The sequence below is a fragment of the Muntiacus reevesi genome, chromosome 3, assembly GCF_963930625.1.
Source record: "Muntiacus reevesi chromosome 3, mMunRee1.1, whole genome shotgun sequence".
Classification (NCBI taxonomy): Eukaryota; Metazoa; Chordata; class Mammalia; order Artiodactyla; family Cervidae; genus Muntiacus; species Muntiacus reevesi.
The window spans coordinates 235,487,133-235,609,028 of record NC_089251.1 but is presented as its reverse complement, the minus strand read 5'-3'; the positions used below and the strand labels follow the sequence as shown (position 1 = coordinate 235,609,028).

Here is a 121,896-nt window from a genome sequence, read left to right as displayed (position 1 = left end):
GATATCCAATAACTTAGTGAAGAAAATGTGGGTTGCTCAAAAGTGGCGTAGAGACATTAACAAATGATTTGAGGAAAAATATGGCTAGATCTCTACTTACATCTTAAAAAGAAAGTTTAAATAGCTTTAAGATTTAAATGCAAAATATGAAAACATAACTATAGTTAGAGTAAAACAGCAGAATTTTTATTACTAATATCACAGAAAATGTCTTTCTAATAACGATACCAAAGACTTTGAATTCAGTGATATCTTGTAAATTTGATTACATACAAAACTGTATGACAACTAGCTGAGCCACCAGGGAAGCCCAAAAAATGACACAAAAAAGGTAAAAAGACCAAAGACATACTGGAAGACATACATATCACAAACAAAATAATCATATTTTCAACCTTTAAAGAACCATTTATACGTCAAAAACAATAAGATATGTACTCCAAAAAGAGGAAGAATCAGATAGAATAGGTAATTCACAAACACAGAAATAACAAAAGAGCATAATACATGAGAACCTGATAAAAATAAACCATAAACATATGAGAACATGACAAACTTCAGTTCAGTTCAGTTCAGTCACTCAGTCATGTACAAATCTTTGCGACCCCACAAACTGCAGCACGCCAGGCCTCCCTGTCCATCACCAACTCCGGAGTTTACCCAAACTCATGTTCAGTGAGTTGGTGATGCCATCCAACCATCTCACCCTCTGTTGTCCCCTTCTCCTCCTGCCCTCAATCTTTCCCAGTCAGTTCTTCACATCTTCAGTTCTTCACAAAATATTGGAGTTTCAGCTTCAACATCAGTCCTTTCAATGAACACCCAGGACTGATCTCCTTTAGAATGGACTGGTTGGATCTCCTTGAAGTCTAAGGGACTCTCAAAAGTCTTCTCCAACACCATAGTTCAAAAGCATCAATTCTTCGGTGCTCAGCTTTCTTTATAGTCCAACTCTCACCTCCACACATGACTACTGGAAAAACCATAGCCTTGACTAGACGGACCTTTGTTGGCAAAGTAATGTCTCTGCTTTTTAATATGCTGTCTAGGTTGGCCATAACTTTTCTTCAAAGGAATAAGCGTCTTTTAATTTCATGGCTGTAGTCACCATCTGCAATGATTTTGGAGCCCCCCAAAATAAAGTCTGCCACTATTTCCCCACCTATTTGCCATGAAGTGATAGGACCAGATGTCATGATCTTAGTTCTCTGAATGCTGAGCTTTAAGTCAATCTTTTCACTCTCCTCTTTCACTTTCATCAAGAGGCTTTTTAGTTCCTCTTCACTTTTTGCCATAAGGGTGGTGTCATCTGCATATCTGAGGTTATTGATACTTCTCCCAGCAATCTTGATTCCAGCTTGTGCTTCTTCCAGCCCAGCATTTCTCATGATGTACTCTGCATATAAGTTAAATAAGCAGGGTGACAATATACAACCTTGACGTACTCCTTTTCCTATTTGGAACCAGTCTGTTGCTTCATGTCCAGTTCTAACTGTTGCTTCCGGACCTGCATACAGATTTCTCAAGAGGCAGGTCATGTGGTCTGGTATTCCCATCTCTTTCAGAATTTTCCACAGTTTATTGTGATCCACACAGTCAAAGGCTTTGGCATAGTCAATAAAGCAGAAATAGATGTTTTTCTGGAACTCCCTTGCTTTTTCGATGATCCAGCAGATTTTGGCAATTTGATCTTTGGTTCCTCTGTCTTTTCTAAAACCAGCTTGAACATCTGGAAGTTCTCTGTTCACATACTGTTGAAGCCTCAGTTGGATAATTTTGAGCATTACTCTGCTAGCGTGTGAAATGAGTACAATTGTGTAGTAGTTGAACATTCTTTGGGATTGCCCTTCTTTGGGATTGGAATGAAAACTGACCTTTTCCAGTTCTGTGGCCACTGCTCTGTTTTCCAAATTTGCTGGCATATTGAATGAAGCACTTTCACAGCATCTTTTAGGATTTGAAATAGCTCAACTAGAATTCTATCACCTCTACTAGCTTTGTTCGTAGTGATGCTTCCTAAGGCCCATTTGACTTCACATTCTAGGATGTCTGGCTCTAGGTGAGTGATCACACCATTGTGATTATCTGGGTCATGAAGATCTTTTTTGTACAGTTCTTCTGTGTATTTTTGCCACCTCTTCTTAATTACTGCTTCTCCTTCTGCTAATCAAATCACTGCTAATCAAATTCTGGAAATTAAAAGAACAATAAAATACCATTTCCTGCCTATCAGATTATAAAAGATTTTTAAAATAATATTAACACATATTATTGGGAAGGCTTGAGAATAAAATCACTATGACTTTTTGGAAGACAGAGAGGCAGTATTTATCAAAAGTCTTAAAATTATGCAGACTTATTGATCTACCATTTTTATTTCTTAAGAAAATAATGTGTCAAATGTAAAAAGATGTTTTAGAATATTCATTGTAAAATACTGAAAACTAAATATTGATCAAGGAATTTCCATGGAGGTCCAAAGGCTGAGACTCCATACTCACAATGCAGAGGACCTGGGTTTGATCCTTGGTCAGGGAACTAGATCCCACATGTTGCAACTAAGAGTTTGTGGGTTGCAACTAAAAGATTCTGTATGCTGCAATGAAGATCAAAGATCCTGCATGCTGCAATTAAGCCCTGGCACAGCCAAATAAATAAGTAAAATAAAAATAAATATTAAAAAATGTTGATGAATGGAGGACTGAGCACATAATTATGGAACATTGTGAAATAAAATATACATTTCAATGGCAAGCACTAAGAATTATGAAGATCTGCATTTATGGATATAAAAATACAGTAGTGATTATAAATTAAAAGAAAAAAGCAGGGTATAAAACAGTGAGTATAGTGTGATCTCATTTATAAATATATGAAATACATATGAGTAGAATTAATTCTTGAAGAATAAGCAAAATGTGAATAGTTTTTTTTTCTTTCTGGATAATAGGGTTATGGCCGATCTTCAAAAAAGAAAGTTTTTTTTTCTATAATATCTGAATGCTTTTTACAGTGAGAATATTATAGTCAGGAATAAAATACTTTTCTTTTGAAAAGAAAAAAATATAAAAAATAGGAGTATCTTCTACTACAAATGTGGCAAAAAGTCTACAGAACTCCAAATAGGTCATATCTATTGTTTCTTCCTTGTCTAGGTCCTCATAAATTATTTATAGAAATTCTATCTATACTAACAATTATTTTTTCATTACTTCTCTAAATTTCTTTTCAGAACATGATAGGTATTATATTCTGTAGTCATTTTTATTTTAGAGGGTCTTCACTATTTCTATTTTCTTAAACCATGTTTATATGACTAAAAAAAGTCATACAAATTAAAAAATTATATTAAGTAAAATTAGAATATGTCTACCTAAACCAATAATTTTAGTTGAACTTGAACTGACCAGTTACTTTAGGATTATCTTTAAAGTCAAGAAAATTAAAAATCAACCATTTCTTTCAGTTATTTAAAGAAAAAACAATTAGGAAATAGTCTTCAATTAGACAAATTAACTTTACAAACAACAGCAATTATGCAATATATCCATTTATGAAATATAACTTTACATGTCTGTATATCAGTCTATAGTTATAGATATATAATTAACATATAACTATAAATATATAAAATCGGGGGCTAAGCTAATAAATTACAGGGTTTGCATAGTACCTGTTACTGAAGAAAATTACAATACTCTACTGAGGAACATATATTTTTTTGAAAAGTGTTCTTATATGGGAAAATGGCAATATTAGAAGGGTGTCCCACTTCATTTATAAATGTAGTTCTGTTTAGAATTTCAGGAATATTTTAAAATCCAAACTGCCTAAAGAAGACTTATGTTTTAGTAAAACAGAAAAAAAGTTCTCTTTCCTACAGTGTCCTTTCCTATTTCCCAAAGACAATCATTGTTAATAATTTTTTTTGTCTATTCTTCCAGAAATTTTGTATGTATATGTAAGGCATGTGAGCTTCAGTGGCTCAGTGATAAAGAATCTGCCCAAAATGCAGGAGATGTGGGTTCCATCCCTGGGTTAGGACGATCCCCTGGAGGAGAAAATGGCAAGCCACTCCAGTATTCTGGCCTGAGAATTTCCGTGGACAGAGGAGCTTGGCGGACTACAGTTCATGGGGTCACAAAAAGAACTGTACACAATGACCAAAACAGCAACAGTATGGCACATCGTCACATACACATGGGCAAGCGCACACACTTACATGCTCTGACTTTTTTTTCCCCTAGTAGTGATAATATTATACACACTGTTCTACAACTTGCTTTTGTCACTTAATATATCCTGGGCATTTTTCCATAGTAAAACATATGTTCTCAAGTGAATTTTTTAACTTAATAAAGTAATTCTGAAGAAGATAATAAATTAGCGAGAATAACAAAGAAAACTTTCAGAAAAAAACTACTTTAGAGGAACCTGCAACACCAAATGTAAAAATGTATAATCAAAATACTGTGGGAATTCCCTGGTGGTCCAGTGGTTAAGGCTCCTCACTTTCATTGCCGAGGATGCAGGTTCAATTAGATCCCACAAACTGCAGGCATGGCCAAAAATATATATAAATAAATAATATAAAGAAACATACCATTAAATATATCTACAGACCTATGTGGACCCTCAGATAAAATTATCAAACAACACACACACACACACACAAAATGATAAATAAAAAAATTTTTTAAATATATATTGTGATAAAGTGGACGAGTTATCAGTGGAGCAGAAATTAACCTAAGGACTGGACCCTAGAACATAAAAGCTATCAATTTGATTCAAAAAATCTTTGCAGATCAGTCAATAGTGAAGAAGTATATTATTCAATAATATTCAGAGGCAATTGCTTAACAACTGGAAAAAATGATCAAATCCTCACTTCACATGATATACTAAAGTAAATTACAAATTGATTAAAGCACTAAATGCATGAAATAAAAGCAAAAAACAAAACAGAAATAAAACAAAGTCATCAAATATATAAGAGAAAAATATAAGAGAATAATCTTGGTGAGGAATATTTTTTAAATGTGATAAGCAAGGATAGAAACTTTAATAACATTCAAGTAATTAATAATTTTAAAATGAAGTCAATAACAAAATATGATATTAGACTGGAAAAATACTTGTGAAATATATGGCACAGAGTCAGTATCCTTATCATTAATATATGAAGAACTATCATAAATTAACTTAAAAATAGAAACATCCTGAGAGAAAAATGGGTGAGGCATAGGAAAAAGCAAGCCATATTGAAACAATATAAATAGCAAATGAAGCATGAAATATATTGTTTTCCAAATAACCAAAGTAGCAAAAACTAAAAGAATAAAAATCTCTTTCATACATGGAATTGTCTGTGCTTAGTTGCTCAGTCATGTCCAACTCTTTGTGACTCTATCTGTCCATGGGGACTCTCCAGGTAAGAACACTAGAGTGGGTTGCTATGCCCTCCTCCAGGGGATCTTCCCAACCCAGGGATCAAACCCAGGTCTCCTGCATTGCAGGCGGATTCTTTACAGTCTTAGCCACCAGGGAAGCCCATACATTGAATTGTGCGTGTGTGCTAAGTCACTTCAGTTGTGTCTAATTCTGCGATGCTGGAATGTAGACCGCCATGGTCCTCTGTCCATGGGATTCTCCAGGCAAGAATACTGGAGTGAGTTAAAAAAAAAAACAAACCAATACTGAAGTGGGTTCCCATGCCCTCCTTCACGGGATCTTCCTGACCCAGGGATCCAACCCATGTCTCTTATGTCTCTTGCATTGGTAGGCAGGTTCTTTACCACTAGCGCCACCTGAGAAGCCCACACTGAATTAAAGAAGATTAAAAACCTAATAACATTTGGGGTTGGTGAAGGTATGGACAAGTGGACACTCTCATACATTTCCATTTTGGAAGACACTTTGACCTTAAGTATCAAAAATTGCAAAAAATACCCCCAAAACTAACAACTTTTGACCTTGAAATATTCCTTTTGGAAACTCATCTGGAGGAAACATAGATATAAGCAAGCATTGTCTATAGAGATGTTCATCATAGCATTGTTTATAATGCAGAAAAATTAGAAACCATCAAATAATCTATGAGAACTTGTTAGGCAAATTATGGTGTACTATATAGGCATTCAAAATAACTCTGCTAACAAATATTTAATGATATGGGGAAATACTTGTGATATATTTTAAATTAAAAGTATAGTTCATGTATTACAGTTATTTTTAATTTATATTGGTGCATAGGAAAATGTGCTATAAGTATATACTCTAAAAAATTAACTGGTTCTCTAACTGGATAGGTTATGTGTGATTTTATTTCATTATATTATTTTCATAACTGCCAAGATAAACATGTATTAGTTTTATAACCAAAAATAATGTTATAAAAATAAAATACATTAAACAATTATTTGAGATGTAGATATTAAAATGCATGTTTTTTTCTCAAGGGACTGGTAGCTTTGCATTGCTTAATGTTGTTTAGGCATGATTTGAGGCCAGTTTCTAGACATTTCATTGAAAAAAATAAAATCAATATAATAAAATTATGTTTTTTTTAAATAGCAATCTTTTTTCCACATAGCTAGAATATATTTTCATTAAAATTTTTTTTATTTTCATTTTTTTTAATGAAACAAATTAGTATAATTAAAGCCTTCAATTAGCATTACATGTCTTTAAATAAAGATTAAATAGCTCTTCATCAAAATATATCATGTAATTCAGTTTCATTTTTTAACTTGGGACACAAATAGGTATAATTTTATAACTTGACACTCAGCAAAAATCATTTTTTAAATAAAAAATTTCTAAATATTTTCTCATATACTAGCCCTAGAGACTAAGTCATACCATAAAATATGGCACATAACTTCCAGGAAAAGTCTTCATTTGTTCTTTCTAGAAAATACTGACACTGATTTTGTGACAAGCATATGTACATATATTATACTGAAAATAAAATTAACGTAAACTTAACAAAATATTGAAATTATGAAGTGCAAAGCAGCTAGTTAAAAGGACTCATTCTTGCTCATATGCCTATCATTTTCCATTTATATTAATAAAACAACTTTGCATAATCCTCAAAGTGCAAAATAATATAAAATATTAAAAGACTCCCAAGTAGAAAATACTGTATATGATCTTCTAGGATCTGATTTTTAGGTATGACTAATATAGTCTGGCAGTATGATAAGCAACAACCTGTATAACAGGTAAACAGGAGGGGATAAATTCCAAGTGTTGTCTGAATAAGAAGTGCAACTCATTTTTCTTAACCCAGACTTTTTTTACACATCAACGCACTCTCCATCTGAAACTTGGTGATGATCCCAAAGGAGAAAACACTGCCCTCCAGTGGTCTTCACTGGAGAAATGGAAATAGTTTCAGGTACCATGACTGCAGTATTTATGTAAAACATTGTGAGTATTCACCTACTTATTTCTGGCTATGTTTCTTAAGCTGAAACCTATATCTACAACTGAGTAACTGAGTATAAGGATAGAACCTCCAGAGTAAATTCTAATATATAGGTAGCTACTCTAGTTAAATAGAAATATTAAATAGGAGGAATGATTACGGCATCTGATCACCTAAGCTGACCATCTATTAGACTATGACAATTGGATTATGTTAGCCACCTATAGCTTCTTACTTCCCAGAGAAGGGAGAAGAAATTTCATCTCTATGTTTCCCTTGTTGGCCAATTTTTTAGCTAAAAGACATTTAAAATTGTACAGCAGGCAGAACCCCAGGGGACTGAACAGTATTCCAACATCCTTAAAGCCTTCCCATCACTTGAAAAACCAAATTCTCCCTCCTGCTTCTTAAACTAACCAAAGTAGGCAAAAGCAATTTTAAAAAGTCTTTGTGTCTAGCATTGGAACTTTCTCATATTTCACACCATTATATAAATGTCACTCTAACCTATATGTATCACAAATGCTACGCTAAATTAGGGCCAAATTTGCAACCTAGTTTAACTGGGTTTCCTCTTTTTGCAAATGCAGTTTTTGTGTCTGCATTTAGCAATGCATACAAAACTGTCCGTGTAGCTAACTGCTTCGAATTGCTAAATTTGAGGATGGGTGTGTAGATCGCCTGAGTCTTCTTCATGCATGTGCCAAAGCAGTGCTGTTCCTAGTCATATGAAGACTTCCCAATCAAAGGAACCTGGACTACACTGCAAAATTCTGGAACTGTTTCATTGACTCTCTTTGATTTTGTAAAGGAAAAATGGAATGTTAAGAGGGTAAAAATGGTTTTCCAACCTCCAGGCCTCTATCCTTCAGACATCAGAATGGAAATGCCTTTTATGATAAGAGTGTGGTCTTCAGGGTTCGACAACCACAGGGGCTCATCCACTTCTAGCTATTTGATTTAGACTTATCCTCATTTTCTTCATCAGTAAAATAATGATGCTGGTCTCACAAGGATATTATTATGAGGGAATGTATGTAAAGTGCCTGGCCAGAACCAAGGATTATTATTACTCTATCACCATCATTTTCTAGACTAGTAATCCAATGGCCAAGTAGATTTCCTAGAAGCATGATTTTCTAAAAATACTATTCTTTTATCACATTAAGTAAAGGCTCCTCATTCAGCTTACTACATAGAATCCTCCAGATAAATTCTTCAAAATGAATATCTTGTGCTAAGACAAAACATTTTAACATCATATTGCTTAAATACCTTTAAAGACAAATCAAGGGTTTCTTGTTCTCACTCCCACAGAAGGTGGTATCTATTATATATTCACCTGGCTTCACAAAGTACTTTAGAGTTTAAAAAAGTCAGAGATAAAAATTATTATGAATGTGGTAGAGGGATGAGACATATTTGGGTATATTGCAGTGAATTATAAAGTTTCTGGGTTTGAGAATATAGAGTTCCACAACCACACCCATTCTGGTTACTTAATTCAACTTAGAAAATGTACACTTCAGGGAGAAATATTGCTTTCTTTCAGAGATAAATGCACTTTTCTTTAAGACGAAGAAAAACTTACAGACACAGTCTAATGAGACGTGATTTCCCCTTCTCATGATTGTTGTGAGGAGTTTTCACTGAGCCATGAGTCCCACATCTCCATCTCCTCCCACTGTGCACACCTGCAGCATTAGAAAGCAGAGTTTCTATCTGTTGAAGTTAACTGAGTGTTGTCCTCACTGTGACATCTCACCAATCATCTCATGATATTCTCTGTCATACAGCACAGCATTTTGGTTACTCAAAATAGCTTTTATAATGCAAAATTGCTTATGATTTAAAATAGGATATATTGAACTGAGAAATGATGATTTGATAAATATCTCATATTTATCAAACCGAGAAATTTTTGAGATGGCCTTTCACCTAAAGATGGTGCAAAGTAAGTACAGCTAGATAGTGCAATAGTGTATATGTGTAAAATTGAAGCCCGTTTATACGCATGATCTATGTATCAATAAATGCAAAGAAAATAAACTTGGGTTAGAACAGTTATAGCTAATCTAAGTTAACTCAAAATTTGACAATGAAACAAATGAATTTGTGACAAACATTCTGAAATTTTAAAAATGCATCATATTTGTAACAGTACCAAAATAATCTAAAGTCAGAACACTTTCTTCTGGGTATAATTATATTATTATAATTCTCTACCTTAACAGATGACAATTTTAGAAAACTCTAAGTACAATTTCCAGTATATGTACTAAAATAAAATGTAACAGATAGACAACTCATCATAGTATAAGTAACACATTCAAATTTAGTAATTTATTTTCCAGGTGGAAACCAGGCTTCTTGGAAGACTTCAAACTATGCCAAATGGTCTGATTTTACCATAGAGGTAGGCACTAAAGGACTAAATTTACTTCTGTGTAATTTTTGTTAACTACATTTTACATGCAAATGTCTATACAACCATGTTAATGAAGTTATAGAGAAGGAAAGTTGGCATTCCCATTGTTCTGTTTTATTGAAAAGCAACTTTTCAATTCACTTGCTATATAGCATTTTAAATCAGTTGTCATTAGTCATAAGATAAGTCTAACTGCATTCTAATTGGATCACAAATCAAGAAAAATAATCCTTATGAATAAAATATAGGCTTGATAATTTTCTTCTATACTTTATAATCTTTAGAACATAGGCTACTTTTATTGGAATCAGATCAAAAGAGTTCTGTTAATCATAAATATTTAGAAAAGTGTAATCTACTGACCCAGAAGGATAGGATTTTTGTGCTTTTTATTAAAGGCAGACATCTTTCTGTACCCCAAGTGGGATTGGTTGTTTAATTGACAGTTATCAATTTTTTTCCAAATAATATAAACAAACATTTAAGTTTATATGAGTAAAGTTCTTAATAAAAATTTAATATTCAAAATTCAAAACCAGTATTAGCAATGAAAATGTACAGTATGCTTTCAACTGGAATGTTAATAATCCAAAACTTGTCTCAGATTATAAAAGAAGTGTTCCTAGGGTGTAAGAATAAGAATATTTTTAAGCTAAATGCACACTTGATTTGCAATAAAACTGAAAGTACTAATGCCAGACGTGTAGGTGATCAAAGGAGAAAAAGACAGAAATGACGGTTGCAATTCTGCAGTTATGATATATGGTACAGTCAGGAGTGACCCAATCTCACCCTGAAACATCCAGAAAATAAAGCAAAATAAAACCTACTTCATCCTTACACACTGAAGGGAATCAGGATACTGACCCAAATTTCAAGCTCCCGGAACTTGGAAATATCGGTAAACCCTTCAACACCAACACTTCTGAAACCTGCTACATACCAGAAACAGGCAGATCTTCAACCATGGAAATATGACTATTAAGAATTCACAGATTATCTGAAACATTTGCTAATCACTCCATCCCCGTGCTAGAGACAGAGAGAGAGAGAGAGAGAAGGGAGTGAGAGAGAGAGGAAGAGTCAGAGCCTTGGAGAAAGGCTGCTGTGAAAACGCCAGGCCCTTCTTGGGGTTTAGGTTGTCAACCTAATCCCAGCCACAGCCATTGTATGACTGTATCAGGGGAAACAGTGTACTCGTGTGTGAGAATTGGGGTGAGGTGGGGGGCCAGGATGTTAAGAAATTTAACAAATTTATATGATTTTTTTCCCCTTAAACATTTGAGAGTGTTGTGTTTATTCATGCTGGGCAACATAAACCATAAATCTTGCTGGATTTCTGCAAACTGCTGCGTGAAGCCTACAAACGGCATTTCTGTCAACGGGAGGAAGAGACAGACAGAAATCAAGACACAGACAGGCAGCACCCCAGGACGTGAAGCTTACTCCTATTGCAAGCTGTAGTGGAAAGAGTTGATGACATCCAGAACAAAATGTCTTTTTCACGAGGATGCGAAAGCTCTTGCTTTGTGTACTCTGTGCAGGGAAAGAATGATCAGTGGAAAGGGCTTAGTTTCCATCATTCTGGAATCAAAAATATAAGGAATTTTAGTTATTTTTAAACTTCTTCCTTTGAGTCCATTATTGTGTTCCATAAAACAGACAAAACTCAGCAAGACAACAAAGACTCGATCTGTAGGAGAGAAGGTAATAAAGAGCAAGTCCTCTCCAGAGGGTAATTAATCATTAGTCACTCATCCTAGAAGTCCCAGTTACACTTAAGGTTAATGTTCAGGTAGCTTCTTTCTATTTTCTTAAAGAAATTTTTTAAACATTTTTTTTTTTTGCAGAATGTTATACTATTAATTGCCAATTTGCATATGTGTGCAGCTGCTGTTTTGGCTCTGAACTCAATCCGATAAGCTTGCTGGAGGTATCGCAGAGCACTTGGCAGCTTTCCTATTTGAAAAGAAAGCCTCTCCCCACTACAGAACAGCTGATCGTCTATCAGCGATAGACCCTGATGGCGTGAATTACAATTACACTACTTTTCACACTAAATCTGGGTGATAGCTACTTGGAAAGAAGTTTCATCATTTTTTACCACAAACTGGAAAAAGAATTACATGGTCATGCTGTGCTTTTAAAGGCAGTTTGGTTCACTTTTGTCTATTTAACACCTAATTCCAAGAAGTCCATAGGCATCCAGAGATCTGAATGGCGCGTAATGAATTCACTGTTTAGATTGAAGATTTAAAAAATCTACCTCAAATTACATTTATTAACAAGGCGACCAGGAAGTGTTAAAGTTGTTAGACGCTTCATTTATTAAATAATTTGTGGGTATTTTCAGTTGTCATATCTAGAGTCATGGGTTTTGCTTATTTTTTTTAATTAGCAATCCAAAACAATGCTACTGCAATTTAACAATTCATCACATAATCTTGGGCTCTTTAGTTCAGCTGTTAATGTTAGATAATTCAGATTGTTATTTTGATCTATTTATAAATGATTTAGGTTGCATTGTGCTATGAGGAGGCTGCTGTAGCAGGCCAATCTTTCTCATCCTCCCTGCATTGCTCAGGGTAGCTGAGGGGCCTTCCCAAAATGTGTTTGGGGAGTTTAGTGTCTAGCAGGGGGAAACTGGAGTGGGGGCAGGGGACACGAAAATAACCTGGTTTATTATCCTTACTTAGTTAACTTCTTTATTAATTTACATTCCCTGTGTGCTTGGAGAACTAAGGAAAGTCCTCTTTGCCAAAGTACCTCTTATTAGATGCAAAGTGCATCTCTCTGGTTCCCTGGGATGTTAGCAAGTACTTTCTTTTCTCTTCTTGCAAGAACCGCCCAATCATCAGAAAAATGTAAGAAGTCCCCCAACATCCCTCTTCTTCTCACTCTTCCCTCAAATCCCTTCCCCTCCCATCTTGACATTTAACTCTATTTGTTTAAAGCAAACAAAACAAACAAAAAAGTTAAACCCACCTCAAGCAGCAGAAGTGGAACACACTCATCCTGACGTAGTGAAGCTAAGAGAAAAATAGATTTTGTTTTCCTTTTTTAGTCGCTAGTTTTATTAGATTTCTCACTCTCACAGATTATCCGAAGACTACCCCATTGATTGATCGCCCGTAGAGCTGCATTTGGTGTAAAGAAAAAACTCACAGCTTTATTGGCTCCCAGGAGACAAAACAAACAGAACAAGATATTCATATTAATGCAAACAATGCAACAAATGAGGGGAAGAATCGCCCGGCTGTAGCGAGGCGGCGAGCGGCCGGCCGGGCGGAGAAGGGCCCGGGGCCGAGGGTTCCGGCCTCCCCGACCCCCGGGCGCTCCGAGCCGGCGGCACCCGCGCCGCCCGCCGCCCTCAGGGGCCCCGGGCCCAGGCGGCCCAGCTCTCGACCTCGCGGGGCCGGGCCGGGCGGGCGGCCGGCAGGCAGGCAGGCCCGGGCGGCGGGAGAAGGCCTCAGGAAGGCCTGCTCGGGCCCTCAGCCCTTCCCAGAGCGGGGCTGGAAGGACCTAGCGCTCCCGCGTCCTCTCCGTTTCCTTGCCCACGCTTCCAGGGGCCCGACCGCACAGGCTCAGCTTCCCCTGGCGCCCGGGTCAGAGGTGGGAGTGGAGAATTCCCGCTGCGCCTCCTCGCCCACCTGGGCAGCCTGGAAGCAGAGTCTAGCCAGGCGCCAGGGAAGCCCGTGGAAGGGTGGAAGCAAGGTGATGAGGTCTTTCTCCCTTTGAAACAGCTCACGTTATCCTAGAGGAGACTAGATAAAGACACACGCATTTCAGTACAACGCAAAACCTTGTATGATCAAAAGCAAGAAGAGTAGCGTGTAGAGAAGAGGCTGAGAGATGCTTAAGAGGCGCTGAGACTTTCCCTGCGGAATGAGAAAGGAAGAAAGAAAATTCCAGGCACAAAAGGGATATCTGATCTGCACCTAATCCCCACCCCCACCCCCAAATCCACAAAAAGTAAAAAACTAGAGAAATATCTGTTAAGACTTGATTTCACATCTTTTTAGTCAACAAGATGTTAAAAATAGGAGTGCCAACATTGCACAGGGCATTCTTACAGCAAAAAAAATATTACTTATTAGTTATCTGAAACTGAGATTTAACTGGGCATCCTGTACTTTTATTTGCTAAACCAGGCAATCCTAACTAAAAAATACTAGATTGAGGAAGCAAGGGTCATTCTCTGATGTATGCTAATTGGGATATTCGAGACATTTTTAGTGGGACTTTAGTGGGGCTTGGAAAGGAAATGAGTTACCCCCACAGCACACTTTCCCAAGCATATTGTAGGGTGAACCAGGAAGAAATGACTGAAACGTTTGGAAATGTCCTTATGTTTCGGCAGAAGTGGCAGAGTTTTTTGACTTTTGTTGACTCTTGACTAGACAATGGACCAGTGCTCCCTCTCTGTGGCCAGTTTTCTTCCAAGCCAGTCCAGGGTACTATAGCACCCTCTGAGAGTGGAGCGTCACAATGGTACTTCCAAATTGGATCATGTGTTTTTTTCTAACTCTTGCTATAAAGCCACACTACTCCTTAGTATTAATTGTATTTAAAAATAAACTAAGTTGGGACTTGATAACTTTAAAGATGGAAAGGTGGAGCAAAATCTGCTTTGAAATTCATGAAGTGCCCTAATATACAAATAGATCTCATCCTGGTCTTGCCTTATAGATGCTGAAGGAAGAGACTTTCAAAATGCCAGTAATAAAACCTCAGGATATTGGAGTGAGTGAGTGAGTAAGTGTGTGTGTGTGAGAGAGGAAGAGAGAGAGTGTGTGTGTGTGTGAGTGTGTCACAAAGCTGCTTTAGCAGAGGAAGCCTGCTGCTTGCATTTCTTCCTCAGTCCTGGTTTAGAGAGAGCTTTTTCCAGCAAGCTTTATCACCCTTACTGATACCTCAGATTCCCAGTGAGCTTGCCTTCCTTTTAAACCAATTGCTTGAAGTTGTATGAATACACTCACACAGGATGCCCCTTTCTTACTGGCGATTAGTGCCATTTAACAACTGCAAATGGAGAAACTATTTGTCTAATGAGAGCTGTTTTCAGAGTTGATTCACCAACACTCTAGGGAAGAGACTATAAAGCTGAGACCGCCTCCTGAGTCTCAAGTCCAAGGAGACGAGCAAAGGCCGGTTCTTGAAGCAGATGAAGTGTGTGTTTGGTTTAGAAAATGTTTTACTTCCAGATTAATAGTTTTCGAAAATACATAGGCTCACTTCCAGTTCATACTGGTTGACTTTTTTCTTTTAACTTCCTGTACAAACTATAACCTTTGATTTAGAATTTGGACTATTAAACAATTAGCATTGTGGTTTGGGTGTCATGATAAGGTTTAACTCCATGCTTTAGAGGTACAAATCCTTTTTACCTTTTCTCCTACCTCAGATTGTGTCTCATGCTACAAAATACATTCCAACACTTGTTTGCTCATCGGAGGAGGTATGGGGAATCTCAGACTCTGTGCTAAGATGCTTCTCCCAGCTGACAAGTTCTGGGGCCCTGTGTTAGGGTGGTGATAAATCGATAATCATCCCAGTAGCCACCCCATCTCATGGTTAGGGAATGCCAGGCTCCCTAATGTCTCTGTGGTTTAGCATATTAGTTAGCTTCTTTGGGTACAAAAGATTCCAGATATAAAGTGGTTTAATCTTCCTATGAAGGCAAGTACAAAGTGAAAAAGTTATTTCTATCTTGAGGTGAAGGGTTATTATGGAAAAAATAGGGGATTGAAAGTCAGGAGAGCTTGAGACGGGTTCTTGAGTAGGTTTGAGATTCATTCATTCTCTTTAGACACAGTCTTTTTGTTTTTTTGAGTTTTTTTATGTTTTTGGTCCACACAAAAAGAAGGTGATCTTTAAGATTTGGTTATTTCTAAAATGATCATTCCTTGAATTAATAAGTGATAACTCATCTTTTGTACAGTGCTTCCGAAGGGTATAAGCAGGATATTTTAAAAATGTATTCATGATATAGACCTAAACAACAAAGGAAGCATGGGCACACTCCAGGTTATCAGGCATTTCAGATCCCGAGGAGATATTCAAATGAGAGAGACCAGTTAGGTATCAAGGGCTTCCATAATCAGGTGCAAATACTCTGGAAAAGTGTGATTGACTTAAAGACAAATGACCTTGTACAGACAAGACAAGGGCATAAAATGTTTGAGAACTTATATTTCAGTCCTGTTTGGGAATCTCGATCTCAGAAAGATGAGAACTGCAATAAAGCAAAAATTAAAGTTACTTAGTAAATATTTGCAGCACTATCAATCCGAATATTCTAGTGTTTGCTGCACTTTATTTGCTCAGAGGCTGGAGGAATTTAGCAATCTAATTGTAACTGGTTTTGGAAACAACCTAAGACACTTTTCTTCCTTATATATTATCAGTGTCATAACGTGATATGTCTTTTAATTTGAGGCTCTCCTTGAACTGAAAGCTCCAACAAGCTTTCGCTAACCAGACTTCATTCACATTCTGAATCTGGTTTTTGTCTCACACATATTAAATTTTACAAAACAGAAAGAAACAATAGAGCTTATTAGGAAAAACTTGTTTTGAATAGTAAATTAAGCATAATGGAAATAGGCACATGTTTTAGCACGGTTTTCCCCCCTTTTTTACCAATTGAACATTTACATCTTTTTCAAAGTGCTGTGATTTTCCCCTTAAGTCTTAAGCTGGCACCACACACTTTCAGTAAATGAGACTTACATCACATGTATTTACTGAGAGAAATCATTGTAATACTGTAGATTCCAAATGCACAGCCTTCTGTAAAAAAGGAGTTTTAAGTAGTCACCCTTAATTGTATTAATCAAGTCATTGTGGCATTCTAAGAATCCAAAGAACTACCTAATTTCAAAGACAGTGTAAAATCAACTGTCAGTTCTGACTAATTTCAAATGATGCCCTGTTCTTGAGACTGGACACCTGTACATTTAAAGGTGCACCTGACTGCATGGTTTGTTTTTGAGAGATGTTCCCCAGGTGGAGGCATCTACAAAGTCAATATATTTTCTTTATAACTGGTGTCAAGTTGATGTATATATTAAAAAATCTTGGAAAATGATCTCAAAAAGGAAGTAACAGCCCAATGTGCCATATGTTCAGGGAACCTAACAGGTTTCCATTGGGACCAAATTTCACTTCACCTTTTTGTCCTTATGTGCAAATAAAAACTTATCTGCAAATACACCATTAAAACAATCATGCAAATTTGCGAAGTCTATAGACTAAGAAGAAATTACAGTAAATCCATAATAACCAAGTTGTTAGAAGGTGAAGAATTTGATTATGTATTAGAAATACATAACACAACATAGAATTGAACTAAATTTATTTAAACTCTAAAGGTTTACTGCATCAGAGAGAGACACTTGGCTTACATAGTGTTGGTTAATGAAGAAAAGGCTGATGAATTGTTAATAAACTGCTTAATTTTGATATGATGGAGCATCTGAATTTCAAAGTTTACATTAAGAAATGTAAGGTTATTATTTTTTTTTTCTGTTAGATAGGTTGCTATTTTAACAGATTCAGATGCCAGGGAATTTTCTAAATGCCAGATAATACTGTAGCACTAAAAAGTCTGTGATGTACTAAGGGCAGAGAGGCCTGCTTAGTGGTTTTCCAGAGTGGAAACAAAAAAGCATTAACATTTATCTACACACAAGTCTTTATGTGAGTCTTTTAAGAAATCTCAATTTTAAAACTTTTAAACATTCTGTATAATTCAGTAGATTCTAACAATTCCGCTTTCCGCTATTGTATTGGTATGCCTGGGCACATTCTAAAAGGAAAAATTATTCATTCTGTGTGTTCGTGTAGTTTTTCATAGGACTAGATCAGGGATGAAGATCAATAATACCAAAATTTACTCAGGTCATTTTATTTTTTCTGTTGTACTTTTTTAATGAAACATTACAAATAGAGAAGGGTAGAGAGAATACTATAAATCCTCGTATATATATATATATATATATATATATATGACAATTTTTTCAAACTTTCACATTTTATGTTGATTTTTTAAACAAACAATAGTGTGTAAAGTTATGCAGTGGTAAGGTTCAGCAGAACAAAAATTATACTGTATGGATTATCTTTCAACTGATTTCCTTTTCCATTTATGACTGGGGGAAGAAAGTATTTTATGTTAATTCAGACACCTGGTTAGCTAAGTAGTACAGAACTCGTTAGAAGGGAATTGCATTCTCCTTCAAGTCTAAATACCCATCAGTTCTCTGGAGCTGTGTTTGGCTTAACCTACTTAAGAACGTCCGTGTTTCAATCTCTACGGGTAGTTTATGTAAATCTGTAATAGTAAAAACGTACGAATTAAAGTGTATTTTAGGCAAAAGCTTAAAGCTCAACAATGGGCTTTTAAATTCAAAAAGGAGGAAGAAACTCAGGTCCCAGGCCTGTCTCAACAGGTCTAAGGCGACCTTTTCCAGCAGAAAGGTGCCGGTGGTCTCCGTCCAGGGGCAGGCAGGGCCCCGCGGTTCGACCAGCTTCCCCGAGGCCGGAGCGCAGCCGCCCGGCGGGGAGCGGTGCTGAGAGAGACGGCCCGACGCCTCCGGCCTCTGGTCACTGCGGCGGAGGGCGGAGGGCGGGGGGCGGTCTCCTAGAGGCGTTCTTTCCCCGGCGACAATGGAGTGGTGTACCTCCAGGGGTCCGGAGGCCCCTGAGCCTGGTCTTGGGGTCAGGAGGTCAAGCCTTAGGCAGCACAGCTAACGCTCAGGCCCTTTACTTGTCTTCCTCGCAGAGGTGCATACTAAACCGTGTCCGTTCAGTTCTGGCCGGGCTGGCGAGGGGAGGTCGACCGCGGGGGAGGCTCTGCCCAGGGGTTGGGGGCGGCTCCAGGGCCGCGCCGAGGGGCCTGCCGTCGGTCGGGGGAAACTTTTCCGCCTTCCTGGCCCCGACTGTTTTCCCACCCCAGGCCGCCCCCCGCCCTCTTGACTTCGCCTGTCTTTCCCACTCGCTGTCCACCGCGAGAAGGCAGGTTCCCCGGCCTCTCCTCCGAGACCCACTCCCCCGAAGTGGCGCGCGGGGAGCGGGCCGGCCCTCGGAGCACCGCGCGGGGCAGCGCTCGCCGGTGGCTAGCGTGCGGCCCGGGCCCGGGAGGGCGCCCGCGGGGAACAGCGTGGAGGCTCCTGGGCCGCGTGGGGCACGGCGGCCCGGCCCGGGCTCCACTCGCCAGCGGCGGGAAGGACGCGCGGGAAAGCGAGGGAGCAGGAAGCGGGTGGCGGCGGCGGCGGGCCCGCTGGAAAGGAGGGAGCGCCGCAGGCGGGAGGGGGAGCGCGGAGGAGGGAGGCCGGGAGGAAGGAGGGAGCGCGGCAGGCAGGCGGAGGGAGGGCTGATTAGCATGCAGCAGCGCTCGCGCGCCCGGCTCCATTGTTTTAACACCTCCCCTCTCCTCCGCGCCAATCTGTCACCGTTCAGCAGGCGAACGCTGCTGCCTCAAATGCTGCTCTTCTCAAATGAGACGGATAATTAGTTGCCCCGCACGAATGCCGCACTCTTCTCACCCCTGATTGCTATCACCTTCTTGCTCCTGGCAGTTTTGACACCTCGTAATCAGCCTGCTGCTTTTCTCTTTTCTTCCCGACTTCTGCTTCCCTCCCCCCCCTTTCCTTCCTAGTTTATTTATTTACTTATTTATTATTATTATTTTAAATGCAATCCTGGTTCCTATTTGGACGAGGCCTGTGCCGAGTTAACCTTCTGCGTATACATGTGTGCATATAGATGTATATGTAAAATAGTGTGCGTGTGCGTGAGTCGGGGGCGGGCTGGCAGTTTTGCGGAAAACACTGCTTCCACGCGGAGAGAATTCTCTTCCCCTAAAGATATTTTTGGGAAGGGAGGAGTTGAGGAGAGGGACGGGAGGGGAGAGTTGGGGAGACCTCAATTAATGCTTTAAAGATCTCTTAGAAATTAACAAACTGGGGAGTCTCGGAATCTGCTGTCAGAAGTGTGTTTCCCCCTCTCTCCTCTAACAAGCACTGACAGTCTAATTACTGTAGCTACAAGCAGCTGTCGAGGCAGCAGCCCGGGAGAAAAGTCGCCACAGGCTGAGCGCACCCGGCCAGCCCCTGCGCGGCAGAACCGCCGAAACCCGGGCCACCTCCGGGGTGGCTGGAGAGGAGGGCAAGGCCCCGCACCCGAGAGCCCCGCGAGCAGAAGGCGGGCCTGGGAGCCAGCGGACACGCTGATCGTTTCATATTTATAAAGTCTTTACCTTGAAGGTTAAAAGATGTGAAGAAAAAAGGAGGGGGCGTGGGGGAGTGGGAAGAAGATCTCCCGAGCTTCCATCCACCCTTTTTCTACCTCCTCGAGCTCTCCCTCCCTCGGTGTTGGTAAAATAACCACGCAACCCGGGGCTGAGGGGGCGGGGTGAGCCAGGCTGGAGTGTAAGAAAGCAGATGTCCCCGCTGGCAGCAGCCTCAGCCTCCAGGGAAAGCTGCACAGGGTTGGGGGGGAGTGGTGAGGGGGGGACGGGGGCCCTCCCGAGGACATTCACCTCCCACTTCTCAGGCATCCCGCTCACAACTGCCTCGCCTCGGCGGGGGTGGTTTTTTCAGACTCAGCGTTTCGCGTGTGAAGCTTTTTTACCTGGGAGCTGTTCTTACCCGGCCACGCGTAGCAGGTGCCAAGATGCAGCCCCTACACGACTCAGGATTAAGAGAGGAGACCTGGCGGGTGCCCGCTCCACTTATCAGGCTGCAGCCAGCACCACCTCTGCAGTGCGGGCTTGGAGCCTGGGTTTCCAGGCGGCCTGTCCCTTGGCCCCGAGAAGGCCTCTGGCCCTTACAAGTTGGAGCTTGGGATAGCACTGGAACCTAGCAGAAAACAAGAGTTCCCCGCTTACTAGAAGTGATGGAGGTGGGAAAAGAGTGGACTGGAGGAGTCAGTGATACACTCTGAGTCCCTTTCTGGGCCATAATCTCCTTCCGTTGTCAGTAGGCTAGTAGATGTCAACTGTGAGAGAGGAACTCTTCCTCACCTAGGAAAAGAGAAGGAAAAAGAATCGCCTTTCACTAGATAGATGCAGTGGTATATTCTGGCTGGAATACGTTGGGAAGTTTTTTTTGAATTTTGCGTTTGTGTGGGAGGAGTGAGTGAGAGGGGAGGTTGGGTGGGCGGGAGGTAGGGGGGAAGGGAAGAGACTTCGATAATTGTCTAGGCATTTCCATTCAGCCCCAGTGGCAATGAAAGAAAGATGTACATGCCTCAGAACCCTTCACAGTGAATGCCTAATAATCACTGTCACCTTGCTGAGGAAGATGTCAATGTGACGTGCTTGGCACCCGGAGAAGTCGAGCCACCACTCTCATTCTTCCACAAGCTAAGGCCCTTCACCGTGGCACAGGTGAAATATGAACAAACTGGTCCAACCCCTTATCAGAAACCCTCCCCACAGCTTTCTAAAACACTTGCTCCCAAGAAGGCTTAAATTTCTGTTTTGAGAGTTGCAAATCAGTGTTTACTTCATAAAAGAGAAGCCATGCCTCAAACATTTTAAAAAATTGAGAGTGGGGTGGGGAAGAGAAGAGAAACCTAAATGACAAGAATCATAGGGAAATCAGGATGGGGAATAAGTGTAACTCTATGGCTGATTCATGTCAATGTATGACAAAACCCACTGAAATGTTGTGAAGTAATTAGCCTCCAACTAATAAAAAAAAATTAAAAAAAAAAAAGAATCATAGGGAAGTCTCATTTTAAACAAAATTCTGCAATCTTCTGAATTTGGTATCCTCTCTCTTAAATATCCTCCACTGTTCATCAGGCTGCTAACAATGAATTAACAATTTCTCAACAAGAATGTGAACATTTCTAATATAAAATAATAAATATGGATAATCCTTACAAGGTTTTAGATTTGCTCCCATTAAAGACAAATGTGTTCCTTTAGAAAGTTTAGCTTGAAAAATAATTTTAAATTTCAAAGTGATCTATTAACTGTAATAAAATGTCACCAGATCTGGTATCACCCTTTTTTCAGATTATTGGAAAGAAACATGAATTATATGAATTTCCCCCAAATATGATTTATTTTTTTATTCAGGAACAAAGAACACATTAACTATCACAACATAAGTAACTCTTAATATTTAACTAACTTCATCATGTAGCTATACATACAGAAAGAATTAAACCTATGTCAATTATTTAAAAAAAACTAAAGTTTTTAAATAATCCCACCAGTGATTTTTATCACTGAGCAACAAATGTCTTAAGTTTGGTATTTACTCAGATATTTATCTTGTCTGCTATTCTCTATTATAGGTTTATTCAAAAAGAACACCCAATGCATAAATAATCTAAATTTTAAAATGAAAACAAATTAAAAAAACTCTATAAACATTTGACATCACCACATTCAATAGATCTAACTAGAAACCCAAGCAATAAGCTTAGACTTTTGAAAAAACATAAATTATTGTTACACAATTGCATAATCCCATACATAATAAACACTGTAAACATGAATACAATGAATTACACCTTTGTACAAAACAATCTTTTAAAAGGCAATAAAAGACAGTTAAGATATTAAGTTTAGAAAAAAATTCAAATAGCAGTGACTGGACTTTTCAGTAAATGATCTTGAGCTAAGTTTGCAATCAAGTATTAATATATAATATTACAAACCCAAAATCATCACGTAGAACTTGAGATGTCTGTTTTCAAATGCATCTTAAGTCTCCCCATTAAAGTGTGAATTAAGATGCCGGAGGAAATCCCCCCTGGATGTAATGGATGGCGGGAAAACTGCTTGACAGAATTCACATACTCGAGGTATACGCAGCTCAGAGCCTGTGCCACTTGGTACCGATAAGTCACTGTCTTGATTAGGAAAGGGCTTCCAAACGGCCTGCAGGAGACAGACAAAAACATCTTCTGTTATTTGTATTTAAAACCAACTTGCACTGAGTTTCAAGTTCAAATTTTTTGAATGGGATATATACATGTATATGAAATTCCCTAATATGAAAGTAAATTACCTTTCCATAGAATTAGCACGAGGACATGACTCAATTTTCTTTTTTATAAAGGGTATAGCTTAACTTAAAGAATCACTTAAAATACACATTTACACACTTTATCTTCACAAACTAAAAAATCTTTCAGCTTTAACACCAGCATGTTTTAATACCCATTATCACAGTGATAATAGTTCTGGAGCAACAGTCAATACTGAGACTTTAAAAAAATTAAAATTCTTTTTAATTGCAAGAGTAATTTAAATTTTACTACTATTTACCAGCAAATCCACAATGAATAAATCATAGAAATAAGTATTTTAATTTTTGAAAATAATTTTTTTAAGTATGAAATGAATTCTATTGATCAGTTCTTTTTTGAAACCTCAAATATTTAATCAGTCAACAAAATCCAACACTGGATGCATTCTTTTGACTCCTTATTTTGCTTCTGTTATACAGTGTATACTTTCGCCTTCTTACCTTTTCTAAGTGGCTAAATAAAGCGAAGCCTGTCAACAGTTGCCCAATTAAAGAATTATGGAAAAGCATAATTCAACAGAACTACCTCTAGTATAATAAGCAGCACATACATATTCTTAATTGTATTTACTATTAAAAAAATATTTAGAAGGGTAAGAGAAAGCATTTAGTTCAAGAGTAGGTGCTCTGTAAATGTTTGTTGACTGGAATATCTTATTTTCCTGAAATGCTATAAGCCAAATTATTTCCAAAATTTGCTTTCTTATCTTAAAACATCTAAACTCTGGCACTCTGAGGAAAATCACCTCAAAAAGTCAACTTAAAGAGACCCCTTTGTGCTCCTATTACTAATTTGCTTTTAAAATAACAACCTAATCCAACTCTTGACACAGTGTTAGTTTTCATTCCCTTAACCAATCTCTTTCATCCTGGCTAACCAATCATTACGTAAACAGTATATTACTAACTGAAGCATTTGGGTTTCACATCATCACTGTCTTCTTATAAACATTTTACTGGACAGCTGTGTACAGTTGGTGTAAATATACAAAGTCTGTCTAAGCACCCAGATACATTCAAGTATCAATACAGAGGGCTTATAACACTGACTCAAATCCTTTTGTGAGAAGCAACAATTTTATAAAAAAAAACCAGTAATATTTAAAATACATATTTGAAATTTGGGGTGAAATAATTTCCTTTCTCCCATGATAAAAGAAAAGCAGTACTAACTAACTAACTATAAGAGTTATCTAGACTTAAATTTTAGTGTTGGCGGTTCAAACAAAAAGTACAATTAATAAGTACCATTCTAATGGGAAATTGATATGGATATAAATAAAAGATTATTAAGTTAAAGATACTTTTAAATTAAAATCTGTAAAATAGTTATAGGCTCAGGAGCAAACTAGCTTTTAAATTTGATAAGCCAATCTTCTACTGCCAATTAATTTTCAAAGTTCGTACTTATCCTTCTCTGTTAGGACCTATTAGTTCAGATTTGATCTTTTCACAGAATTTGCTTGGGACCCCAATGACTGACTCAGTAAAAGTAGGAAGAAAAGAAAATCACATAAAGCAAAATAAACATATATATTTTAGACTTTATTATGATAGCTGAATGTATAAAAAAGGTGTTAAGTAGTACTGATATAAAAGTAAAAATCTGAATTATGAAACCAAAATTTCACCTCCTTTTGTTATCAACAACTCAAGAATTCTGTATTCCTCATAGTAGCTTTACTAAAGCAAATAAAACAACAAAATGTTTTTAAAAACCCATTTTAAGAAATATCCTTTGAATCCTAAACTGTAACACAGCATTCAAAACAAACGAATTTCTCTGCCTTTTCTGCCAAAATATCAATTATCTAACCTTATGCCCCATGTCTTGTGACAGCTCAACACCAATTCTCCTGCATTTTTTAAGCTGAATACTTTTCCATCAAGTTGTAATCACATACCAGCTGTTTCTCTTGCTGTAGCATAGAAAGCAAATGCACAATGCAGGGTGCCATCTACTGAAACATGACTGTACAGACTAGTAAAAGAACAAGCAGGAGATATAATGGAGAAAAAAGTAACAAGCATTAGAACTGATGCACTTCACAGCTCCACAGGAATTCTACTTGCAATAAGTGAAATTGTTTAATTTGTTTCATTAAGTAGTAACTATAACTGTGAATATGATGTAAAATAAGGTACAATGTAGAACATAACTGAGTCAATAATTAAAGCTTATTGTCAGAGCTGCCTCCTTTTCTCCACTGCTAAACTATACCACAGCTTGAGTACTGCCTTCTTTGTATGTGGATTTAAAAGTCTATAACCTATAAAAATACTGACAAAGCCAAAGAGTATTAATCAAGTTGTTGGTATTTTTTGGTTTTCAGTACAATATCTCAAGGCAAAGGGAAATAAAACAAATGTCCTTAAGTTGTTTTAGACACTTGTATCAATCTGCAGCTTTTTACAAGCTCCTGTTTATTTTAACAACTGTATATTTTTCAGTTGTCTTCAGGTATTAACCCCCACCCCCAATTTTTTTAAACTTAAAGAATCATTTTGTAATAGCACCTGAATAAAAGGGAGGGTAGGAAGGGACTGGGGTGGCATAAGGGTGGGCTGAAAGTAGTCTGCAATCTTTAGAAACACTAAAGAATTTGATAAAAACTATACATATGTAATGACTATTTAAAAAATATATTAGGCTGCATGTTCAGGGCCAGATTAGAAACCAAAACCAAACCCTCTAGATCCTAAGTACTGTATAAATGAGACTGCAACAAAAGTCTTATTTGAAAGACAGTTCACTTATTTTCAGAAATAGAAATATACAGTGGGATTATTTACTTATTACAAAATGATGCATTCTTATAAAGCTAAGTATGATATATACAACTTTTTGATAAAAAATGACATCTGCTTCACTGAATAAAATTTAATAAAAAATCTTATTATAACAATGATACTGAGTAAAAATCTGAGTAAGGGACTAGGTAAGATAATAACACACACTAGATATAGATAAGGTTTACATCTATTTTTAAATGTGCCATAAATTTTAAGGTACTCTGTAATAGACCTTTGCCATAATCATCTTTTAAATTTCATGTCATTTATTTTAAGACCTGGATTTTGTTATTGAAAGCTTAACTTTGGCTAGTCAGTAGTTTAAAAAAGATGTCTGATAACCTGGAAGAGATGCGTATCTGTGCAGGCATGGCAAAATGTGTGTTCACACATAATATATTTGTTAATGCAAAACAGTTACCTGCTGTGGTCCTCGGATAGCTTTTCCTGGGGAATCGAGTGAAGGAAAAGGTGCATCAGATGGGTCCTGAAGTGGGAATGTATTTACAAATAATGCATTATGGTCTCCAGGTGGCAAACACGGAGCTCTGTCCAAAGATGTCCTAATACAAGGATTTGAGGGTTTTGTTTTGTCAGTTGTTTTAAGGTTTTGTATAGCTGAAGCTATGGGGTCAATTTCCTGAATTTCAAATAAAGTTTCTTCTGTTTTGACAAAGTTTCCTGGATTGTCTCTGGGCTCCATATTAAATTGATCCTGGCACACAGTCTCAGCTGTGACAGAACCAAGGACATCAGGTCTTTCTGGAGTGCTATGTAAGAAAGTCGAGTCATTGTCCGTAGGTGGAAACTTGACATTGAATTTAGAAAGTGATTCAAAAGATGTGTCTTCCTCATCTTGGCCCAGTCCTCTTGGTGTGACAGATGTGATGCATGGTGCACCTCTATTTATATCATCTTTTGCCTGAGGCTTAAACAGCACTTCTTGTTTATCTGTTTTATCCGTACACTGTATAGGCATAGAGCACTGTGTCTCTGCAGGGAAAAAAACACAAAAGGAAAACAGTTGCATTTCAATCATTCTTAAAAATCTGAATGTTCAATTAGCTTTGGATAGATGAGTATTATTTTTTCTATTGGTTTTTATAGTAACTGAAGACAACTGGCATTTTTTTTTTTTTTTTTTTTTACATTTGTGACCATCTTACACAGAAATATTAGCAGTCTCCAGTGGGTGAACTGGAATATAACTTATTAGTCACAGTTTAACTACTTTGTCTTTTCCTAGGTCTTGTGCTGTAAGCCTTGAGTCTTGTTCACAGTTATTTGCTCTACACTTAAAAACATTTGCTTATAGTATATACATTTCAACATTTTGTCAGTAATGGAAGCTGCAACTGTTAGCTTACTTAGACAAGTAAGTTATTAAAAGGGAAACTCCTTACCAATCATATATATGTATAGGTTAAGAATCTATATGAATTAGGTCATTTACTCCCCTATAATATGTCTGTGTGACAAATATTAATATATCACCAATCAGCTTAGCCACTGTCTACTCTATGTGAGGGAGTGGTGGTGGTGGGTGTTAGGGACAGAAAAGCTTGGAAGCAAAAGAACGATGAAATTTTAGGATGCATGTTCAGAAAACTCTGTGAATATAGGATTTTCTCATTTAGAAAAGGCCTCTAGATAACAGGTAATATCAGGTAGATACTAGAAACTCCGAAGCTCATTTATCTAGAAGATACTTTTCCAACAAATTCAGCTCTCAAGGACATAGGCAAAAGCTAGAAAATAAGAAAACAGTGCTTTTGAGGAGTCAGGTTTAGAGCCACAAGGCCCACTGATGAATTTTGCTCTTATTCTCATTTTAGATTCATTCTAACAAGCTTGATGATGTCTGCCGAGTTCATAGCTCGTTAGAAGCAGCACACTGCAAGGTATGGACCTAAGTTGTTGAAAGCGGATGCAGGCATCAGTAAGAGCTGAAAGCACGAGACAAGAAAAACAAAAAAGCAGATGTAAGAACTCAGAAAACACTACAGTTCAGTATAGGGCCGACAAAAGCTACGTTTTTCAATGCAAAAAAATGATGATCAAAGTACCCTCCCTGTTGATGATATTGAGAGATTAGAAAAAGCTAAATTATGCCCCACGATGTTACTTAAGACGACAGTGAAATTGGAGGCTGGTAATATGCATATTTTCATTAAATGGACAAATGGTAAAAAAGAAATTTTTTAAGTGAAAGTGAAGTCGCCCAGTTGTGTCCAATTCTTTGTAACTCCATGGACTGTAGCCCACCAGGCTTCTCCATCCATGGAATTTTCCAGGCAAGAGTACTAGAGTGGGTTGCCATTTCCTTTGCCACTGGATCTTTCTGACCCAGGGATTGAACCCGGGTCTCCTGCATTGCAGACAGATGCTTTACCGTCTGAGCCACCAGGGAAGCCTGGTGATTTTTTTTAAAAATCAGCATGCTAAAAAGGTAGTCATCAGTGAAGCTGTACATTAACCAATGATGCCAATTTAAGCAGACAGGGTATAGAGAGCACTGTGCAATACAGCATTTGCCCAGATCAGTAAGCACTTAACAAATGTCGTTCTTTTCCTTTCCTTTTGGTGTTTACAGTCTCATGACACCTTTCTCTTCTTTGCCAAGCTACATTCCAACACAAGATGTTTACTGTTTGGACATGATTGTAGTACGATGCCAACAGCTTCTTTAGTTCATCCTGTTACATACCTCTGTCTCTCTTTAGTATGTACCATCTTCTCTTATGGATTAACTACAGCAGCCTTTGAACCACTTCCTTGCATCTAAATTTTTCTCATATCCACTCCACTATCTACACTGCTTTCCCCTACCCTGCCTTAGTTTTTCTAAAACACGTATTTGGTCAGGTTATTTTCTTAATAAACCCTTCTCACGGCTCTGCAAGCCCTTCAGCCCTAACATTCATACAAAATAGTGCGTGACTGATCCTTGGTCACGTCTCCATGCTGCCATCTTTCACCACACCTGCTCCACTCCTTACTCCAGCTTATTGAACTTTGGTACAGTTGTCCCAAAGGCCATACTCTCTTGTCTTTGGGCCTTTGCGTATGTGGTGCAGACTATCTGAACTGCCCCTTTCTGTTACTCTTTGCCAAACTCTTATATGCTCTTCATTTCTTGGCGTAGGCATTCACTTCTCTGGATGGCTGGCTCTGTCTTCCCAAGACTGGTTTAGTAATGACTTGTGGGTGCCCTGAGGACTAAACACTCTGCATTTTATTTGCAAATTACCTCTTTCTCCCATTAAGGTAGATTTATTGAGGTCCTTAACTATGTTTTGTTTCCCACTTTCTCCAGTACCCTGCTCAGAACTTGCACATAGTATGCCCTCAATAAATGCATTCTGAATTAATCTGTGTTCTCTTTCCCATGGAGCTTAGTATAATAATCTACATTTGCTAGATAATCTGTCTGTAACTCGGAGTGAAAGTGAAAGCGCAAGTCTCTCAGTCATGTCCGCCTCTTTGCGACCCCATGGACTAGAAAGTCCATGGAATTCTCCAGGCCAGAATACTGGAATGGGTAGCCTTTCCCTTCTCCAGGGGATCTTCCCAACTCAGGGACTGAACCCAGGTCTCCCGTATTGCAGGCAGATTCTTTACCAGCTGAGCCACAGTGGTACAGTATTAAGATCAAGCACAACTGGTTGGCAGGATTTCTTTGTCCTCTGAGGTTCTTAAAGTCCATTAACTCTCAAGTAGTCATTTTTCCTGGTAGTAGACTTAAAAAATGGTAGGAAATTCTAGGAAACAGTACTTTCTTTGTAGATTACTTACTAATTGCAAATAATAAACCAGGAATCACCTCTTGAGGTAACTAAATTTTGTTAACACCTTAGAAGGAGGAAACGCTTATCTAAATGTTCTTCAATAGGAGAACAGGGTGAATGCGAAAGAATCTGCTGCTGCTGCTAATGACAACTATTAACAGAACTTCTATGTGCCACACACTTATAACCATTGTATGTGTGTTAATTCAGGGGTTAATTCCAGGGCTACACAGCTAATAAATGAGTGGTGGATCTGGAACTGGCACTCAGGCAGCCTAACTCTAGAGCCTGTTCTGAATTATTATGACACATTGAACGTGCTGCTTTCTACATTATAGAAAAGAATCTCCAAAATGATAGAAATGTGCTTTAAATTTCTTTTCCAGAAGTAGATCTATCCCCTTTGTGAACAAAACATAGAAAACCCAAACAAGTGTAAAAAAGCACATATTTTCTTTCAGTATAACTAGTTGGCATACCTCTCAGCACATTAATCTTCTGAATTAATCTGTTCAAGCAACAAGAGTAACTATTAAAAAAAAATTTTTTTTGGTTTAAACCTAAGATTTCTAAGGCTACCAGAAAACTAAGCTTAGAAAATTTAAAACTCAAGCTGTATGAAAGCACTTGCCATTCTGACACTATACTAAGAAATATGATTAGGTGAGCTTATTGTCTTTCTACTTTGTCTACTTCAAGGACACTTATCTCTAAATTTTAGATTTCTAAATTTTAAGAACAGGCTGTCCATTTGGACTACTTCTCAGTTTAATTATCTGGTATATGACAAAAGAAAAAAATCTGATGGTTGTTTTAACTTATAGTCCTATATCTTCGTCTCCTGATCCTCACTGAAATATGACCTGCTTCATGGACCAAATAGTTCTTCTTCCTGAAGCCATAACTGCTTAAGCATACATTTCATCTTTATCCTTTTTCAAGGTTATTGTCATATGTGGATGAGAAGAAAAAATTAAAAGAAAATCTATAACTCTACTAACTCAGCAATTTATAAATTATATGTTTCTTAGAAGTAAAAATCAAATTTTAACAAAAAATAACACAGGGGACAATCATGTTAAATATACTTTTTCCAGCTATATTATGCAAATCACATTAATACAGTTACTTTGTATTTGTATTCAACGTAGTGTTCACCCTTAAAATAAACCTGAACAGGCAGGCGTCTTCCCCAACCCATCTCCAAACATTTCTTTTTCTTTTTTTCCCCTTTTATCTACTCCTTTCAGAAGCAGAATATGTGATATTGTGGTTTGTTTGAAGTCAGAAAACTTCACTGGAATTTGTAGCACAAAAGACCTAAAATGTTTCCAGAATAATGCTGTACTTATTATTTGTGACACAGTTAACATAAAACATAAGAATATTGTTATGAAGCAGTTTTAGTGGGAAAGGAACTGAAGTTAAACACTCCAGTTAAGTATTCCAGTTGACAGATACATACTCAGATTTAGACCTGTGCAACTTAAAAATGGTCAAAGTATTATGCCACTGATAATGGGTAGGTTCTCTGTGTAACAATGAATATGTCACCATTACAATGTTTTGATAAGATGTTGATGTTCAAAGAGGAATGTTTATGAATTCTAGGTACTACATCTCTATAGCTAGTAGATTTTAAATAAAGATAATTCATTTACTTTAGAAGTACTTAGTGTTTTCAGTCTGTAGAGAAGATCAATTTCCAATGAAAATGACAGAAATTAAAGTGTAAAAAGTCAGAGCTCCTTCTGGGGAAGTACAGCAAAGGGACGAGAAGTAAACTATGTCTGTTTACAAAGATTGTTTTGCTTTTCCAACAGAACACTGTGTACCTTTTCTGAAAACAAAATGGTAGTAGTAAGCAAAAAGTGAATTTACACAATAAAATGATTTCTTAAATAGCCTAGTTATTAGTTTTAAGAAATGGGAAGTGATCTTTAATTAAAGGGGTGTTTCAGATTGAAAACTGTAAATCACGTCTCTTCAGAACTGTATGCAGAATATCTCAAATCACAAGGGTAAAAGAGAATTTATCATTATAAATGATCAGTTTATCTTCCTTTTGTTTACAGAGATGCTTGGTAGCCAAATTCAATCCTTCCTTGGTATTTTGCTATTCATATTTAACTACTGAAGCAAATACCAGGAAGCCTGTCTGGGGTTTTAGGGAAGGGTAGAGCTTTTAAAAACCACACTACACATATCTGTAAAACAGATATTCCTTTTGAGTTGTATTTTATACTAAATTTGCACTTGGTGCCTTCAACAGAACTGGACTCATGAAATGTGAAATGTTTATTTCTTCAATCAAATCAGAAGAATGTATCTATAGTGTACAATTAACTTTCAGGCAGAAGTTAAAAAACAAATCTAATGTTATAATTTTATTTAGCTCATATATGATAGTGTAGCTTCTAGGTTGTTTACTAATATATCACTTAATTTTAATAAGACACCCAATAGCAATTAAAGATTTTGAGAGATATATCCTATATTTATTTTTCCAAGGAAGGACTTCTTATTAAGAGGATTAGTAATTATGTCAATCAATTCAATCTGTATAGCGCCACACAAAATAGAGGGAAGAGACCAATAATTATATAATGTAATAATTACAGAATTTAAACAGTATTTACCCATTTTAAGTGGTGAAAGGCACAAGTCACAATCCTCAGCACTTAATAAGCATTTAGAAACATTTTCACAATCAAAAAGAATTTCAACCAATTAGATTAACATTACTGTATATTAAATCAAACCTTACCAGCTGCAGTGGTTGGTACATTAAGTTTGCTTAAGTGGTCTTTTTGTGCTTTAGCTAGCACACATATTCTATGAAATTCTTCTTTCAGATCCCAGAAAGTCTTCTCTATATAGCTTCTAAAAATAAATTAACATTTTCAAATGTAAAGACTATATCTTCAAATTTTAAAAATCATGATTGAATTTACAAGCACCTTTGAATGTACCACAAAATAATTACTGAAAGGTTCAAGTTTAAAAATATCATTTTAAATTCCTAGACAGTATTTCCTAAAACAACTTTAATATTTGGCGAGCCAGGCACAAAGTAAGTGATAAAGTTCTAATACATACATATTGCACAAACTAGCATGTCTCCTTATTCAAATATTCCACTTACCCTGGCTGTCTCATTCTTACATTAGAAACTACAATGTATTGACTTTTTGTCTTCTGTGGATATTTTAAACAGAAAAAACTTAATTTTTTATTTTTCACATTGAAAAGATTAAAGATCTATCCATATAAAATGATGTGGCCATAATACTTGTTCTACTGAAACAGGAGAACTTTAGAGAATTCAGTTTTTAGAACCATCTCTGATATTAACTGTATGACTTATTTAGGTCATTTTAACATGGAGAAGCCTTGAGTTCATCTCTTCTAGTTTTAAAAGGCTGCTGTTTCTTACAATTGCTAAAAACTTAAATATGTAAACAGAAATATATTTGAGTATTTATAATTTGTAGAGTGGGCCAAGAAGGACACAGAACTACCTTTCATGGAATAAAGGAATGCCAAGACTCCTCGGTGAAGTTTCTTTTCTTGGAGAGGAAACCTCTTGTCTTCTTACCTTAAAGACATAAAATGATTACCACTTTAAATTGCTTCCAAACTCAAATGAGGATGGATTAACAGAAAACAATGGAACATTTATCTTCCTCACTGAAAAGTAAGTTTAGTTAGTTTTACATATATATGTTTATATATATTAAAGTCAAAATGTTAGTCCCTCAGTCATGTCCAACTCTTTGTGACCCCATGGACTGTGGCCCGCCAGGCTCCTCTGTCCATGGGATTCTCCAGGCAAGAGTACTGGAGTGACTCCCTTCTCCAGGGGGATCTTCCTGACCCAGTGACTGAGCCCTGGTCTCTTGTATTGCTGGCAGATTCTTTACTGGGTAAGGCATCAGGCAGGGAAGCCCCATATATATGGATATATTACAACCGATTTTTAAAAAATGAAAACATTCAGTGGAAAAAGGAAAATGAAAATAGAAAAATAAGATGAAGTCATGAAGTATTTCTGGTAACTTCAATACTATTTCCAGTATTGATAATTCAAGGAATTTCCTCAAACTCATATCTTGATGAAATTGCTACTCAGATCACCAAGCATCTGACATGACTAGAAACTTTAGGAAAAAAATCCATGTGAGTTTACTTCTTTTCTGTTATTGGCCTATACATCTAAATCAGTGTCTTTGTATTCTGCTATAGATTCTTTGATGAGAAATGCAGCTGTATAAGAGGAATAAAGAAAACTAAGTTACAGCTCTTTAGCATTTAACAATCATTTTTAAAGACAGTGCAATTATGAATTTAAGTTCCTTTAACACAAGTTCTTGCCACCACCCTGTGGCTTCCACTGGTATTACACTTATCACGACACAAGTCAACATTAAAGAACATATAATAATCTACTGCATAGTTTAGATTTTTAAAAAATCTTCAATCACACCTAGAGAACTTTGTGTACCTTTTAAAATTACAAATTGATAAATTCAAATATTTGAAAAAAACCTTAATATTATTCAATTATTTATACTTTGGTCAAACTGCATGGGATCTTATTTATAAGTTCAAATTCAAACCAGTATTTTGTATTAAGTGACTTTTCAGATTTTATTCAATTAAGGTCATTGTAGCTATTACTAAAATGGGTAATTTTACTTCACTGCTTAACACCTGAGTACATCTCCCTTATAACCTTACTTTGCAATAGGTTCTTTCAATTTCTTAAGAGTACTGTTCGTTCTTTAGGGAAAAATCTGATTCTAGTTTGCTTTTCTTAAAATTCATATATGCTCCAATTTCTTCAGTTTATTGTTCTACTTTTCCAGCTTTTTCGAAATACTAATGTTTGCTTAACATTTCTAAAATAATGTTATTAGTTATAGTAAGTAGTAAAATATAATCTTGGCAACACAAACATATGCGATTTTATATATTATGTTTTCAAACTGAGGTAAAACAAAGATCATTTGCTGATGCAGACTTTTTGTCTGCAATATTTAGGCCATTTCTTCTTCTGGATTAAAACTGCTCTGTTGAGCTTTATGGCTTCCCAGTTGGCTCAGTGGGTAAAGAAGCCACCTGCAAAGCTAGAGATGTAAGAGAATGGATTTGCTCCCTGGGTCAGGAAATCCCCTGGAGAAGGGCACTGCAATCCCTCCAGTATTCTTGCCTGGAGAATCCCACGGTCGAAGGAGCCTAGTGGGATACTGTCCAAAGAGTCGGACATAACTGAAGTGACTAAGCATGCACGCATGCACACACTGAGCTTTATAAAGCAGTCATATAAAAGACATTTTCACATTCACAGTTTGTTTTTAAAAGTGGTAGACAAGGTTTTCCTTTGGTGTTATGTGCAATTAGAACATTCAGTAGATTTTAGTGTAGACTAGGGAAAAAGGCAACATTTTAAAGCTAACCAATCATGTCAGGACACTACAATAAAAACCTCTTAAAAGGTTATATTAAATCTATAGCAACAAAATAGAGAAGAGGTAATGCTAAGAGAACAGAAACATCTGACAATTTAAATAATAAAAAAGGTGATTAATAATCTCCTTTTAAAATTTAGTATCTGAGACTCTCAACATGGAAAAAGAAAAAAAACAACTGTGTTAGGAGCCAGAAATAACCAAAGAGAAGTAACTCCTATAATTTTAGCCTGAAAATGAAGATAGTTAAAGAAAACAGTGATGACTTCTCCAGTTTTCAAAGTATACTAATTTAGACATAAAGTAGGAATGATTGCTTCTGAAACTAAAGAAGCCTGAAGACTAATGGGTGGGGGTGGGGTGGGGGAGGAGACAGAGGTGAAGAAAAAGGTAGGAAAAGAACGATGAAGTTTTGTTTGGCTTGCCAAATAACTTGTGTCGACTTACTTCTGAATTTATCTGGAAAAGACTCCTGGGTTGTACTGGCAGGAGGTAAAGGAAGACAGACTTACTGAGGAATCTATGAAGCATCTAAATTAAGGACTTCAAGCTTCTTTGAAGTTAGGAACAGCTCTACTTACTATTATTTCTGTTACTATTGATATATTTCAAATGAAATTTTTATGTCCCACATCCCAAGAGAAAATTCAAGAGATCTTAACACGCTAGTTAAAAAAAATAAAGGAAAGTACATTTTGAAGCAGGGTTTATCTAGAATGGGTAGAGAAAGTTAATGTTAATTTCCATTGTAGCAATCAAACACAATTTTCTGAAAAAGATTATCTATTTTCTCATAGGATTTAAGATTAGTACAGTTAATAGCAACTTAGAATCTCAGAATTTCTTTTAAGTGGTAAAATTATCTTACCTAATGAAGACTACTCAGTTTTGTGAGCATCTCAGAGAGTAAGTAAATATTAGAAGAGATAACTAATATTTTGCTATTTTCAAATATTATCCAGGTGGGTCCTGCACTGCAGGAAATTGAAGTTACTACAACTTCAGATAAGGAAGCAAGAAAACTCTGAATGTTATATTTTAGGAGATTTTTAACATGAAATCATTCAACAAATGAATTTATTTCGAGGTACTAAAACTTAAAATACTTAACATTATAAACTGTTCCAAGTACTAGTTTGGAAATGGCGAACTTGTGGAATGAATACTGAAATAAGAGTTTTACACGTCGTACTTTTCATTTACACTTCCAGTATGGCACTGGATAAGTCATTCAACTAAATCATTAAGATAAACCCATTTGAAACAGTTGGAAGACGTTGTGAAACGATTCCTTAAATTTCCTCTTATGTAAATTGGGAGAATTTGTTTTAGTGTAAATCAATTTAGGTTTCTCATAGATGAGTAGTATATATAAAAAATGTTCTGTTAAAGACCTAGTTAAATATGCAAAGATATTTAAGAAGGAGAAAAATGAAAAAGTGCTAATATTTCATTAGTCCAAAACCTTCTTATTCTTAATGCATATGATAACAGCAAATATTTTTGTGTTGGAATCCAAGATTTGTCACACATCAACATTTCAAAGAAAGAAATGTATATTTCCCCCAATGCCTGCCTTTTTAATATTTGGCACTAAAAGTATTTTGTTCTTTTTATAAATCAATGTAAAAAATACAGAAATGATTCACAATAGCAAACATATGAATTCAATCTATGTGTCAACTGACGATGGATGAGTAGTGAAAGAAAACGTGGTATATATGAAATAGAATATTGTGTGTGTATACACACACACATTTTAAGGATGAAGACATCAGCTTTAAAAAAGAATAAAATTCTGTCATTTGAGACAATATGGATAAATCTAGAGGACATTATGTTATGTGAAATAAGATAAGACAGGCACAGAAAAATAAATATAGCACAATCTCGCTTATATGTGAAATCTAAAAAAGTCAAACTCATAGAAGCAGTGTAGAAGGGTGGCTGCCAGGGTTTGGGGGAAGGTGGGGGGAGATGTTGAGTACAAAGTTTAAGTCATGCAGGATGGATCAATTCTGGAGATCCAAAGCAGAGTATGACAACTACAGTTAGTACTACTATACTGTATATTTGAAATCTGCTGAGAGTATAAATCTTAAATGTTTTCACCACAATAAAAAAGAAAATTATATGAAGTGATAGATATGTTAATTAGCTTGACTGTGGTGATCATCTCATAATGTATACATATATCAAAACATGTTACACATTGTAAATATATATAATTTTTATTTGTCAATTTATACCTCCAAAAAGCTAAAGGGAGAAGAAGAAATGCAAAAAACAATTTTAATCAGAATCATTAGTTGACTCTTAATAGTTTTTCTTTAAAATTATTAGTTTTTTAAAATTTTGAACAACCAAAGTCAGCAAAATTAAATTGAGTTATTTCAAACTCTTTAATACTTTTAGGGTATATTCTCTCATATGGAAGGAATCTTAACTTTACAAGGCTATTACTAAATAAAGGTGAGAAGTCTTCAATGATACGTATTTGAACTATAGCAATCACTAACACTTTATTCTAGGATTCATATCAAAGATTCTCTCTAAATTTAGCTGAGATCCTTTCATGCACAAGGAATATTTATTTTCCAGTATCTCAGGCCGCTGAGTGTAGGTTATATTTGATTTTACTTCTGAGATTATGTTTTTAAAACAAAAGAGAGGTATGTTTTTACTTGGAACCAATATCAACCAAGAAGTCAAGATGAGATGGGATGGATCAGTAAAGGGAATGTAAACTGTGGAAGAGTTACAAACACTAGCTTAATAAAATTTACTACACAAAAAGAAAAATGAGCAATGGAAAAAGAAACTGAAAATAAGGATTCAGTTATCACTTAGATTTCTGAAACTAAGAATGAAAGGAGAAACTGAGGTTGCATTTGTTAGTTTAGATATACTGAGACAAAAATGGACTAAGAAAGCGAAGAGCTTAAAGTAGAAAATAGGAACAAAAAAGTTACAAGAGATTTGATAAGAATATAAAAGCATATTAAAAGAAAAGCTTGAAGACAAAATATAACTTAAAAAAATACACAGAAATTGTATTTATAAGAACTTATGACCATGTGAAATCTATGGTTCTCTCACTCTCAGCAGTATTACTGAAAATATAGAAAAGCAAGAGGAGCACAAATTCTAGGAGCCTTATTGGTTCTGCATGATGCAGTGTGCTAGGTAGATCCACTGCCAATGCAGGAACAATTCCAGGGCAAGATGGGATCCATCCCAGAGTTCTGAAGGAATGGCAAGAAAATAAACAATATAAAAATAATATTAAATATCCCAATTATTTCCAAGTGCTTCACAGGGTTTTGGTTTAATGTTAATCCCCCCAAACTTCTATCAACTCAATGTTACAATAAAACATTAAAAAAAGTTATCTTGCTGAATTTTCTTAACAAATAATTATATCTAATTGTGGGAATGCCTTTTTATGTGGAACAGAAAATAAATGATTAATTTTAAAAAGTAAGGTTTCCCATACTTTCCTCACCCCTTTGCCGAACACTGCATTTAAAACGAAATAATCTGGGAAAATTCTTTTCATTAACTACTCATTTTAAGTTTTATCATTACCATGGTGAACAGAGAATATCTTCATGAAAATAGTTGTTATTTAAGCAACTTGCATATATTATTTAACTTAATCCACATAATCTTGTGAATTGTTGTTGTTTAGTTGCTAAGTCGTGTCTGACTTTGCAACCGCATGGACTGTGGCCCATCAGTCTCCTCTGTCCATGGGATTTTCCAGGCAAGAATACTGGAGTGGGTTGGCCACTTCCTTCTGCAAGGGATCTTCCCAGGAATTGAACTTGCATCTCTTGTATTGGCAGATGGGTTCTTTACCACTGAGCCACCAAGGAAGCTCAATCTTGTGAATTAAGTATTAATACTTGAATTTGATTTTAACATTTGCTAGAGGCTTTGCTAGAGGCTCCCTGGTGGCAGAAGACACAGGTTTGATCCCTGTATCCAGAACATGCCCTGGATAAAGAAAGGGCAACCCACTCTAGTATTCTTGCCTAAGAAATCCTGTGGACAGAGGAATCTGGCGGGCTAGTCTATGGAGTTGCAAAGAGTCGTACATGACTTAGCGACTAACTACAATAGTTACTAAGGCTTTGAAGAGGTCAAGTAATTTGTCTACTGTCTAGTAGAAAGAGAGGCTACAATTGGAACCCCAGGCTCTCAACTTCTTGGCTTTTAGGTCCTAATTGCTAGAGGAGTAAAATAGTAAGGTTATTTAACCTGGAGAAGGGAAAGGCTACCCACTCCTGTATTCTGGCCTGGAGAATTCCATGGACTATGTATAGTCCACGGGGTCACAAAGAGTTGAACATTACTGACTGAGCGAACGTTACTGAGCGACTTTCACTTCACTTCATCTAGCATGGTGAGGAAGATGGATAACACTTACACATTGCACCAATGCAAACAAATTTGAAGATTCTAAAACTTGTCTGTCATATAACAAATATAGTTCTCAGTGAGGCATAGTTATAAGCCAAGTTTTGATGTTTAAATATTACCTGGGGGAAGAAACTTTTGGTATGGCCTTTTTTTGTGCTCAAGAATGTCAAGAAGAAATTTAAACCCCAAAATCACCTGGATAGATTTACTGAAGTTTTACAAACCAGTTCATGTATCAGAGGCAATTTGGCAACAGTTTCTTAACCAAAATTTCAGTTTAAGTGTTTCTCAACCTTCTGACAACACATGACAACTGGAGTACCTTACTGTTAATTCTCTCCTTTCAAAACCTTACTTCTCTACCTGCCTTCCTAAATACCTCCTAATAGACAACTGGACATAGTTATAGTAGCTGACTGAAAATCCTTGTCTGATAATCTCAGTTGGTACATTATCTCATGATAGATATCTGTTCCCTTGAAAGTGGGTGAGACTTTTCTTGACTCACCATATGTTGATTAACTTTGGATTATACCCCAAACATTGTGAATATTACACTGGGGAGACAGTATTTTATGGTGCCAAAGGGTGTTGATGGTTTTTGTTTTCACCAGGTAATTGAGTGGTTTGGATGCAGACCCCACACTGTCCCTCCTCTGAAGAGCAGCAGCTCAGATCTCAGCTCATCCCTTTATGCTTTAGCTGCAAACTGCTTCCAGTGTGCCCACACATCCTTGGTTTTGGGGAGATCCAGAGACTTAGGCTTAGTTTAAACATAGAACTTTGAGTTCATTTTCTCTTGCTCTCTCCTCTCTGGGGCTCCTTCCCTCTCTGGTAACAGCTGTTATTCTGGGCTCATTTTCCTTTCTGGTTCTTGCAGCCAGGATGGTGGTAGGCTTTCAAGTGGAATTTCAGTCACTCGAAGTGTGGCCACCCTCAAGACAAAACCACAGAAAACTTGTGAATTTACTCTGAGCCAATTATGTGCTCCACATTTTGATTCCTCTCCAAAATATGCAAAGTTCATATCCAAAGTCCTCAGATAATTGTTTTGTTTGTATGCTGCACAGTTATTACTGTTATTTGTAGAGGACTGGTTTGCTCAGTACTCATTCCTCATTGTAACATAAGCTAAACTTCCAAACTCAATTTTCTTTTGTTAACCCCTCCATTCTTTAGAGGATTCACCATGGTTTTCTAGAGATGTCTTCATCACCAATCCAATGACCTTTCCTAAAGTTCACCTTCTGCTTAATGCTCATTTGACAGTTTTTCACCCTAGTGAGCAGGTTTTCTTTCTTGATAACTTTTTGGGTACCAGTATAATATTTAGGTTTTCTTAAGTTCTGGTGTTTTCACTGGTCCTTATTCTTCCAAGACTAAAAATGTGGGTATTCTCTAAGATTAAGACATGAGGGTATACTGTTCTTCCCTCATTATACACCTTTCTTATTATTCATTCTTATGTTACGTCTACTGAGTATTCATTTCTTAAAGTCTGTCTTCAGGCTCACCGTCTCTCTTGATAGCCACTCTCAATTTTCTTTGAATCCAGTATATTTTTACCTATTCTGTTGCCTATTGTAGAGCACCACATTTTAACATATAATGTAATGACCATTTCCTCAAATCTGTTTCACACCTCTAATCTTCATTTTCCTTTATTAATATAAGGCCATTCTCCTTAGCATCGAAAAACCTTAGATAAAGATAAAACTTTAAGGAAACTGAGATTAGGCTTTCGTGGAACAGTAAAATTCAAAACAAAACTAGAGGTCTGATAAAGTGCTACCAACTTTTTATTTTGCAAGAAAAAGCTTAGTAAAAACAACTAACTATAAAGATCTATTATCTTTTTCATATAAACGAGAAATTGAGGGACTTCCTTGGTGGTCCAGTGTCTAAGACTCTGCATTCCCTAAGAAGGAGGCCTGGGTTTGATCCCTGGTCAGGGAACTAGATTCCGTATGTTGCAAATAACAGTTCATATGCCTCAACTAAAGATCCTACATGTTGTAAACGAAGACCAAAGATCCTGCGTGCTACAACTAAGACCTGGTGTAACCAAATAAATTTCAAAAAAGAGAGAAAAAAATGGACATTTATCAGAAAAGTAGAAGGGAGAGTTTTAGATTTAGCTTTACCAAAAAGTTTTCACTCTGTCCCCAGGACAAGATAAGAAACAAGAGCTGGGACAAGAACAGGGATTCTGTGACTGCAACATGGGAAAAGAGGAGGAGGAGAGAAGGTTCCATCAGCAGCATCAAGAAGGAAAGGATTTACTGTGGCAACTGACCATCCAGCAGGGATACAACCTAAATTACACTTTCAGGGAATCTGGACGAGTAAGTGACCCCTTGCAGCATTATTTGGATGAAATGTAGAAGGAAACATGCTGCCTTAATGTTAACTAGTGAAGAACAAATAGAGGTAGAAACAGCAGTGGGTAAACCCATCCAATATGGAATATAAAAATCACTACTGATAAACAAAAGAAGAGAGAAAACAAAAGACAGTCACCTCAGAATTATTTGGTTTTCCAAAAGGAAAAAAAAAAAATCACATTTAATGGCTTAGAGAATGCACAGGAACTAATTTACAATAGTTTTATTAGGATTCTAGGATATTTCTCTCTATTTTAGAGCAAAATATCGAGTGTATGGAAAGATGTCTAATCGGCAAAGAAAGAAAAAGTCTTTCAGGGAAAAAGTCAGCTTTCATAACAGGGCAAGAGCGCCTTAAGCAAGCAACAAAGACACTAAAAGAGCATAAAATACTACGTACAAATGATACATTAGGTGTGCCCTCCCCATCTCTTTCTCATCAAATGCTAGTAATATCTTATAGAAGACTACAAATTCAAGAAGTGTTGTTAAAGTAGCAACTTCCCTGGTGGTCCAGTGGTTAAGACACCATGCTTCCACTGCAGGCCACACAGGTTCAATCCCTGCCTTGGTCAGGATAAATCACGAAAAAATAGAATACAGTAACTCTGTTTTGTGGACTCTGGAGAAGAGTAGAAAAAAGAAAAATGGGAAATGTAAGAAAGCGTACAAAAGGGGGAGAGAAGGGGAGAAAAGCCACATTAGGGATATTTAAATCTGCTTAGAAGTCAGAGAAAAAGATTTAAAAAATAATATGCCACGTCTCATTATCTTCTCCCCTCAAAATTTATTTCTAGTATAATAACAAAGCAAAACCTAAAATTACATATTAAATTAAAAACCAGAAACTTACCAACATAGAGAAATCTGTTGTTTCTTTACATTAATAATAAAGTATCAGAACTGGAAAGTATCAATAAAAGAATAATCCTTTTTAAAATCACATCACCAAATAAATAAAACTTAGAAATAAACCTGATCAAGGAGGTGAAAGACTTATATGCTGAAAACCAGAAAACATTAATAAAGGAAACAGTAGATGATTCAAGGAAATGGAAAGACATTCCATGCTTTTGGATTGGAAGAATTAATATTGTTAAAATTGTTGTACTACTCAAAGTAATCTACAAATTTAATGTGATCCTTATCAAATTACCCATGACATTTTTCACAGAACTAGAACAAATAAGCCTAAAATTTATACAGAACCCTAAAAAACCCAAAATTGCCCAAACAATCCTAAGGAAAAAGGACAAAGCTGGAGGTATAACCCTCCCAGATTTCAGACAATACTACAAAGCTGTGGCAATGGCAATGGCACCCCACTCCAGTACTCTTGCCTGGAAAATCCCATGGACAGAGGAGCCTAGTAGGCTGCAGTACACTGGGTCGTGTAGTTGGACACGACTGAGCGACTTCACTTTCACTTTTCACTTTCATGCACTGGAGAAGGAAATGGCAACCCACTCCAGTGTTCTTGCCTGGAGAATCCCAGGGATGGCGGAGCCTGGTGGGCTGCCGTCTATGGGGTCGCACAGTCAGACACGACTGAAGCGACTTAGCAGCAGCAGCAGCAATTAAAACAGCACTGTACTGGCACCAACAGATGGATCAACCGGACAGAGTGGAGAGCCCAGAAGTAAACTTACACACCTATAGTCAAATCATCTTCGAGAAAGGAGGTAAGAATATACAGTGGAGAAAAAACAGTTTCTTCAGCAAGTGGTTACTGGAAAAGACAGAAATCTATTAAGTTAGAACACACCCTCACACTATACACAAAAATATACTCAAAATGGCTTAAAGACTTAAATATAAGACATGACCCCATAAAGCTCCTAGAAGAGAACATACGTAAAATGTTCTCTGATATAAACTGTACCAATGTTTTCTTTGGTCAGTCTCCCAACAGAAACAAGACCAAAAACAAACAAATGGGGCCTAATCAAATTTATAAGATTTTGCACAGCAAAGAAAGTATAAACAAAAGGAAAAGATAACCTACAGAATGTGAGAAAATAATTGCAAATGATGTGACTGACAAGAGCTTAATTTCCAAAATATACAAACAGCTGACACAACTCATTAACAGGAAAAAAAAAAAAACCCAATCAAAATATGGGCAGAAATAAATATGGAATTTAGAAAGATGGTAACAATGACGCTATATGCGAGACAGCAAAAGAGACACAGATATAAAGAACAGACTTTTGGACTCTGTGAGAGAAGGCAAGGGTGGGATGATTTGAGAGAACAGCATTGAAACATGTAGATTATCACATGTGAAACAGATCGCCAGTCCAGGTTCAATGCATGAGACAGGGTGCTCAGGGCTGGTGCACTGGGATGACCCAAAGGGATGGGATGGGGAGGGAGGTGGGAGGGAGTTTCAGGACGGGGGACACATATACACCCATGGCTTGGCTGATTCATGTCAATGTATGGCAAAAACCACAACAATATTGTAAAGTAATTAGCCTCCAATTAAAATAAATTTTAAAAAAATATGGCAGAAGACCTACACAGACATTTCTCCAAAGAAGATGTAAGATTGCCAACAGGTACATGAAAAGATGCTCAATATCATTAATCATTAGATAAATGCAAATCAAAACTACAGTGAGGTACCACCTCATACTTGTCAGAATCAGTTCAGTTTAGTCACTCAGTTGTGTCTGATTCTCTGCGAGTTCATGGACTGCAGCATGCCAGGCTTCCCTGTCCATCACCAACTCTCGGAGCTTGCTCAAACTTATGTCCATCGCATCAGTGATGCCATCCAACCATCTCATCCTCTGTCGTCCCCTTCTCCTCCTACCTTCAATCTTTCCCAGCATCAGGGTCTTTTCTAATGAGTCAGTTCTTCAATTTTTATAATAGAAATTTCAATGTAAATGTTAAAATGATTTGGATATTGATTTTTTTCTTAAGAGTTTGTGATATATTTATTATGACACTTTGGGAAAACTTTAAAGAATAAACTTGTTGAAAGCAACCTTCTAATTATTATTCTACCAAAAACTTTATAAACAAAGACTAACCATCAAAGAAAGTAATATATAAGTGTTACATATAAAAAGAAGGCATATTTGATCCAATCTCTAAAAATAAAACCAGGGGGAATGGAACATTTGCTCTGAGAAGGCAAGCTGCTATACCAAACACATTTTCTCCAACCCTTAGTAATCCCTAGGCTAGGCTGTCATGTGCCATTATATAGTGGGCATTTCTATCTAATAAAAGATGAGTCAAGCCTTAATGGAGTAAGGGATATATATATATACTTTTTTCTTTTTACAAAAGTAAGAATGTAAGAAGTCATATTTTTTTTAAAGTTCCTTTCTCAGGAAAGGTACTGAGTGGTGGTGTAAATCATATTTTATTTTGTCATGGAAATCACTTGATAGTTACCTATCTTGATTAATGGTCTAATTTCCGTTCAAATAATAAATATTTATCATATACCTATATATGATAACTTTTATTTTAAAGCATTTACTATATATATAAAACCAGGTACCTGATAATATATAGCAACCTAGCCAACAAATAAATCTAGTTTAAGAGACTTACAACAGAGAAAGTATCTACAGTGGTGAGAGAAGCTATAGGGGCCTGAAACTCAGATGGAGATCTTGAAGTGAGAGGTGCACTTGAAGTCCAGAGTATACGAGATATGAACAATTCAAGGATGGAAACCTTCCAAGGCCACCCAAGACCTAGACTTGTGAGGCAAAGATTTTATAAGCTACAGTGCCTGCCAAAATTGTCACACATAATAAACGGAGGAACACACCATGGGCAAATGTCTCTCACTGAAGAACTGTCTACAGAATAAAGACACAAAAAGAAGCACCATCCTCTGAAGTCATGATTATGTCATTTAAAAAAGGTTATAGTAAACGAAATTGGGTTTTCAAAACCCTTTGAGCTTTCCGTTTATTTTATGTTCTGCATAGTAGCCTGGAATAATATTGGTCCTTGCCTAGAAATTATTCTTTTTCCATTAAAATACTGCACAAAACTTAAGTTTACATGTTTACGCATATACTATTAAGATATAAGCAAGTTAAGAATTCCCCGCTTTCCCCCCCCCCCCACTTAAACTAAATGCTGAGTGTCTGATCAAGCCTACCTTTAGCTCACTGGGAATATTTATTTCTAAATTAAGGTTCTATATACTTATCTGTGGGCTTCCCTTGTGGCTCAGCTGGTAAAGAATCCACCTGCAATGCGGGAGACCTGGGCTTGATCCCCGGGTTGGGAAGATCCCCTGGAAAAGGGAAAGGCTACCCACTTCAGTATTCTGGCCTGGAGAATTCCATGGACTGTGTGTAGCCCATGGGGTTGCAAAGAGTCAGACACAATTGAGCTACTTCCACACATATTTATCTGTACCATAAAATGACAATTAGGATTTCATTTTATCATGTAATTACGATTTCATATTGTCTTAAAATTTGCTTGCTATTATTACTATGGGTCTGCAAATCTCTGTTTCCCCAACTAGGTTGTAGCTCCTTAAAGGAGGCAGATCTTATCTCTTATTTTTTTGTATTCCTATCAAAGACTAGCAAGACTGGGTAAATAGAAGGAGTTCAATAAATCCTTCTTGTCTAAGTGATTGACAAGTGAATTTTTAGACATCAGTTTTCTTCAAATATGTCATAGCTTCTATATATACTTGCAATTGCCAGGTACAGCATATCTTATTTCCTTAACGTTAGCACTGATGGTAGCTCCACAGGTCCATCACTGTTTTACTATTCTGAACCTACAAAATTTTTCCTACTCCTCAAAGCTACCATATATTTGCTGATCTAATCACAATGATAGCTATATTAGAAATTTGCCAAGTGTCTAACTGGCATCTTTCAGCAACAACTGTATTCTTTGTATTTTTAAACTTTTGTTTAAAGTAAATACCTCAGATGAAAAAAAGATGCATAAGGAATAAATTATGTATAATCAGAAATAAAGCATAAAAACAGCTCTTTATACACATGAATACATTGTCTCTAAATAGTTAAAAGTTCAAATAAACTCATACAATACCTACTTTGTATCCTGGATCCTAGACCATTCAATAATGTCTATTTGGTTATTAAATCAGGACTTTAAGTCAGAGGGCAGTTTAGAGGTACTGAATGAATGAGTGAAAAAATTTACTAATATTGCTAAATTATTTTATGTGTTTTACATTATTGCTCTCTACATATTGTGTCAAAACACTCTAGACTTCTGTATAACTTACACACACACAAATGGAAAAGATGCCAAAGTTTTTTGTCACACCCTATACACCTTGGGTAGCATTCAGTTTGACAACTGAAGTATTTCCTAAAGCACCATTATAGAAAGTTTCGTTTTCAAGATCAGAAAAATGATCCAGGGGATTTTTCTGGCAGTCCAGTGATTAGGACTCTGTGTTTCCACTGCACTTGGCCTGGGTTCAAGTCCTGGTCAGGAAACTAAGATACCACAAGCCATGTGGCGCAGCCAAAAAAAACCCCCAACATATTACAATCCTAGCTTTTTTTTACAAAAGTAAATTAAACAATGCCAATTTGTAATTACATTAAAATACAAAATTTGCTAAGTAATAACTGCCATCATGACATATGTTACTATGTCTGACAATGGTGTCCTGCAAACAAGATTGTAGTCTTTGCCAAGAACAAGTATATGTATTTTTGAGTGATTTGATTGTTTACAATTTTTAATTTTCACAGTAATAACATGCAAGTTTCTTGATTCTCTAAAGCACTGCTCAGCTAATCTCCCCTGGAAAGTCTATATTCATATTAGAATTTTTGAAACTACTCTCAAGATAAATAAGCTATGATATTTCTTTCCTCTGAGATGAATAATAATATAATTTAGGAAGTCAAATTCATTATTAAATTCTGCCAGATTCCTTTATCTTTCATTCATATTTATCACATGGTAAGTGAAGCACTGTGCTGTCCCCCCACATACCCTTGATCTTTTTGGTACCCTCTTCTGTACACCACAATCTACAATCCCTGTGATACTTTTAAATACAGTAGGTCTACAAAAACTTCGATAATCTTCTTTTTTCCAAGAGGAAGAACTTATTTTCTTATCTCTGGAGCACTTAGTGATTCATTTCTAATAAGCAGAATAAAGCAGAAGCAAAGGTGTGACTTTAGAGACTAGATTTTAGAAAGCACTATGGGCTCCTCCTTGCTCTCTTGTATCTCTTTCTTTCTTAGTCTGAGTAAGATACCTGTCAGTGTGATGAGAGGCCTGTGTGGCCAGGTCTCTTGTCAACAGCCATCTTGGAGTAAGCCATCTTGAAAGTGGATCCTCCAACCACAGTAAAGCCTTGAGATGACTGGAAGGCCTTGGCCACATCTTGACTTTGATAACACGGGATCCTGAACCAGTACCACCCGGCTAAGTCACTCCTGAATTTCTGATTCACAGGAAGTGATAGTTGTTGCTAAGTGCTAGGGTAAATCTGAGGTGGTCTGTTATATGATAGATAATATAATGAATTCTATCTCATCAAGAAACACTGTACAAACTACTGTGGTGAACAAGAAGTGAAACTCAGGTTTTCCTTTAAACTGAGGACTTCTCCCCTAATGTCTCTAAACTGTAAACAGAATACTAAGGGTCATTCAAGGATACAGGTTCTGCTATCTTGACTCTTTATATCCTTTTAGAAATCAAAGGATTCTTGCATGTGCTTTGTGTAAAAAAAGTGAAAGTGCTGGTCCCTCAGTACTGTCCGATTTTTTGTGACCCCATGAACTTGTGGCCGTCAGGCTTCTTATGTAGGATTACCATAAACAGAGACTGAACTACAAATTTCCTATTTCTCAAATACAGTATTCTAAAAGGGCCTCTTTCCCCTCCACTCTGTGTCTCGTTTTCCAAGGCAGCCATTGTTGACATTTACTATACTGTCCAGGGATCTTTCCCTTTTCAAATACTGTAATCAAGTCCTAAACCTGGTTCAAAACATTTCTGTTAAGTCACTAATTCATTAGAGACTTGGCCAACTGATTGGGAATGAAATCAATTGGAACTTTTTATAACACAGAGGACTATATTCAGTATGATAAACCATAATGGAAAAGAACATACAAAAAAGAATGTTTACAGTATATGTATAACTCAGTCACTTTGCTGTATAGTAGAAATTAACACAACACTGTAAATCAACTATACTTCAATTAAAAAAAACAAAACAAAATTAATTCATTTTTGAGAAGGCTAATAAACATAAAGTCACATTGAAAACAGGGAAAAAATTGTATCACTAACTTAGCCATTTCTGAATACTACCTGATAGGTTTTATTTTGTGTATACATGCATACTTTTTTAAAACTGCAAGCAACCAATATGGAATTTTTTCATTTTGGAAAAATCTTAAATGTATCCATACCATTTAAAATTTTTAGGAAAGAATTTCACTTCTATTAGCTAAAAGTGTATTTAGTTATAACTTAATAAGCATAGACCAACATATATGCCAATGGAAAAGATTTTAATTTCAACTTGCCAGTATTTTTCTAAATTAGGTCTAAGGTTTTACAATGAATATATATCTAGCTCTTAAATACTCAATAAATCCAATTTATTCATTCCTTTAGAATATATCTGTTCTCTTTAATCCTTTATATGTTTAGTGCTTATTAGCACTTTGGCTCTAGATATATAAAAGGGCTTCCCTGGTGGCTCAGATGGGAAAGCGTCTGCCCAAAATGCGGGAGACCTGGGTTCGATCCCTGGGCTGGGAAGATCCCCTGGAGAAGGAAATGGCAATCCACTCCAGTATTCTTGCCTAGAAAATCTCATGGACAGAGGAGCTGGTAGGCTCCAGTCCATGGGGTTGCAGAGAGTTAGACACGACTGAGTGACTTCACTCACATATAAAAGGAGATGAGAAATTGAAATGTAAAATCATTAATTTTTTATTATAATATAAAAAGACTGAGTTGATGAGCTACTCAAAGTATTAAATACATGTGTGTGCTCAGTCACTCAGTAATGTCTGACTCTTTGTGACCTCATGGACTGTAGCCTGCCAGGCTCCTCTGTCTATGGAATTCTTCAGGCAAAAATACTAGAGTGGGTTGTCATTTCCTACTCCAGGGGATCTTCCCAACACAGGGATTGAATCTGCATTGCTTGCATCTCTTGCATTGTTAGATGGATTCTTTACCACTGTGTCACCTGGGAAGCCCATTTTTAGTGTATGTGTGTGCTCAATTGCTCACATTAAATATACAGTTGTCAAATATAGTAAGGAGAATTAAGAGAACTCAATGAATTTTAGATTTATTTCTTATTTGGAGCTTTATATATTTTCCTCTTATCATCTGTCTACAAATATAATCTATGCAACATTATTAATTTTTTTATAATAAGCTACCTTTGACATGATTCCTGTTACACTTAATTTCAATTCAAGTGTTCATAACTGACAGATGCTAATAAAACTTTCAAATAATGACAAATTATCCAAATTCAAAATTAACTAAATTAGTAACACATCTTAGAGTTTTTCACATTACCCCTTTTGTTCTAATCAAGATTGCTATTTTCAAAAATACCTTCTAGTATTTTGAACTGGAGATATTTTATTATCTTCAAAGATATAATTAGAATAAATTAAGAATTGTGACTAAAAATTAATGGTAAATCATGACATTTAGAAGTCCCTGAAACAAGAAAATGGTCTGCAAATATTACTTACTTAAGCACTACCTTTATATAAAGTCAGTATTTTACAGTAGTTTAATGATTTTAAAATGTACTTACTAGGCTCTATCACAAAACTGTATTCTAAAAGTCAGAATCACTGTTTCTGAACTTTGTGTTTGGCAAAATAAATCTATAAACATATTCCAGTGGCATGGTTTCTTGTGTTTACTAGCAGTTTTAGATAAATGGAAATTGGAGTAAGGGCGAAGAGAACTGAATGATTCAAATAAAAAAATCAATACTGATTCTTAATAAAGAACTATGAACTGAGAGACACTGTAGGAAATTTTTTTAGTCTTAGTTCTCCCCATCTTTATTTTTCTAAAGAAAATATGTACCCTTCCTGCATGTATTTTTCTACTTTTATTATGCATTTATATTTTTATAAATGATGTCATGTTTTACATTAAAAAAAATCTAAATAAATTATTCCTATTTTATCATTTTGTAATCTCTATTATTTATTCAACACTGCTTTTGAAATCCAGGTATAGTAGTAAGTAAATATTCAGTTTAATTTTTCTAAAATGTTTAACTGTAATGATGTACCACTGTGCTACTGATGGATGTTTAGGTTATTTCTAACCAAAGTGCCATGAACATCCTTGTGTATATCTCCTCCACAGATATACAATATTCACTTTTACACTGCTTCAATGAAGACTTTTGCTTCAGCTAGTTAGGTGGATTTTGTTTTTTAGTTAAACACAGGCAAATGAAAAAACAAAAATGCTATTTTCTAGCCCAGAATCATCTGTGTCTTACTATATTATTTTTATCTTTCTTTGTTAAATCTTTTATCTCTTTGGTAAACACCTGTGATATAGAAAAGTGAATACTAGAAAATAAGAAATTTAAGCCTTTATTTTACTTGGAAATAGTGCTTCAGATATATTTGGGAACATGTAAGTTACTTGCTTGTATATAAAGAACTTCTGTTTAGAATTCCAGTGGTGGATTCACTTTAAGAAAACAAAATGAGGAAGATGTGTTATATACTAGCATTTAAATTCTACTTCTTGTAATAACAGTGTTACGGCTGAAAAGAATCTTGTCTGCTTTCTCCAACTTTCCTGCCCACCCCAAATGTAACAGAATACTGACTAAATAATTCAGAAAGTCTGATTTTTCATTTATTTCCTTTAGGGAATAAAATGGCAGCCCAGTCTACCTTTGATTCTTTTTCTCTTGGTATTCCTGATTTTGCTTTATCATGAGGCTGATCAAGAGTCAAATTATTCTTCCTTGCTTCGCTGTCTTCAAGCAGGGGAACATAGCCACAACCGTTATCTGTAAGACAAAAACCTCTTGGACCTAAGTGGGAAATCCTTGTTTTGGGTACCACTTAGAAAAGTAAAAAGAATATACACCCAAACCCCTAATTTTAAAGAGCAGAGATTTTAAACTATGGGTTTTAAAAATTCTTTAGATAATAATTACTTTAACAATTTAGATTTGTCCACTTAGATTTTGGCATATTTGATTCGTATTTTAAATTTTCATTCCCAATAAACACACAAAATTCCTACACTTCCAGTATTAGTAGTATACAGAATACATAGAATTTACAAAACTAAAATTATGCTGTTTGTATCTTATCATCAGCAAACTCAATTAAATTTTTATTTAAGAAATATATTCAGGTATGCATTTGCTGTTTACTTACTTGTATAATGACTCTATGCTTATTATAAAAAAATCAGAAAATGCAGACATGCTGAAAAGTATAAATAAAAAGCTACTCACAGTTTTTATCATCTGCGAATGATTCCTAGTAACATTTTGGTTTATATTTTACCAGAATTTTTCTTTCTCAATACAAATAAATTCACAAGAAACAATTTTTTTGCATAGATAAAATTGCATGCTTTTTATCTTGCTTTTCTCATTTTGCTATATATCATGAATATGTCTCATGTTTCTAAGTGAACACCTATTATTATCACTTTACTTGGCCACACAGCTGTTTCCTACATGAATGACTGTAATTTAATGGTTGAACATTCCATTATTAGAAATTATTACTGTGATGAGCATCTTTGTAATATATACCTTGAGTACCTGAAGAAATATTTTTTTATGATACATTCTTAGGACTCAAATTTTTGGTTTAAAAGGCACACACATTTAAAAAGCTTTTGCTAGTTACTGAAAAATTGTCTTCTAGGAAATTTTACCAACTTAAGAGGGCCACCATATGGTACATGTGGCTGTCCACTTTCCCATTTCCTGCAAGTGTTCATTTCTTAAATAAACATAAAACTTAACTGCACCACAGGTATTAAGATACCAGAAATACTGAGAAACACAGCAGAAATAAAACAGAAAAACTTAACTTCCACCTTTCTTTTCCACAGAGGTTTAAGAAATACTTAAAAATTTAAATGAACATACCTCGACTGGAGTTCACAAGAAGTAACTGTGACTTGAGCTTGTCAATGAGCGTTTGCTGACGTGACAGCTGTTCCTGTTGCTCACGTATTCTCTGCTCATAGTTCTCAGTCTGCTGACATAAAGACCAGTTAGCCTGGCATCTACTGACAGACGTGTATATATTAATGTCCGTCAGTAATTACATATAGGTATGAGTTACTCATATTGCCATTTCCCAGCTACAGGGGCATTTATTTACGAGCTGAAAACAGGATTCAATCATGTACTTATAATCGTTACAAACAAAAGTGATTTAAAACACTTTAAGCACTGTAAAATTTTAGAGAAACCTTAGAGAAATTTCTGTTAAGAGCTCAATGTACAGTTTCTTGGATAAAAATTATAATTTAGAATTTAATCTGTAATGATAACAAAAAAGCATGAATGACAAAATGGATGCTACGTTAAAGTTTTTCTATAAAAAATACTAACTTTAAAAAATTAAGATTTCATGTTCTTAAATGCACTTTTGAATTTATTTTTAGAGTAGAAAAACACAAAGTAGTTACAGCTAAAACACTATGAAAATCAAAGGTACAAGCCCAAATTATAAAATTACATTGATCAGAAATTCCAAGATTAGGATTTAAGAAGTCAAGAAACCACAGGGTTAATTTCTAATGGACATCTTAAATACCACAATTTCCCTTATATTTTCAATCCAGTCACTTTACTACTATTGCAATGGCTGTGAGAATTAAGCAATGAAAGTCTATGGCCATACCACCCTGAATGCGCCCGATCTGGTCTGATCTTGGATGCTAAGCAGGGTCAGGCCTAGTTAGTACTTGGATGGGAGCAGTGAAAAGAACACACAAGTTCGCATTGCAGCATATAAATGTTGCAAACCTGATATTTGAAAACACTCCATTACGATGATCAAGTTAGCACAAAGTCTGAAAAATATATAACCAAAAAATAATAGAGAATTCTTTACCAATATCTATCACTAGAACATATAAATGATTAAATTGTAAATTCCTTGAAATATGAAATGGGGTTCTAATAATCTTGGAATGTCCTTCAATAGATACTAAATATTTGATTTTGAATTGATTCTTAATCAATGATCAAAATTAGTCAAGCTCTAGTATTTTCAGAGATCCACAAATACTAAGTACTTTATAAATGACACAGCTGTTTCTAGAGTCCCAAAAGAAATTAGCTTAAGAAATGAAAGCAAAATAGCACATTTTCCCAAATAAAAGGTGAAATTTTGTATTACATTTTAAACATGAGTAACTGACAAAGCTGGTTAAGTAATCCAAGTGGTGTTTTGTCTTGCATGCTGCCTGAGGGTAGCTTCATGTAACTTGATATTTCTATGCAAAGTAACTTACACATAGGACATATTCAGTACAAGCTTATTGAAAAAAAAAAAAATCCAATTAAAATAAAATTCAAGTAAATTTTATTATTTTAAGTAAAAGAATGAATCTTTTGAATCTGTCTGAACCATACATCCTATGACTAGGAGTGTGATAATAGAACTTTGGATACCAAATTCCAGCCTAGGGCCAGGCTTCCCAGAACAAGACTTATTCATACATAAATTTGCATCCAAGCCCCTAGAAAGAGTGGGTGGGTTGACTATAAAAAGGGTTTAAACCTCTAATGCTAATTCTGTAATACTTTAAATTTGCCTTGTCTACACAGAGCTACCAGGGCTGAGGAATCAGCAAACATGCCTGATATTATGGTTTGTTCTATCTACTTTTGTGTATTTAGAACTTCCTCTAAAGAACTCCAAACTTTCCATAAACATGAACCAAAAATAATCCATTCTTTCACTATTTTTCAATAGGTATATTTATTTTACTATCAAGCATTAAATGACCAGTACAAAAAACTTACTAAGTTAGAGACACACTCAGAATAAATGTATAAGTTATTCAAACCTCAGCCCATTCTCTATCTACTACATATTTTTTTCCCAACCTTAATGAAAAAACAAATGACCTGTATTTTCTTTTGGAAGCAACTCAGAAAGCCTCTGCCAGGTAATTTTCATCTTCTAGTTTCTGGCTTAAAAACATACTTTAGCACATCTCCATATAACATATTATAATAAATGAAAAATGCTGAAAATGTTTTCATTAGCAGGTAAAAAAAATCAAGAGATCAACAATTTCAAGTTGAAGTTTTCCACTATTTAGTAAACCACTTAACAAAGTACTTCATAAACTTAAGCAAATTCTGTAATAATTTAAAAAACTGATACTCTGGAAGTATAGCAGGAGAAACAGAATAGCAATAACCAATGTTCTTTTAAGTTCTTTCCACACACTTTCATTGTATCAATTATTAGTCTAGCCTAATTGTTTATATGTATGATTTCTCTTCAGACTATGACCTCCTCAAGGACAGAGACTATTCTGATATCTCCAGAGTACCTGGCACATACTGAAGTGCTCAATAAATATTAGTCAAATAAATAATCTAATTAAGTTAAGAAAATATAAGAGAAATAGATATGTCTTCATAAGTTAACCTGAAGGAATGGAGATAAGGTTTTGCTTACATTTCTGAAGAAAAATAGGAAAAATAGAGATAGTAAGTCAGTAAGCAAATAAGACAAAAGAAAATTAAGCTTCAGAAGATAGATGCAAAAAAATGGCTATGTCTGAAGATTTTTTCGTTTTTCCTTTTTTTGGAAAAAAAGGGAAGCTTATACTGTCAGAAAAAAATTTACTAATTTGAGAAGAGAAAATATTTAGAAACAGTATAAAGACTGACCACAAAGCCATGAGAGGGAAAGTCCAGAAGAGGATATTGTATCAAATTGGGAAATAACCAGAAGAACTGAGTTTACTTGCTATATTTGGAAACTAACAGAAACAAGAGGCTTTTCTTCTTTTTATTAAATGCTTTTTGTTCACTGAACAGATGTATATAAACTTATTATCTGAAAATTCCCTTTAAAAGGTCAGATAATTGTTGCACTGTCATAGTATTTACACACACAAAAATCAGTACAATTACAAAGCAAGTACATTCCAGCACTAGCAAAGACCCTACAAAACAGAAAAATTACTAACAACCACATTGAAAATGTACAACAGCAATGTCTTGTCAACACTTCTGTACAGAGCACAGACATGACAGCTAAAACAGACAGAAGAGAAGATGCTTTTGACAGCCAGTGTGTGTGAATGCTTCTTTGAGTCAGATGGCAGCAACAAGTTACCAACTAGGAGAGCTGCATGACAACTAACCATCCATCTGCATCAAACACCATCTGGCCAAGATGCCTCTGGCTTCTGTGTATCTGACACTCCTTCCAGTTCCAAAGACTAGCAAGACAAGTGGTCTACCAGCATCTAAAGAGGTAAGCAGGTACTGAGGTGCTCGTGCCAGAATATACTTTATATCCTTTCTCAGTGTTTGAAAGCAAAACTTGTAACAATGCTGATCAAATATAGCACACACCTTGAATTTACTAAAAATGGTTCTCTATACACTCTCTTGACTATCATAAATAAAGCAAAAAGCTTATCTTAAGAAAAGTCCCTTTATCCTGGCAAAATTTCAGTCCATCTTCAAAATTAAGGCAGCATATTTTCTATAATTTTGGACATACAGCTGCTCAAGTTTTCATGGGTTTCATAAATATTAAAATAGAGTTCTATAAGCTGAATTTTTTTCTATTGCTAACATTGAGAATTCTCATTTTTCATATTTTCCAAAGCACTTATTTCCTAAATGGGAAAAAGTTCAAGTGTCCTCAGTCATCCATAATACTCTAAATAGGTCAAACATAATCTCTCTCATCCTCAAGAAATAATCCCAATATTCTGAGAAACACCATTTTTTTCTCTTCCAAGTATAAAAAAGAAGAGAAATTTAGTAAATATTGAATGGATTCAAAGAAAAAGTTTAAAAACCTTCCAAACTATTGCAAGATTAACAAAGAGAACAAAACCTTTATTGACAGGTTTGCGTGGCTACTACAAAAACTCTCAATAGGGAACTCCATAGTTCATGAAGAAAGATAATTAAATATTAATTATTCCAGTATATAACATTTTAGACAAAAACTATCTTGAAACTGGTAAACCAAAAACATCAACTTCAATTTTAGGTTAAGAAAAAGAGAGACTGCATAGGATTAGCAACTGGAGATCTGCTTTCTACAGCTCATTTCTAAACCAAACTCTTATATTCTCCTATAACTAGGGAGTTATAAATCCTGCCCTCTCCCACCCTCCTGATACCAAGACTTATCCAGGAGACCTACAGTCTGACATTAGATTATCAATCTGATTATCTACTTTTAAGTGATGGTGCTGTCACCAATTTCTCTGTATACAAAATGGTAAACTATTTTTATTTTACAATATTGTGTTTTGGTCCTGATTAATTTACTCAGGTTCTTTGGGCCTTGGTTTCTTTCACTTTGAAATAAAATTAATATTTACTTGAAGTACTGAAGTAGATGGCATGTATAAAATGTATGTAAGCTCTTCGCAAATGTTAGCTCCCTTCCTGTAATAATGAATAAGGTTTCTACATACTATTATTAACATGTGTGAATATGTACATTAACTAAAGCTCTGATTATCACTACATATACAATTTGTCACCAGACTTACCACACAACCACTGCATGCTCTAGGCCAGTTTTTTCAATTCTTCTTATAGTTCACTGTAATTTAAGACTCAGAAGCTTTTTCTCTGAAAAATCAGTGTGGTATCTTCATTGAATCAAAAACATTCTATGAAGCAATAAACAAATAAAATAATTAATAAACAAACTCTGGTTGTTCAAAGTTTACAAAGAGACAAAACAGGCTCAAAATGATAAAGAACCAAAATGGTTGCTAAAAATTACAAAAGTAGCACATCTGTTGAAAACAATGCAAAAAACAACAAAATGTCCACCATCACAACCATATCAAAACCTCAGATGTGTACAAAGTAAAAAACTAAGTCTCTTCCTTTGCTTTGCCCTCCATTCCGTCCTTAGAGGTAATTCCTATTGACATTTTGGTATGTGTTCTTTCAAAACTTCAGCGTACATGTGTATGTATCTTTTTAAAAAATGTGAATTGTTCTGCAACCAAATTTTTCATCAACACATTATTATACGATCATTTCACTGACTACTATGCACCAGAATCAGAGAGCTTTATTTTCTCTATTTCACTTAAAAGCATTAAATTAACCTCCTGAGATTATTTTCCACATTTATTGATGAGAATACTGAGGCAAAGAGCTAGAAAATAACCTGCTCAAAGTTTCTCAGTAGGAAGTAGAGCTGGGATTTGAATCCAGGTTAGCCTGACTGCAATGCCCAAGCCCCTTGAATAATCACCATGACTAGATGCACAGGAGTCTATCTAGCTCTACCAAGATCTTCTTTTTGCTATTTACTCTCCCGTTAGATATGCAGATGACATCACCCTTAGGGCAGAAAGCCAAGAGGAACTAAAGAGCCTCTTGATGAAGGTGAAAGAGGAGCGTGAAAAAGCTGGTTTAAAACTCAACATTCAAAAAACAAAGATCATGGCATCTGATCCCATCACTTCATGGCAAACAGAAAGTGAAAAAATGGAAACAGTGGCAAATTTTATTTTCTTGGGCTCCAAAATCACTGTGAACTGCAAGGAGATCAAACCAGTCAATCCTAAAGGAAATCAACCCTGACTATTCATTGAAGACTAATGCTGAAGCTGAAGCTCCACTACACTTTGGTCACCTGATATGGCGAGCTGACTCACAGGAAAAAAGACCCTGATGCTGGGAATGATTGAGAACAGAAGGGTGCAAGAGAGAATGAAACGGTTGGATGGTATCACTGAATCAACCGACATGAGTTTGAGCAAACTCTAGGAGACAGTGCAGTCCATGGGGTCCCAAAGAGTTAGACACGACTTAGTGACTGAAAACAACCTTCCCCTCAGGCAATCTCATTTCCAGTGGTTGGTTATTTGCCAGACTTTCAAATTCTCCTTCCAGCAGACCTCTGCTTTGAACTCTCTATTTATGTGGCCAAGAGCTACTGAAAAAGCATTTGTTATTTGTAGCAATGGGAAGAAAGCAGATGGAATACCTGGGAAGGGTTGTGATTTAACTAGGTTAGTATAATGATTACGAACTTAGAGGAGTCAGATAAGCTCAGTTTCAGTATCGATTCTGCCACTTATGTTGCAATATTGATTTATTTCTGAGTCTCAGGTTCTTCATTTGAGAATGGGGCTAATAATGCCAACTTTGTAGGGCTGGGCATATTTACATGTAAAGGATGTGACATCTGTAAAATATATTTACTCATAAAAAGTTAATTCTCTTTGCTGCTTTATGAAGTATTATGAATTTAAGGACGGAAGGAGCAAAGAGAATACAATTGGTTCAGTATTATCTGGGATTACCTGACATTTTAGTATGGTCTAGGATAAAGGCTATTCTGTGAAGAAAAGCTAAAAGCAGTCAAGTTTTCATAAAGACTAGAGGTCCTTAGACAAACAATTTAATGTCATAGTGGCAGGAGTGTCTAGGTATAACAAAGGAAAATTTGGTATCAAGAAGAACACCTCTCAGGTCCCAGGGAAAGTGAATATACTTGATGACCAACAGGACATTAGTAGCAGTATCAGGAATCATCCTTGGAAATTTAAGTGAGATAATTTAGGATAAATAAAAGGCACTATTATTCCACACAGTAGCTTATAAGACTCATTACTTTTAACATGGTATAGGTGGGAAAAAATAGAGGATGTATAAGCTCAGGTCTGACATTCAGTAAAATATGGCTTTCAAGTGACAATGAGACATGTGGATCTAGAGCTCAAAGGGTAAATCTGGAGTACGGAGATAAATTTACGAGTTATTGTCATAAGTATCCGAAGCAATGGAAGATGAAATAGCTCATACAAGAATATAAAGTAAGATACAAAGAAGGGCTTGAATAAGTCTAATATCTAGTGGCCTGGTATTAGAGAATAAACCTACAGAAAGAAATGAGGAATTGCAACCCAAAAAGGAATGAGAAAAATCAAATATGGTGTCTGAAATGTTAAGGAAAAATAGTGCTTTAAGGAAGAGGTAGCACAAGAGATACAATCAGTTATTAAATGGAATAAGGTAGTTTTGTATGTGTGAACTTGAAAGACTATCAATGATTTTAGGCAAAGAAGTTATAGATGTGAAATCCGTGGTCAAGCAATTTTTTTCAAATCATAATTCTACTACGTATTAGTGGAGTGCTTGTTATTTCACCTTTTTTGTTTGAAAAATTTAAATAACAACTTACTCAAAAGAGCCATATAATAATTAAATGAGATGACTGTAACACTTTGCCAAACATAAGCTTCAATAAATCTTAGTGATAATGATGGTGAAGATAAACATAGTTTTAAAATTTTAAAATCTTTTCCAAATTAGCACAACTCCATTTTTGAAAAGATATGATTCACATATTCTGAAAGGATAAAGGTATGTTATTAACAGTGGTGACCTCTGGGAAATGAGGGAGAGGACCATCACTTTATACTCTGTATATCTTAGATTATCTGCATTTTTTTCAATAAGCATGTGCTGCTTTTGTAATTTTAGCTAGTAATATTTTTAAAAAATCACTTACCTGTCTTATTTGTCTTTGTCTCCTTTATTGATTTGGAATACTCGGATGTCTTTGCTTGACAGAATGTTCTAAAATGGATGTAGCACACTGACTTTTCAAAGAGGAGCTTCTGAATCTTAAACTGAAGTGAACTAGAAGAAACACTGTGAGAAGAACTGGCCTGGAGTATGGACAGCTGAGTGGTAAAAGGTGGGCAAGTATAAACTAATGAATGACAAGTGAATAGCAATAAAACATAGAGAATCTACGCTAACTTTTTAGTGATAAGATTTTTTTTAAAAGTTTGGTAAAATACATATAGCATAAAATTTGCCATTTTAATCATTTTTAAGTGTATAGTTCTGTGCTATTAAGTACAGTCAGACTGTTGTGCAAGCATCACTACCATCCCTTTCCAGAGCTTTTTCATTTTCCCCACCTGAAATGCTGTCCTTTACAACATGAATTCCCCACTCCCTTCCCCCAGCCTCCAGGAACCACTCTACTACTTTCTGTCTCTTTGAAGTCAACTATTTTATCCATTCTATGTATATATTGTTTTTTGTATTTTGTATATACATATACAAAATGTATGCATATTTTGTTTATCTATTGATCCACTGAGGGGCACTTGAATTGTTTCTACCTTTTGGCCACTGTAAATAAGGCTGCTACAAACATAGGCATACAAATATCTCTTTGAATCCTTGCTTTCAGTTTATTTGGTTGGGTATCTATCCAGAAGTGGTATTTCTAGACTATATGGTAATAATCCTATGTTTTGTTTTGAAGAAACATTTATTTTTCACAGTTGATACACCATTTTACATTCCCATCAGCAATGTAAAGGAGTTCTAACTTCCCTACATCCTCACCAATACTTTAAAAAAAATTTTTTTTATAATAGCCATCCCAATGGGAATGGGATTAGTGTGGTTTCAGGGCTTTCCTGGTAGCTTAGTTGGTAAAGAATCCACCTGCAATGGAGGAGACCCTGACTCAATTCCTGGGCGGGAAGATCCCCTGCAGAAGGGTTAGGCTACCCACTCCAGCATTCTTGGGCTTCCCTGGTGGCTCATACAGTAAAGAATACGCCTGCAGTGAGGAGACCTGGGTTCGATCCCTGGGCTGGGAAGATCCCCTGGAGGAGGGCATGGCAACCCACTCCAGTTTTCTTGCCTGGAGAATCCCAGGGACAGAGAAGCCTGGTGGGCTACAGTTCAAGGGGTCACAAGGAGTCAGAACATGACTGAGGACTAAGCACAGTGATTTCAACTTGCATTTCCCTAATGATGTTGAATTAATGATGGCTTCCTAGGTAGGCTATCCACTCCAGTATTCTTGGGCTTCCCTTGTGGCTCAGCTGGTAAAGAATCTGCCTGCAATGCAGGAGACCTGAGTTGGGAAGATCCCCTGGAGAAGGAAAAGGCTACTCACTCCAGTTTTCTGGCCTGGAGAATTCCATGGACTTTATAGTCCATGGGGTTGCAAAGAGTCGGCTTTCACTTTCACTTTCCCAGGTGGCTCAGTGGTATAAAGAATCTGCCGGTCAATGGAGGAGACACAGGTTCAATCCCGGGGTTGGGAAGATCCCTTGGAGGAAGAAACGGCAACCTATTCTAGTATTCATGTCTGGAAAATCTCATGGACAGAGCAGCCTGGCGGACTACAGTCATTAGCACGGTAAAGAGCTGCACACAATGGCTGAGTGATTGAACAATGATGTCGAGCATCTTTTCATGTGCTTATTGGTCATTTGTATAACTTCTTTGGAGAATGTCTATTCAAGTCCTTGGTCAATTTTTTCATCAGGCTGTTTTTTGTTGTTAAGCGTAGTTCTTTATACACTCTAAGTATCAATCCTTTATCAGATACATGATTTGCAATTATCTTCCCACTTTCCTTGGGTTGCCTTTCACTCTGTTGATAGTGTCTTTTGATGCACAAAAGTTTTAATTTTGATGAAGTCCAACTTATTAATTTTCCTCTTGCTGTCTGTGCTTTTGGTGTCATAGCTAAGAAAGTGAAAATGACTGTCACTCACTCGTGTCCAACTCTTTGTGACCCCATACAGTCCATGGAATTCTCCAGGCCAGAAAACTGGAGTGGGTAGCCTTTTCCTTTTCCAGGGGATCTTCCCAACCAGGGATCGAACCCAGGTCTCCCACACTGCAGGTGGATTCTTTACTAGCTGAGCCACAAGGGAAGCCCAAGAATACTGGAGTGGGTAGCCTATCCCTTCTCCAGCAGATCTTCCTGATCCAGGAGCAAATGGGGGTCTCCTGCATTGCAGGCGGATTCTTTAACAACTGAGCTATAAGGGAAGCCAATAGCTAAGAACCCTCTCCCAAATCCAATGTCATGAAGCCTTTCCCCTATGATTTCTTCTAAGAGCTTTACAGTATTGGCTCCTGCATTTAGGTCTTTGATCAGGTTTAGGTTGATCTGTATATAGTGAAAGGTAAGGGTCCAACCCATGAACACAGATTTTCCCTCAAGTGTTCAATTTTTTAAAAAAAATTATTATTATTATTTTTGAATATACCATATAGCTTGTGAAATCTCAGTTCCCTGAGCTGGGACTGGACCTGGGCCATGACAGTGAAAGCTTGGAATCCTACCCATTAGGCCACCAGGGAACTCCCTCTTTTTAAAATTTCTTTCAGCAACATTTTGTAGTTTTCAGTGTATAAGTCTGCTGCCTACCTGGTTAAGTCAATTCCTACTTATATTATTCATTTTGATACTATTGTAAATTGAATTGTCTTCATTTCCTTTTCAGCTTGTTTAATGTTTATAGCAATGCAGTTGATTTTTGTGTGTTTATTTTATATCTTACAACTTTGCTGAATTTATTACTTCTAACAGTTTGATGGAACCTTTAGGGTTTTCTATACATGGGATCCAGAAATCGGCAGAGATGATTTTTCTTCTCCCTTTCCAATTTAGATACTTTTCTTGCCTGACTGCTTTGGATAGGGCTTACAGTGCTATGTTGCATAAAAGTAGTGGAAGTATACATCTTTGTATTGTTCCTTATCTCAGAAAAATAAAGCTTTCAGTCTTTCACCATGGAGTATTATGTTAGATGTGGTTTTCTCACACATAGCCTTTTTTTTTTTTAAGCTGTGGTTATTTACGGCCCGAAGCAAGTGGCTGGCTACTCGCTATAAGTCAAGGGTTTTCTTTCCTTTTTTAAAAAACTATTTATTTATTTTAGTTGGAGGCTAATTACTTTACAATATTGTAGTGGTTTTGCCATACATTGACATGAATCAGCTATGAGTGTACATGTGTTCCCCATGATGAACCTCCCCTCCCACCTCCCTCCCCATCCCATCCCTCAGGGTCATCCCAGTGCACCAGCCCTGAGCACCCTGTCTCATGCATCGAACCTGGACTGGTGATTTGTTTCATATATGATAATATACATGTTTCAATGCTGTTCTCTCAGATCATCCCACCCTTGCCTTCTCCCACAGAGTCCAAAAGACTGTTCTATATATGTGTCTCTTTTGCTGTCTTGCATATAGGGTTATCATTACCATCTTTCTAAATTCCATATATATGTGTTAGTAAATTGTATTGGTGTTTTTCTTTCTGGCTTACTTCACTCTGTATAATAGGCTCCAGTTTCATCCACCTCATTAGAACTGATTCAAATGTATTCTTTTTAATGGCTGAGTAATATTCCACTGTGTGTATGTACCACAGCTTTCTTATCCATTCGTCTGCTGATGGACGTCTAGGTTGTTTCCATGTCCTGGCTATTATAAACAGTCACACATAGCCTTTACTATATTGTAATAGTTCCATAAAGTCTGTTTGTTTAGTGTTTTTACATTAAAAAAAAAAGGTGTTGAATTTTGTAAATTCTTCTGCATCAATTGAGATGATCCTGTGCTTCTGTCCCCCTCTTCATTCTGTTAGAGTGGTGTATTACATTCATTGATTTGACCATTCTTGCATTGCAGGAATAAGGTGTATAATTGGTTAAGGTGTATAATCCTTTTAACACACTGTTGAGTTTGGTTTGCTAGTATTTTGTTGAGGATTTCTGCATTAGTGTTGATAAGGGATATCAGCCTATAGTTTTCTTGTAGTGCCTTTGTCTGGCTTTGAAATTAGAGTAATGCTGGCCTCATAGAATTGAGTTAGGAAATATTCTACCTTGATCAATTTTTTGGAAGAGTGTGAGAAGGACTGGTGTTAATTCTTTGAATGTTTGGTAGAAATTACCAGTGAAGCCATTAAGTCCTGGGCTTTCTTTGTTGTAAACTTTTTGGTAACTGCTTCAATTTCTTTACTAGGTATTGGCCTATTCAGATTTTCTAGCTTTGCATCCCATTTTGTTACTGATGTCACTAATTACACCTTTATATATTGTAAACCCATTAATATAGACTTAAAATTATCTTCATATGTTTGTGTTCTAAATATGGCTATAGAAAATAAAAAGCAGAGTGACAAATCAAAATTATAATAATACTGATATTTATATTTGTCTATTATTCACCTTTCCCAAAGGGTTCTGTATTTTCACTTGGCTTCAAATTATTCTCTAGAACCTTTTCACTTCAACTTGGACATTCCTTAACACTTCTTATAGGTCAGGTCTAGGGGTAACGAACTCCTTCCACTTTTGTTTGTCTAGGAATATTTTAATGTCTCCCTCAGTTTTGAAGGACAGTTTGTCAGATATAAAATTCTTGGTTAATAGTTGTTTCCCCCCTCCTCTTTAATACTTAAATACAACACAGCACTGCCCTCTGGTCTGCAAGCTTTTTGTTGAGAAATCCACTGACAGCCTTATTGGGGCTTCCTTGTACATGAGTCCCGTTCCTCCTGCTGCTTTCCAGATTCTATATCTTTCTTTTTTTTTTTTAATTTTATCATTTTTTTTTTCCAGATTCTATATCTGCCTTTCAACAGTTTGATTACAATTTGTCTTGATGTAGGGCTCTTTAGATTTACCCTACATGAAGTCTGTTGAGCTTCTTGGATTTATATATATATATATATATATATATATATAGTTTATTTTATTTTATAGTTTACTTTATATATATATATATATATAGTTCCTTTATTTAATAATCTATTTCTTCAAAAGAATCTCTCTCTCCTTCTCCCATAGCGCATGTTGCTGTACTTGATAGTGTCCTGTAATTCCCTTAGGCTTTGCTAACTCTTCTTTATTCTTTTTTTTCTTTCTGTTCCTTGGATTCCAATCTTTCAAATGACCTGTCTTTCAGCTCACTGATTCTTTTCTCTGCTTGTTCAAGTATATTCTTGAACCTCTAGGGTAAAATTTTTATTTTCTCATTTTGTTCATATTATTGCTTTCCTGATTTACTTTAGCTCTTTGATTCTGTCTTACTTTACCTCTTTGAGCATGTTTGCAACAATTCTTTGAAAGTCTCTGTCTAGTAAATCTGATGCATATATTTCCTCAGGGACTGTTTCCAGGAATTTATTTTTTTCCTTTGAAAAGGTCACATTCTTATTTTTTTTAATGCTTTGCTATGGTTGAAAACTTTGTGTTTGAAGAGTCACTCGCCAAGCCTGCAACCTTGTGTGGATGATCCTCACTAATTAGCAGGTCCTTTAACCTTGACATTATGCCAGGGTAAAGGTTTAAGGTTTTCTCAAGTATTTTCTGGGTGTGTATCCTGTTTGGTTCTCTATTTGTGATTTTTTTCCCTCTTGATTTTTCCTGGCTGTTTGGAGGTGTCTTCTCAGGGCCTCAGATGTTCCATTATATTCCTTTTCCCACATCTCTTGCACCACGTGTTCACTGCAATCCCCTCCCCACAGTTTCCGTATGTTATGATGCCCACCACTGCTTTCCACAGTTGCCAGTCTGAGACCTAAACTATGCAGTCAGTCATTCCCAATTCCAAGCTTCAATTCAGATTAAGACAGAAAACAGTCCCTTGGGTAGTCCACAGACTGATGAGGATGTTTCAAAAATGTTCCACTTTGCTTCTTCCTTTCTTCCCTCCTGAGGGAATCAGGAACGGGGCTGCTTCCTTTCAGATGCACCATGCCATGCTAGGGAGGAGGTGGGTCAAGGGTGAGTAAAATGCCCTTAAATTTTCTCTATTTTCAATGTAGGTTTTTCTTGACTAAGTGTTCACTTTGTTGCCATACATCACTGACTGATTTCCAGAATTCCTAAAAAAATTTTTTCAGTAATTGATGTTTTTGTGGAAAATCAGGGGATTGGACTTCCTACTTTATTACTTCCTGATGTCATTCAACAGACCAATTTATTTTAAGCTTAATGTTCGGAAGCACAGCCAAGCTCACTGAGTACAGCTCCAGGGGCCTTTTCAGAAGGCCAGGCAACTTTTCCAAGGTTATTTTTTTTGCTTCCCTTCTTCCTTTGCTCTATTCTCTTTCTCCTTAGTACCTCCTTCCCCTATCACTCCAAGTATCACTCTACAAAGTTGATTCCTAAATTTGTATTTTCAATTGTTACTTTACTTCAAAGATCTGTAACTCAATAGTCTGCTGATAATTTTTCCCAATGATCTTCTAATTCTTGAACTCAAAATATCAGATAAAACCAAATAACTTCCTTTATCAAAATCAGCATTCTCTTTTCTTGTGCCTGCATCATCAATCTTCCATTTATCCAAGCTAAAAATCTTAAAAGTGACATTTGTTCTTATCTTCTCATACTACAAGCTCGAGAATGTGTATATATCTTATTACTAAAGATTATGAATAGGGAATATCTAACTTGATTAACTTTTCAAAGTTCAATCTCACTTCTGAGAGTAGACAGATAAGGAGAAATTAGTGATTTACACTTGGTACATTTGAGTCTATAATTTAAAAAAATTAATGCTCCATAAAATAAAATACAAAAAATGTCAAAAGGATGTATAAGTGTTTTCTCACAAAAATGTTTTAGAGAAATGTTAGTTTGTTGTCTCCTAATAATTATAGATGCCTCTGTAACCCCCTCATATGAAGCTGTCTAGTGTTATATCAAACAGGGATCGGGCAATGGAGTTAGATGCAGGAGAACAAAAAGCTAAGTCATTTGCTTCATTATTGCCACTATGGGCCATTATTCCTTTAAACTTAAGCAAAAAGCCATTCACAAGGCATTTTAATTATACCAGTCTCTTCTCAAAACAGTTATCTTCCAAGACACTAATCATTTCCTTACGTTCAGGAATTTTTGCTCTTCCTTTCACATCTCTCTAAATGTTCGTAAATCTACCACCATTCTAGGAGAAGTGCTCTAGTCTCAATTTAAGAGTTTCCTGAATTCCTCAATCTCATTCCAGCTATCCACTTTCATGACTCATTATGAAAACAGAAGATACTAAACATCAATCTTTGCTCACTGACAATAATCCATCCTTTGAACTCACATTCTTCTACTCCCGCTGTATCTGTCCTCTCACTTCATGAACACTTCATCCATAAACCCTCTTTTTGTTCTTAGTCTTAAAACTCTTCCTGGATTAGCTTCTTTCTGATTTTAGCTTATATCTCAAAGCACATAACTTCAACTGCTTTTGTATGTACTTTCTGGTCACCTAACCAAAATTCTTTTACTTTAACTCTACAATCTCTTAATCTTGGATCTAGCCATCCAATTACTTCTACATCAAGAAAGCTGCTGAAAGAATAATCAGCAAACACAGCAAACAAAAATTCATGATAAAGGCTGGATGCCACATTTTTCTTCTTTCACTTAACTGAAGCTTTCAAGTCTTTATTATCACCTTCAAACTACCTTAAAATCCTAAAATCATTTCACTCAGTAGATGATCTTGTATTTCACAGCCAAAAAAATGGACTCTCATAAGAAAATCTACTCTTTTTTGATTTTTTAAATTGAATAAATTTGACGTATAATAAAATGTAAGTTTAAGGTGCATAGTGAGTTAGTTTGATACATTTATTTCATAATATGATTGTTGTAGTCACACTTAACACATTGAATAATTATACTATAATATTACTGTTTATATTCATTATAACATGCACTAGATCTCCATGGCTTATTTACTACTTGTTATAAATTTAAACAACACCAATCTTCTCTGCCTCTCTCCATCTCCCAAGTAAACACCGTTTTACTGTTTTTACAGGTTTGACTGTTTTTGGATTCCAGATATAAGTAATACATGATAATCCCTTTAAACTTTCGGCCATCTCCGCTTCTTATACACAAACTTATTTTCATTTGCAGCCATTTTTCTCTCTTGTGCCCTCCAGTTCTCAGAGGAATGGGTGTTTCTTATGTTCAGAGTAAGCTCCTTAACCTCTTTCTAAATCTCTAGCAACCGCCTGGCTGGCCATGTTTCCGTCCTCTTCCTCTTCTCTTCTTCAAATATCCCTTCACCCCACACATTGTAATTTGGAAATGTACACACTCAGGGCTATAATGAAATTGTTGTTCTATAATCTATATCTATAATCTCCAATTCAGGACATTTTTCACCTGTATGTCCCAGAGGTAACCAAACAATTGCCATTCATTTTTCTTTAGTAAACTGAAACATAATATTCAGTTCAGTCGCTCAGTTGTGTCTGACTCTTTGCAACCCCATGGACTGTAGCATGCCAGGCTTCCCTGTCCATCACCAATTCCTGGAGCTTACTCAAACTCATGTCCATTGAGTCATTGATGCCATCCAACCATCTCATCCTCTGTTGTCCCCTTCTCCTCCCGCCTTCAATCTTTCCCAGCATCAGGCTCTTTTCCAATGAGTCAGTTCTTCGCATCAGGTGGCCAAAGTATTGGAGTTTCAGCTTCAGCATCAGTCCTTCCAGTGAATATTCAGGACTGATTTCCTTTAGGATGGACTGGTTTGATCTCCTTGCTGTCCAAGGGACTCTCAAGAGTCTTCTCCAACACCACAGTTTAAGAGCATCAATTCTTTGGCACTCAGCTTTCTTTATAGTCCAAATCTCACAACTATACATCAGTTCAGTTCAGTTCAGTCGCTCAGTCGTGTCATGACTACTGGAAAAACCGTAGCTTTGACTAGATGGACCTTTGGTGGCAAAGGAATGTCTCTGCTTTTTAATATACTGTCTAGGTTGGTCATAACTTTTCTTCCAAGGAGCAAGCATCTTTTAATTTCATGGCTGCAGTCACCATCTGCAGTGATTCTGGACCCCCCACATAAAGTCTGTCACTGTTTCCATTGTTTCCCCATCTATTTGCCATGAACTGATGGGACCAGTTGCCATGATCTTAAGTTTTCTGAATTTTCTAAGAAATCCAGAGTTTTAAGTCAACTTTTTCACTCTCCTCTTTTACTTTCATCAAGAGGCTCTTTAGTTCTTCTTTGCTCACTGCCATAAGGGTGGTGTCATCTGTATATGTGAGGTTCTTGATATTTCTCCTGGCAATCTTGATTCCAGGTTGTGCTTCATCCAGTGCAGCATTTCTCATGATGTATGTAATACATGTATATTAATAGGTAGACTTCCCCAGTGGCCCAGGGGTAAAGAATCTGCCTACAATGCAGGAGACACAGGAGATGAAGGTTCAATCCCTGGGTTGGGAAAATCCCTTGGAGAAGGAAATGGCAACCTGCTCCAGTATTCTTGCCAGGAAAACTCCATGGACAGAGGAGCCTGGCAGGCTACAGTTTAAACGGTCACTGGACATGACTAAGCACACAAGCATGGCATATTAACAGGTATATAATTATATATTTATATATAATAAAGTGCAAATTGATGGTTGCCAGTTATTTTTATACTCCTGATCTTAGACCACTGCTTAGCACCAATATGCTTCTTGAGCCAATTCCACACTATTCTCTGTCCTATCTACCCTCTATCCCACTGTCAGGAAGACTTTTCTAAAGCACATATTAAGTCCTTCAATATATTTTGAATGAGTAAGAATACAGTACAAAACTACTTGGTTATAAACATCATGATAAGGCCCTAATCTATCTTCACAACTTCTTTTCTGAGTTTTTACTATATATAGTTCTCTTCCTGCTTTCAGGATCCATCTTCCCTAATTTACCCAGTTCCTCCTAATCTTGGCTCAAGGGTTGGGCTTAGTGGTAGGCTTATGACCTGATCCTCCCGGAGTGAGTTAAGTGCCTCTTCACTGTGCTCACATGTTATCCTGTACAGATCTCTACTACAGCACTTAGCATGCTATAGTAGTAACTATTGATCTTTTTTACTTATTGAAAGTCCTTAAGGACATAAACCATATTTTATTTCAGTATTCTCAGAACCTTATTAAGAGCTCAGTACATAGCAGACACTCAATGTTTCTTAAATTAGTATGTCTAGAGTTTAACATTTTTTCTTCTATTTTTGAGAATCATAAACAATATTTCCCTTTCCCCTCTTTAGGATAAGTGCCATAGTGAATAAAGGTTTCTTCCACGGCAGAGATTAAATTATACGAGTTTTCAGTTGCTTACTACTGGCCAGGGCAGAAAGATCAGGAGATAGATAAATACCTGTCTCTGTCTTATCACAAGAATATCTCAATACTCCTATTCCCTAATTCTGTATTTCCCAGTGTTCCTAGAACAGGCAAAGCATTGTTGAAGTTTCTTAATGAACCTAATAAGAAAATAAGAGTAAAAGCTGCAAATTTTTGTTACTCTCTTTAAAAAGTGATTATGCCTTATACATGAATTGGAAAGGAAAACAAATCCAAATTCTAAACTTCACTTCAATAATCGAGAAAGTGTCTGTCATTATCCTATCTCTGTTTCTCTTATGCACCCCTACTGAAGATCTCTAGACCATTAAGTTTACCTAAATAACTGGGAGTATTCTTTTGTAAATCAATATGAGAATCACACACAAAAAAAGATAATTTTTGAGAAATGGAGTGCAGCAGGTATAACACCAGTTTTACAGTAGATGTATCAAATAGAAAGGATAAAAGGGAATTGTGTATTCCTATACTTATAGAGGAAACTAAGAACTGCATGACTAGCATATTTCTTAAGACTTCACAATACCATAGACTAGTAAAAAAAAAAACAAACATTTTTTTTAATTGAGGGAACCAACATAAGATCCTCTACTTTCAACAGCCTTACAGGAATAATTTAACATAGCAGGCTTTAAGCTATTTATCTTCAGAAAGGCCTATTTGCAAGGCTGGCCTCTTGACTGGCATCTGGGAATGTAATCTTCAAAAACATTTCTTAAGTGATAAGATTCTAAGTGCTGTGCCAACCTACTTAGACTACCATGAGATTTATGGTGAATAACTACTTTCCCTCTGACACAGGGTGCCTATGTAACCAACCCTTAAAAATAGCCCAAGCTCGTGAGTCTCAAATGGAGTTCCCCGTGCCAAAGCACCGCATATAGGCTGGGTGAACTTCTGAAAGCTGGAGAGAGGGTGCACTCTGTATGACTCCTCACAGAAGGGGAAGAGTATAGGAAACCTGTACATGGACTCCTCTAGACTCCACCTGGTGTCTTTTTCCATTAATGACCTGGCTGTGTATTTTTACTAGTCTCTGTAATAAATCCTAGCTCTGAATATGACAGTTTTACTAAGTCCTGTGAATCCTTTTAGAGAACTGCAGAATGTCTGGGTGTACTGGGGACTCCCAAAACACTAAGTAATGATACTAACTAAGCAACAAAAACCACAAAAACCAAAAACTTTATGATTATCATTTGACAAATGGGTATGGTAACAAAATTTTGCTCTTTATTCTGACAGTACAGAAACATAGAAACAGTATCAGAATAAAGGATAGAATTTTAAATGGAATAAATTTAGCATTATAAGAAGTTCATTACTTTATTCTTATTTTTCTCATTTTACTGTAGGTTGGTGAAAACCTTATCAAGGACCATTAACAGATATGCCTAGGAACTACTTAACCAGTAATTTTTGCCTGGATACACCTTTCTTCCAATTTACTTTCTTTAGAAACTGAAAACACTAAGTGGAAATTTGATGTGAACAGGAGTATTTTAAAAAGCTGAAACTTCTGGTAAGACATTCAAGATTTCACTGAAATAATAGTTTAACTTATACTTAGAGAATAAATTAATAACAAATTTAGTTCCATGATATTTTAAGATTTGTATCGTCTTCCAGTCAGCCAAGTAACAATATGAAACAAACAAAAAACTAGTTGAGATACCGATACTCTGACTTTTAGTTTGTCATTTTACTTAAAAATTATTCACGGAAGATAACGTACTTATTTTTCCTCAATACAATCATCTTAAAATGAATTCTTTCCATAGGTCACAATATTCTTTAAAAAGTTAGCAAATAAAAACCTCAAATTTCATCTATCAATATATCCCTGTGTTTTAGTTCCTTAGAAAGTTCTTTCTTTAGTTCTAACAACATAATATTTTCCATTGCAGAAGATTCAAATTCCATTCACCAGGATAAATAACAACTTTCAAAACTAACACCACATACCTTTTGCTGTAGTTCTTTTACTGCAGAATCTCTATCCATGCATGCCTGTCGAAAGGCTTCATAAGCTTTATTGAGTTGCTCACCAATGTTTTTATCCATTCCTCTCTGTCCTGTTGCATCACTATAAATGATGGAGTAAATGACAGATCTGGAAAATAATTGAACAATTTAGATAGTTATCAAGTAGTATACATCATTTTAAAAATGTGCCTCAAAGACAGTTCTGTATTGTTTATCATGAACATTATGGGATCATGTACTATAAAGTTTTTTAAAGTATATTTATTTATTTATTTATTTGGCCGTGTCAGGTCTTAGACGCAGCACACGGGATCTTTCATTGTAGCACAGAGACTCTCTAGTTGCAGCACCTGGGTTCCTGAGCCACAGGCTTCAGTCATTGCAGTATGTGGGCTTAGCTGCTCGGTGGCATGTGGGATCTCAGCTCCCCAATGAGGGATTGAACCCATGAACCCTTCATTGCAAGGTGGATTCTTAACCACTGGATCATCAAAGAAGTCCCCATATAAAACAGTTTTATGAAGGCAAAAAAGTCTCATATAAAATCCTGATTACATTTTAATCCTGGAATATTGTGTGTGAAACCTTAACTTCTACAATTTTGAAATATTCTTTATGAATGTTTAAGGAGCAATTAGGGTTCCAGTTCATAAAGATGCTACTTTGCAAATGGTATTCTATAAATGCAAGTTAAAAATGGAAAAATATAAAAGGTCATTTGTTATTAATCCTTTATTATAGAAATGCACAACAGGCTTAGCAATGTGAGAAGGGGTTTCTTTTTACTAAATGGACAGTTACTTCCACTTATAAGGTGAATGCTTGCTATACTGAAATTAGAGCAAAATTAAGTAGATAATAAATGTTTGTGGATGGAGTTCACACTGTTATCACACAGCAATTAAAATGTGTGAAAATGCTCTTATTTTAGCACAAAATCTAGGGAAAACTGCCATTGGATTGTACATTAAAAAAGAAAAATCACACCCCATCAGTATTAACCCTACTCTATATTAGTTTTCTGACTTCTCTGCTATTTCTGAACTACAGGTGATTTCCTCAGTGGAGGTAATTTAGTTTTAGCATCTCAATTTGCATTATATCTTTAAAGACACTCCCTGACTCTGAGCAGAGGATCATCTATCTAATGACTGATTTTTCTTGTCAAGCTGTAAAAACCACACCATGGAGCCTTTCTCTTAATCCTCTGAAAGCCACAGAATAGACAAAGTTGTCTATCAGTCACATGGGGTTTTGGGGACACCAAATTATTTCATACCCTTTATGACTGGAAATCCTTCATAATACCAGTCTCTTTCATAACATCTTTATCTTTGAGTATACCTGCTTTCCATAGTTTACATTGATATAATTCATATAAAATAAATTCACCATTTTAAAGTATACACTTCTGTAGTTTTCTGTATTCACAAATCTAATCACAGAACATTTTTATCAGCACAGAAAGAAACTCTGTACCTACTAGCAGTTAGTCCCAATTCCCATCTCCCCTGTAACCCCTGACAATCACTAATTTGCTTTCTGACCCCATGGATGTGCTTATTCTGAATGTTTAGAATCACACAGTATATGCCAGTGTGTCTGGCTTTTTTCACGAAGCATAAAATTTCCAATCTTTAAACACGTTGTAGCATGTAATAGTACTTCATTGCTTTTTTTTTTTCCTCATCTTTTTTTTTTTTTAATATTATTTTATTAGTTGGAGGCCAATCACTTCACAACATTTCAGTGGGTTTTGTCATACATTGACATGAATCAGCCATATAGTTACACGTATTCCCCATCCCGATCCCCCCTCCCACCTCCCTCTCCACCCGACTCCTCAGGGTCCTCCCAGTGCACCAGGCCCGAGCACTTGACTCATGCCTCCCACCTGGGCTGGAGGTCTGTTTCACCATAGATAATATACATGCTGTTCTTTCAAAACATCCCACCCTCCCCTTCTCCCACAGAGTTCAAAAGTCTGTTCTGTACTTCTGTGTCTCTTTTTCTGTTTTGCATATAGGGTTATCGCTACCATCTATCTAAATTCCATATATATGTGTTAGTATACTGTAATGTTCTTTATCTTTCTGGCTTACTTCACTCTGTATAATGGGCTCCAGTTTCATCCATCTCATTAGAACTGATTCAAATGAATTCTTTTTAACGGCTGAGTAATATTCCATGGTGTATATGTACCACAGCTTCCTTATCCATTCATCTGCTGATGGGCATCTAGGTTGCTTCCATGTCCTGGCTATTATAAATAGTGCTGCGATGAACACTGGGGTGCACGTGTCTCTTTCAGATCTGGATTCCTCAGTGTGTATGCCCAGAAGTGGTATTGCTGGGTCATATGGCAGTTCTATTTCCAGTTTTTTAAGAAATCTCCACACTGTTTTCCATAGTGGCTGTACTAGTTTGCATTCCCACCAACAGTGTAAGAGGGTTCCCTTTTCTCCACACCCTCTCCAGCATTTATTGCTTGTAGACTTTTGGATAGCAGCCATCCTGACTGGCGTGTAATGGTACCTCATTGTGGTTTTGATTTGCATTTCTCTGATAATGAGTGATGTTGAGCATCTTTTCATGTGTTTGTTAGCCATGTGTATGTCTTCTTTGGAGAAATGTCTGTTTAGTTCTTTGGCCCATTTTTTGATTGGGTCGTTTATTTTTCTGGAATTGAGCTTCAGGAGTTGCTTGTATATTTTTGCGATTAATCCTTTGTCTGTTTCCTCATTTGTTATTATTTTCTCCCAATCTGAGGGCTGTCTTTTCACCTTACTTATAGTTTCCTTTGTTGTGCAAAAGCTTTTAATTTTCATTAGGTCCCATTTGTTTATTTTTGCTTTTATTTCCAATATTCTGGGAGGTGGGTCATAGAAGATCTTGCTGTGATTTATGTCAGAGAGTGTTTTGCCTATGTTCTCCTCTAGGAGTTTTATAGTTTCTGGTCTTACATTTAGATCTTTAATCCATTTTGAGTTTATTATGACAAACCCACAGCAAGCATTGCCCTCAATGGTGAAAAATTGAAAGCACTTCCTCTGAAATCAGGAACAAGACAAGGATGCCCACTCTCACCACTACTATTCAACATAGTCTTGGAAGTTTTGGCCACAGCAATCAGAGCAGAAAAAAACATAAAAGGAATCCAGATAGGAAAAGAAGAAGTGAAACTCTCGCTGTTTGCAGACGACATGATCCTCTACATAGAAAACCCTAAAGACTCTTCCAGAAAATTACTAGAGCTAATTAATGAATATAGTAAAGTTGCAGGATATAAAATTAACACACAGAAATCCCTTGCATTCCTATACACTAACAATGAAAAAACAGAAAGAGAAATTAAGGAAACAATACCATTCACCATTGCAACAAAAAGAATAGAATACTTAGGAGTATACCTACCTAAAGAAACAAAAGACCTATACATAGAAAACTATAAAACACTGATGAAAGAAATCAAAGAGGACACAAACAGTTGGAGAAACATACCGTGTTCATGGATTGGAAGAATCAATATTGTCAAAATGGCTATTCTACCCAAAGCAATCTATAGATTCAATGCAATCCCTATCAAGCTACCAACGGTATTTTTCACAGAACTAGAACAAATAATTTCACAATTTGTATGGAAATACAAAAAACCTCGAATAGCCAAAGTAATCTTGAGAAAGAAGAATGGAACTGGAGGAATCAACCTGCCTGACTTCAGACTCTACTACAAAGCCACAATCATCAAGACAGTATGGTACTGGCACAAAGACAGAAATATAGATCAATGGAACAGAATAGAAAGCCCAGAGATAAATCCACGAACCTATGGACAGCTTATCTTTGACAAAGGAGGCAAGGATATACAATGGAAAAAAGACAATCTCTTTAACAAGTGGTGCTGGGAAAACTGGTCAACCACTTGTAAAAGAATGAAACTAGAACACTTCCTAACACCATACACAAAAATAAACTTCATTGCTTTTTATGTCTGAATAATATTCCATTTTTTTGGCTATACTACATTTTACTTATCCATTCCTCAATTAATGGATATTTGGGTTGTTTACACTTTTTGGTTATTTTGAATAAAGTTACAATTTGTGCATACATATCTGTGTGAACACATGTTGTCAATTCTCTTAGATATATACCTAGGACCAGAACTGCTGAGTCAGATGACAGTTACATTTAACTTTTTGAGGAACTACCACAGACATTACAGTCACTTCCACAGAAGCTGCATCATTTTATATTTTCACTAGCAATGCCCAAGAGTTCCAATTTCTCCACATTTTCACCAATAATTATTGTCCATTTAAAAATATGTTAGGATCCTACTGGGTGTAAAGTGGTACCTCATCACAGTTTTGATCTTGAGCATCTTTATAGTGCTTACTGGGCATTTGAATATCTTCTTTGGAGAAATGAATAATCAAATTCTTTGCCTACCTTTCATATACATGTGCATATACACATACATATATGTACATGTGTATATATCTGTGTGTGCATGTACATCAAACATCTAGTCAAATCCTTTGCCCACTTTATATGTGCATGTGTGTATGTGTATATACACACACACACACACATATATGCACATATGTGCCTATATGTGCACGCTAAGTCATTTCATTCATGTCCGACTCTTTGCAACCCCATGGACTGTAGCCTGCCAAGCTCCTCTATCCATGGAGTTCTCCAGGCAAGAATACTGGAGTGGGTTGCCATGTCCTCCCTTCTCCAGGGGATCATCCCAACCCAGGGATCAAACCTGCATCTCTACATCTCCTGCACTGGAAGCAGGGTTCCTTAGCATTAGTGTCACCTGGGAAGGCATATATACACAGACTGTGTATGTGTGTATATACATGTGCATGCATGTTCAGTTGTGTCCGACTCTTTGTAACCCCTATGAACTGTAACCTGCCAGGCTCCCCAGTCATGGAATTTACCAGATAAGAACACAGGAATGGGTTGCTATTCCCTTCTCCTATAAATATATATACACACACACATATATATATATGTATAAATATATGCATTTATGTATATGTACATGCATATGTAAAATTTCCAATATTTTCTTCCATTCTGTAGATTATCTTTTTGTTTGATAGTGTCCTTTGACAAAGTTTTAATTTTGATGAAGTCCAATTTATCTTTTTTCTTTAGTTCTTGTGCTTTTCATATCTAAGAAACCCCTGCCTAATCCAACCAAGATCACAGAGATTTTCACCTATATTTCCTTTTAGAAATTTTATAATTTTAGCTTTTACATTTAGACCTTTGATTTGTATTGAGTATCTGTGTAATACAGTATGAGGTAGGGCTCCAGATTCATTCCTCTGTATGTGGCTGGTGAGTTCTCCTGGCACCATTTGTTTAAGAGGCTATTTTCAACTGAAATGCCCTTGGCATTTTACTACTGAATGTCCTTGGCATCCTTGTTGAAAACTAGCTAACCATACATCACAATGCCCTTAAATACCTAGGTAAAAGTTCAATCCTATCACCAGTCTTTAATATACTAAGCACACTCCTACATCATTTTCTAGACTTGGTAAAGAATAATTTTCAAAGATTTTATTATGGGAATCAAACTATGGAAACTCTTAAAGAGATGGGAATACCAGACCATCTTGAGAAACCTGTATGCTGGTCAAGAAGCAACAGTTAGAACCTTGTATGGAACAACTGACTGGTTCAGGATTGAGAAAGGAGTACAACAAGGCTGTTTATTGTTACCTTGTTTATTTAACTTATAATTTATTTAACTTATACAGAGCACATCATGAGAAATGCTGGGCTAGATGAGTTCCAAGCTGGAATCAAGATTGCTGGGAGAAATATCAACAACCTCAGATATGCAGATGATACTACCCTAATGGAAGACAGCAAAGAGGAAATAAAGAACCTCTTAATAAGGGTTAAGGAGGAGAGTGAAAAACCTGGCTTAAGACTCAATATTAAAAAAAACTAAGATCATGGAATCCAGCCCCATCACTTCATTGCAAATAGAAGGCGAAAAGGTGAAAGCAGTGACAGATTTCATCTCCTTGGGCTCTAAATTACTGTGGATGGTGACTGCAGCATGAAATTGGAGGACAACTGCTTCTTGGTAGGAAAGCTATGACAAAGATAGACAGTGTGTTAAAAAGCAAAGACATCACTTTGCTGACAAAGGTCTGTATAGTCAAGGCTATGGTCTTTCCAGTAGTCACAGATGGCTGTAAGCTGGACAATAAAGAAGGCAGAATGCCAAAGAATTGACGCTTTCGAATCGATGCTGGAGAAGACTCCTTAGAGTCCCTTGGATAGCAAGGAGATCAAATCAGTCAATTTTAAAGGAAATCCAACCTGAACATTCATTGGAAGGACTGATGCTGAAGCTGAAGCTCCAATACTTTGGTCACCTGATGTGAACAGCTAACTCAATGGAAAAGACCCTGATGCTAGGAAAGATTGGAGGCAGAAGGAGAAGAGGATGACGTAAGATGAGATGTTTGGATGTCATCACTGACTCCATGGACATGAATTTTGGCAAATTCCAGGAGATGGTGATGGAAAGGGAAGACTGGAGTGCCGCAGTTCATGGGGTCATGAAGAGTTGCAGACACGACTTGGTGACTGAAAAACAACATTATGGGTTCACAGTGCTTTTACCTTGTGAAGCAATGAAGTGACTGAAGTAAGTGAAGTCACTCATTTGTGTCCGACTCTTTGAGAACCCACGCACTGCAGCCTAACCAGGCTCCTCAGTCCATGGAATTTTCCAGGCAAGAGTCCTGGAGTGGGTTGCCATTTCCTTCTCCAGAAAAGATCCAGGGGATCTTCCTGAACCAGGGATCAAACCTGGGTCTCTTGCATTGCAAGCAGACGCCTTACCATCTGAGCCACTAGGGAAGCCCTGAAGCAATGAAAGTTATACTTTTTTAGGCATTCCAGTTAGGAAGTCTGTTTTTACTGCTACCTCTGATAGATGGAAAAGATGAAATACTGTTAAGATAATTAACATTGCCAGCATCTCTAACATACCATAGACACTATGGAAACAGAGTAATTAGCATTAGCACAAAGCATCATTTTGAGTATTTACTTAGATACTATTACCATTCAAAAAAGGATTTAGGATGGTTTTAAAAAGCACATGAGATTAAAAGTAAGTACATGAACAGGAAAAGAAAAATAAGGGTAGGGAGCTACAGGGAATATAGTATACTATAATACGCTCATACAGAAATTAGACAATTTAAGTAGCTATGTGGCTTGATTGCCTAAAACTATCTTAACAAACTGCAGATGTCATAATAAACTGTCAATGTAAACCACACTTATATTTTAAAATCTGGGACAAACAGGAATCTTGAACTGGGAACTCATCTAGTTTCTTGTTTTATTCTGTCACTGACTGACTGTGGGACCTTATTTCAGGGCTACTAAATGTTTTTGGACTCAAGTTTCTCTCCCTTCAAACAAAAAAAGATGTTTGGATTTGATTTCTAAGAAACTTCTTTGTTCTATACCTCTTGCGTCTGTGAATTGAAAAATGCATGTCTGTTTCATCAAGAAGGTGCATTCTTGTTTTTAAAAATGTAAATACAGTACTAAAAATAGCTGCATCATATGCAAGTAAATCATGTGCAGTCTTCATTTCAGGTCCTTGAATTAGATCACACAAATGTCACTACGAAAAGTTACTGAGTAAATTCCACATGGATGCATCCTATTTCCTGAATTAAGAATGTATGCTGGGGAGATATGATTCAGGTCAATACAACTAAATAAATGATACATTTCATTCCTATCTCACAGCCAAGAAGAAAATTGGGTGTCAGATCAGTGATACTGACTAGAAAAAAAGGAAACAGTCTCTGGAATCCAGCTAGTTAAACTGGACAGGTTTCAAATATTAACACCGTAAACTTTAAAGCCACTTGTTCCTTTATTTTTTAAAGCCTTTGTTAAGTGTAAAATTAACTTCACAATTCAAGAGGTAGTCCATTTCAACTACATTTTGGTATCTTTTCTTCAAAAGTTGCTGGACTCCAAGGAAATGGTTTTACTTATAATAAACAGGTTCAAACTCAAATCTAATGCCCACTGTGCTGTGCTTAGTCGCTTAGTTGCGTCCAACTCTTGGTGACCCCATGGACTGTAGCCTGTCAGGTTCCTCTGTCTGTGGGCATTCTCTAGGTAAGAATACTGGAGTAGGCGGCCATGCCCTCCTTCAGGGGATCTTCCCAACCCAGGGATCGAAACCAGGTCTCCCGCACTGCAGGCAGATTCTTTACTGTCTGAGCTACCAGGGAAGCCCCTAATAGCCACTACCATCCCCCAAATCCAGGAGGTCCAAGCTAGAGCTACCTCTGCCGTGGAAACACTTTTTAGTTATGGCTTCACTCTTTTAAATGTGTTTTCAGGAAAGCTTTCTGTGCTAATTTATTTCTGGGTTTGGTTTGCTGGTTTCCTTATACTTACACCAGGAAGAGATTAACTTACTGATGCCCAACACTATAGCTGAGTGGGCAAAACACAAAGCATGCCACCCCTAGCGTAATCCTCTTGAGAGCAAGGTAGTCTTGTCATATCCACCTCTATTACTCTGACAGTATTTCCTTTTTTCCTTTGGGTACTTCCTGTAAGATGGAAAATGAAGAGGGTACCAAGTTCCTGTTCTACCTCCCAGGTCCAGCAGGTGCTCGCCCAGGAGGAAGCACTAAGAAAATTCATGGGCATCAGGCTGCTTTCTCTTTTCACTGATCCTTGGTGCATAATAAAAGTGTCCCGGAGTAGGAAAGTCAGCATGCACAAGGGCAATAATTTTATTTTTCCCTTGGTAAAACTTCCCAGATGTATCGACTACAAGGGCCAAATTTTAATTTTAATAAAATATATACCATTACTATCCAATTAAATGAGAAAAAGTAAAGCCCATGTTTGATGAATACATGTAAGGCACTGTGCAGGATGCAGCAAGGAGCTTTAGGGATAGTGCCACCTTAGTTTTATGTGCCTTTTACGAAGCTGTTTCCCCACCAGTTCATTTCCTATTATTCATATTTCAATTTGACTGACAATGCTCAGAGTAGTTAAATGATCTGCATTTAGTTACAAAGCTATAACTGAGTGACTAGGACTAAGTTTCTGGAAATCTTAGTTCAAGGATTGTTTATTACAGCCAGCTGCAAAATCTCCCAGGATGCCATGATGGATATTTCATTCAATAAAACAAAAAACAAAGCCTGGGCTGGGCACCACTGATGTTCTCACCACTGTGAGAACAAAACAGACCCAAAACCCACCCTCATGAAGGCACCACTAGCTGTAATTTAAAGAATATATATGAATACCTGAATATATCTGAAGGCTAGAGTTTGGAAAGCAGAGGGCTCACATCTAATATTTATGAGGTTTAGGAAAGGCTTTGAGAGGTAGATGTCATCTGATTTGGGTTCTGAATTATGAGTAGGAATGACTTCACCCATTCCTTTGACTATCAAATAGCATCATCCTTTCTAAAACTGGTTCCTAATAGCTATAAAGACGTTTTTAGTGCTAGATAATACTCACTCGTCACTAAAACAGGCCAGGATTATATGTATTTATTGTGCACTGTCCAGCCTGAACTTCCAGATCAGAACAACTCTGCAAACCTGAGACAACTGTTAAGTATACCACTGACAGTTACTTAGAGAAATGATGACCCAGGCTAGTGTTTGTACTATGAGGCTTGAGAGGAAGCAATGGTGGTAATGACATCAAGGGCAAGTTCTGCCTCCTCTGGACCTTGATTTTCCTTGCTTTTAAAATGAAGGGGTTAAAGATATCAATACAAGATGGTCAATACCAAAATCAGATTGATTATATTCCTTGCAGCCGAAGATGAAGAAGCTCTAATCAGTCAGAAAAAACAAGATCAGGAGCTGACTGTGGCTCAGATCATGAACTCCTCATTGTAAAATTCAGACTTAAGTTGAAGAAAGTAGGGAAAACCACTAGACCACTCAGGTATGACCTAAAATCAAATCCCTTATGATTATACAGTAGAATTGACAAATAGACTCAAGGGATTAGATCTGACAGACACAGGGCCTGAAGAACTATGGATGGAAGTTTATGACATCATACAGGAGGCAGTGATCAAAACCATCCCCAAGAAAAAGAAATGCAAAAAGGCAAAATGGTTGTCTGAAAAGGCCTTACAAATATCTGAGAACAGAAGCAAAAGGCAAAGGAGAAAAGGAGAAACATATCCATTTGATGCAGAATTCCAAATAATAGCAAGAACAGATAAGAAAGCCTTGCTATGTGATCAATGCAAAGAAATAGAGGAAAACAATAGAATGGGAAAGGCTAGAGATCTCTTCAAGAAAATAGAGACATCAAGGGAATATTTCATACAAAGATGAACACAATAAAGGACAGAAATGGTATGGACCTAACAGAAGCAGAAGATATTAAGAAGAGGTGGCATGAATATACAGAAGAGCTATATAAAAGAGATCTTCAGGACCCAGATAATCACGATGGTGTGATCACTCACCTAGAGCCAGATCCTGGAATGGGAAGTCAAGTGGACCTTAGGAAGCATCACCATGAACAAAGCCAGTGGAGGTGATAGAATTCCAGCTGAGCTACTTCAAATCCTAAAAGATGATGCTGTTAAAGTGCTGCACTTAATATGCCGGCAAATTTGGAAATCTCAGCAGTGGCCACAAGACTGGAAAATGTCAGCTTTCATTCCAATTGCAAAGAAAGGCAACGCCAAAGAATGCTTAAACTACCACACAATTGTACTCATTTCCCATGCTAGCAGAGTAATGCTCAAAATTATCCAACCAAGGCTTCAATAGTATGTGAATGGAAAACTTCCAGATGTTCAAGCTAGATTTAGAAAAGGCAGAGGAACCCAGATCAAACTGCCAACATCTACTGGATCATAGAAAAAGCAAGAGAATTCCAGAGAAAATATCTACTTCTGCTTCATTGACTACACTAAAGCCTTTGACTGTGTGGATCACAACAAACTGTGGAAAATTCTTAAAGAGATAGGAACACCAGACTACTTTACCTGCTTCCTGAGAAACCTGTATGCAGGTCAAGAAGCAACAGTTAGAACTGGACATGAAACAATGGACTGGTTCCAAATTGGGGAAGGAGTACAAGGCTGTATACTGTCACCCTGCTTATTTAACTTATATGCAGAGCACATTATGTAAAATGCCAGGTTTGATGAAGCGCAAGCTGGAATCAACATTGCCAGGAAAAATATCAATAACTTCAGATAGGCAGATGACACCACCCTTATGGCAGAAAGCGAAGAGTAACTAAAGAGCCTCTTGATGAAAGTGAAAGAGGAGAGTGAAAAAGTTAGCTTAAAGCTCAACATTCAGAAAACTAAGATTATGGCATCCAGTCCCATCACTTCATGGCAAACAGATGGGGAAACAATGGCAACAGTGACAGACTTTATTTTCTTGGGCTCCCAAATCGCTGCAGATGGTGACTGCAGCCATGAAATTAAAATATGCTTGCTCCTTGGAAGAAAAACTATGACAAACCTAGACACATATTAAAAAGCAGAGACATTACTTTGCCAACAAAGGTCCTCCTCGTCAAAACTATGGTTTTTCCAGTAGTCATGTGTGGATGTGACAGTTGGACTATAAAGAAAGCTGAGTGCCGAAGAACTGATGCTTTTGAACTGTGGTGTAGCAGAAGACTCTTGAGAGTCCCTTGGACTGCAAGATCAAACCAGTCAATTCTAAAGGACTGATTTCCTTTAGAATAATCATTGGAAGGACTGATGGTAAAAAGCCAATACTTTGGCCACCTGATGCGAAGAACTGACTCATCAGAAAAGACCCTGATGCTGCAAAAGACTGAAGGCAGGAGGAGAAGAGGATGACAGAGGATGAGATGGCTGGATGACATCACCAACTCACTGAACATGAGTTTTGAGCAAGCTCTGGGAGTTGGTGATGGACAGGGAAGCCTGGTGTGCTATAGTCCATGGGGTCGCAAAGAGTCGGACACAACTGAGCTGAACTAAACTGACAAGGTATCACGCTTGTCAACTTTATGATTAGATAACATTTCTAAACAAATACCAAGTACTGAAGCTTTTGTTCAGCAAACATAGTGATTTATTTTTCCTCATAAATGATATCTTAGATTTAAAAATTAAAAACCAGTTAGCATGGCAATTTATTTCATGATGTGTGAGAAGTGTGGAATAAAGTTACATGGGATGTCCTAGAAGAGATGACATGATACTGTGAAAATATGTGATATGAAAATACATGATATAACACTGTGAAAATTAATGACTTTAACAATTATATATTTCCTCCTAACACTTTACTAGGTAGAATGGAAAAAAAAGTATAGGCTTTGAATTCAGATCTCAGACCTGCAATTTTTCTGGCTATTTACTTAGATCCTCCGAGTATTAGTTTTTTATATATAGTTTGTAGGTTTATTGTGAAGACTGAGGTCATATGTGAAACATATCTGTTAACTATTTCTCAATATCCATTCTCTACTCTGCTAGTATTCCTGAACTTTAGCTGATGTGGTCATGTGACCATGTTCCAGTCATAGGCAAGTAAGTGTAACTTCCAAGACAAGCTCTCTTTTTTACCCCTTTCCTTTTCTTTTATTGTGGTGAGACACCCGAACCATTGTGGTGAGGGCAACACTTCGAGATGGTGGAACAAGGGGATGTGGAATGACAGGAATAAAGATGCCTAGGTCCTTGACCCTGTAGAGCTGCTGTATCGGCTCTGGACATCTTATACTTTGAATTGTCATACATGAGAGAAATAAAATATCCGTCTTGTTGGTTTAAGCCACTGCCATTGGGGAGTTCTTAAAAGAGAAGCTGAGCTGTATCCCAAATGGTACCATATTCAAGACTGACCCAGCACTGAAGACAGTAGGTTCCCTTTTTTTCCATGGGAAAGAGATAAACTTATATAATCTTTGCCTTTTTCTCTAATTAGAGCTTATAATTTAGTAAGGCAAAAACACATGAGGTCACCCAAAGGTTCACTCCAGATTTGTGCATTGCATTGTACACAGGTTTTACCTCAAAGGAAGAAGAAAAGAACTGTTAAGTAAAAGTGTAAGCAGTAAAAAGGTATAATAGAAGGAACAATTAAAAGGAGAGAACTGAGGAAGGTTTCACAGAGGATCTGACACTTATACTGGGCCCTGAAATATGAGAATGATTTCAACAAGTAGAGTGAAAGGAGAACAAACATTCACTCTGAAAAAGTAGACGCTCTGAGAAATCACTAGTATAATGCATTTAGGGACTGGTGGTGAATATCATATTTACACAAGTGAGGCATGTATACAGAAAGGATGCAGAGGTCAGGGTGCTGAGACAGGATAGTTGGGGCCACCACGTATGACTGTCCTGCACTGAAAAAACCCTACGGGACCCAATCACGTAGACCATAATTAGAATGAAGCACCCTAGAGTTACGGAGTGTACTAACTACATAAAACTGTACACAGCAGACTTAGATATGGCCAGACTGCAATAGACCTTGATTGTCACTCTAATTTTAACCTGCTGACATTAAGGAATTTTCAAGCAGGAGAATTTTCAAGCAGGAGATGAATAAGTTTTAGGAAGATAAGCCAGATACCAGCAGAATACAAACTAATGAGGGAGACAAAGTGAGTATATCCATAGGAAACCATTGTTGTATTCTGGTAAAAGACAAGGGCTTGAACTAGAGTAAGGGAAATGAAAGATGAATGGATTCAAGAGACATTTTAAAGGCAAAATTACCAGGATTCACTGGCCAACTGGATGTGTACAATAGACAAGAAGGAAGCATTCAGAGACTCTGAGTGAGTTGACCTGGGATGGTGTCCTAGCATCTATATTTTAATAAACAAAGTAACCGGTTTATTTTGTTAAAGGTGGTTGACCAGCCATATTTTTCAAAATATAGGGCAAACAGCAATGCCAGTCAGACACAGAGAAACAGGAAGAAAAACTGAGAGAGACAGGAGAGGATACTGAATTCAATTTTGGACAAAAGTGCTAACAGAGACATAATTAATAATAGGCAGGAAAAAATGTACCAACTGAGTGATAACGAAATCTAAAGGAAGAAATGATGGCTAAGTAAGGCTTCCCTCCAGCTACTATTCTTAAAGTCCTGTTTTTAATGTCCTCTGATACTGGCTGACAGTCAACCAGGCCAAAATCTTTCTACCAAAAAACAAATAAACAAACCTCTACATTGTTTTAAAAGAAAACAGTGGAGAGAGAAAGAAGCAAAACTCATTATTGTACCACTTTGTATCACAAGATATACACCTTTCTTTCTCCCAAATACAAACCAAAATATAGGTAGGAATATTGTCTGGTGCTCTGCTGTATTAACCCTTATATACTGTTAAATAACAAGAAAAATAACTTTCTGGTAGAGTGTTTGAATGTGTGATTTTTCTTAAGTCTTTCTATTCTACTCTACCAAACTTATGATAATGAAATAGTATTAGTAATCATCTTTCACAGGAGTAGAACAGTTTCTACCTGTTTTCTGGTTTTAACTAAATAAGTTTGAAAAAAAGGTCCCGTCATCCCGAAGACGATATAAGAGATGTCACAGGCTGTACCAGATTCATAAAAGGCAAAGTTGTTCTTGAAAAAGTAGTTAAAATTTCATGAGTTAACAGGTTAGGGGCCCCTCCAACAACTCTGAGTCATTTACTAAATCACAATCACTATGAAAGGAGAGAGCTCGTCTATGAAAAGAGAATGAAACTTCGGGAGACAGAGGACCTTTTTCACAAAAAGGCCTATTTCCTCCTAAACTGCAGTTTAAATTGCTGGGCAGTCATTTAGCCTTGAGAATATTACCAACGATAAATGGGAACAGGCAAAAAGTCTACATAATTATAAGCTGTATTCTGTGCTCTTAATCACTGGCACAGAACTCTTCAAACCCCAGCTTTTAATTTCCCCAAGGACACCTAGAGGCTGTGGGGCCAATGCTTGTCACAACTTGTTTTACTAGAAGTAATTGCGAGAACTCCAGTGAGAAAATAAATAAGGTTTCAGAGATTTCCAGATCTCCATTTCCAGGCATTCCCAAGAAGTTTAGGGTGTGACTGTAAATGTATAATATGATAAAAGTTTAAAATCAGATAGAATATTTTTATACCATGCAACACACTTCCTTACTCCTACTGTCAAATACTTCTGAATACAGGACCCCAAATCTCTGAGGAACCCTACAAACCAACTTCTCAAACCTGTCTCTGTGCCAAAATTACACACATTTCTACTCTTTTCAGGGCCACCCCAGTTTTCCTCAAATGTGAATACTCAGATTTAGTAAGTCCTAGCATTTGCTATGCTATCCTATTGTGGAGAAGCAAGAGTTTATTAAAAATTCTGATTTGATGTTTCATTTCCTTTTCCATCTGGAAAAAATAAAAAGATGCTATAAAATAAAAATTCCAAATCCTATTTTTAACTGAGGCCACATCTTGTGTAAAATATATTAGCTTTTCTTAATACAAATCAGAGAATCAAAATTAGAAAGTCTAGTCAACCAAAGATAAAATCAGAGTTGGAGTGCAGAATACATGTCCAAGCTAGACATGCTTGTTGATGGGTGAGACTGAATAAGCTATAACCTTTCTGTGACCCTCAGTTCCCTCATCTGCCCCAATTTAGAATGTCTGGGGTACAGCATGCTGTAGGCCAATGGTTCCCAACCTGTCAGTACATCAGAATAATCCAGGGCAGTTCAAATAAACAACAACAACAAAAAAAACATTAGCAAACCCTGTCCAAGACTTCTAGGACCATAATTTTTTTTTTTTTGGCATGGGGTGGAGTAGGGGTAGGTAGGTGAGGGTAGAAAAAGAGAGAAACAAGTGTGAGAGATTTCGAATCACTGCCGCAGAGGGTCAAGTCATAATGGGAAAGCACTGAGCTTTGAAAAATACTACACAAATATGTACCTAGGTAGGGAAATGGGCTTCCATAAAGTGTCCTTTTGTTCCACAGTGATCTGTTTTTTTAATTGTTCTAGAAGTGCATAGAATTCAGAATCAAAAATAGCAGTTGCTAAGGTAGATGTTCTTTTAAAAAAAAAAAAAGGTATTTTGATACTTTGGCAGATGGTTCAGAGCAATAGAACTCTTGCTGATCTTGGTTCATGAAATCTCCACAATTCACCAGTCTATCTGACAACTGTTTTCTCTATTAATGGGAGAGACACCATTAATGGCATTTGCATTGAAGTTCGTGTTGAAAGACAAATCTGAGACCACAGCTTTTCTCCCACCGAGCAGTCCTTTTATAACTTGATTCTCACTGCTACCAACATTCCAAATCATCTTAACTCTTTTAAAATTCTCTATCTATAGATAGTTGATAAAGGACAGAGATCCCAGTGACAGACCTTAGTCTGAACAGGCACACACACAGCCATGAACCTGAAGATTCTGAACACTAAGAACCTTGTATCTGAAAGGTAATCATCCCAACCATGGTGGTCATTCCTTATTTCCTCCTGGGAAACATTAGGGACAGGGGTAGAATCTTACACCTACTGAGATAAAAATTACTTGCCAGCTACTTTACTAAACTACCTTATTTTAATCTTCCCTCTCCAGATAAGGAAACTGAGGTTCAAAAGGTTAAATAAGGTGCCTAATGTCAACAAATTAGAAAAAGGGAAGACCCAGATAAATCTAGGTCTCTTTGATGTGAAAAGACCAATATCTTAGTTCTTTTCACTATAATTTAATTTCTATTTTATTTTTAATCAAAGCATAATGCGTCTATATTTTAATGAGACAAATGACTTTATAAGGTTTAAGAAAAACAGTAGTCCCTTACTCTCCTCTCCTCCCTCCCCACTTCCTGCTTCACCCTGGCAACAATTTTCAGCTCTTTTGATTCTTTTTGGTATTTACCTTTGTATTTCTAAATAATTTGCTAATATTGTCACTACTGATTTCTATTTTACTTGTCTTCCCACTATGGAAGACAAGGATTCAGCTCACTTTTAAAATCTCCTCTCCCTTTATATCCTCCTCATCCTTCTAACAGTTATGTACTATTTGATTAGATTTACATTCCACTTTTACTTTCTTATGACTGTGTAATGCTATTCACTGCTGAGCCATATAATAAACTATGGCTCCTTTTTCTTTCCTGAAAAAACTTATTTGCTTTATTTCTTACTAATACAATTCCTCAGTAAGTTCAGACATTACTTTATCAATTTCATTTTCTAACAAGGATCTCTCCTTGAGCTTTCCGACTTGCTCAAGTTTAGATTTGTTCATCTCTGTGCAGAGAGGAAGGCCTTCACCTTGAGACCTTCTTTCAACCTGAATCTGATGATTCTCTTTATTCCTCTCTCTCTCTAGCTGAATCTCTCATTCTCAGTATCCCAAATCTTCATCCTTCCTGTTTTACTCCTCAGTTTGATGGGGTAAACCCTCCAGTAGCTTTCTGATGAAGTGCTTGCAAAGTAAATTTTTTGAGACCTTGCTGAAAGTGTATTTTCAGACCTTGCTGAAATTATATTTCACATAAGTGAAAATATCTTTACCCTAGATTTAACTGACAGTTCGCCAGGTTAAGAGTCCCAGGTTGAAAGTAATTTTTCCTCAGAATTTTCTAAGTTTTGCTACACTCATTTTGCTTTTGTTGAAGTTCAGGGCCATTTTGATTCCTGCTCTTGTATTTAACCTATCTGGAAGTTCATCCTTCAGTTGTTGCAAATTTTCTTGAATTACTTTTTGGGCCATTTCATTCCTTCTCTGTGTCTATTTGGGACTCCTACTATCGGGATGTTAAATTTTCTGAAGTGGTACTCTAATTCCTCCTACCTCCTTCTTTTTAAACAAACATTTACCCCCTTACTTTATAGATAAGTATATCTTAAGTCTGTTGTCTTTGACAACAAGCATTGTGATGACAAATGGTGTCTAACCAATCCTCAATAAAAAGTAATAATCAAGGAAAATAGTGTGCTTCTGGAACTCCACTGAGGCTGTGGGTGTGTAGCCAAACAAAGCTCTACTACCAATTGCCCAGTTCAACCAGAGCAGCTCAACTTTGATTAGTTATACACATTTGGATTTCAAGTTTGAAAAGAATCACATGCTTAAAGGTAGGTTTCCTCCACCCCTTTTGCTTCTCAGTTGCCAAGTCATGTCTGACTCTTTGAACCCCATGGACAATGCCAGGCCTCCCTGTCCCTCACCATCTCCCTGAGTTCCCCCAAGTTCATGTCTACTGAATCAATGATGTCATCCAATCATCTCATTCTCTGTCACCCTCTTCTCCTTCTGCCTTTGATCTTTCCTAGCATTAGGGTTTTTTTCCAAAGAGTCGGCTGTTCGCATCAGGTGGCCAACGTATTGGAGCTTCAGCATCAGTCCTTCCAATGAGTATTCAGGGCTGATTTTCTTTAGGATGGACTGGTTTGATCTCCATGCTGTCCAAGGCACTCTCAAGAGTCTTCTCCAGCACCACAATTCAAAAGCATCTTTAACAAGGTCTACTTTTTGTGGACAAGTAGAGACAAGTGTGGGTGATTTAGTAAGTAGAAAAAGGGTCCTCTCCTGGGTTTTCCCCACTGCTGAGATTATTATGCTTCTGGGTAAGTGTTCTACCAGGGTTGACACTTGTGGTAAGAGGCCAGTTTAAATCTAAAGCAGTTTCAGGATGGGGTGATTCTAGAGTAACTGTTTACCTCTTCTACTCTGCCCTAGAAAAGAAAAGTCACCTGCTTTTCCCAACCCCTTGGGGTATGAATAATAACAGTTCACATTCTACTTCAGAAAAGTTGCCATCTTAGCAAAGGAAGAAGTGAGTAAGTGAGTGAGAGATACATCCTGTCTTTTCTATTTAGCTCTATGTTTGACTCCTCAGCCACAAAAAGCAACAAAAGCAAAAAGCAGAAAAAAATTATTATTCTTCAATAATGTAGAATAGACACATAAAAAAAAGAACATCTTCTGTCTTCGATGGTTAAGGCAAACCTTTGATGGCATTAAAAAGTATGTGTGTTTCCCTACTTGAAGAAAGGAAATAGAAGAGAACTGTCACTCCTGACATTTACTTCCAATCATTTCCCAGTTTTAAGAGAGTTCCATTACTACAAGCAGCCAGTTCCCCAAATGACAGCTTCCATTTCTATTCTCACTTTCCAGGTTGTAAACTTCAGTTATGGATGCACCCAGAGCACACTGCACTACACTGTCACTGTGTAACACTGCTCCAATCAGGCAGCTGAAATCATAGAAACTGAAATATCATAGATCCAGCAGAGTCAGAGTTTGCACTTTGCATTTTTTTAAAAAAAAAATAAGCTGGTTGGCTAAATGCATCAGGATAGATAAGGTAAGACAATCCCACAGATCAAACCCAAAACTCACCATACTAGGTTCTCTATTTTTCTGGATGTCAGAACTTGGTGAAACTTTTTGTTATCTTCTAAGAGTTAAAAGGAGACTTCATAGCCAAAGACCACACCCATGAGTCTCAGCTTTCCCTCACTTCCTTTTTTATCTCCAGTAGCACTTCTTTCCCTCAAGTTGTATAAAATTCTACGGGCTGAAGTGCAAAACTAAATAGTGTAACACCAAAAGGGAAACTAGACATGTGATGTTCTACCCATCTCAGGCATTGCTCAGTTAGCTTGCTTAGCCATGTTAAGGGCTATCTTTTCCTCTGAGTAGGGGCCACGTTAGAATCTGGAGATGCAGGAGAAAGAATTATCAGTTTGAAACGGTTACCTAATATTAAAAAATCTCTTTCATAAATTATATAAGTAGGGCTCTACAGAATATTCTTGGATGGTGAAAACTTCAAGAGGAAGTTTACATTCAGTAAGAGGAGGTGTAAGAATTTTGTGGGAAGAAAGGTCACATATTTTTATCTCCTAGGAGTTGTGGTATTTTAATGTTTATAAAAAAGGAAATATGGATTTTAAAAGGCTGAAAAACATTAATATGGAGGGAAAGGCATTTTAGTTTAGGGATAGCAAATACATAAAGTCATGAAATTAATCATGGTAAAAGCCATATATTTATTGGCTAGAAATAGTAAAACCACTTATATATTCCACAAGAACAGTTGATTTTTTTTTTTCGAGAAATTAAAAATCATTATTATCTTGAAGGGACTTGAGTCCCTGATTTCTGTCTTTAGAGCAAATCATTCTTCACAGCAAAATCACCTGATTCAGTTTATTCTGCTGCTGAAGAGAACAATTCTCCATACCTCATTCTACTGCAAATATCTCAAGGATTCCTATAACTTCAGCTAAGTAACCATCAAACTAGAACTCATTATTTTTCTTAGTCCACTCAATTTCCAATAATTCATAACTACAATGACTTGCAGACAGACTGTTTTCACTGTTAACAACCTATTTTCAATAGACCCTTCTTTTTTGCAAAGAAAAAAGCATCATGGTAAGTGAAAGCTACTACAGATTATTGCTCAAAATGTTTACCCTCATAATTTAGTAATGATAATTACCATTAAAGAAAATATATCTCTGAAGTTAAAAAGGAAGAAAACAAGGTTACTGTTCAGGATACTTCTCCCAGGAGACAAACAATTATCATTATTATTTACTTCCCAAACTTTTTTCTTAAAATAATTTTAAAAGTCTCTTAAGAAATGCTTTTCTTGATTGAACAACAATGTGAATACATTCAACACTACTGAACTATACACTTAAAAATGGCTAAGGTGGTAAACTTCACAGTATGTGTACTTTATCACAATTTTAAAAAATGTTTTTATAGATTAGGAATTGAAAAACTTTAACATATACAATTACATAGGTCCCAAAGGCTTGTTTTCAGTTGCAAAGGCCTGTTTCAATCCTCCTCAACTTTTTTGAACAGTTTTCAAACAATGCACACGGTTCAAAAGATTCCGTATGCTAATTTGCCACCCACCCACAAGGGAATTCGATTCATATTCTGTTATCCTTTTTTGAAAATGATTCAGAATCTTGGTCTTGGACTACAGAGAAATTTTGTTACCTATTCTTGCTAACAGCCTCCTCTTTTCCTCTATCCACGATTGAAAACCATAGCAGTAAGCGTAAGAGACAACATGGGATGAATGGCAGCCACAACGTAAATCCTACAGAAAATAGAAACTAAAAGTTGGTTTGACATAATTACACACAATCAAGTTGAAACCAAATAGTAATATTCATGCTTAGAAAGCTGTTAGAAAACAAAAGAATATATAGTAGCAACAGCTAATCAGCTAAAGCATGAGTATATGGCTGGCTGTTGAACACCAGTTTGAACTGCACAAGTCTACTTATCCATGGATATTTTCATGAGTAAATACGGCAGTACTATACGATCTGTCGTTGGTTGAATCCCTGGATGTGGAAAAGCCAATATGGTGAAACCACAGGTACACAGGAACCTTGGATACAGAGGGTTAACTTTACAGGCAGATTTTCAACTGAGCAGAGGGTTGCCATGCCTAACCTCCGTGTTGTTCAAGGACCAACAGTAGTTAGAATAGTGTTTTACATCAAGAGGCTATGTTTTGTTTTGTTTTTTTTTTTTACCATTTCCTGACAGATAATTGGTATGCTTTTAAAAAATATGCAGTCTTTGTCTGTTATAGGTTGTTGTTTAGTTGCTAACTTGTGTCCGACTCTTTGCAACCCCATGTCCGACTCTTTGCGACCCCATGGACTGTAGCCCACCAGGATTCTCTGTCCATGGGATTTCCTAGGCAAGAATACTGGAGCAAGTTACCATTTCCTCCTCCAAGGAATTTTCCCAACCCAGGGATGGAACCAGTATCTCCTGCATCGGCAGAAAATTCTTTACCAGTGAGCTACCAGGGAAGGGCATGCCCCCAAATTATGCCAATAATCACTTGTTCTAGATTAACAGATGTTTAAGCTAAGCTACTCAAATATCCAAACACTGACAGAATACCTGCATTCCTCTGTAAATAACATTTATGAGCGTCTTGAAGTTTCCTCCAATTCACAGATGTATATTGCTAAACTGCATTATCTAAGGTAATAGTCTTGCTTGAAAGCAATCAAAAAGTATTTCAAATAAACATTTATAAAAGTGAATAGCTCTCCCAAAGATTACATAATACACTACTATCCACATATTAACAGTATGCCATTCGTTAGCTGAGTAAAACAGTGGGCTGTGGTTATATGGTTTATATGCCTCAGAAGCCAGCCCTGTTCTTATGTGTGTCCACAGACTATGTACATACCTAGACTGTTACAGATTTTCACTTCATATTCAGTAAGTAAAAGCATGCTGAGCTTGCATATTTTCTCAGCCACTCATTTTGAAACTCCCCTATTGGATTTGGCTAGAGTAGAATGTCAGCTTGGTTACTACCTCTAAAACAAGAAATTTCCTGGGAAAATTGGGAAACTGATGACAACAAAGTGAACTGATGGCTCTTTTAGTTGAGTTTCACTCAATGTTTCTTTCAGGTATAAAAGTTTGCCCATGTAGAAGCAACACCCTTTCCTTTATAAATTGGAATAGAGGAGAGAAAAAACAGTAAAGCACTTTATTATCACCCCCAGTCTACGTACAGCATTTTCCCTGAAAAATAAAAAAAGGTGGAGGATAAAAATGACCAGGATCAGCACAGCAATTCTTCATTCTCTACATTATTGGTGCTTCACACCCCTTCAATTATAAGGATTTACTCTAAGGAGCTTTTGTTTGCTTTTTAAAGTTCTGAATCTTTGTGCTGAATATTATTGCTGCCTTAAGAACAATGTACAGTTGACCTTGAACAATATGGGTTTTAACTGCATGGATATACTTACAGGTGAATTATTTCCCCCACTAAATACATACTACAGTACTACACTATCTGCAGTTGATTGTATCTGAAGATGCAGAACCTCGGAAACAGAGGGCTGACTATAAATTGCTTGCAGATTTTCAACTGTTGGAAGCTGTGGCACCCCTAACCTTCAAGTATTATGCAAGGGTCCACTGTATTTTCATGAATTAATTCTTTCAGACTTTCAAACAGAGAGCTCTTAAACTATTTTAGGTTTCACTGGTGGCTCAGCAAGTTGAGCTGAGTCTGCCAAAGAAGGAGATGCTGAGTTCAATCCCTGAGTTAGGAAGATCCCCTGGAAAAGGAAATGGCAATCCACTCCAATATTCTTGCTGGGAAATTCCATGGACAGAGGAGCCTGGTGGGCTACAATCCATGGGGTTGCAAAGAGTCAGACACAACTTAGCAACTAAACAACAAGCTATTCAAAACCACCTCAAAGCAGAGAAAGAAAATCAGCATAGCCTTGATATTAAACTCTGGCAAAGATAACAGGAAAAAAGATATCTACAGATGTAACTCAATTACTGATTTTAAATAAAATTGTTATCAAACCTATATGCTGAAATTTAACACAGTGATGAAGTGCAAGTTTGGTTCAAAAACTAGAAATCAAAGATACAAATGAGCTTATTTACAAAACAAAAGCAGAGCGCAGATGTAGGAAAAAAAAACTTACAGTTAACATGAGACAAAGGGGAGAGGGATAAATTGGAAGACTGGGACTGACATATACACACTATATAAAATAACTAATGAACCTGCTGTATAGCACAGAGAAATCTATTAAATACTCCATAATCAGTATGCAGGTCAAGAAGCAACAGTTAGAACTGTACATGGAACAAAAGATTGGTTCCGAATTAGGAAACAAGTATGTCAAGGCTGTATATTGTCACCCTGCTTATTTAACTTATATGCAGAGAACATCATGCGAAATACTAGGCTGGATGAAGCACAAGCTGGAATCAAGATTGCCAGGAGAAATATCAATAACCTCAGATATACAGATGACACCACCCTTATGGCAGAAAGTGAAGAAGAACTAAAGAGCTTCTTGATGAACGTGAAAGAGGAGAGTGAAAAAGTTGGCTTAAAACTCAACATTCAAGAAACTAAGATCATGGCATCCAGTCCCATCACTTCATGGCAAATAAATAGGGAAACAATGGCAACAGTGACAGACTTTATTTTCTTGGGCTCCCAAATCACTGCAGATGGTGACTGCAGCCATGAAATTAAAAGATGCTTGCTCCTTGGAAGAAAATCTATGACCAACCTAGAGAGCATATTAAAAAGCAGAGACATTACTTTGCCAACAAAGGTCTGTCTAGTCAAAGCCACGGTTTTTCCAGTAGTCATGTATGTATGTGAGAGTTGGACTATAAAGAAAGCTGAGCACTGAAGAGTTGATGCTTTTGAACTGTGGTGTTGGAGGATTCTTGAGAGTCCCTTGGACTGCAAGGAGATCCAATCAATCTTTTTTTTCCCCCAATCAGTCAATCTTAAAGGAAATCGTCCTTAATATTCATTGGAAGGTCTGATGCTGAAGCTGAAACTCCAATAATTTGGTCACCTGATGCAAAGAACTGACTCACTGGGAAAGACCCTGATGCTGGGAAAGACTGAAGGCGGGAGGAGAAGGGGACGACAGAGGATGAGATGGTTGGATGACATTACCGACTCGTTGGACATGAGTTTGAGCAAAGCCTGGGAGTTGGTGATGGACAGGGAAGCCTGGCGTGCTGCAGTTCATGGGGTCACAAAGAGTCAGACACGACTGAGCATCTGAACTAATAATGGCCTATATGGGAAAACAAACAAACAAAAAAAGTGGATATATGTACGTATACTTCGCTGTACACCTGAAATTAACACATTATAAATCAACTATACTCCAATAAAAATTAAAAACAACAACAACAACGGTAGAAATCTACTAAAACAATTTGCCATTCTAAAAGGTCAAGGAAGAAAACCACATGATTGGCCATATTAGATGGAAAATGCCATATATGACAAAACTCAACTTCCACTCCTGATAAAAATGTTTAGCTAAGTAGCAATGAAAATACATCAACAACAAATATATACACCAAATGAAAACTCAACATCTACTATTCAAAACTGCTCTCAAAGTGCTAGCCAATGCAAAAGAAAAAACAAAATAAAAAAACCCCAACTTTAGACACAATCCAAAATCCATTCCCTGCAAAAATCCCAGTAGCTAGAAATATTAAAGATATTTCTTTGATAAATAAAATTATTTGAAATTTATTATAAAATTCATATTCAATGATGACACAATAAAAACAACTACAAATGAATAAACATGATAAGGATGCCCAGAATCACTGTTATTATATATCACTGTTTTGGAGAAGCTAGATATTTATAAACAAAAGAAAGAAGTATAAAGGAGATAAGAGTATATTCAGAAGACTATTTTCTTAGAAAATTCAAAAGAATTTATTAAAACCAGTAATTTTAGAAAGTTGGCCAGAAATATAAATCATCTACATGTCAGTCACAAAATATTAGTGGATAGTTAAAACCCCCCAAGGGCTTCCCTAGTGACTCAGTGGTGAAGAATCTGCCTTCAATGCAGGAAAATCGGGTTCAATCCCTGGGTTAGAAAGATCTCTCCCCTGGAGAAGGAAATGGCAACCCATTCCAGCTTTCCTGCCTGGGAAGTCCCATGGACAGAGGAGCCTGGTGGGTTATAGTCCATAGGGTCATAAAGAGTCGGATCTGACTGACAACTATACAACAAAACTCCCCAGAGAAACCTGTTTTAATTAAATATAAATAGTTTACTTTAAATTTTACCTGAGAGAGAGTATAATCATCAAGGATATTTGAAGAGGGGCTTGCTTTATGCATGACTACAAAGTGCCTAACCAAAGAGAGATTGATAATTGTATAGGAAGAAGCAAATACAACAAAGGAACACAAGAATCCAAAAAAGACTCATGTATGCCTGGAAATTTACTATATTAAGGTAGTATTTCTAGCCAGCTGGGAATTGAATTAATTTCAGCAAATGACTTCAGCAAAAATGGCTAAATCCTGATCTTATACAATTTTCAAAAATAATTTTCATACATTTTAATGAATAAAGCATAACAAAACTGTAAGAAGATTTAATGAACAATAAAGGAAAATTTTAATAATTTTTGAGTGAGGACCATCTTCTTAAGTGAAAACCTGGGCATTTTAACTGATAGATAAAGACTGATAGTTCTTGAAAATATTGGCCATGTAATTCACAAAGGGTTAACATATCTGTATCCTAATGAAATACAGATTAAATAATTGTGAAGAAAAGGGCAAAATATATAGACAGGCCATATTAAGAGATGTTTAACTACATTTGGATCATCCAGGCAAAGAAATCCCATGCTGACATTAAGGTAAGGCAGAGTTATATATGGTAAGATTTCCACTATATATATTCTATCTGAAAAACCAAATAATAGGACTGTATGCACATATAATCTTATTTTCATAAGAAAGCGAAATAACATGTTTATGTACACATAAGAGAGATGTGTTGGAGTACCTGTGGCTGGGGAGAGGGCCGTGAAGGAGTTTCATTTTCTGCTTAAAACATGACTGCTACCACTTTAGGGTTCTCTTCTCCTCCCCAATGAGAGGGACAAAAATCTTTTTCGCAGACTACAGAGCTCGCTTCTCTGCTCCCCCTCTTTGAAATATGTATTCCCGTCGTGGTAGGGAAACAGATCACGCTATTTTCCTTCACTTTCGTGTCACTTCACTTCCTTTACTAACCATTTCTCTCTTAAGATACAACTTGTCAAAAGCGTCTGTGAGACACTTTATATAGCAAAGGCTGCTATATTTCTCCTTGTTACAGCATAGTAAGAAACACAGAGACTCTTTGGTTTGAGTATCTTCCCCCTCCTTGCTTCACTTCGTGACGAGCACATCTCGTTACACGTGTAACTCGTCACTAGTCAGTTTACACCGCGCTAGGGATTCCGCCTAACGCCCGGTTCCGACTGGGGGCAGGGTTTGCTTCCGCTCTTTCCGCCTCAGCCATCCAGTTTCTCCTTGACCCTCGGGGAGGTTACCCAACTTCTCATTGACAAGGCGATGATGACACCCCACAGGAAAGCTGAGAGAGAAACTGTGCAATAACCTTGGGGAAAAAACAACACAAAAAACCTAGGAAGTTTTTGACAGAGTAACAAAAACAGTATTAACTTCTAGAAGGCAGCCCCCGGTCCTCAAGGGAGGCTGGGACCTCCAGGTGGGGTCCACTGCTCACCCTGACATCACAGGCCTGCCTCCCCGCTTGGCAGGCCAAGAAATCAAGTCACAAGAGAGCGGCCGACGCGGAGTCGGGCAGGGTCCCTCCCCTGCAGCCGTCGCAGCGGGGGCCGTCGTTGCTGCGCAGACGCCGTGGGCCCGGAAAGCCCCTCCCGGTCCGCTCCGGGACGGGGACCCAGGTGATTTCTCCCGCACAAAGTCCCTCCCCACCAGAACTGGTTGTCTCTGCAGCTCTTCGGTTTTTCTCCCTGCGGCGCCCATACGGCAGCGTATCCCTTTCGCTCACACACACAAGTTCTCCATCGCCGTGCCCGACGCATTCGGACACAGCAACTAGCTAGCGAAGTTTCTTACTTACAGCTCAGGGTTTCCACACCGGTCTCGCCACCCTCAAGTCGCCCGGCGCCCGGCCGAGTGACTCCGACCGGAAGTTGTTTTCCTTTCCAGTTCAGAGGGCAGCGCCTGCGCGTGGATCCCTTAACCCTTCACCCTCCACCCTTCCAAGCCAGACCGTGCCCCTCCCGCCACTTCCCCCCACCTCACCCAAGCCCCGCCCCGCCCCGCCCAGCGCAGCCCCGCCCCTCCCAGCGCAGCCCCGCCCCGCCCAGCGCAGCCCTGCCGGGACTCAAGGGGGAAAGCCACAGGCCCGGAAAGGCACGCGATGTCAAGTTTAAAGGTCAGCTGAGGGTCTCTTGTTAAAGATATAGATTCACCCTTTGAGATTCCCAGAGTTAAGAGCGCAGCTAAGTCGCTTCAGTGTTGTCCAACTCTTTGAGACTTGGTGGATGGTAGCCCATAAGGCTTCTAGTCCATGGGATTCTCCAGGCAAGAATACTGGAGTGGGTTGCCATGCCCTCTCCAAGAGTTAAGAGCAACTGGGGTGAATTCCAGGAATCCTCATTTTCAGCAGATATTCATGTGAATGTGATTAGAGTTATTAAACTCCACATGCTGAGAAAAACCACACACACACACATACACACACACACACCCCCATTTGGGTTTTCCCCAACTAGCAACACCTATCATTAAAAGTACTTGCTAAAGTTGAATGATTGCTACATGCAAGTAGACCTCTTTTAAAAAAATTTCCCCTAACTTAGGATTCTCCGTTATTCCATTTCCTACCCATGCTTGAATATTTTCCAAGATGAACATTTTAGACAGATACCTAAGAAAAGTTTTATCTTGGATATCTACTATCTCAGGCAAGTTGCTTTAATCTAATGAATCTTGATTTTCTAAAATCTGACAGCAAATGACAATGATAACCTACTTCACTGGATGGATGGTTGCAGGATCAACTGATAATGTAAGCCAAAAAAAAAAAAGAAAAATCATAAAATTCAAAATGCTCTGCAAATGAAAGGGGCTGTCTGGAGTCAGTCATGTCATCCCGGCTCCTTCCCACCATCAAGCTCATTCCTAGGATTCCTTTTAGGAAAAGAGTAGTCAAATTCACAGCATATACACATATGTACTCTCCCTGAGAACACTGAAGGTTGGGACTCTCCACATTGACTGAAGTATAACTGTATTTGGTCGAATGCATGTAACACTTTTAGAAGCTTCCATGGTGATTACTTACTATTTATTTAATTAAAACAATATTTTTAAAAACTCTCACTATTTTTGCATGTATCTGACAAGAGTTGGTGGTGTTTGAAAAAGACTTTATCACCAAGCACAAGCATATTAAGGGTGTTGAAAATAGCAAGTTCAAAGCCAAGATTAAAATGACCATGAATACTATATATTGTTGTCAGGCAGGGCCTGCTCTAGAACATAGCTTTATATCCACAGACTTGATGAAATTTCCAAATTTGAGAACATGCCTGTCCTAGTGATCTTGGACAAGCCGTGCTTGGACAGGTCTTCAGTCCATCCAAGATTCTTTCTTCATCCTGAGCATTTCAAGCCTAGCTCTGCAGTCTTGAGCTTCTTTTTTTCTAGTTATACTGCTGCATATAACTTAGAATCTGCTATCCCTCCAGGGGAGTCCAGGATCTTGCTCCTCCTAGGAGAACAACTTTTCTCTGATACAGCATAAAGATCAAGTTCTGATTGCCTCAATTTCTCCCTACACTTCTGAATCATGGATATTTATACTCCTTTCCTTAGGCCCAGTACATCCAAGGATTTAAAGACTTGCCAAATTACAGTGTATTCTACTGGATTATCTTGAGTATTTGGCTTATTTTTTAAGTCAAAGTCAGAACATAATTTTAAAAACATTGTCTTTTTAAAAAACAGAAATGTTTTGGTATAGCATTGTGACCAGTTGAATAGTTTTCTTGTAATAAGTAATTGAGTTAATCATGACAGTACAGTACCTTTTTAAAAAAGAATTTGTGATTGATTTTAAGTTCATAGCAAATTTGCAAGGAACATATAGAGATTTACCATACACTCCCTACTCTGAAACATGCATAAGACTCTTTATCATCAACACTTCCCACCAGAGTGATACACTTGTCACAACTAATGAAATTACATTGACATATCATTATCATCCAAAGTCCATAGTTTACATTAGGGTTCACTCTTGGTATTATACATTCTATGAGTGTGGATAGAGGCATAATTGACATATATCTATCCTTATAGTATTATACTATACTGGAGGATACCAAAATATACTCTATGTACTCTGACATGTATCCATAATTGTAGTACCATACTATAGTAGAATAATTTCACTATCCTAAAAATTCTCTTATTTGCCACTTATTCATCTCTTCCTCTCCCTAATCTCTGACAGCCACTGATCTTTTTACTGTCTTCATAGTTGTGCCTTTTCCAGAATGTTATATGTTGGAACCACACATTATGTAGCCTTTTCACATTGGCTTCTTTCACTTAGTAATATGTATTTGAATTTCCTCCATGTCTTTTCATGGCTTGAAAAATCATTTCTTTTTATTGTTGAATAATACTCCATTGTCTGGATGTACCACAGTTTATCTGTTCCTACTGGAAGACGTCTTGGTTGCTTCCAACTTTTGGCAGTTATGAATAACGCTACTATAAACATTAGTGTGCAGGTTTTTGTGTGTGTTTTCAGCTACTCTCAGCTACTTTCACACTCCTAAATATCAAGGAGTGTGATTGTTGGGTTGTAGAGCAAGAGCTGGAGAAGGCAATGGCAACTCACTCCAGTACTCTTGCCTGGAAAATCCCATGGACGGAGGAGCCTGGTACGCTGTAGTCCATGGGGTCACACAGAGTTGGACACGACTGAAGTGACTTAGCAGCAGCAGCAGAGCAAGAGCATATTTAGTTTTGTAACAAGCTGCCAAAGTGTATTCCAAAGTGGGTATACAATTTTGTATCCCCATCAACAATGAAAGAGAATTATTTTTGCTTCACATCCTCATCAGCATTTGGTGTTGTCAGTGTTCTGGATTTTGGCCATTTTAAAAGGATGATAGTGGTATCTCATTGTGTTTTAATTTTCATTTCCCTGATGATATATAATGTGAAGCATCTTTTCACATGATGATTTTAATCTGTATATCTTTTTTGTAAACTATCTTTTAAAGTTCTTGACCCATTTTAAAACTGGATTGTTTGTTCTCTTATTGTTGAATTTTAAGAATTCTCTGTATATTTTGTATCACAATCCTTTATCAGATTTATCTTTTGAAAATATTTCTACCAGTCTGTGGCTTGCCTTTTAATTCTCTTTACAGTGTCTTTTGCAGAGCAAAAAAATTTAATTTTAATGAAGTCTAACTTATCCAGCCCTGCATTTGAGCAAATTTAAAGAGCTACTTTGACTATTTCTAACTTAAATAGTAGAATTTAATAATACACTCAGAATCTAAAACTGAATTCATGAGCATTTTGAAATATAAAAGTGCTAAACATTTTAAATAAAGAAAGAAGAAATTAAACATATCCATTTCTTAGCTATATATTTTTATCTTTCCACTCCCATAATGTTGGAGTCATGAAGAGAAGTGACTACATACTTCTCCAGTGGCTGAAATATGCATAAATGCTGGGCTAAATGGATGAGTTTTGTGCTAAAATGGTGTCAAGCATTTTCCTTTTTTATAATGATTTTTTCAAAATTTATTTTTGGCTATGCTGGGCCTTTGTTGCTGCGTGGGCTTTTCCCTAGTTGTGGAGAGTGGGGGCTCCTCTCTAGTTGTGGTGCTTGGCTTTTCATCATGGTGGCTTCTCTTGCTGCAGGGCTGTAGGGCACATGGGCTTCAGTAGTTGTAGCTCCTGGGCTCTAGAGCACAGGCTCAATAGTTGGGGCACATAAGCTTAGCTACTCTGCAGCATGTGGGGTCTTCCTGGACCAGGGATGGAATCCCTGTCCCCTACACTGGCAGGTGAATTCTTACTGAGCCACCAGGAAAGCCTGATGATAAACTCATTAAATATAATGTTTTATTAAGGTTAGGAATTTGAGGAATAACCCCTTAAAAATGATGTAATTTCACTCTAATTTTCCTTATATTATTATATACCTAAGGTTAGCAAGCAAGTATTGGAGGGTAGGATGAAATGAAAATGAGAACTGCAGGCTTATTAAAACCATTTCAGAACCTGTTTTCAAAACTGCTGAATATTTTATTGAGAGTTCTGAATATAAATCCAGAAACAAGGAAAGCTGCCAGTATAAATACTACTACAACTTGGAATGTCAGGTATGCATCAATGAGCTCAGTCAAATCTTTGATGTGAAATATCACTATTAATAGAATCTGGTTGACTTCTGATTTCGGATGACATCTGGACTAGCTGTGTTTGTCTCAGACTGTCTGAATTAAATACCTTATGAAAAATCAGAAAAATATGAGAACTCATAATAACATCAAAAGGCAGGATTGATGGCCAGACCCACTGCACATGGCTGAGAAACTATAGCCAGTACAGGACCCTCAATTGAAATAGGCACTCACTTGGTAAGCTTTGCTACCTTGGGACTTAAGTCTTCCAGAGTAGATGTTGACAGGCATCCTCTGACAGAATTCGATGAGATTTTTCACTATTTTCAAGAACCATAGGGCCGAAATGGACATGAAGCTTCGTAGTTTGAAGGTGAACAAACTTGTGACTTTAAGGATAGTAAGCAAGCTATCTGCCTCATGGCACCCACTAGTGAAATTGACAGTAGGAACTCCACTACTGTGTGTTACCTCAAATACTAGTTTGTTTTTTTTTTTTACATCTTGTTGCCACATCATTCCCCATTAGTACTTCTTTTTATTATCTATTGATAGTTTGGACCTCTGGTTTGGAGAATACCAACATAATTCCAACAGGTGTAGACACATGTGATATTCTGTATCTAAGGATATGTGAAGCAAATAATGGAAGGGCAGACAGACCGGTGTGTTTGACCGTCTGGGAGTTTAATTTTCATACATGGTGCCAGTCAAGGAAAAGATGAATGATTTTTTTTCTAATTAACCAAGAATTCTCTTTTTCATATTAAAATAACTCGTCAATAAGGGTGAGGGATCTCACCTCAGGCCAGTACTCATAGTGAGAACTTGCTAAATGTTAGCTTTAGATTCAAAAGTTAGATATGAACTATGCATGTCTTTATGTCTCCCAGCTCAAGACCTATGCTGAGGAGCTAGTAGAAATCAGGCAGATAATGAGAAGAACCAGATAAAATCCACACATCTGGTTATAAGGGCTACAAAAAACTTAGAATGAGTTTAATACAAGACAAACTTGTGTTAATAAGTGTAATACAAGATAAAGCATCCTTTTGAAAAGATTGTGCTGCATAAAGGAAGAAGAACTAAGTCCCCCCAAATTTTGGGAAAGTGAACACTTTAGAAGATGGTTTGCCATAATCATAAGTAAATGGAAAGAATCGGATTTGTATTCTCTGTGATACAAAACTTGAAATCTAAGACATAATATTAGACTAAGATAAGAAGGGAGAAGTAACAAAGATGGGTGAGTTAAGGCTGTAAGGACACAGAACATGCAATGTCAAAATCTGAATATTTATTTGAACACAAGAAAAGGAATCATATTACAGAATGTTAAATCAATGATTAGAGGAAAGATAATGAAGTGAAAAAGAGAAAGTGTCAGTTGCTCAGTCATGTCCGACTCTTTCTGATCCCATGGACAGAAGCCAGTCTTCTCTGTCCCTGGAATTCTCCAGGCAAGAATGCTGGAGTGGGTAGCCATTCCTTTCTCCAGGGAATCTTCCCAACCCAGGGATCGAACCTGGGTCTACCCACATTGCAGGAGGATTCTTTACCATCTGAGCTACCAGGGAAAGGATAAATGGATGGAAACAATTAAATGGAAATAATAATAATGGAGAGAGAGTGCCCCATCTTCTGAAAAAGAAATCTGAGCACATGGAACAAAAATAACAGCTAAAGATATATCAGAATATATCTGAAGTAATACTTTGATATAAGGCAATCAGATGAAAAAACCTCAGTGAGTTTTGAAACATACCAATAAAAAAAGATCAAACATTTTGATCTATCCGGAGAAAAATTTTACTATTCAATGATATATCAACTCATTCATTAATTCAGGAACTATTTTGTGAGTGCTTGCTATATGCTAAAAGTTAGGGTCACAAAGACTACCAAATACAGTTCTACCTAAAAAAGAATTTAGTGTCTTTTGTGGAGGATATGCATATAAGAAACAGGCAATTGCTACACAATGTGGTATTATAACATTACAATGGGGTAATAGGGTACTCAAAAAACTTTGGAGAGAGGGGGTGAGGGAAAGTTTTCTCACTCTCAAGTATGGAAACAATTCAATAAAAATCCAGAGAAGAGACTTCTCTGGTGGTCCAGTAGCTAAGATTCCCCACTTCCAATGAAAGAGGCCCAGGTTCAATTCTTGGTCAGGGAACTAGATCCCACATTCCACAACTAAGATCCCACATGCTGCAGCTAAGACAGTGCAGCTAAAAGAAAAAACGAATTCAGAAAAAAGAAACTCCTTTCAAAGGAAGAAAAAGAAAAATAGACTTATCTTCAACATTAAACTTCAGAAGCCGAATAGAATAACGTATACAGTAGCCTGAAATAGATTTGACTTACAAAGTTTATACCCACACAAATTATCATTTGCATAGGAAAGGAAAACTAAGACATTCTTAGATACCTCATAGTTCAGAAATATATCACCTCTGTACCGAAATAATTGAACATATACTTTAGTAAGTCAGGAAGGAAGTCAAAGTACAAGAACTATAAGAAAGATGAAATTCTGATATAAAAGAAATACCTATAAATATTTGAAATAATTTAAATATTGGATGAGGCAAAAATATAATGAGAATATTAAAAGTGATCTTTAAGACATACAGTCTAAGTATAAATAAATAATTTAGTAATAATGTGTTCTGAACTTCCTGATTATAGCAATAAGATCTCAAGTGGTTGGAAAAGAGGTGGTAGGAAGGAGAAAGTTCTAATTTCCTCATTTTCTTATTTTCTATTTGTGAAAACAAGGAAATGATAGGTTCTCATTCTAACAATGACATTGTAATTGAACATATACTATTTTATGTTTTTTTTTTTAAAAAACATGAAGGTAAATAATTACAAATAGAATAAAAAATTATTTGTTTATTTTTTCATGTTTGTTTATTTATTTTTTTTGCCACCTCTCATGGCTCATGAGTTCTTAGTTCCTTACCAGGAATTGAACCCAGACCCTCAGCAGTGAAAGCACAGAATCCTAACCACTGTCACCCCAGGTAATTCCTTATTTTTTCATGTTCCTCAATAGAGGAACAAAGAAAGGAAAACATTGCTCAGACAACAAAGATGTAAAACTCTCATTCCAGTGGTTTATCAATCATCCATTAAGGAACTCTTGTGAGCATTCCTCTACAACATTAAAAAAAATTTTTTTTGGCTGCACCACATGGCATGTGGGATCTTATTTCCCCAACCAGGGATCAGACCCATGCCCCCTGCAGTCAAAGCTCAGAGTCTTAATCACTGGACTGGCAGGAAAGTCTGAGTTTTTTTTGTTTTTTTTTTTTTGCAAGCATACACTGTGTGCTTGGGCTTCTCTTGTGGCCCAGCTGGTAGAGAATCCGCCTGCAATGCGGGAGACCTGGGTTCGATCCCTGGGTTGGGAAGATCTCCTGGAGAAGGGAACGGGCTGCCCGCTCCAGTATTCTGGCCTGGAGAATTCCGTAGACTGTATAGTCCATGGAGTCGCAAAGAGTCAGACACAACTGGGTGACTTTCACTTTCACTCTGTCCTCATTGTCATCCTCTGTCCTCACCACCACATTGTTTCTGTTGACACTCTTTGTTCAGACCATCATCAAATTCATATTTACCAGGTTTTTCTTCTAACTTTCCCCCTAACTTTCTCTTTTGGAAAATTCTAATTTTTTTTCTTTTTTAAAAAATTTCTTTTTTAAATTTTTAATTGGAGGATAATTGCTTTACAATATTGTGTTAGTTTCTGCAACATATCAACATGAATCAGCCGTCGGTATACATATGTTCCTCCCTCGCACCTCCCACCCCATCCCACCCCTCTAGGTTGTCACGGAGCACTCAGTTTGAGTTCCCTGAGTCTGACAACAAATTCTCACTGGCTATCTATTTTACATATGGTGATGTTTCAATGTGACTCTTTCAATTCATCCCTCTCTCTCCTTCCCTGAGTGTGTCCACAAGTCTGTCCTCTATGTCTGTGTCACCATTGCTGCTCTGCAAATAGGTTCATTAGTATCATCTTTCTAGACTTCATATGTATATGTTAATAAATTTGTTTTTCTCTTTCTTTAGTCTGTGAAGTAAGATTCAGACTTACTTCACTCTGTATGATAGGCTCTAGATTCATCCACCTCTTTAGAACAGACTCAAATGCAATCATTTTTAATGGCTGAGTAAGGAAAGTTATGACTAACCTAGATAGCATATTAAAAAGCAGAGACATTATTTTGCCAAAAAAAGTCCGTCTAGTCAAGGCTATGGTTTTTCCAGTGGTCATGTATGGATGTGAGAGTTGGACTGTGAAGAAAGCTGAGTGCTGAAGAATGGATGCTTTTGAACTGTGGTGTTGGAGAAGACTCTTGAGAGTCCCTCGGACTGCAAGGAGATCCACCCAGTCCATCCTAAAGGAGATCAGTCCTGGGTGTTCATTGGAAGGACTGATACTGAAGCTGAAACTCCAATACTTTGGCCACTTCATGTGAAGAGTTGACTCATTGTAAAAGACCCTGATGCTGGGAGGGGCTGGGGGCAGGAGGAAAAGGGAACGACAGAAGATGAGATGGTTGGATGGCAATCACCGACTCGATGGACATGAGGTTGGGTAAACTCCGGGAGTTGGTGATAGACAGGGAGGCCTGGCGCTCTGCGATTCCTGGGGTCACAGAGAGTCAGACATGACTGAGTGACTGAACTGAACTGAATATTCACATATATGCAGTGGAATATTATGTATGTAACTTCTTTATCCATTCATCTTTTGATGGACATTTAGGTTGTTTTCATGTCCTAGCTATTGTAAAAAAAAAAAAAAAAGTGCTGCAATGAACATTGGAGTATATGTATTTTTTTCCATTATGGCTTCTTCAGGGTATATGTCCAGTAATGGTATTGTTGGGTTATATGGTAGTTTACTCCTAGTTTTTTAAGGATTCTCCGTACTGTCAAATTTGATTATGCTCCTTTAGCACCTAAGGTCACTTCCTATTAACCTTAGGATAAAATTCAAACTCTAAACATAGTATGAGGTTTCTTCTTACTTCGCTATAGACTCATATCCTGCCTCCTCTTCTGGCTTTTTTCAATACCTCAAATGTTCCCTGTTTTGTTCTTTTCAGACAGAATAGTTCTGTCCTGTTTGCTAGTGTGTTTTCTTCACCACAGAACATGTTTCCTTCACATTTTGCTGGTCTGTTAAGGCCTCAGCTGAATGGTCTGAGTTAAAGCAAGGGCCCCACTTCACTTCTCTTCCAGGTTAGAACTATGGGCTCATATTTCACCCTATCCATTTCCCTTTATGATATGCACCACACTTTAAATTCTAAGACATATATTTAGATGTTTTTGAAGTTAGAATGGCTATTACAACTGATATTAAAGAAACTTGCAATACCATTCTGAGGCCTAAATGGCCATTGCCCTTACAAAGGCAAACTCAAGCTGATATAGGTTAATGCAAACAGACTGTAAATGAGAGTTCTCATTAAAATTGCCTCATTCGTATGTTGGTATTGCCATTCACTAACCACATGACTTTACCAACCCTGAGCTTCAGTTTCTACTCCTGTCAAGTATAAATGATAATATTACTGGCCTCAAATGTTGTGTCTATATGTGTGTGTGTACAGTGAGATAATATATGAAGAGGACCTGAATTATAGGAGGAACTCAGTAAATATTAGCTAATACAGTTGATAGTTGAACAACCAGAAGGTTGGGACACCAACCCCCCTAAGGAGCTGAAAATACACATATAACTTTATAGTCAGCCCTCCGTATCCATGGTTCTGTAACTGCAGAGTCAACCAACTACAAATCATGTAGGACTGTGGTGGTGGTAGTTGGTGGTTTAGTCACTGAGTTGTGTCCGACTCTTGTGACCCCATGGACTGTAGTCTGCCAAGTTCCTCTGTCCATGGGACTTCCCAGGTGAGAATCCTGGAGTGGGTTGCCATTTCCATCTCCAGGGGATTTTCCTGACCCAGGGACTGAACCCAGATCTCCTGCATTGCAGGCAGTCTCCTGTTTTGCAGGTAGATTTTTTACCCACTGAGCCACCAGAGAAGCAGTACTGTAGTACACGTTTGTAAAAAAAAATCCATGTATTAGTGGCCCACCAGTTCAAACCCATGTTGAACAGATAATATCTGTAACTTAAGTAGCTGGCTCTACATGCAGTTGATTTTTAATTTAAGTAAGTAGTCAGAATTATCATTTAAAAAGTCTTTGAAAGTTTACCTTAAGGAAATGTAGAGATTGTACTTAGTAGAAAAATATCTTACTTTAAATCAATTGTCTCACATATGCCCAAAGAGTTAAAGGAAACCATGGGCAAACAACCAAAGGAAGTCAGAAAATGGTATATAAACAAAATGAGATTATCAGTAACAGGATAAAAAATTGTAAAAAGAAACCAAATAGAAATTTTGGAGCTGAACAATGCAATAAGTGAAATGGAAAATTCACTAGTGGAGTTTGACGACAGATTTGAGCAGGCAGAATAAGTTTGTAAATGTGATGGTAAGATAATTGAAGCTATCCAGATAGATAGTTCTGTCCTTAAAGGGACAGAAAAAAAAAAAAGAAAGAATAAAAAAAAGTGCATACAGTCTAAGAGACCTATGAAACATCATCTTGCAAACCAAAATATACATTATGGAAGTTCTGAAGGAGAGGTGAGAGTAAAGGAGCAGAAAATAAATTTAAAGAAATAATGGCTGAAAACTTCCTGATATGTTGAAAGACTTAATCTGCACATTCAAGCAGTTCAATGAACTCAAGTAGGCCAAACTCATAGATTCACCCTGAGATACATTATAATCAAAGTGTTGAATGTCAAAGACAATAATGAGAGAATCTTGAAAGCAGCAAGAGAAGCAACTCTATATACAAGGGATCCTCTGTAAGATTAACAGCCAATTTCACTTTGGAATCATGGAGGCCAGAAGGCGGTGGGATGACATACGTAAAATGCTGGGGGAAAAAAATAGGTGTCAATAAGAAATTCTGTATCTGGCAAAACCATTTTTCAAAAATGAAAGAGAAATTATGACATTCTGAGATACAAAAAAAAAAAAAAAAACTGAGAAAGTTTGTTGCTAACAGATTTACCCATAAAGGAATTATAGAGGGTCCTTCAGATAAAATGGAGAAGGAAATGGCAACCACTCCAGTAATCTTGCCTGGAGAATTCCATGGACAGAGGAACCTGGCTGGCTACAGTCCATGGGGTTGCAGAGTCAGGCATGACTGAGCAACTGTGACTCAGATAAAAGGGTCATTAGACAATAATTCAGAGCAACACAAAGAAATACACTTTGGTTAAGGCAACTCTCTAGGTAGCTAGAAAGACTGTCATGATTTTGTTTTTGGTGTGTAACTTTTAATTTCCTACATATTTAAAAGAAAATGCTTAAAAATAATTTATCAATCTATGTTAATAGGCACACAATGTATAAAGATGAAATTTGTGATTACAAGAATGTAGAAGAGGGAAATAAACTGTTTAGGAGTAGAACTTTATATATTATTAAGGCTAAGCTGGTATTAACTCAAATTAGATTGTTATGAATATTTCAAATTATAATCCCCATGATAACCACTATGACAATATCTGAAAAATTACATAAAAGAAAATGAGAAGGGAATAATATGGTACACAGAAAAGAAACACAAAAGAAGGCAGTAGTGGAGGAAGTGAAGACTAGAAAAATGGTATAAGGTATATAAAAATCAAATGATAAAAATGCAGAAGTAAACCCTTACTTATCAGTAATTCCTTAACTGTTAATAGATTAACCTCTCAATCAAAAGGCAGAGTTTTGTGGAGTGGATAATATAACAAGGTCAAGCAATATACTGTCTATAATAGACTTGCTTTAGATCCATAGACACAAGTATGTTGAAAATAAAATAACAGAAAAAAATTTTTCATACAAATAGTGGAAGAGAGATGGGGTGACTAAATTGATATCAAACAAAATAGATTAAGTTAAAAACTGTTACTAGAGACAAAAGAGAGACCTTATGTATGACAAAAATGTCATTTATCAAGAAGACAACAATTACACACATATACACATCAAACAATAGAGCCCCCCCCCCCCAAGTATATGATGCAAATAATGATAGAACTTAAGGGAGAAATAGAGAGTACTACACTAACAGTTGGAGACTTCACTACATCATTTTTAATAATGGATAGAAAAGCAGAAGACCAAAAGGATATAGTAGACTTGAAAAATAGCATAAATAATATATCTAACAGATATATATATAGAATATTCTACCCAGCAGCAGCAAAGTACACATTTTTCTGAAGTGGATATAGAACCTTCTCCCAGACAGATCAAATGTTAGGCCACAAAAAATCTCAATATATTTAAAAAGATTGAAATCATGCAAAGTATATTCTCCAACCAAATGAAATGAAGCTGGAAATCAATAACAGAAGGAAAAATGAAAAATCCACAAATATGGAAGTGTACCAAAACATTTTTAAATAACCAATAAGTTAAAAAAGGAAATAATGTTAAAATCATGAGTTAACAAAGGAAATTAGACTTAGACATAGGTGAAAAAAATTAAATCATACCAAAACTTATAGGATGCAGTGAAAGCAGTGCTCAGAGGGAAATTAATAGAAGTAGATGTCTACACTAAAACAGGAGAGATCTTAAATCAATAACCTAACTTTACAGCTCAAGGAAGTAGAGAAAAAGAGCAAACTAAATCCAAAGACAGAAGAAGGAAGGAAATAATAAAGATTGGAGCAGAGATGAATGAAATAAAGAATAGAAAAACAATATCAATGAAGTTAAAGTCAGTTCTTTGAAAAGATCAAAAAAAAAAAAAAGAAACTTTAGCTAGACTTAAGAAAAGGGTAGAAAATAACAAGTAACTAAAATCAGAAATGAAATGGGGACATTACCATACCAAATAGAAAAAAAAAAAAGAAAAATAGAAAAAAAAAAAAAGAATTATTTGTAAAGAATAGTGTGAATAACCACACACCAAAATATTAGATAATCTAGATGAAATGTATAAATTCCTAGAAACACAAAATACCAAAACTGAATCTAGAAAAAAAAAAACTGATTTATATTAAATACATTGACTCAGTAACCAAAAACCTCCCAACAAAGCAGCTCAGGACCAAATGGCTTCACCAGTGAATTCTACTGAACACTTAGAAAAGAATGAATACCAGTCCTTCCCAAACTCTTAAGAAAATAGAGGAGAGAATACTTCCCAACTCATTCTATGAGGCCAGCATTACTGAGATACCAAAGCCAGACAAAGATACTACAAGAAATGAAAACTAAAAACAAGTGTTCTTCATGGATGCTGCTGCTGCTGCTGCTAAGTCGATTCAGTCATGTCTGACTCTGTGCGACCCCATAGACGGCAGTCCACCAGGCTCCCCCCGTCCCTGGGATTCTCCAGGCAAGAAAACTGGAGTGGGTTCTTTATGGATGAAGATGCAACAATTCTCCACAAAATACTTGCACACTGAATTTAGTAGCATATTAAGTGGATTATACATCATGATCAAGTGTGATTTATCCCTGGAATGAAAGAGAGGTTAAACATAAAAAACATTCAAATGCACAATTACACTGTGAGGCATATACTTAAAAGAATTGAAATTAGGTACTCAAACAATGCAAATGCACAGTCATAGCAGCATTGTTTACAACAGCCAAAAAGGGAAAACAGTTCAGCTACCCTGTCCATCAATAGATGAATGGATTAATAAATTGTGTATAATACACATTACATAGATGTATCTTGAAAACTTTATGCCAGGTGAAAAAAGTCAGACAGAAAAAGTCACATATATGATTTCACTTACATGAAATATGCAGAATAGCTATATTCTCGTATAGACAGAATACAGACTGGTCGTCCCCAGGGACTGAAGAGAGCAGGAAAGCAGAGCAACTGTTTAGTGGGTACAGGGTTTCCTTTTGGGGTAATAAAAATGCTTTGAAACTAGATAGATGTGGTGGTTGCGCAAGATTGTGAGTGGACAAATACCACTGAATTGTTCACTTTACAATGTTTAATTTTGCTCTGTGAATTTTACCTCAATTTTTTAAAAGGAAAAAATAAGGATATTTAAATAAACTATAAACTGAGTTAATAAGAATGTACCAATATTGTTCCTCAATTGTCACAAATGTACCATACATTAATATGTTAATAATAGGGGAAACTATGTGTCTTGGGGACCAGGGGGAAGGATGGGGAAGAGGCAGGGTTGTACACAGAACTCTCTGTAGGGTTTGTTCACTTTTTCTCTAAATCTAAAACTGTTCTAAAAAAAATCTATTAGATAAAGAAAGAAGCCCTTTGTTTTCCTAAATAACTCTGGGATCAGAGAGGAAATAAAATGGCAGTTAAAAAACAAAATAATAAGGTGAAATTGACATAGCAAATGTGTTTAAGAATCATTAAAATGGTATTCAGAAAATTCCTAGCCTTAAATACTTTGATTCCAAAATAAGAAAGAATACAAGTAAATGAACTAAGCATCCGACTCTAAAACTGAGGAAAAGAAAAGTAAAATAGTCTAAAAAGAGGGAAGGGCAGTAAGAAAATAGAATAAAGATAAAGGCAAAAATTAATTATTTAAAAAACAGCTAACCATAAAAGTGGTACATCCAAGAGATTCACACTTTGACATGTCACATCAGGGAAAAGAGAGAGAAAACATAAATGGACAAAGTTAGTAATGAAAATGGGTATCCATATGGTTATGAAGATGATTAGAAATACAGTACTTTGCATAATAATACATTTGAAAACTTTAATAAAACTTTACTTATACATAAAAAACCTAAACTGTGTGAAAAATAAGCATGAAACTTGAATAGATCAGTAACAATAGAAAACATTGAAAAGCTTTTAAAGAATTACTTCCAAAAATGTGTGCCAAGGACAAACGTGCTAAGATTTTCTCTTTAAACATCTCAAGGAGCCGCTAAGTCCCATGAAACTTTTTTAGAACATGGAAATGTTTGGTAGTTTTATCAGAAAATAAAAATGCAGATTAACTTCACTTATAAATAGGAATGCAAAAACTCTCAATAAATTATAGGCATTTCTTTTTCAGTATGTATTTTGTTAATATAAACTGGTGTAAGGTAAATCAATTTGGACACACATTTTGCACACCACTGTTGGCTGAACTGTGGCCTGCAGATAGCACTGCTAAAATAGGGAGAAAGCTTTTTGCACAATGTGTAGGAGCAGCTGCTTTGGTTGAGTAATGGTTGCTCTGCCTTGATAGGGTTCCTTGGCTATGCCACATTGTTTTCATTCTTTTCTGTTAATTTGAGTTGTGAACTGAATTGTGAAGCCAAAATAATAGAGGAGAGGCGTAAAGCATGTGGACTGAAGAGAAAATGAGGAAATGTGTAGGTTTGTTTTGTTTTTTTTTTTTATTAGCCAATTTATTATCTAGAATGATAACAAAATACACTATATAATTATAAACCTACTTTTATTACTGTGGGAAGATTTTTATAACATGTACTTTTAAAAAATGCAGTTACTGTATCATATAACTATAGGACCCATATAGTTTAAAAGTAGAAACACTGTATGGTTGTCTCTAATGATATAAAAAAATACAATGAATATAGTTTAACATGAAGTCTTGATTCACTTTTAGCAAATTAGGGTTAGGAGTATATTTGGTAGTTATTTGGTTTTTATGATTAAGGTGTTTATCTCAAACCAATAGCCAACGTCATTCTTAATGTTAACCACTAGGGAAATTCCCACTGAGATCAGAACATGATGAGGTTGGCTGCTATCTCCTGTTATTAAACACTGTTCTAGAAGTTCTGGCCAATGTTACCATCAGAAGAAAAAAAGAAGACAGTGTTATGTTTTTCCTATCTGGGCATTGCATGTGAATTACCTAAATAATTTAGAATAAGTAAAATAATGCAATGACTGGATGCAAGATAAAATTACTATATCAAGGACTTTGCTAAATGTCAGCAGTATTTAGTTAGAAAATACAATGGAAAGAATGTCCTTATCAAGACTGCATTCCTATTACCCTCATGAAGAAGATAAAATACATTGGAATACATTTTATAATAAACAACCTGTTTCCTGAGGACTTAACACATGGAAAGAAAAAATGTTTACAGACAGGAAATTTCTTTCCCATTAAGAATGATTGTTTTCTTCAAATTAGTGCATAAGTTTCATGAAATTCCAACCAACACTTTTGGGGAGAAATTTTAGAGATTTCTTTGAATCTTCCAATTGGCCATCTCTTTCACTGTTACAGGTGTTTAAGAGAAATAATTGGACATTGCTTTAGTTGACTGCTAGCAGGAACTTCAGTCAGGTTAGACTTGGAATACAGTCCCAGGTCCTCATCCTGCATGGGGGCAGATAAATGTGAGCACCTGTGCCTAGGTGGAAGAGAGCCCTGGAGGGAGTGAGGAGATGGGGTGGGCAAGTAAGGACAAGGAAGACCTAGGAATGAATTACAAGTTTCTGTAAATGACTTGGCTTTCCTGTGACCTTGGCCCAGTATTGATTGCCCTTCCCCCGAAACCCCATCTTTTTGCAGTTTGGATAAGATATCTCAAAATATTTTTCAATATTGTAAGAAGGCAGGGCAGTGGTAACAGAGAGCCAGAAAAAAAGAAGTGATGTGGATTTATGGTTAAGCCCTGACTCTGCCCTGGCTCTGCTAGTTACTCGAAGGCAATGGCAACCCACTCCAGTACTCTTGTCTGGAAAATCCCATGGATGGGGGAGCCTGGTAGGCTGCAGTCCATGGGGTCGTTAGAATTCGGACATGGCTGAGTGACTTCACTTTCACTTTTCATTTTCATGCATTGGAGAAGGAAATGGCAACCCACTCCTGTGTTCTTGCCTGGAGAATCCCAGGGACAGGGGATCCCGGTGGGCTTCTGTCTATGGGGTCACACAGAGTCGGACACAACTGAAGCGACTTAGCAGCAGCAGCTTCTAGTTACTATTTGGAAGGTCCTGTGATCATTTTCCCTCTGGCAGACACAATAAATGGCAGGTGTTTATATAACAGTAGTGATGATCCTTGTAGTTTCACCTTTTTGGAACAATCAACTTATTCTTAAGAATACACTACACAATCTTTAATATTCACTTCTTGTGAAAATAAAGGCCAACTGATAATAAAATAAGACTGGATTGCTATTATAGTGTAAATTTAAATGTTTGAAGATAGGTAATGCAAAGTTTTCTATTAATATAAAGAAAATACTGTAAAGAAATATTTATAAACATATTTCTTAGAAGATGAAAATGAACACACTGAATCAGGTCAGAATTGATCTTTAAAAATTTAACCAAAAAAGTATGAATATATATATAATATTTACTTTTCAACCTAATAAGCTATATACAACTTAACTTATGCCAAATAGACACCTTTTAAGTTTTACGTTATAGAAACCACTCACTGGAGAAGACTGTATTCCAGCCATAAACTTTAAAAAAGCATTTCAAATAGAGACATAAATTTTATCTTAAAAGTTGGGACAGTAGCAAAAGGATCACAGTTTTTAAAAATTTCTCATAATCTTGGCCAGGGACCATACTTTTTAAAAGGCTGAATTTCCAACTATGGCAGTGAACAAAAGACGTTATTGAATCACATCATAAATTACTCACTTAACAGAATCAATTGTAGAGCAAATCTGCAACACAGCAGTTTAAGATATCCAGGCTACCTTGTTAGTTTGTGAATTGGTAGGAACTACTAAAGTTCTGATTACCTCTTCTGCAGGTTACAAGATTTCCTTCGTAGACTACTGCTCTTTAAAGAAGTAGACAGAGTCTGGAAGTTTTATCTGCAGGCTCTCAGAGTGCCGCTTAAACTGTCCTGATATCTCCCTTGTGTTAAACTGGGAACTTCCACTGAGAAATCCCCCAACTTGAAGACTTCCTTTTTTGTAACTATCAACAGCCAATCGTGGCAAGATATTGAAATGAAGCAAAGGCTACCAGAAATGTCTGTAAACCACCGTGACTGTAACTTTGACTTCCTTTTGAAGCAAAGATACTTTACTTGAAGAGCTAGGACATTTTAACAGAAATCCAGAAATTGTAAATCCCAAAATACATTTGGATTAAGCACATTTTCATGTCAGAAAATTTTAAAGAAAGCTTATTTGATAAATGGCTTTTTAAGGTTTTAGGAAGTCACTTTTGGACCTAAGCAGTATAATTATAAACAGCAGGTAAAGGCAAGAATTTAGTATAGCTGTCTTTGCTTCATGGCCTACAGAGGTCACTAGGATGAAGCCTCATAATAATAAAGTTTATGCTGGAATCCAGAGTCTGACCACAATTTTCTGCTTTCTTAAAGAGTTTTCCTCCCAGGGAATTAAGATTCGCTCTTCTATGGATAAGTGTATGTGCCAGAACACTGGGGAAGTGCTTTACAAACACATAGATTCTTCTCATGCTACTTGGAGAAAAACATCAAGTTCTACATGCAAATAGAAGGCAGCATATGCACCCCAGATATTTTTCTTTGTTGTAAAATTTCAAAGCTGGTGTCCTTAGACACCATCTGTTCCATTTCCTTTTTATTACAGATGAGGGAACAGGAGAGGGCAAATGCTCAAAGTCACCAAGAAGGTTAGAGGTAAATTAAAATCAAATTAAAATCTGTTTTTTGAATCTGAGTGTATTTTTCTCAGCGTAGCAGGTTATTAAACAGGAAAAGGACTGTGACAATGGAGCCCTCTCCTCTTTCAACTCCTGCATTTTGTGGATGAGAACTCTGAGATCTTACTCAAAGTTTCCCAGTCAGTAAAAGACTAGAATTTAGAACTTCAGATTCTCAGTCTAGTTTCTTTTCCACCTTAAAACACCACCCTCTCTTAAGTATCAATTAAGCCTGAGATATTTCTACTCCTGAAGAAATTATTGTATAAAAAGGAATTAATTCTGAATTAATCTAAAATGATGAACAAGATTATGATTAAAAACATTCCATTTACTTATCTAACATATAAGGAAGTATTAATACCTCTAGCACCTTACATTGTCTAATTAGCTTACTGATATAAACCTCAAACTCTCTTGTGTGTAATGGGAAAACAAAGCCTATCTAATACTGTAAATATAGCCAATAAAAAAGTGAACTAGCCATTGTTGAAAGGAAAACTTTTCTCTCAAGAATTTACTTTTTTGAGTTGGATATTAAAAACATAAGTTTTGTTTGTTTTTAAATCACTGTTGATGCTTTAACTGGGAAATGCCCCAATAATCCCTCCATTCTAGGCCCCTTCCCTCTTCCTTTTTTTTTTCACTTTGGTATATGAGCTTGGTTTGAGCCCAAGTCACAGCAGAACCAGCTAATCCTGGGTAATCGGTCTCAGCTTGATGGAGCACTGTTTGCAAGAAGGCCCTGAGGCCAAGACAAGGAAGACAAAGAGACTCTTTTGGAGGAAATTTTGGCTGTGTGTGTGGAATGTAGAACCTATGCTGGTTCTGGCTCTAGGCAAAACATGTGAGGCAGATGGAAGTTTTTGTTGTCTCTAGTGGTTCCTTTTCCTATTCCCGCCCCCTCCTGTTTTCCTCTCACTGACTGGAGTGGACAGAAATACAGTGATTTCTTTAGGGGAGGAAGCAGCAGATTGGTCTGGAGAGCCAAGAGAGCCAAGCTGGTATTGACAAGGGTTAGAGTATTGTGGTTAGGACTGGAGGGGACTCAGCGGGTGGGGAGCTCCAAGCCCAAATTAGGGGTTGGGAGTCACAAGTGAGGTTCCCATTCAGGCAGAGGTGAACAACCAACAGTTTGCTAATCAAAGAATGAAGAGATTGCCACCACAGAACAACAAGGTTCTCTAGGCAGGTCTGGGTGAAAGGCCTCCTGAAGAAGAGTTCCTGGAAAGCAGAGTCTACCCTGGAGGAGGTGGAAGGCACAAAAGCTGGTGTTCCTCATTGCTGACCGGGATTTAGAGATAGGCTTCTTCCTTCAGGAGGGGGACCCAGCTGCATGCAACTCTGGCCAAGGAGATAGGCAGCCAGGCTGCACGGGTAGGTGTTTAATTGGGAAACGTGATGACAAAGACACCTGCAGTACAAATCCATGTTCCAGGCATGGTATTTGTGGGAGAAGCAGAATTTTCTAGCCTCTACTTGTTGGTGGGCTGATGCTCTGGGATTTCATTGGCCAATGGCCACAACAAGGCTGGCATTTGGGGGGATGATGGATACTCTTTTTTCACTACCACCTCAATCTCTATAAATGGCACTAGGAGGAATGGTTGGTATGGATAATTTGCAACATAAATTTCTGTCAAGGTATTGCTCCAGGAGGGATATGTACATTTTCTGTCATAGAGACTTATAGAATCAAAGTGCCATTAGAGTGAACAGGGGAAGGAGATTTGGTGGAAGTAGGGAGGAAGTAGTCATCCTAACTCAATAAACATATATATTAAGTGTTGGGTTCTATTCATTAAAATGCTTTTTCTTGCCTTTGAGGGGCTCATGATCTTAAGGGACAGACAGACAGCAAACAACATTTTCCTCCGCCCATTGCCAAAGATGAGAGCAGAGATACATACAAGGTGCTGTGTGGGCAGAGAGGCAGTTCTCAGAGCTAGAGCGACTCATGAGAAGATGCCTGCCTAGACATCCAGGAACTGAGCAAGCAAAAGATCAAGGGTTAAAAATCAATTTTGTACCTTTTGCATATTCTCAGTAAGTTCATTCTGATTTCCTTTAGGCTAGCCTTGTGGCTTTATGCTCATTTCTATAGATTTATAAGTAAAAATTTTCTAAAATCTTAATTTGGCTTTTAACATTCTAAAGGATTGTTTACAGTCTTGATGAAAGATAGACACTATTTTAGTGTTTTGGGTAACTGTTGTTACAAACCAAAGCTGCGAGGTGCCCAGAGAGCCTGAGCATTTAAGAAGTATGTTGGGCCAGTTATTTTAAGACTAGGAATAAAAGTAGGACTCTACCTTTCCCAGTACTCTGTCATCCTCATTGTATGATGGCTACATATTTTTGGCTATCAAAAGAAAGAGGACACT

At 36.8% G+C, this 121,896-nt stretch overlaps 1 protein-coding gene across 9 annotated transcripts; it reads right to left on the bottom strand.

Annotated features, from left to right (window-relative positions):
* Positions 1-21,912: 21,912 nt before the first annotated feature.
* Positions 21,913-118,724, bottom strand: TANK (TRAF family member associated NFKB activator). Of its 9 annotated transcripts, none has more exons than XM_065931635.1 (10): positions 100,489-100,549; positions 99,400-99,999; positions 72,932-73,079; positions 52,911-53,022; positions 51,688-51,806; positions 33,018-33,094; positions 32,264-32,379; positions 26,130-26,701; positions 24,820-24,896; positions 21,913-22,764 (listed from the first exon to the last, which is right to left on the bottom strand). In XM_065931635.1, the coding sequence occupies exons 2-10, from the start codon at positions 99,432-99,434 to the stop codon at positions 22,551-22,553; spliced, it is 1,470 nt and encodes a 489-aa protein (XP_065787707.1). In that variant the 5' UTR covers positions 99,435-99,999; positions 100,489-100,549; the 3' UTR covers positions 21,913-22,550. The 9 variants fall into 9 exon arrangements, 8 of the variants coding, with proteins under 8 accessions (XP_065787707.1, XP_065787708.1, XP_065787710.1 ...); XM_065931636.1 differs by having other exon boundaries at positions 52,911-53,019; XR_010662496.1 differs by having other exon boundaries at positions 22,632-22,764; positions 24,732-24,896.
* Positions 118,725-121,896: the final 3,172 nt, after the last annotated feature.

Coding starts and splice junctions, on each gene's coding strand:
- TANK (XM_065931635.1), bottom strand. CDS start 99,434: ATGAAACTCCTTCACGGCCCTCTCCCCAGCCACAG. Junction 53,023..72,931: donor TAAAAGAACTACAGCAAAAG/GTATGTGGTGTT, acceptor TCTTTATGTCAG/CAGACTGAGAACTATGAGCA. Junction 26,702..32,263: donor TGTACCAACCACTGCAGCTG/GTAAGGTTTGAT, acceptor TTTTCCCTGCAG/AGACACAGTGCTCTATGCCT.